Source organism: Zootoca vivipara, chromosome 7, assembly GCF_963506605.1.
Source record: "Zootoca vivipara chromosome 7, rZooViv1.1, whole genome shotgun sequence".
NCBI classification, from domain to species: Eukaryota; Metazoa; Chordata; class Lepidosauria; order Squamata; family Lacertidae; genus Zootoca; species Zootoca vivipara.
Genome location: NC_083282.1, coordinates 92,570,828 through 92,711,453, shown reverse-complemented (window position 1 = coordinate 92,711,453; position 140,626 = coordinate 92,570,828). Strand labels below are relative to the sequence as shown.

The window sequence follows — 140,626 nt, the reverse complement described above, 5'->3', positions numbered from 1 at the left end:
TACCAGAACATAGACGACCGTAGTTAGGCTATCCTTGTCCAGATAGGGACGTAGCTGGGCCACCAGTTGAAGCTGATGGAAGGCACTCCTTATCATAGAATCGTATAATCGTTGAGTTGGAATGAACCACGAGGGTCATCTAGTCCAACCCATGGTGTTTTCTGCTTGGCAGGGGGTTGGACTGGATGGCCCTTGTGGTCTCTTCCAACTCTATGATTCTATGATTCTATTCTAGCGAAGGGTCCTATGGTTTAATGCGATTCAATCTGCTCAAAACAACGAAGTTGAATCAATGACTTATGGTGCTCTGGGGGGAATCTGTAGCCCCCCTCCTCCAGACGCTGATGGACTACAACTCCCACAATCCCCCTGGCCAGAAGCCCTGCTGGATGGGGCTGAGGGGGGTTTCAAGTCTAAGAAGGCACCACTGGTCCCCCACCCCCTGCTTTAGGGTGTGAAGAGCGTTCGCGCCAAAGTAATACATAAATAAAGCATTTCTTAATTTGTGTATTTCTTATGCACCATTGCATTATCACCCCTCTTTCCCTCCATAGAGCCCAAGGCAGCCTCTGCTATTCTGCTCTTGTCCCCATTTTATCTTCACAGCAACCCTGTGGGGTAGGACAGGCTGAGAAAGAGGTGCAAGAGCAGGTCTTGGAGTTCCCAGAGGCATCGGGTCGGCTGGACTAGATGGGCCATCTGTTCTGACAGTGGCCAGCCGGATGCCTCTGGGAAGTCCACAAGCAGGGCCCGAGTGCGAGAACCATGCTCTCCCCATGCTGCCTCCCACAGTGGAGGGAGAATGCTGTCCCCGAGGATAGTAGTAGCCAACGCGAGAGAGCCTTACCCTCCAGGAATCGGTCAAAGATTGGCTCCCTTAAGAACAGCCAGAGAGAGTTTGCGCAGAGCTGGGATTTGAATCAATTCTTAATGTTCATGCTTCCCACTTCCCTGGGGTGGAGAGAAGTTCCTGAAGCGAAGCGCAGACTGATTGGATGCCCTTAGGAGGAGAGAGAGAAGTGGCGCCTGCAGTATGAGCCATATATGTTTGCATATTTGCAAAGCGGAACCTATTGGAAGCAAGCTGACTCCAAAACGAGTAGGGGATCTCTAGCACTCCCCCTAATATTGCACCCCCAGATCTAGCTAAAAGCTCCTTTCATTCAAACCCTAAGCTCTCTTCTCTCTCTGTGAGACACACACTGCATTGAGATTCTACCACTGAATGCCTTTGCCAAATGCCCTGAGCATTCATTCAAAGCAGATCATCGAATCATAGAGTTGGAAGGGGTGGTCACCTAGCCCAACCCCTTGCAATTGCAGCAATCTCAAGATGTGATTCCCCATCCAGTTTGAAACCAGACCAGACCCTGCTTAGCTTTGCAAATGTGCTAGCAGCCCTATTGCTTCACCGTTGCTGGTTTCATTGCTGGTCAAAACGCACAATGCTGCTGCCAGTCAGTCTGGCCTCCAAGGCTGCCCCACTGAGAGAAGAAAGCACCTGTTAAGGTACACACGGATATTCCTGGCTCATCCCCAAACCTTTCTGATTATAGCCTTCCTGGTGGGCTCTGATAAACCAAAGCAAAGACACGATATCTTCTGCATGCCTCATTGCAAAGCAATTCTCTTGGGGGAAATAGGAAAGTGTCTTCTACACCAAATCAGATCATTGGGTCAGTTTAGCTACATATTGCCCACACTGACTGGCAGCAGCTCTCCAGGGTTTCAGACAGGAGCAATATCCAGCCCTGCCGGAGATATGAGCAATTACTCCTGGTCCAGGCCTGCCTTATGGGAGACACCGCAAAGGATAAGGTTTTAACTGATAACTGAACTGCTTTGGCATCCTGTCTTTCGTCCAAGGCAGTGCACACTGTAATCCACACAACAGCCCTGCGGGGTAGGTCAGCTGACTCGTCCCGGGTCGTGGTTGAGCAGGAAACAGAAGCAAGGTCCCCTCAGTCTTGTCTAATGAGAAATGGGGAGGGGGCACCACAGGTTCCTAACTTGATGCCTGATGTGGAGAAAGCGAGATCATTTCTTTCTCCTTCTCTATAATGCAAGAACTCTGGGTGGTCCACTGACAATGCTTGGCAACAGATACAGACAAAAACCACACCTCTTTGCAGGGCCGACCCAAGACATTTAGGCACCTGAGGCAAAACACAAAATGGTGCCCCCCCCCTCCCCGACAGGAAAGAAGGTGGTAAGCGAAGATCTTCCTCAGGAACGAGGGAAGCATATAGATCTGCTTCAGGATCTCTTGGTCCTTTGGATCCCGGGTGGTTCTCCTCTCCCCCCTCCTTTGTGTATGTTGCACAATTCATTTATGGAATCCTCTGCTGCCTTGCGTAGTGAGATTAGACAAGTTCATGGATGAGACTTGAACCATGAAAGCTATTTGGAGCCTCCTGGCTCAGAGGCGACACAGGGGACGGCAGACTCGGAGACGAAATGGAGCAACTGAGGAACAGGAGGGAGGTGTTGGTCTGCTCGGGGGGGGGGGACCCCTGCAGTTTGCAAGGCTTTTTCTTTTTTGTAAAGATCAATCAAAGATAGAATCATAGAATCATAGAGTTGGAAGAGACCACAAGGGCCATCCAGTCCAACCCCCTGCCAAGCAGGAAACACCATCAAAGCATTCTTGACATATGCCTGTCAAGCCTCCGCTTAAAGACCTCCAAAGAAGGAGACTCCACCACACTCCTTGGTAGCAAATTCCACTGTCGAACAGCTCTTACTGTCAGGAAGTTCTTCCTAATGTTTAGGTGGAATCTTCTTTCTTGTAATTTGAATCCATTGCTCCGTGTCCGCTTCTCTGGAGCAACAGAAAACAATCTTTCTCCCTCCTCCATATGACCTCCTTTCATATATTTGAACATGGTTATCATATCACCCCTTAACCTTCTCTTCTCCAGGCTAAACATACCCAGCTCCCTAAGTCGTTCCTCATACCAATCTCTTCCAAAACCAATCTCTTCCAAAACCTAAAAGGGGTAATACCCCTGCAAGCACCCTGATGAGCATGCAGCCTGCTCAGGATCCAGCAGAACGATGTGTGTCATTTGGAAAAGAAAAATAGAAAATGGGGTGGTGAGCACAAGACGAACTTGCTGGATCAGGCCAGCGGCCTCCCTAGTCCAGCCTCCTGTTCTCACAGTCGCCAGCCAGATGCTTCTTCCGGGAACCCCTCAAACCAGATTATTCTCTTTCTTTATTTTAGTCACACAACCATTCCAGGTGCAGAAACTAATTTGGAAATACGGACAGAACGTCAGTGCTCAGGTTTATTTAATCCACTCTCTTGGAGATAAAGAAGGGGCCCACTTTCAATGTTTTTATTTCTTTGAGAAATCCAAGGCAGAACCCCCAGTGCAACACATTTCGGCTCCTGATTTTTTGAAGATTTCCCCTAGAAAATGGTCGCCAGAGTCCGAGCATCTTCCCTGGGCTCTGCCAACAGCATCTCAGTGACATCACCAGCATCCCCACGAGGATGCTGTCTCCACGGCAACAGGGCGGTGTCGCCGGCCCTCTTGACTCCTGACAACTGCACTGATCCGCAGCCAACAGGCAAACAGGCCCCGGAAGGGCTGGGATCATCCTGGCTCTTTGCACAGCCAAACAAACCCCTGCGTGCGGGAAGAAGGGAGCCGGCCCAATCCCCTTAGCCGTAGAAAGCAAGCCCACCAGCGGATTAAGCCGGGCAGCTGGTCCCCTTGTTTGTGTGGCTTATTAAAGACTATCACACCAGGCAGGGCATAGCGGATTGGGCGAACTGCGGGGCAACTCGCAGCCTTGAGACGCGTGGCCTAATCCCACAGCTCTGATCCTGTTACGAGAGAGACAGAGGCCCACAGCAACACGCAGCATCCAAACCTAGACGAAGATGCCTCTGTTTCCATCACCTTGAACCTCTGCCTTGTCTCCAGGGCTCTGCGTACCCAGAGCTGATGTCGTCTTCCACCCACACTTGTTGTCAAGGCTGCAGCGGGGAGCAGAGCTCCCGGCTGGACCAAACATATCCCCTGCCTGATCCCAGAGGTGCTTGGAGGGAAATAGGACGTCACTCCAAATAGCTTCCCCCCAAATTCACCTCTGCTGTTCCTTTCCTCCTTCTCTTCTTCCCCTAAATCTGCTGAAAACATCATCTCTAACATTTCTCCAATGAAAATAGGGGTGTCCCATTCCATAATGCTATTTTTTACTATTTAAACCCCACACATCTGACTGGGTTGCCCCAGCCCCTCTGGGCATCTTCCAACATCTATAAAAACAAAATAAAACACTGAATATTTTTTAAAAACCTTCCCTATACAGGGCTGCCTTCAGACGGCTCGGGGGTCAGATAAATCCATACCCTCCAACATTTCTCGAAAGAAAACAGAGAGATCCTAAGGAAAAGCGGGGCGTTCTGGGATCAAATCAGAAACTGGGACGGCTTCTCTAAATCAGGGACGTCCCTAGAAAATAGGGACACTTGGAGGGTCTGTGAAACAGGGGCGGAGGAAGGGGGCGGTGGGGGCGGACTGACCCAGGTGTCTTTGCTGAGGAAGGGTGACATTTGCTGCGCTGCCCGCCTGTGACTCCCAAGGGAAGTAATAGTACCACTGTATTCTGCTCTGGTCAGACCTCACCTAGAGTACTGTGTCCAGTTCTGGGCACCACAGTTCAAGAAGGATACTGACAAGCTGGAACATGTCCAGAAGAGGGCAACCAAAATGGTCAAAGGCCTGGAAACGATGCCTTATGAGGAACGGCTTAGGGAGCTGGGTATGTTTAGCCTGGAGAAGAGAAGGTTAAGGGGTGATATGATAGCCATGTTCAAATACAGTGGTGCCTCGCTTAACGAATGCCCTGCTTAACGAAATTTCCGCTTAATGAAAGGATTTTTCGAGTGGAGCTTGCCTCGCTAGACGAATGCGTTTTATGAAAAATTCGTCTAGCAAATCGCGGTTTCCCATAGGAATGCATTGAAATTCAATTAATGCATTCCTATGGGCAAAAAAAAATTCAAAAAAATTCAATGCATTCCTATGGGATTCGCTAGAAGAATTTTTCGCTATAAGAAAAGACCCATGGAACGAATTAATTTCATCTAGCGAGGCACCACTGTATATAAAAGGATGTCATATGGAGGAGGGAGAAAGATTGTTTTCTGCTGCTCCAGAGAAGCGGACACGGAGCAATGGATTCAAACTACAAGAAAGAAGATTCCACCTAAACATTAGGAAGAACTTCCTGACAGTAAGAGCTGTTCGGCAGTGGAATCTGCTACCAAGGAGTGTGGTGGAGTCTCCTTCTTTGGAGGTCTTTAAGCAGAGGCTTGACAGGCATATGTCAAGAATGCTTTGATGGGGTTTCCTGCTTGGCAGGGGGTTGGACTGGATGACCCTTGTGGTCACTTCCAACTCTATGATTCTATGATTCAGGGGAAGGGGGAACCGTGCTGCTTTGCCGGTGGCATTTCCTCCTTTGCCCTTTGTTTTTACAGCTTGGGGGAGGCTTGAGAGTCACGGGCGGGCAGCCTGAAAAATGTCCACCATCGGCGGCTCACTCGGCCCCTGGCCGCAGGGTGTGTGCCTCTCTTTGCACCCGAGCGGCTATCCGGTGCCTGGGAGGGCACCCTCCATGCCCCGCCCACCTCGGGAGCACGTTCCACCCCCTTCGGGAGCGTCCCTGCCCTGGGCAGCGTGGGCATATGCTCCACTGCTGCTGTGAAAACCGCCCATAAGGTTCAGAAAAGGGCAACGGAAAAGATCAAGGGGGATGGAGCAACTTTTTTTTCCTAACGGGGGTTTGTTCATTTGGTGCTTTTGCAAACCTCAGAGTTTGCCATGCCTGCAGAGAAGCCCCTTGTGTGCAGCAGTTGCAAAAAAAAAAATAAAGGCAGATATCATGCTAGGGATGGTTAAGAAAGCAATTGAAAATAAAACGGCCTATTGCAACGATGCCGTTCTGCAAAGCTGTGGTGTGACCACATTTGGAATACTGTGTGCCGTTCTGGTTGCCTCACCTCAAACAGGATATTGTGGAGTCTGGAAAAGGTCCAGAAGTGAGCAATTCTTGTGGACATCCATGGAAGCGGAACGCTGGAAGATTCAGGACGGAGAAAAGAATGCCCTTCTTTACGCAGCACATAGTTTTTACTATGCTGATTTACTGATTTCAACTTTTTAACATGTTTTTACTGTACAGCTTTATGTACTTTTGTTGTAAACAGTTTTGGCGTTTTTTAATGAAATATCAGCATATGTTTTTTATAAATAAGAAAGTAAAAATAAATAGACTCTGGAATTCACTCCTGCAGGAGAGGCAGTGACGGCCACCAACCAGGACAGCTTTAAAAGAGAATTATACAAATTCTTGGAGGAATAATAAGGCTATCAATGGCTCCTAGCCAGGATACCTATTGCTCTCCCTCTGCAATTGGAGGCAGCAATGCTTCTGCATACTAGCTGCTAGAAACTGCCATAGAGGCTAGTGGCGCGGAGAACCATGGAGCCAGGCGCTGGAGGGCGCTGGAAGGGCGCCAGGTGAGCGCTGGGTTCCGGCGATCTGGCCAGGACTACACTCCACTAGCTGAGAGGCTGCGCCGCATCTCTCTCCTTCTCCAAGGACTCCGCGCTGCGCCTCCTTCTCGTTTCCCCAGCGCTGGGTTCCACTCAGTCAAGCTTTGCCACCAGCGCGCGCACAGCGCCCAAGCAGCTCTTGCTGGTTTCACGGTGCGCACGCTGGTGGCGAAGCTTGAATGAGCGGAACCCAGCGCTGGGGAAACGAGAAGGAAGCGCAGTGCAGAGTCCTCGGAGGTGGCCTCCCGCTGCTGCTGCTGCGGTCCGCTTGGCACTCCCCGGCCCTTGGAGAGGCTCTGGAGGGGGGCGCTGGAGGGACCTTAGCGCCAGGGCGCTGGATGGGCTTAAGATGGCCCTGGGACTAGGTGGGCCATTGGCCTCATCCAGCAGCCTCTTCTTATGTTCTTGCGGTTTCCTTTAAATCAGGAAAGTTAGAGCCTTCCTTGTGGGTGTTTTCTGTCGCGTGTCATCGAAGTATTCCTAGTGCATGAGTGCTGGATTTACACCAGACTGTCCACACATCATTCAACTTTTTAGTTGTTCTCGGATGCTTCCCCAGTCTCACTGCAACGCTTCCATCTGAATAGGCTCCTCTTGTGCTATCATGCAACAGAAGTGGGGCAAAAAATAAACTGTAACATTTGTGGTCTGAAAAAAAAAAGATATCACAGGACTTCAAGAGGATGCTACAGAACATCCACTGACTGGAAACAAAGCAATATAGTGGTACGTTGGTTCTCAAACTTAATCCGTTCCAGAATTCCATTCCAAAACCAAGGTGCGCTTTCCCTGGGAAAGTAATGCAAAATGGATCAATCCATTCCGGACTTTTAAAAACAAACCCTAGAACAGCAATTTAACATGAATTTTACTATCTAATGAGACCATTGATCCATAAAATGAAAGCAATAAACAATGTAACTGCAGTCACACAATCCATCAATCAATCAGTGGCTGAACTGGGTCCCACATGGTCACAAAAACAAAAGAACCGCAAAAACAAAAATGCAAAATAAACAGCAAAAACTGACAGACCTCAATGTAACACTCAAATCGTCAGTGTAACACTCAAATCGTCAGTGTGGCACTCACATCAGAAGCATAACACTCAAAGCGGAGCATGTTCAGCTTCCGGACAAAGTTCGCAAGCCAGAACACTTACTTCCGGGTTTGCAGTGTTTCGGTTCCAAGTTGTTTGAGTACCAAGGCGTTTGAGAACCAAGGTACCACTGTATGTCCACTCCTGAAACTGCTGCAGGTGAAAACAGTATCAAGAGTATACATAGAATAATAGAACTGTGGAGTTGGAAGGGAGCCCCCAGGGTCATCTAGTCCAACCCCCTGAAACCTTCCAAGGGAGACTGTTCCACTGTTCTTATTGACAGAAAGTTCTCCCAGGTTTGCATAGTACTGCCCCGACACTGTCGTGAGCACAAATCATCATGAATTCACAAGGCAAAGGACTTCTGGAGAGGTCCTTAAAAAACCCCGCCTCTTCCCCAGCAAGGCATGCGAGCAGCATTTGTGCACCATCTGAACGGAGGACTTCTTGTGCCTTAAGTGAGAATCATGACCCCGGGCTAACATATCTGTTGCTAAATCTACAATTAGGCAGGATGGAAAGAGTAGCCCAAGATCTAAACCTGGTGGTGTCTTCCTGACCCTTGCCCTCACAACAAGAAAGGAGACAAGACCTTTTGCCTGGACACATGATAAGCACCTCGTTGGGACTGTTAGTCAAAGGCTGTGTTTGCCCAGCAACTGTGGGGCTGCCCCAACTCTGTGCCCCGATTGGTGCCAGAGAAAAGAAGTCACTTGAGAGCTACATTCAGGATTGGTCTGGCCCTGAAAATGCTGATGTACGTATCAGAAGATTCCCCCCACCCTTCCCAGGTGTTACAAATACACTTTTAAGAAAATGTGGCAAACAGTTGCTATTTAACGGAACGCCTAAATCTGCCACTGGCTTATGAACTAACTTTTCATCCTGCCTCCTTGTCGAGGTATTTGGGACATCGTAGTTCTGATAGTAGTATTTGGGACAATACTGAGTAGTTCAGTATCATTTGCACTGACCAGCAGCGGTTCTCTGGAGTTTCGGACAGGGGTCATTTGCCCAGTTCTACCTGCAGAGCTGGGATGCAGGGACGCAGGTGGCGCTATAGGTTAAACCGCAGAGCCTAGGGCTTGCTGATCAGAAGGTCGGCGGTTCGAATCCCTGTGACGGGGTGAGCTCCCGTTGCTTGGTCCCAGCTCCTGCCAACCTAGCAGTTCGAAAGCACGTCAAAGTGCAAGTAGATAAATAGGAACCGCTACAGCGGGAAGGTAAACGGTGTTTCCATGTGCTGCTCTGGTTCGCCAGAAGCGGCTTTGTCATGCTGGCCACATGACCCGGAAGCTGTACGCCGGCTCCCTCGGCCAATAATGCGAGATGAGCGCCGCAACCCCAGAGTCGGTCATGACTGGACCTAATGGTCAGGGGTCCCTTTACGTTTACCTGCAGATACCAAGCATTAGGCCTGGGCCCTTATGCATTCAAAACAGCTGCTCCTGTCACTGAGCCACAGCTGCCAACTAGTTCCCATGGCACCTGTGGATGGAATCTGCTACTCGGTGCCTCGGCGCCTTGCCCTGGACCAATCAGGTCCCCTGCGGAGGAAAGGGCACAGGGTACCAGCAGAGGTGCACTGTTGCTAGGACCAAGGGCTTGGCTTGGCTGAGACACCTTGGCAACAAGGCACACCTTCCCTCTCTCCCGACAACAGGCGTATCCTGGCAACAGGGAAGCTGGCACTCTCTCCTCGCCAGATCTCCCTCCGCAGCATCAGCATCCCAGCAACAGAGCATCTCGGCTGCCATCGTTTCCTAGCAACGGAACGGCAGACTCCGAAGCCCGCTGTTGCTGGCCCAACGATGCAGACACTGCCTGGATTGGACAAACGCTCTGGAAGTCTTTCATTCACCCTGGGATCTGGATCGATTTAAAGCAACCTGGAAACAGGTGTGCATGCAAGCGGTTGTGCAAGGGTGCTTGTGGTCATCTTTCCCCAACCTGGTGCCTCCTAGATGTTGCTTGACTCCCGTGACCCCCAGCCAGCAGGACCATTGATGGGCGTTGCAGGGGGAAAAACATCTGGAGGTCAGCAGGTCAGCAAAGGCTGCTTTAGCATATTTCCCAAACAGTGCAATCTGGAAACAAGGACTGTTGGAAGATTCAAGATAGATAAGAGATAGCGCTTCTTAATGCAGTGTATAGTTAGAATCATAGAATCATAGAGTTGGAAGAGACCACAAGGGCCATCCAGTCCAACCCCCTGCCAAGCAGGAAACACCATCAAAGCATTCTTGACATATGCCTGTCAAGCCTCTGCTTAAAGACCTCCAAAGAAGGAGACTCCACCACACTCCTTGGTAGCAAATTCCACTGCCGAACAGCTCTTACTGTCAGGAAGTTCTTCCTAATGTTTAGGTGGAATCTTCTTTCTTGTAGTTTGAATCCATTGCACCGTGTCCACTTCTCTGGAGCAGCAGAAAACAACCTTTCACCCTCCTCTATATGACATCCTTTTATATATTTGAACATGGCTATCATATCACCCCTTAACCTTCTCTTCTCCAGGCTAAACATACCCAGCTCCCTAAGCCGTTCCTCATAAGGCATCGTTTCCAGGCCTTTGACCATTTTGGTTGCCCTCCTCTGGACACGTTCCAGCTTGTCAGTATCCTTCTTGAACTGTGGTGCCCAGAACTGGACACAGTACTCCAGGTGAGGTCTGACCAGAGCAGAATACAGTGGTACTATTACTTTCCTTGATCTAGATGCTATACTCCTATTGACCTATGGAACTCACTGCCACAGGAGGCTTTCAAATATGGCCAGACAAATACGTGGAATGTAAATCCATCAATAGCTACTAGCCAAGGTGGCTCTGTTCTGCCTCTCCATCTGAAGGCAGCCGTGATTCCAGACCCTCCAAGTGGGGTCTGGAACAGCCCCAGATTTACAGAAGATGCCCCGGTTTCTGATTTGACTCTGGAATGTCCCACTTTTCCTTAGGACATCCCTAATTTCATTGGAGAAATTTTGGAGGTATGAAGTTAAGCGACCCCCCCAAGCCAAGGAGATAAGTAACTCTACAAGCTTTGGAAGACAAATGAAGGCAGCCCTGTATAGTTATTTAAAAACAAACAAACATTTAAATTAGTAAACTTTTATTATTATATGTTGGAAGGTGCCCAGAGTGGCTGGGGCAACCCAGTCAGATGGGCGGGGTATAAGCAATAAAATTATTATTATTATGGAACAGCGTGTCCCTATTTTCAACGGAGAAATGTTGGCGGCTATGTGCTTCTGAGCACCAGTTGCTGGGAACCCCAGGAGGGAACAGGGCTCTTGTGTTCGAATCCTGCTTGCTGGTTTCCCATTGGGGCATCTGCCAGGCCACTGTGAGAACAGGATGCTGGATCGGATGGGCCATTGGTTTGACCCAGCAGCTTCTTCTCACGTTGCTATTGTCAAGCAGAGGTACACATGGCATGCATCTCTCTGCAACCTTTAGAAGGCAGCTAGATTTCCAGAGAGGCAGGCAGGGTGGGGAGCATCTTAAGGGCACTTCTCCCTCCTCTAGAAGGTCGTAAGTTTGCCTGCCTGCCTTTGACACACATAAACAAGGCCAGAGCAGATTCCTCTCCCCTCGCAAGCCAGCAGCTCCCAGGCAGAGGCGGCGTGGCACCCACTTCAATTGTCAGGGTGAATTAAGCGTCAGGAAAGGAAGGCAGGGAGCCAGAGCGCATCCCAGATGAAAGAAGCAAAGGCAACGCATAAATGCAACCCTCTTCCAGGGCAGGAGATGGGTGGCTTTCCCACCCAGCACACTCAGTCAGCTGCCAGTCAGTGTAGACAGTACAGGGAAAATGGCTTGGATCCGAATTTAGTTAATCCTGAGTCCCACTGCATGCTAGTTTCGTGTCTGGAACCCCATTGATTTGACTGAGAACGAAGTTTTATTATTATTTATTAAATTGGTTATTGGCTTTATCTCGCCCAGGGCAATTTCGTAGACTTCATAGAATCGTAATAGAGTTGGAAGGGACCCTGACGATCATCTAGTCCAGTGTTTCTCAACCACTGTTCCGCGGCACACTAGTGTGCCGCGAGATGTTGCCTGGTGTGCCGTGGGAGAATTACTTTATATATAGTCAATATAGGCACAGAGTTAATTTTTTAAACATTTTCTAATGGTGGTGTGCCTCGTGATTTTTTTCCATGAAACAAGTGTGCCTTTGCCCAAAAAAGGTTGAGAAACACTGATCTAGTCCAACCCCTTGCAATGCAGGAATTGGCGGCAGTCCCATAAGGGGATTGAACCTGCGACCTTGGCACTATCAGCATCACGCTCAAACCAACAGAGCTCTCCAGGCTTGCTTAGTTTACCCAAGTACAGCTGACAGAGAGAAACCATGGCTGATTTCTGCATGAATCCAAAGGGAGAAACAAGAGCTTTTTGGGGTGTTCATGATATGAACCCCCACATTGCAGGCTCAGGTTGTATATACCATATTTTTCCGTGTATAAGACTAGGGGGTTTTTAACCAAAAAATTAGATTTAAAATTGGGGCTCGTCTTATACATGGGTAGAGCTGAGGGATGCTTCTTAATTTGGAGTCCCAAAAAACAGGGGGCGTCTTATACATGGAAAAATACAGTGGTACCTCGGGTTACAGATGCTTCAGGTTACAGACGCTTCAGGTTACAGACTCCGCTAACCCGGAAGTAGTACCTCGGGTTAAGAACTTTGCTTCAGGATAAGAACAGAAATCGGACGAGGGCAGTGGGAAGCCCCATTAGCTAAAATGGTAAAGGTAAAGGTAAAAGGACCCCTGACCATTAGGTCCAGTTGTGTCCGACTCTGGGGTTGCGGCGCTCATCTCGCGTTATTGGCCGAGGGAGCCGGCGTACAGCTTCCAGGTCATGTGGGCAGCATGACAAAGCCGCTTCTGGCAAACCAGAGCAGCACATGGAAACGCCGTTTACCTTCCCGCTTGGAGTGGTACCTCAGGTTAAGAACATTTTCAGGTGGCCTGCAACAATATTTTAATCCCATCATTTCTCCATGGAATGGACAGGTGGATCGTGCCCCCAGTCTCAATGGTGGATCCTAAGCCCATTTATCGCTCATCTTTCCTGCAGGGCTTGTGTTAGTTTCCTCCTGTCTGCCGGGTCCCAGTTAACAAGATAATTGGATTCCGCAGAAGCTGCCAGGTTCATCCTCAGAGAGCGAAACCGATTCTCCCTTCTCAGCTTCCCGGCTGCCGGGCTCAGGATATTTGGGGCCTGCCAGAGGTGTGGGCAGCCCCAGTCGAGGCCAGACATGACTCAGCCAGGCGGGTGGGGAGGCGTTGCGCTCTCGAGAAAGCTGCTCTCGTCCCTGTGGAGACATCCGTTTCCGAGAGCGACTGACTCAGACGCTGGCAGCCTGGCACTCTGGAGCTGCGCTCGCAGCCGGCGGGCAGCAAACCTCGTCTCTGCCTGCTGCCACGGAGGAATGGCTGCCCCGCCAAGCGCCCTGCCCGGCTGACCCGGCTGTGAGGGGGTGGCAAAAGGGCATTTGACATTTTGCTGCCCGGCACGGATGACGCAGCCTGCCTCCTTCATGAACCGCTGGCGGCGGCGGCTGCCCTCTCTCTTCCACTGCTGTGGGTGCCCACCTGTGGCTCATCGCTGCCGGCGGAGAGGCAGAGAGATGCACTAGGAGGACTTCCTTGGCTGGCGCCCAAACGCAGGTGAGGAGCCGCGGCGGAACAGATCTTTGTTGGAAGGCCCAGGACACATGAAACGAAGCACTTATTTGCCCCCGAGAGCTCCTAGCCAGGACGACGACTCCTGTTCTGGCTCCACAGTTGGAAGCAGCAATGCTTCTGAATGCCAGTTGCTGGAAACCACAGGAGGAGGGGAGAGGGGTCTTGGGTTCGAGTCCTGCTTGTGGGTTTCCTATTGGGGCATCTGGCAGGCCACTATGAGAACAGGATGCTGGCCTAGATGCGCCACACTGGCCTGATCCAGCAGGCTATTCTTATGTTCTTATTAGTAGGGGGAAAGTGGATAGGGATAGCTTTGTCACTTCTGCTATACTAGGAGGGGGAAAGAGAAGGCCCAGGCCATGACCCGGTTAAGACGATCAGCGGCCACAATGGCTCTGTTCTTCCTCCACTGCTGGAGGCTGAATACCCCTGAATACCAGTTACCAGGATCCTCAGGTGGAGATAATGTGGTTGTGCTCAGCTCCAGCAGGTGGGATTCCGGGCAGGACATCGGCTTGACCAAAGAGAAAGGGAAAATGTACATAATAAGAAAACTTGAAATTATATCTTCCCCCTCATCACTCTCCTCAGTGAACCAGATGAACTATACAGGTAGAAAACCCACAAATTCTGAATGCCGAGCAGCATAAACACCAGAAACAATTTTAAAATGTTGATATTGAAATATTCACGTGCCTTTAGATTCGACTAGATTTTGATCAGATTACAGTGGTGTCTTGCAAGACAAAAGTAATTAGTTCCGCGAGTCGCTTCTTCTTGCGATAATTTCGTCTTGCGAAGCGCAGTTTGCCGCAGCAAAAAAAAACCCGCTGAAAAACTTCGTCTTGCGAGTCACCAAAAACATCGCAAAACGCTTTCATCTTGCAAGTTTTTCGTTGTGCGAGGCATTCGTCTTGCAAGGTACCACTGTATTTAATTCGTATACTACTTAGTGTATTAAAAATTGAAAAAGGCATTACAAAAATGCAACGTTATGTATAACATCTTTGCATTAATACAAAGTTACTCATCTATCTATCTATCTATCTATCTATCTATCTATCTATCTATCATCTATCTATCTATATTGGTTTTCCGTCTAACACACCCTCCCTCTCAGCCTCTGGGTTCTCACTTGGGGCGCCAACAAACTCTCAGTTCACCCACAAAAGTCTCGCAAAGAGAAGAGTTCCTGGAAACAGCAGACATCTCCCTGGTCTCGCACTCTAGATTTGCTTTTCATGGGCAGCTTAAGGCGGATGATCCTTCACCAGGCTGCTCACAGCTGGGTCCCACAGGGCGGGCGCCACTACCAAGAAGGCCCTCTACTTGGTTTCCTGTAACCTCACTTCTCGCAGGGAGGGAACCACCAGAAGGCCCTCGGAGCTGGATGATGGAGGTGGAGACGCTCCATCAGGTATACTGGGCCCAAGGGCATTTAGGGCTTTAAAGGTAGCACCAACACTTTGAATTGTGCTTGGAAATGTCCTGGGAGCCAATGGAGGTATTTCAGGACTGGTGTTATATGGTCCCAGCGGCCACTCCCAGTCACCAGTCTAGCTGCTGCATTCTGGATTAGTTGCAGTTTCCGGGCCACCTTCAAAGGTAGCCCCATGTAGAGTGCATTGCAGTAGTCCAAGCGGGAGATAACTAGAGCATGCACCACTCTGGCGAGACAGTCCGTGGGCAGGTAGGGTCTCAGCCTGCGTACCAGATGGAGCTGGTAGACAGTTGCCCTGGATACAGAACTGACCTGCGCCTCCATGGACAGCTGTGAGTCCAAAATGACTCCCAGGCTGCACACCTGGTCCTTCAGGGGCACAGTTACCCCATTCAGGACCAGGGAGTCCTCCACACCTGCCCGCCTCCTGTACCCCACGAACAGTACTTCTGTCTTGTCAGGATTCAACCTCAATCTGTTAGCTGCCACCCATCCTCCAACCACCTCCAGGCACTCACACAGGACCTTCACCGCCTTCACTGGTTCTGATTTAAATGAAATATAGAGCTCTTAACTCCCATTCGGCTCAACCAGCCAAGAATGACGGGCATGGGTGGCACCAGAGGGGGAGCAGGGGGCCATCCTTGCAACAAGGAGCTCACCTTCCTGCATTGCTGGACTTGTGTCATTAACATATAATGTGATTTTTTATCTGGGGGAACTTACCCTGTTGGACACAACTTGCTCACCTAGAAATATACTTTGAGCCTTCTGTGTCCCTCCCTCATTCTTCTTCTGGCGCTTCCAGTGATCATGGGAGCTGTGTGCAACGCCATCCTGAAGGCCACAGGCCCCGCCCCACCCCAGAAGCAAGCAGTGTCATTTCTGGATAGTCTTCCCACTACTCTCGCCTTTGTCTTCCTGCATTGCAGGGGGTTGGACTTGATGACCCTTGGATGTACTTTCCACCTTTAGGAGTCTATGATTCCTGCTCCCTCTGCTCTTTTCCACCTGCCACTTTTTAGAACCGTAGATTGTATGTTCCTCCAGGCAGGGACCTTTTGCTTCTACTACTCTGCAGTGAGTGAATGAATGAATGAATGAATGAATGAATGAATGAATGAATGAATGCAGTGTCACAGCTTTCTGCAACGCTGCCAGGGTGAGGGGTGGGGTTAATGGGAGTGGTACTTCGAAACTCCTGGAGGGCACCGGGTGTATTTATCTCATTCATTCATTCATTCATTGCCTTTATATACCTTTTCCTCTAAGGATCTCGAGGTGGTGTACATGGTTCTCTCCCCCATGCCTCAATTAAGCCCTGCAACAACCCTGCGAGGTAGGCTAGGTCGAGAGGCAGCAAGTGTGAACTTCATGATAGCCCAGTGGAGGGGGTTTGAACCCTGGTCTCCCAGGTCCTAGTTCGGCACTCTTCTTCTTCTTCTTCTTCTTCTTCTTCTTCTTCTTCTTCTTCTTCTTCTTCTTCTTCTTCTTCTTCTTCTGTACATTTGTATACTGGGAGGGTTCACTCTTCTGTGTGTGGAATAAGGGCTAATATATAAATGTGTTAGAGGACCTAGTGTTTATCTATTCTTCTTTTTCTACTTCTTTAGTTTCTTCCTTTGCTTTTTCTGGCTTCTTTCCTGTTTATCTTCTTTAGATTGGCTTGGCTTTTATTGTGTTGTCTGTTGAAAACTCTTAACAAAAATTGTTCTTTTTTTTAAAAAAACCCCACAACCAATTAAGATCCCGGGGCAGTTCACAATAGAACCGCTCTAGCCATTACACAACACTGCCTCTCAGTTTGCAGAAGACTGTGCTGTTGAATAAAAGCAACAGCAGCCTTTCCTCTCCCTGTCAGGTAGCCTAACCTTGCTGAAGGGTTTTAGGATGCAGGAAGGAGGCTGGGATAAGGCCCTTTCCAGAAGGAGGAACTCCATGGGTTCAGCGCTTGCTCCCTCCCCACCCCACCAGCCCTCGGATCTGGGTCTGCCTCTCAGCATGCTGAAGGATGGAGCCGGCTTTGCAGCCATCCTCCCTCCTCTCTGTGTGAGGCGGTCCCCATGGCAACGGCCAATCAGGGAAACAGGATGCAGCCAGCTCACAGCCAGGCAGGCTGAACTGATGGGTGGGGTGTGGGGAGCAGAAAGGAAAGCAGGAGGGAAGGAGGGGGAAGGGCAGCCAGTCTTCCTCCCACAGGGTTGCAAGGAGGCATTGCAAAGGGGGACAGTGAGGCATAGTGGCTAGCGAGCACTAGACTACTGCCTGGGAGGGAACAAGGTTCGAATGCCCACACAGCAGGAAAGGTCACCGTGGGTGACCTTGGGGGGGCCAGTCACTGCCTCTCTCAGCCTAGCCTACCTCACAGGGTTGTTGTCGAGATGGAATGGAGGGGAAGGAGAACCATCTCAAGCTCCTTGGAGGAACAGGCAGGGTTATAAATGTGATAAATGAATAAATTGCTGCGCCCTGATACAAAGGTTTTTCTGCACTTTCTGTCTGAATGATCTGAGAAAGGTTCTCTGGTTTTGTTCCTGGTTTGTGTGTGTGATGGTAGAGCAGAAATCTTCTGGCGCTCCCATTTATAACACATGTAAACACACACAAAGACAAACACACCCTTTGTTTGCAGGGGGTCCCATGTCCCTAATAATAATAAATTTCTATCCCGCTCATCTGGCTGGGTTTCCCCAGCCACTCTGGGCACCTCCCAACAGAATATTAAAAACACAATAAAACATCAGTCATTAAAAACTTCCCTGAACAGGGCTGCCTTCAGATGTCTTCTAAAAGTCCGATAGCTGCTTATTTCCTTGACATCTGACGCGAGGGCGTTCCACAGGGTGGGTGCCACCACTGAGAAGGCCCTCTGCCTGGTTCCCTGTAACCTTGCAGGGAAGGAACAGCCAGAAGGCCCTCTGTGCTGCATCTCAGTGTCCGGGCTGAATGATGGGAGAGGAGATGCTCCTTCAGGTATACTGGGGCGAGGCCATTTAGGGCTTTAAAGGTCAGCACCAACATTTTGCATTGTGCTCAGAAACGTACTGGGAGCCAATGTAGGTCTTTCAGGACCGGTGTTATATGGTCTCGGCAGCCACTCCCAGAACCATGTGTACCCACTTGATGAGAAAAAAGATGAAGCAGGCCTCTCAACCTGTTGCAGCTTCTCTTCTCAATATAGCCCCCTCCCAAAGCTGCTTCTCTTTGCAAAATGGTCCCCTCCGAAAACTGCTTTTACAGATATCACTGCTCTGTTGTGTTCATTTATTGATTGATTTTTACTCTCTATTTTTTTAATTTATACCCCGCCCTTCCTCCCGTTCGTCTAAACGATACCTTTAAAATAAAGCAAAAAACACCTAAAAACAACCTGTTTGTAATGTGTGGTTTGCCCCTGGCCACAGAGTGCATGGGGGGGGAGAGAGAGCACGTTTCAGCCATTCACTTAGCTCTTAAGACTAACCTACCTCTCAGTGTCACGGTGAGAACACACCTAAAATACCCAGCGAGGCCTGCCCTGCATGGTCCTCCTAGATGGAGGAAGAGCTGGACGTGAATGCGATACAGTGGTACCTTGGTTCTCAAACTTAATCCATTCCAGAAGTCCGTTCCAAAACCAAAGCGTTCCAAAACCAAGGCGTGCTTTCCCATAGAAAGTAATGCAAAACGGATTCATCCGTTCCAGACTTTTAAAAACAACCCCTAAAACAGCAATTTAACATGAATTTTACTATCTAATGAGACCATTGATCCATAAAATGAAAGCAATAATCAATGTGCTGTACTATAAAATAATTAAGATGCAGATGATGAAAAAGTAAAATTAATTTTTTTTCCTTACCTGCACTGATGATAGTCATTGTTTGGAGAGCAGGCTTTTATCCATTTCCACAGTCACAAAATCAATCAGTAGCTGAAATGGGTTCCACACAGACACAAAAACAAATTAACTGAAAAAGCCTCAAAAACAAAAAACACAAAATGAATAGCAAAAACAAAAAGCGTCAAACTTAATCCATTCCGGGAGTCTGTTTGACTTCCAAAATGTTCGAAAACTAAGGTGCAGCTTCTGATTGGTGCAGGCGCCCAGGAAACAATAGCTGGCAGCCACACTGGACGTTCGGCTTCCGAAAAACAATTGAAAACACTTACTTCTACATTGGCTCCCAGTACGTTTCTGAGCACAATTCAAAGTGTTGGTGCTGACCTTTAAAGCCCTAAATGGCCTCGGTCCAGTATACCTGAAGGAGCGTCTCCACCCCCATCGTTCTGCCCGGACACTGAGGTCCAGCATTGAGGGCTTCTGGCGGTTCCCTCGTTGCGAGAAGCCAAGTTGCAGGGAACTAGGCAGAGGGCCTTCTCGGTGGTGGCGCCTGCCCTGTGGAACACCCTCCCAACAGATGTCAAAGAGGAAAACAACTACCAGACTTTTAGAAGACATCTGAAGGCAGCCCTGTTCAGGGAGGCTTTTAATGTTTAATAGATTGTTGTGTTTTATTCTTCTTTAGGAAGCCGCCCAGAGTGGCTGGGGAGACCCGGCCAGATGGGCGGGGTATAATTAATATATTATTATTATTATTATTATTATTATTATTATTATTATTATTATTATTCAGCGTTTGGGAATCAAGGGTTTGAGAACCAAGGTACTGCTGTATATAAATAGAGCAGGTCCCTCCATCCCTCCAGAACCAACAACATCGTGCCAAATTCGAAAGGGGCTCACTATCAGCTTACAGATGGGGTGGGAGTCTCCCCTCAGGCCACACAAAAATGTCCCCAATCTGCCCCTGTCAGTTGCCGAAGCCAACAAATCATTTTGAAGATGGAGGAGGAGGAGAGCCCAGCTGTTATCACAAGTGCCCTTAATGGACAAGGGAGAAGGATCCGTTAACGCCAGGAGGACCTCTTCTCCTGGAGCTATTCTGGGTGAGATTCCAGGGATGCATGGGGGCAATTGTTTCAGGAAACCAGCATATTTTAAGGCGAGGTTTGGTGGCTATCTGTCATGGATGCTTTCGCTGAGATTCTGCAGGGGGTTGGTCCAGACGACCCAATTCTAGGATTCCATGGTTCCATGTTTAGTTCACATTCAAACTAAGCTATCATCACTATCCTTACACCAATATGACTTGCCTTCCAAGTAGTCCCTACCTGCCCGCGGACTGTCTCACCAGAGTAGTGCATGCTCTGGTTATCTCCCGCTTGGACTACTGCAATGCGCTCTACGTGGGGCTACCTTTGAAGGTGACCCGGAAACTGCAATTAATCCAGAATGCGGCAGCTAGACTGGTGACTGGGAGCGGCCGCCGAGACCACATAACACCGGTCCTGAAAGACCTACATTAACTCCCAGTATGTTTCCGAGCACAATTCAAAGTGTTGGTGCTGACCTTTAAAGCCCTAAACAGCCTCGGTCCAGTATACCCGAAGGAGCGTCTCCTCCCCCATCGTTCTGCCCGGACACTGAGATCCAGCGCCGAGGGCCTTCTGGCGGTTCCCTCGCTACGAGAAGCCAAGTTACAGGGAACCAGGCAGAGGGCCTTCTCGGTAGTGGCACCCACCCTGTGGAACGCCGTCCCACCAGAGGTCAAAGAGAAAAACAATTACCAGACCTTTAGAAGGCATCTTAAGGCAGCCCTGTTTAGGGAAGCTTTTAATGTTTGATGGATTTCTGTATTTTAATATTTTGTTGGAAGCCGCGCAGAGTGGCTGGGGGAACCCGGCCAGATGGGCGGGGTATAAATAATAAATTATTATTATTATTATTATTATTATTATTATTATTATTATTATCCTAAAGGTGAATTTGCTTCTCCGAAGGAGAGCTCAGCTGTTGGATCTGGATCAGGCCAGTGGCCCATCTAGGCCAGCATCTGGGGCCAGTGGACCACAAGCTGAACATGAGCCAACAGTGTGACGCAGCAGCAAGAAAAGCTAATGTTATTCTAGGCTGCATCAACAGAGGTCTTGTGTCCAGGTCAAGGGAAGTCATAGTATCACTCTATTCCTCCTTGGCCAGACCACATGTGGGGTCCTGGGTCCAGCCTGAGGTTTGCAAAAAGACCAACGACCCTCTTTAAGAGAGAGGGGGAAATCCTCCGACGAGCCCCATGAAGGTTCAGCCTTTCCAACGGGCACAGAATCCTAGCTGGCTGCTGGTGGTAATGTTAGTGGAGACAGAAAACTGGGGAGAAGTGGGGACGGAATGGAGCAACCTGGGTGAGGTCATAGCCAGCTGGTTGAGCAGGGAGCACTCCACGCTGCAAAATTTAGTTGCAGGTCCCATCTGTATAACACATTCCATACCTGGTGGTGGAACAATCGCACGACCCGCAGACCCATCCCAGTATTCAGCGCGGTTCCCCATTTCCTCTCGAAGCCCTTCCTGTCCGTCTGGGCTCAACGGAACGGCCAGCCCACCTCTTGGAACCGAGCGAGCCTGACGCGTTTGCTGTGCCCCACTCAGGTCCAATGCCCACACCCTGCCAGCATTTGTGCGGCTGCCGCCGGGGCCCAGGCATGGAGCGGGGGAAATGGTACGGCGTCCGTTCCTACCTGCACCTTTTCTATGAGGACTGCACTGGAGCGAATCTGGATGGCGAACTGGATCTGCCCCCAACATCTCCAGCCAGCAGCGGCTGGTCCTCTGTCCTCTGGAAGGTAAGGACTGCAACAAGTGCCTGCTTTTTGTTGTTGTTGCTTTCAGACTAAGCGCCTCTGAGCATGCGAAGAGTTCCTCCTTCTCCCCACCACCAGCATTGATTAAATCAGCTTAGGGAAAAAATTGCCCCTTGAGCATGTGCAGAGTTTATTCGTAAGGAATATAGGAAGCTGCCTTAAATCGAGCCAGACCGCTGCCGGCAGCAGCTCTCTAGAGTTTCCCGCAGAGGAGATTCCCTACCTGGGGGGATGCGGCCAGGGGGGTGGACCAGGGACTTTCTGCATGCAAATGGGAAGGGGAGTTGGGGGGGGCACACCCAGGGCACCTCTCCAAGGGAACAGGCAGCCAGCGAGGAGTATAGGAAGGCAGCAGCGATTGCTAAGGTTAGGCCAGGCCAGGCAGATGCCCCAGTCTCCAATGGGAGCAACCTCAGGTCAGCTTCTGGGATGACTCTGGCGCCACCTGCAGACAAGTGCTGGAGCATCCTGGCGCTGCCACAAGAAGCACAGGGTTCTGGAGGTCACATCCTGCCACTCACGACGAGCTCCAAGCTCCAAGGTTGGTACCTCCTGGTGGTGCCACCTTGGCAGGCTTCACCCCTGGGCGATTAGAGAGCTCCACGCAGCTGCTGCACCCACTGGCTAGGAATCCTCTGCCACGCAGCATTACTGCCCCGAGTCTGGGGGGGTTTGTGGTCCCTTCCTTTAATTGCAGGGATGGTGTTAGGGGTGTAGACTTCAAGCTTTAAAAAGCTTAGAGAGGGGGGCTAATGCAGCCTTGCCAACTGTGTGCCCCCTCTGGGTGGGGCTGAAGGGAGCTTTAGTCCAAAATACCTGGGGAGAACCAGGTTGGCAAAGGGTGAACCACAACCAGCCCAGAAGCATTTTCTCGACTTATCTCAGATGTGCACTGGGTGATCCTGGGTATTGGAAGTGTGTGTGTGGAAAGCACTTTGCATGCACTAAGAGGCACTTCTGGCATGCTCAGAGGCCAGTTCTAGGCATGTTATTTTGTTTTGACTTTCCTGGTTTCAATTGCTGTATTGCTTGTATTTTACCTTGCAAGCCACTTCAAGACATTTTAGAGGAGGTGGTGGCGGTGGCGAATAATAATAATAATAATAATAATAATAATAATAATAATAATAATAATAGTACCTCTTGCTAATTTGGACTGTAAAGGTAAAGGGACCCCTGACCATTAGGTCCAGTCGTGACCGACTCTGGGGTTGCGCGCTCATCTCGCATTATTGGCCGAGGGAGCCGGCGTATAGCTTCCAGGTCATGTGGCCAGCATGACAAAGCCACTTCTGGCAAACCAGAGCAGCACACGGAAACGCTGTTTACCTTCCCACTGTAGCGGTTCCTATTTATCTACTTGCACTGCATGCTTTCGAACTGCTAGGTTAGCAGGAGCTGGGACCGAGCAACAGGAGCTCACCCTGTCACAGGGATTTGAACCGCTGACCTTCTGATCAGCAAGCCCTAGGCTCAGTGGTTTAACCCACAGCGCCACCTGGGTCCCTGTAACCCTATTTAAATGGATCTCTTGCCCGAAAGTTAGCATGCACATTTAAACCCTATTTAAATTAAATAAACCCTATTTATTTAATTTGGTCTGTAACCCTATTTAAATGGATCTCTTGCCCGAAAGTTAGCATGCACAAGATCGTTGTTTTATGGGGAAATCTCCAAAGGTTGCTTCCTTTCTTACCATCTCCGCGGCGTCATGCCAAGTGCTGTTGACTTAATTGAACCACATTGAAGTGCACTGAAGGGCACAGGCAGGTTTGGCATGCAAAGGCAGAGTGCCAGTACGCTTCCTTCTGCAACAGCTACCTGCCTCGATTTGCCCAGACGCAACAGTGCACAGCCAAAACGTCTCATTCCACAACGAAAGCCACTCTGTATGTGTACACAGTGAGGCAAATGTTCCTTCTCACCCTCCTCTTTCCCACCCCCAAGGTGACCCTCTCCGCTGGGACCCTGCTGCTGCTCATCGGGGCCTCGGCTTTGGCCACGGGGTACCTCCTGCCCCCCAAGCTGGAAGGGATCGGCGAGGCAGAGTTTGTGGTGCTCGACCAGCAGGCCGTGGAATACAACCACGCCTTGGGGATCTGCCAGGCCGTGGGTGCGGTGCTATGTGCCATGGCCGGGGCTCTGCTGACCGCCTGCCTTCTGTCCTCGGGGCTGCGCAGCTTGAACAGAGGCGGCAAGCGGGGGCAGGACAGCGAAGACCAGGAAGAGCAGCTGTCCCCCATCTTGCGGGAGGGCTCCTCTGGGCAGTGCCAGGGCGCCATCGTCACAGCAGCTCCCGTGCCCTTCAGAGACCCCTGGGTGCAGAGCATTCAGCCTAAGAGAGAGCCGTAAACCCAGACTTTTCGAGAGGGGAGGAACCCATGCGCCGAGGCCCACCACAGGCCACCTTTCCAAGCTGTCACTTCCCTCCTCGAGCTGTTTGGCGCATCATGCTTTGAATGTCACGTTACAAACCAGTGGCCAGGGCCGGTGCGTCCATTAAGGCAAACTAGGCAGCTGCCTAGGGCGCCAAAATGGAGGGGGCGCTGGCCAGCCTGCCCGCCATGCATTCCTCCAGAGAGCGGCCTGAAGCCACTCAACAGCTGACAGGTGCAGTGGAGGCGGCCCCAGGTTCACGGTCCGAAGCTCCGGAGGCGCGCGGGGAGCGTGAGCCTGGGGCCACCTTGCCGCGCCTCTCAGCTGTTTTTTATTTTATTTTTATTTTTATTTTTTCTACTTTTTTCTATTTTCTATTTTTCTATTTCTATGTTTTCTCTTTTCTCTTTTTATTTATTTATTTATTTATCATTCCACTTTTATTTTTTTCTTAAAAAGGTCAACAACTCTGGGAAATGGGGGGGGGGAGAAGGGGATCTCGCCTAGGGTGCAAAAAACCCTGGCACCGGCCCTGCCAGTGGCTCCCAAACTTTTTCAGGGCACCGTCCCCTTGGTTCCATAAATTCATCCCCAGGGCCCCCTACTATTCTGAAACGCCTCCCTTACTAAAGTTTGAAATAACCCGAAACTCAGTCTCAGTTCTTCACCCCTCAGTTTTGCTTCAATTCAGCAAACCCTTCTGGGGCTGAAAAGAGTAAGTTTGTCAACTCTTTAAGGGACAGAAGCTCTGTGCCGGCAACAGCTGCATGACAGGCAGCAATTCAACAGGCTAGCTCTGCATCTCTAGGCCTGGAGAATCCGCACCAGTTGGATTTCTGAGGTCTGCACAGTTCTCAAGGTCACAGAGAGTTTTCAGACAAGAAGGTGCCACCAGCAATTCTCATGCGCTCGTCTGTTTAAATGGAAGGGACGCAGAGCCACCAGGCCTGCATGACAGCATTTCCCCTTTCTGGTTCAATAAAGATCAAAATAAATGAAAATGCTTGGATGGAATCTGTTTCATTGGCTGAGTTGCATGGCTGGTCTTTGTCAGGGTTCAGTTAATCCACATTCTGATTTCAGGAAATAATCCTGCTCCCCCAAGATGGGTGTTGGGCATAACAACAACAACAACAACAACAACAACAACAACAATTTATACACTAGGCACTTTGGGCGGCTTACAACACACATAAAAATAATAGTAACAATCTGATCCAATATAAAAAGTAAGAATATCTTTAAAATAAACAATACTTAGAATCCAATAGTAAACAGTAAAATTAAACATCAGCAAATAACAATTAAACCCTTTGCACTTAATAATTACACTAAAGAATTACTAATCTATAATCAATTAAAAAATAACAGCAAACCACAATGCATAAAATACCACAAAACATACAAAACCACGTAAAGGGATCAAATTATAAAATCATTATTATTTTAAAAAAATATCCCTGAGCTCCTCTCTTCCCAGCTGCTTCTGCTGTTCTCAAATTCATGGTCTGGGACTGGAGGGTAGGGGCAAGGCAGGTGGAGAATGTTGCAAGCCAGGAAGGGAGAAATCCAGGCAGGCCTTGGCCATTTCTGGTGCCAGAGGTACAAAGCAAAAAATGGAAACTCTGCTCCCCACTAATGAATGATATACAGTCATACCTCGGGTTGCGAACACTTCGGGTTATGCATTTTCGGGTTGCGCTCCGTGCCGAACCAGAAAATACCGGAACGGGTTACTTCTGGGTGTCAGCACTCGCGCATGTGCAGAAACACAAGATGATGTCATGTGCAAAAGCACCAAATCATGTCACGCGCGTGCGCAGACACAGTGCTGCGAGTTGCAAATGCGCCTCCTGCACGGATCATGTTCGCAACCCGAGGTATGACTGTATCCTGCTTTCCTTCATACAGGTGAAACTCGGAAAATTAGAATATCGTTGAAAACTGCATTTATTTCAGTAACGCAACTTAAAAGGTGAAACCAATATATGAGATAGATGCACGACATGCAAAGCAAGATATGTCAAGCCTTTATTTGTTGCAATTGTAATTATTTGTCGTTAGGTGGGTCAATTATAAATGGAATGTAATTAGTGAAATGTAATAGCGATGGGTTTTTTTTTGTATTATTGTAACTATTTGTTTTATTACTGTGGAATTTCCAAAAGAAAGCATTTGTAAAAATTTAAAGGAAAATAAAAAATAAAAAAGAATAAGTTGCATTACTGAAATAAATGCACTTTTCGACGATATTCTAATTTTCTGAGTTTCACCTGTAAGGGGCTTATGCGAGGCTTGCATCCACATCAAAATTCTACCTGCACATTTGCGCACAAGAGCATTCCTGATATCACAAATGCTGTTTTGAGGTGGTCAACCTGTGTTCAGTGGCATCGCCAGGAAAATTGGGAGCCACAAAAGGGAGAGAATATATTCCCAGGGGTTATTTTTTGCGGGGGTAAATAGCAGCACATATTAATGACATGATAGAAGTTTATACAATTATTCATGACATAGAGAAAGTGGAAAGAGAGACATTTCGCTCTGTCTCTTACAGCACTAGAAATTGAGGACATCTAAGGAAGCTAAGAAGATGCAGATCAAATAAGGCATTTCTTTATGCAGTGCATAGTTAAAACTAGGAAAGGCAGAGATGAAAAGCAACCTAGATGGCTTTAAAAGAGGATTAGACAAATTAATGGAGAGGTTAGCAATGGGCGTTCAGAGCAATGGGCCGTCTTTAGCATATGCTCCGTCAGAATGCAAAGATCCTCCCAGCGCCCTCAAATTTCGTTTAGCCCCAAAATTAACTTTTATTATGCTTATGCCAGACACAATGCTTAAAATCTATTTTGGAATGTATTTCTAATGTGTTTCTCGCTTAGCATTCGTCGTAAAACGAAGAAAAAATGCAGCTCGCCGAATTCCTAGTGTGTACTCTAGGCACATTTTTGCGGAAATGGAAAACTAAAATTGCCTGCTGAAATGCAACCGTGTGGTAAAGCCCTAAGTAGTTAGTCAAAGAAAATGCCGGCAGTTAGCAAAAATAAACATCATTTTTTAAAACAATTTCTCTAAACCAGGGGTGGCCAACTCCCAAGAGACTGTGATCTACTCACAGAGTTAAAAACTGGCAGTGATCTACCCCCTTTTGGGGGGTTCAGGTCAAAGTTGTTGAGTGCTTTTTTTAAGGGAGGAGGAAAGCACTGTTTTGATGGGCTGCAGGGCGATAATGTTGAGCTTTTTATAGGGGAGCCAGTGATCTACCAGTGATCTACTACAGACGTCCAGTGATCTACCGGTAGATCACAATCTACCTGTTGGGCGTGCCTGCTCTAAACGAATTCGAACTGTAAGTGATGAAATTAAAACACAATTTGCAATGTTTTACTCACAGCACCTTTGACACGCCTGATCTCGCACCGCCGCCTGCCTGCCGCTGATGCGAGATCAGTCGTGTCAAATGTGCCGCTGACCCCACTGCCACATAGCAGCTCAATACAATACATAACATAATCTTAGGTGGCTTCAGCGGCGGGCGCCTGGCAGCCCCCCAGAATTTGGTGCCCGGGTGCCCCGCACCCCTTGCACCCCGTGGTAAAGATGGCCCTGACGCCACTATTGTTCTTTCCCTACTTTGTGTAAGACGCAGGAGGGTGTGTGTGTTTTTAAAGCAAACAAACTACCCCGAATATAGCTCAGCAGGTAGAGCATGGCTCTCTTCATCTCAGGGTCGTCGGTTCAATTCCCATGTCGGGCAAAAGATCCCTGCATTGCAGGGGGTTGGACTAGATGACCCCAGGGGGTCCCTCCCAACTCTACAATTCTGAGTCTATGAACCCTAACAGATACGACAGGTTACTTGCAGCTTATTCACATTTAACTTGTGTGCATGCAGCTTTATGTGCTTGGCAAATCAATGATGAAGATGATGATGATGATGATGATGATGATGATGATGATGATGACTGGAAAGGAGGAGGGCATCCAGGATATTTTGATAGCAGGGGCTGATTTCCTTTACGAAAGAAAAGCGCTGAGTGCAGAATCCTAGGCCATTTTAAAAAGCAAAACATTATAAATGAAATTACCATATGCAATTAAAACAAAACAAAACAAAATACCCAACTTTGCTGTTGAGGAAGGAGGAAGCAAAATGCAATCTGCACATGCTCAAAGGCACTCTGCTGGACAAGCTTTTTGAAAACATAAAAAAATGGCAGTCCTACCTCCTTCCTTCCAAGAACTTTCAGGTCTGTGGTAGGGCTGCTTCCAACACTTGTCCACTAGGGGGAGCTCTAATCCAAATCCTCAAGGAGGGACAAATAAACTGCCTAATCTACCGTAATTGCACAAGCCAGATCTGCAACAAAATGATGCAGTGTGGCATACCTTGAACAGGATACTCCATTCCATTCCCAGTCTCCTCCTGATTTTTCATGTCCTCCCCTCCACCCCAGTGGCCGGCCAGCCAGCATTTCATGCTCACTGTTACATGCTCAGTGCTCACCGGGCTGTTTTGAACCCAACCTTTTTGTACTTTTGGTAAACCTGTTGGTAAACCTCTCTCTTGTTCGTGGGCAGTTCTGTTTCGGCCACATAAGAGACTGACACATGGGCAATTTAGTTTGCTGCTAGTGATTTATAATGAGTGATTTATTAGAAATCATAGAATCATCAAGTTGAGTCATTTAGTCCAGCCCCCTGCAATGCAGGAATCTCAACTAAAGCGTCCATGACAGATGGCCATCCAACCTCTGCTTAAAAACCTCCAAGGAAGGAGAGACCACCATCTTTCGTTGGAGTCTGTTCCACTGTTGAACAGCTCTTACTGTCAGAAGGTTCTTCCTGATGTTTAGTGGGAATCTCCTTTCTTGTAACTTGAAGCCATGGGTTCGAGTCCTACCCTCCAGAGCAGGAGAAAACAAGCTCGCTCCCTCTTTCCTGTGACAGCCCTTGAGATATTTGAAGATGGCTATCCAATTTCCTCTCAGTCTCCTCTTTTCTAGGCTAAACATACCCAACTCCCTCAACCGTTCCTCATAAGGCTTGGCTTCCAGACTCTCTGTCATCTTGGCCGCCCTCCTTTGCACCCCTTCTAGTTTGTCAGCATCTTTTTTGAATTGTTTAAAGCAGTGCTTTTTTTTTCTTTTAAAAAATGTTTAGGGATACTCTCATTTTCCTACTCACTTGAAATTGTTGTTGTTGTTTAGTCGTTTAGTCGTGTCCGACTCTTCGTGACCCCATGGACCATAGCACGCCAGGCACTCCTGTCTTGCACTGCCTCCCGCAGTTTGGTCAAACTCATGTTCGTAGCTTCGAGAACACTGTCCAACCATCTCGTCCTCTGTCGTCCCCCTTCTCGTCATAGTGGAGAGTTTTGACTAAACGTGATCCACCTGGAGAAGGAACTGGCAAGCCACTCCAGTATCCCTGCCAAGAAAACTCCATGGACAAAGACAACAGGCATATTGAAATACTGCCCCTCAATGAGGCCAAACTTAGATTCACAAAAAGTTTCTTCTTCTTCTTCTTTGGTAATCACTCGTAGCCGAGTAAGATTTATCAATGACTTGGATGATGGGCTTGAGGGCATCCTGAGCAAGTTTGCAGACGACACCAAATTGGGAGGGGTGGCTAATACCCCAGAGGACAGGATCACACTTCAAAATGACCTTAACAGATTAGACAACTGGGCCAAGGCAAACAAGATGAATTTTAACAAGGAGAAATGTAAAGTACTACACTTGGGCAAAAAAATATATGAATGGCACAAATACAGGATGGGAGACACCTGGCTTGAGAGCAGTACATGTGAAAAGGATCTAGGAGTCTTGGTACACCACAAACTTGACATGAGTCAACAGTGTGATGCAGCAGCTAAAAAAGCCAATGCAATTCTGGGCTGCATCAATAGGAGTATAGCATCTAGATCAAGGGAAGTAATAGTACCACTGTATTCTGCTCTGGTCAGACCTCACCTGGAGTACTGTGTCCAGTTCTGGGCACCACAGTTCAAGAAGGATACTGACAAGCTGGAACATGTCCAGAAGAGGGCAACCAAAATGGTCAAGGCCTGGAAACGATGCCTTATGAGGAACGGCTTAGGGAGCTGGGTATGTTTAGCCTGGAGAAGAGAAGGTTAAGGGGTGATATGATAGCCATGTTCAAATATATAAAAGGATGTCATATAGAGGAGGGAGAAAGGTTGTTTTCTGCTGCTCCAGAGAAGCGGACACGGAGCAATGGATTCAAACTACAAGAAAGAAGATTTCACCTAAACATTAGGAAGAACTTCTTGACAGTAAGAGCTGTTTGACAGTGGAATTTGCTACCAAGGAGTGTGGTGGAGTCTCCTTCTTTGGAGGTCTTTAAGCAGAGGATTGACAGGCATATGTCAAGAATGCTTTGATGGTGTTTCCTGCTTGGCAGGGGGTTGGACTGGATGGCCCTTGTGGTCTCTTCCAACTCTATGATTCTATGATTCTAAGATTGTCTTCCATAAACATGGTTTTAACAATGGGTCCGTAACTGACTGTGGAGGCCAATTCTAGATCCACACGTCCTTCTACAGTGGGGACATAGGTTTCTGTGCGGGAGCTGATCATGGTGAGGGTTTACCAAACATGCCTTCCTCTTAGCACGTTTCTCCCTTGCGTCCTGAGTTTGAGCGTCTTCAAAGCCCATGACACCTTTGCTAAAGGCTGCTCTCCAACTGGAGCGCTCGCAGGCCAGTGTTTCCCAGTTGTCAGTGTTTATACTACATTTTTTTTTAAATAATTGCTTTGAGAGAGTCTTTAAACCTCTTTTGTTGAACACCAGCATTACACTTTCCATTTTTAAGTTCAGAATAGAGTAGTTGCTTTGGAAGACGATAATCAGGCATCCGCACAACACGACCAGTCCAACGAAGTTGATGTTGAAGAATCATTGCTTCAACATTGGTGATCTTTGCTTCTTCCAGTACACTGATATTAGTTCGCCTGTCTTCCCAAGCGATGTGTAAAAATTTTCGGAGACACCATTGATGGAATCCTTCAAGGAGTTGTAGATGGCCTTCATAAGTGGTCCATGTTTCACAAGCATATAGTACGGCTGGTAGGTAGCACAATAGCTTTGTAAACAAGCATCTTGGTTTCCCTGCGAATGTCCCGGTCCTCAAACACTCTGCACTTCAATCGGGAGAAAGCCGCACTCGCAGAGCTCAGGCGATGCTGAGTTTAGGGGGTTAGTTTTAGGGGGTATGCATACCCCTGCGTACCCCCAGAAAAAAAAGCACTGGTTTAAAGCCATCTAGGTTGGAGGCCATCATTGCCTCCTGCGGGAGTGAGTTCCGCAGTTTAACAATGCAACCGGAGAGGCAAGTCAGCAGCGTGACGGTTCAAGGAAACAAACCAGAGCTCTGTCTTCAGGCTTTGCTGTATGGAATGACTGGGTTAAAGGAGCGGAATAGGAAATGTGGTAGGGGCTCATACAGTGGGTGGGTGGGTGGGGGGTCACAAAACAGGAAACCGCTAAGCCTGTGCTCAGCAGATCCCAGCTTGTTCCCAAAGCCTCAGCACCATGTGTCTGCAAGCAGACAACAACTATCTCTTTAATTCAGAGACTCTCCTCCTCCCTGCCCCTCATCTGACTCTTTGCAGGCAAATATAGACATTGAACTCACCAGCTGAGTGTTTCATTTCAACATCCCTTATTATGAATGGGGTTAACGGCCACCGCCAATCCTGCCTGCCCATGGGGGTGGTGACATTCTGTCCATCGCTCCATGACAAGAGCAGGGAGAGCTGTGAGTCACGGCGTAATTGCAGGGTTGAAACACCTCCAGAGGAAGGAAGTTCTCTGCGTTGAAAGCTGGAAAGGAAAGAAGAAGAAGGAGGAGGAGGAGGAGGAGGAGGAGGAGGAGGAGGAGGAGGAGGAGGAGGAGGAGCCACTCGGTGCTTTTAATCAGCAAAAAGAAAGAGGGAGAGGCCTAACAGAAATGAATCCACATCCATGGAATTGTAGAGTTGGAAGGGACCCCACGGGTCATCTAGTCCAACCCCCTGCAATGCAGGACTCAAAGGAGATTAAATAGGACATCAGCTTTTTATTAGAAACATCAGAACATTAGTTCTTAATAAGAGGTAATGGAAACCACTCAGAGTGACTGTGGTATTAATAATAATAATAATAATAATAATGTGACTCGGGTGGTCAGTTGCAGGACGCAGCTCTGTTTGCTTTTCAGTCTGGCTGCTTTAGTTTATTTATATAATTTATTTATATGCTGCTTAACCGTAAACACTTCTAAGTGGTCGGCATAAATAAAATATAAAGGATGCATAAAAATGATTTATAGGAGTTAAAGTTAATAAAAACCAAGTTGATCTAAAATCAAGTTGAAAATACAAATAAAACCAGCAATTTAAAAATATGCATTATAAAATAAAATGACATATTCACATACATGTCCTATTTCCATATCTGGATAGGCTTTTAGCAGGTGGCATAAAGAGGACAGGGAAGGTGTGTGCCTGATGTCAAAGGGCAGGGAGTTCCACAGATCAGGTGCTGCCATGCCAAAAGATCTATTCCTTACAAATGTGGAATGAACCTTAGGTGGCTCTTGTGAAACTTCCTAGAACTTATGACAAACAGGTTTCCCAGAAGGGAAGCTCAGGCTGCCAACTTCTTCCTCACCTTCTGCTCTTCTGCCTCAAACAGTAGTTTGGGCTGCAGGCAACAGCAAGCCACAGGGTTTATCGCCTTGCCATTAAAACGCTCGCTGCTGATTGAGGCAGGCCCCAAATTCTCCTTGCACAAAGCCAGAACAGGGCAGGTTATTCTGCTCTTGTTATTTTTCTGCTCCACTGGCAAGCCTGCCAAGTAGGGGAGCAGGATTCTGGGTTTTGGTTTTGTAACAGAGGCATTAAGAGAATCATAGAATTGTGCAGTTGGAAGGGACCCCAAGGCCCGTCTACCCCCTGCAAAGCAGGAACCACAGCTAAGTCTCCCTCATCATCCAGATTCAGAGAGTGCCACAATTAGAGAGGCAATAGCTCCGAAGTCTCTCGTGCCAAATGAGAACATGCGGCTAGTTTTCTTGAGCCAGATGAAGGAGCCACCTCATTTAGTGTTCTGTAACTGACAAGCTGGAACGTGTCCAGAAGAGGGCAACCAAAATGGTCAAAGGCCTGGAAACGATGCCTTACGAGGAATGGCTTAGGGAGCTGGGTATGTTTAGCCTGGAGAAGAGAAGGTTAAGGGGTGATATGATAGCCATGTTCAAATATATGAAAGGATGTCATATAGAGGAGGGAGAAAGGTTGTTTTCTGCTGCTCCAGAGAAGCGGACACGGAGCAATGGATTCAAACTACAAGAATGAAGATTCCACCTAAACATTAGGAAGAACTTCCTGACAGTAAGAGCTGTTCGGCAGTGGAATTTGCTCCCAAGGAGTGTGGTGGAGTCTCCTTCTTTGGAGGTTTTTAAGCAGAGGCTTGGCAGCCATATGTCAAGAATGCTTTGATGGTGTTTCCTGCTTGGCAGGGGGTTGGACTGGATGGCCCTTGTGGTCTCTTCCAACTCTACGATTCTATGATTCTATGTAATGTGCTTTGTTCGTATCTGCCTGGTACGCTAAAGTAGACGACACCTGTCCATGGACGTTCAATTTAGCTACTGGCTGCAAATAGACACTCTCCCTGCTGAAGTTGTCAGCGTCCTCCCATGCCAGACCTCCCATGAATGCACAGGAGAACCAGGCCCTTGTCTTTTCTTAAACAGGGGGGGGGGAGCTTATTTCCAGCTGGTCAGCCTCTCCCCTCTCCAGTGTAACTGCTAAAGGTACAAAAGCCGTTGCCTCCGGTGGCCTCCCGGCTCTGTTCCCAGGACCCAGGAGTTCTGCTGGCAGAAAGCCCAGGAGCCGAACAGGAAGAGCCATCCCCTGCTCTGAGGGGGAAGGGTTGAGGAAGGGGGGGGAGAGACGCTTCTCCTCCAAGAAATGCACAAAGGTCACGTCCTGGGCTGAGCTTGCTGACCTCAGGCTTGTGGGAAAGCGAGGAGGCCTCGCAGGGCTTTTCGGGGAAGCGGATGTCAGGCTGTGGGGGAGGAGGGGGAGCCTTTCCGACGACAGCAGGGGGGGTGCTTTTTCCAGACACAGCCAAGACTCCCCAGGAATGTGCTCTGCTAGGAGCCATTGACAGCCGTCTCCTCCATGAATTTCAGAAGGACATCTCAGGGAAAGCTAGCAGGAGGGTCTTGGCTTTGCAAACTCCTATCTAGCAGCCTAAATTGGGCTCCCAGGACACTGTCTGCATGTGACATCATAGAATCATAGAATCATAGAGTTGGAAGAGACCACAAGGGCCATCCAGTCCAACCCCCTGCCAAGCAGGTAACACCATCAAAGCATTCTTGACATATGCCTGTCAAGTCTCTGCTTAAAGACCTCCAAAGAAGGAGACTCCACCACACTCCTTGGCAGCAAATTCCACTGCCGAACAGCTCTTACTGTCAGGAAATTCTTCCTAATGTTTAGGTGGAATCTTCTTACTTGAAGTTTGAATCCATTGGTGCTGACATGCACTCCAGACACTGCCACCATCCTTTGCGCCTTCTGCCAGGCTACCTAGATGTTGGATGACAACTGCAGCCTTTGCACCACCAGGCAGAGCAGGGCCGTCTTACCCATAGGCGCTAGGGGTGCAGGGCACCCGGGCGCCGGGCTCTCAGGGGTGCCAGGCTGAGAGTCCGGGCCGAGATTTGGAGTCCGGGGCTTCCTTCATGGAAGCTGCAGCCTTTTGGGGGGGCCTGTTCCCCCTTTTCCTGGACCAAGCGGCACCCCAACTGCCTGGTGCTTCTGTCCACAAGCTGCAGTGAGGGGAAGAGAAAGGAAGGGCATCTTTTCCTGGCTTGTACCATCCCGCCCTCCCAGGGATGTTTTGGACAGTGATCTTTGCTCCTTGCATAATCGCTGCTACTGATGCAACAGCGCATACCTCTGGCACGGACTACGGTTACTGCTGTTCCCAGAAAAGGTGGGGGCGAGAGCCCAGTGCCCAGACTTTAAAAGGGCAGTAGGAGCAATTCAGTAGCTGGAGACGGGGGGAGGTGGGTGCAGAGAAAGCTGCCAGAGAAAGGCTGGATCTGAGTCTTGCCTCGGAGCTCGGCCCTAACTGAGATCCTTGATATCTGCTCTCACTCAGTGCAAGCAAGACTGGGCTAAATGGTCCCTGGGTCCAACTCAGCCAGGGAAGAGCTCAAAGCGGCTTTTCACCCCAGAATCCTGTATCACATGCTGGCAAACAAGATGCCTCTGAAAGGTCCACAAAAACCAGGACCTGAGGGCATTAGCTTTCTTTTGCTCAGGATCTGGTGTTCAGAGGCAAGGCACTGCTGATCTGGAAACCAAGATCAACAGTCCAGGAAGCAAGCCTTATGAGGAATGGTTGAAGGAGCTGGGTATGTTTAGCCTGGGAAAGAGTAGACTGAGAGGAGATATGAGAGCCAACTTCAAATAGCTAAAGCAGAGGTTTCCAACCTTTTTGGGTCCATGGCTCCCTTGACCAACTACATTATTTCTGCAGCACCCCTGTGGGGCTCAGGAGAAGAGAAGAAGAGAGGGACAGAGGCCAGTGTTGCCCGTGGCACCCCTGACCATCATTCAAGGCACCCCAGGTTCCACCTAAGATTCCACCTAAACATTAGGAAGAACCTCCTGACAGTAAGAGCTGTTCGACAGTGGAATTTGCTGCCAAGAAGTGTGGTGGAGTCTCCTTCTTTGGAGGTCTTTAAGCAGAGGCTTGACAGCCATATGTCAAGAAAACCACTAATCTAAAGGGTTTCCACATGGAAGATGGAACAAGCTTGTTTTCTCCTGCTCTGGAGTTACAGCAAAGAGGATTCTGACTAAACATCAGAAAGAATTTTCTGATGGCAAGAGCTGTTTGACAGTGGAATGGTCTTCCTTGGAAGGTGGTGGACTCTCCTTCCCTGGAGGTTTTTAAGCAGAGGTTGGATGGCCATCTGCCATGGATGCTTTAGCTGAGATCCCTGCATTGCAGGGGGTTGGACTAGATGACCCTTAGGTGCCTTCCCACTCTACAATTCTATGATTCTTGCTTTTTTGAAAACAGGAACACCCACCCAGCCAGCTCTGTTCAGTGCTCTGCTCCGAGGCAGCCTCTGTTTGAGGGTTCCTCAACTATGTCCCGGGGCTCCACCCATTCCACAAAGCACACTGTCCGACCCCTATCTTTTCCTTGCTTCCAGTAGCAAGATAAGGGCAGAGTGTGCTGGCAGCAGCCTGTGTCGTCCGCCCTTCCCTTTCCGTTCTTGGCCAGGATGTCCCAAACAGAAGCCACAAAGTGGGAGCCAGAGGCAGGAAGGAGATTCGATCATCCTTGGGTCCTTTCCTGAAACTTGAAAATTCCTGTGAAGCCACCCTGCTTGTTCAGAGAGGAGCCTGATGTCTGTGCCTCTGTGTGAATCATCAGAACATGAGAAGAGCCTGCTGGATCAGGCCAAGGGCTCACCTAGGCCAGCATCCTGTTCTCACAGCGGCCAGCCAGGTGCCAAATGAGAAGCCTGCAAGGGGGATCTGAGCACAGCAGCATCTCTCCACTCCTGGGATTCCCAGCAACTGATTTTCAGAAATCACTATTCTTCCTTGCCTTGGCCACATTGGAATCCCCTTGATTGCAACTCAATCATAGAATCATAGAGTTGGAAGAGACCACAAGGGCCATCCAGTCCAACCCCCTGCCAAGGAGGAAACACCATCAAAGCATTCTTGACATATGCCTGTCAAGCCTCTGCTTAAAGACCTCCAAAGAAGGAGACTCCACCACACTCCTTGGCAGCAAATTCCACTGCCGAACAGCTCTTACTGTCAGGAAGTTCTTCCCAATGTTCAGGTGGAATCTTCTTTCTTGGAGGTTGAATCCATTGCTCCGTGTCCGCTTCTCTGGAGCAGCAGAAAACAACCTTTCTCCCTCCTCTATATGACATCCTTTTATATATTTGGACATGGCTATCATATCACCCCTTAACCTTCTCTTCTCCAGGCTAAACATACCCGGCTCCCTAAGCCGTTCCTCATAAGGCATCGTTTCCAGGCCTTTGACCATTTTGGTTGCCCTCTTCTGGACACGTTCCAGCTTGTCAGTATCCTTCTTGAACTGTGGTGCCCAGAACTGGACACAGTACTCCAGGTGAGGTCTGACCAGAGCAGAATACAGTGGTACTATTACTTCCCTAGATCTAGATCAGGCATCCCCAAACTGCGGCCCTCCAGATGTTTTGGCCTACAACTCCCAGGATCCCTAGCTAACAAGACCAGTGGTTGGGGAAGATGGGAATTGTAGTCCAAAACATCTGGAGGGCCGAAGTTTGGGGATGCCTGATCTAGATGCTATACTCCTATTGACTCAATCCATTGGTTTGGTTCCTAGACTCCAGAGCAGCAGAAAACAAGCTTGCTCCATCTTCCCTGTGATAGCCCTTGAGATATTGGGAGATGGCTATCCTATTTCCTCTCAGTCTCCTCTTTTCCAAGCTCAACATCCCCAGCTCCTTCAACCGTTCCTCATCAGGCTTGCTTTCCAGACGGTTGATCTTGGTTTCCAGATCAGCAGCAACTTGCCTCTGAATACCTGGGGATCCTGGGGATTCGGAGAAGGAGAAGGGCAATGCCCTCATGTCCTGGGTTTGTGAACTTTCCAGAGGCATATTGTTGGCCAGCATGCGATAAAGGATGCTGCAGAAGATAAGATTTCTACCTGATCCAGCTGAGGGGCTCTGCTAATGACTGGCTTGTCAACCTGCACTGACCTAGTAAAATGCATGACGTCACTCCCAGGATGCATCTCTTCTGTGTATATCTCCACAACACTGACTCCCTAATATTTGTTCCCTGACCTGCAGCAGGCATTGAGCTGCACCTGATAAATTCCAACCGCTAGGTTCAGAGTTGATTGGAAGCCAAAGTGAAGATTAAGGGCGTTGGGTCTCCCCGCCGCCAACAATTCTTAGTCATTTAGCTTCTCAGGATACATAAATTATTATTGACACGTGATGGTGCAACAGCTGGAGGGCTAATTACAGAAAGGATTCTTTTCCCATCAGCAGTTCTGGGAAAGAGAACATTTCAATTATATAAGGATTGGGTTTTGATAAGCAACGAGGAATCCAGCAATCAGGAAATTCCGCGCCCCAAGCCCAGCAAGGAGGAAACTCTGCCGCTTGCTAATTATTCCAAATCAAGCTGAGGCTTAGACTTGGAGAGAGATTACCGCCTGTGACTTTAGTACAGCTTAATTTGTAACGGTGGGTTGCTATTGATTAATGAACACGATATTGAGCTGAGATGTTTGAGGCCAAGACTCTTACCAGGGGGACAGAAAATGCGCAACAAGCAGGCGACAGCTGGCACAGAAAACTACAACCTCCTCTGATTTTTCCTAGATGTTGTTTTCTTAAATCAAGCTTCTAGTCCCTATGGTGGTGGTGGGGAAATCATGCTTCAAAGCATATGAAAAGCCATTCATTTATATAGCAATTAAAGAGATTCCTTCATAACTCCACAGCACACCAGTAGGATGTGGGCAGAACTCACCTGCCATCAACGCATCCCAATAATTTGGGTGCCTGGTGCAAAACCAAAGAATCCTAGAAGTTGAAAGGTACCCCAAAGGTCATCTAGCCCAACCCCTTGCAATGCAGGAAAGTAATTCAGTTACACCTGGAGAGTAATAGCTGTCCATTCTTGGCCCTTAGGGCAAGATCTCAGAGCTGAGCTACTGATCTTTATCTTTTAAAATTGATGTGTGTATGTGCAAGAATAATGAAAAGGAAAAAAGAAAACATTGTCAGCTCACATTATCAAGAAGATGTCAATCCTAATATAAATGTATATATTAATATCCAAAGAGATATTCAAAGAAAATTGATGGTTATGAGTTATATGTTCAAACACAGACAGGGCAGCTGGATCTTCTGAGGAGTGGAAGCTGGGCTTTGAAGTTTAAGTCTTAAATCAAGAAAGAAGATTCCACCTCAACATTAGGAAGAACTTCCTGACAGTAAGAGCTGTTCGACAGTGGAATTTGCTGCCAAGAAGTGTGGTGGAGTCTCCTTCTTTGGAGGTCTTTAAGCAGAGGCTTGACAGGCATATGTGAGGAATGATTTGATGGTGTTTCCTGCTTGGCAGGGGGTTGGACTGGATGGCCCTTGTGGTCTCTTCCAACTCTATGATTCTATTATTCTAAGTCTTTTTGCAACCACAGAAGCTCACAGGAACCACTTCTGTCATCCCCACACCACAGAAATATAATTTTAAAGTGTGGGGAAATCCCCAAATATCAAGGATTTTCCCAAAACAAAGCTAATACAGTACTAACAATTCTACTTGTAAAATAAAAAAATTCCTTCAGTAGCACCTTAAAGACCAACTAAGTTTATATTTTGGTATGAGCTCTCGTGTGCGTGCACACTTCTTCAGATCTCTGAAGAAGTGTGCATGCACACGAAAGCTCATACCAAAATATAAACTTAGTTGGTCTTTAAGGTGCTACTGAAGGAATTTTTTTATTTTGCTTCGACTCAGACCAACACGGCTACCTACCTGTAACTAATTCTACTTGTGTTTATCTTCATTAATCTGCCAAACAGCAGAGGTCCTGCAAGAGTCCTTCCTGAATCCAGCACCTCTGGCCTGAAGGTCCGGCTTCGAAAGATCCAGGAGAGGTTTCCATCCCTGCATGCAGAAAACTACCGTGCCAGAGAGAAGGCTGGGCCAGGACCCTTCTCGCTGACATGCTTGTTTTCTGTGTGCAAGGAATTTGGGTAGGTGCGGAGGAGCATTCATTCCTCAATACACAAGTCTGAAATCATCCAGTCCAGACCCGGGTGATCTCTGACCATGATTGACCTGGAGGCCATGCCATGCTTTGCCTTTTCCTGTTCAGATGGAAGAATCATCTGTTTCCGGAAACAGGCAAGCTACTTGGGAAGGAGAATTTCCTCCCTGCCCGAGTGTGCACATTTTGCAGACAGTAACAGAGCTTTGTCTTGGACGTCAGGCTGGAGCAGGGCAAGGATTGGCCTACAACCTTCTCCACCTCACTGCCATCCATTTGGTCCTCACTTGGGTTTTGTCATGCTTTGGACTACAAGTCCCATCATTCTTCAGGGGACGGGGGGGAACGGGACATAATGGGCAGGAGGGAAAGGAGGGGATATCACTTAGCCCAGGCATCCCCAAACTGCGGCCCTCCAGATGTTTTGGCCTACAACTCCCATGATCCCTAGCTAATAGGGCCAGTGGCCGGGGATGATGGGAATTGTAGTCCAAAAATCTGGAGGGTTTGGGGATGCCTGACTTAGCCCAACCTGAAATAAACCTGGTTTTGCTCCCAGTTTTCTTGTTCTGACTCTGGGCAGATCTTCATGGCACGATTCCCAAGCCCCTTTCATCGAGATGGGTGCTTGCCTGAGGCCACAATTATCCTGAGCTCAGGGTACACTAGCAAACGAGATGTAAGCGACCATTCTCTTCCTGTTGAATAGTTGCCTGTAGGTGCCAGGGGCATTTTGAGGCCCTTCGCAACCAGAATCAGGAATGAGATCAAAGTACAGCAAACAAAAGGTTGCAGTCTTAACCGGTCCATTGCCCGAGACCCTCACAATGAATCCCCTAACTTTTATTTGGTCAGGTAAGTGCTCAGACCACTCGAGCAGGTGTTTCAAGCCCCACTCCATGCTGTGGAGAACACTTCAATCTCCCAGGACATTCTTATACAAGATCTCAAAGCAGCTGTTTTATTACAGAAAAACTTCAGGAACAGACTGGAAAGAGAAGTTTCTGAATTGGAACTCATTACCAAGCTTAAAACCATGGAGCCACCTGGGATGAACAAAGACATTGGATTCTTATCTCATTATGCATGATCAAGCTTTCTTTAGCGCCTCAGCCCTTGCTTTTTCCCCGCAGGACCAATTGCAGTCATCAGCAGTCGTTAACAGCCATCTACAGGTTTACCACTCCCATCAGCCCATCACCCATTCCCACCCACCCCCACCACCCTCTGAATATACATAAGGGTCTGGTTACTTCTGTTTCAGTGTATCTGTATATCTGAAGAAGTGTGTGTGCACACGAAAGCTCATACCAAAATAAAAACTTAGTTGGTCTTTAAGGTGCTACTGAAGGATTTTTTTTTATTTTGCTTCGACTCAGACCAACACGGCTACCTACCTGTAACTAGATCCATGCTGTGGGTTAAACCACAGAGCCTAGGGCAGGTGTCAGCAAACTTTTTTAGCAGGGGGCTGGTCCACTGTCCCTCAGACCTTGTGGGGGGGCCGGACTATATTTTGGAAAAAAAAATATGAACGAATTCCTATGCCCCACAAATAACCTAGAGATGCATTTTAAATACCCATGTAAAAACACATGGCAGGCCCCACAATGCATTTTAAATAAAAGGACACATTCTACTCATGTAAAAAAAACATGCTGATTCCCGGACCGTCCGTGGGCCAGATTTAGAAGGTGATTGGGTCGCATTCGGCCCCCGGGCCTTAGTTTGGGGACCCCCCCCCCAGGCCTAGGGCTTGCCGATCAGAAGGTCGGCGGTTTGAATCCCTGCCACAGGGTGAGCTCTCGGTCCCAGCTCCTGCCAACCTAGCAGTTCGAAAGCACGTCAAAGTGCAAGTAGATAAATAGGTACCACTACAGCGGGAAGGTAAACGGCGTTTCCGTGCGCTGCTCTGCTTCGCCAGAAGCGGTTTTGTCATGCTGTACGCCGGCTCCCTCGGCCAATAACGCGAGATGAGCGCCACAACCCCAGAGTTGGTCATGACTGGACCTAATGGTCAGGGGTCCCTTTACCTTTACCATGCCCTCCAACATTTCTCCGATGAAAATAGGAACATACATTCAATGATGATGATGATGATGGTACTTTCATTAATTATACTCCACCTATCAGACTGGGATGCCCCAGATACTCTGGGCGGCTTCCACGTATATAAAAACACAATAAAACCAAACAGGGCTGCCTTCAGATGTCTTCTAAAAGTTGTATAGTTATCTTATCTCCTTGGCTTGGGGGTGTCACATAACTCCATACCCTCCAACATATCTCCAATGAAAATATGGACGTCCTACCATACCCTCCAACATTTCTCTGATAAAAGAGAAGAGTTTCCCTCTTGAAGAGTTGTCTGCAGGTGCCAAGGACATTTATCCTTTCGTGTGGGGCAGTTGAGGCCCTTCACAACCAGAATCAGGAAGGAGATTGAAGTACAGGTTAGATAAAATACCAGTGTAGTGGAAGAAGCAAAGATCAGCAGTGTTGAAGCAATGATTCTTCAACATCAACTTCATTGGACTGGTCATGTTGTGAGGATGGCTGATGATCGTCTTCCAAAGCAGCTACTCTATTCCAAACTTAAAAATGGAAAACGTAATACTGGTGGTCAACAAAAGAGTTTTAAAGACTGTCTCAATGCAATTTATTATTATTATTATTTTTTAAAAAGGTAGTATAAACACCAACAATTGGGAAAGACTTGCCTGTGAGCGCTCCAGTTGGAGAATAGCCTTTACCAAAGGTATCATGGGCTTTGAAGACACTCGAACTCAGGACGCAAGGGAGAAACGTGCTAAGAGGAAGGCACACTTGGCAAATCCACACCGTGATCAACTCCCACCCGGAAACCAATGCCCCCACTGTGGAAGGACGTGTGGATCCAGAATTGGCCTCCACAATCACTTACGGACTCACTGTTAAAACCATGTTTATGGAAGACAATCTTACTCAGCTACGAGTGATCGAAGAAGAAGAAGAAGAAGAAGAGATAAAAGGTTGTAACCTTAATCGATCCATTGCCCAAGACCCTCCCAACGATTCCCCTTCTATTTGGTCAGGTAAATGTTCTAATCGCCCTAACAGGTGTTCCAAGCCCCCACTGCTCATTTGGCCCTCATGCTGCGAGTCCCATTTTGGGAGCCCCAGAGGCAAAGCTGGAATATATTTTTCTTTCTCGTGGCAGCAGATGCGATTTCCTAACGCAGGCGGGGTCAGGTTACCTGCAGCAACGGCCCTGCAACCCGTCATGTTATTACGAAACCCTGCGCAAGACCCAGAGTGCCTCCGCTGCTGCTGACTCAGTGGGAAGCGTGTTGTTGTCCTTGTATCCCAGGTGAGGAGAGACCGTGGCTCCCGGCCAGGTTGCCAGGGCAGAAAAGAGGAAACGAGAGAGAAAGTGGCACTCGCGGTTGGTTACACTGGGAGAGAAGGGGACAGGATGGGAGGACTGAAATGACGAGTGCCATTGTCTTGTGTGTGTGTGTGTTTTATGGGATTCTTTTAATTGTTTTGTTTAGTCATTGGTAGTCATGTCCGACTCTTCGTAACCTACTGCCAATCTTTTTTATTATTATTTTATTTTCAGTTTGTCACCATTAACACCATTCAAATATAAATTCAACAATACAGTGGTACCTCGGTTTATGAACACAATTGGTTCCAGAAGTCTGTTCATAAACTGAAGCGTTCATAAACTGAAGCAAACTTTCCCATTGAAAGTAATGGAAAGTGGATTAATCTGTTCCAGACGGTCCGCGGAGTACTTAAACTGAAGCGTTCATAAACTGAAGCAAACCTTCCCATTGAAAGTAATACGTGGATTAATCCGTTCCAGATGGGTCCGCGGAGTACTTAAACTGAAGCGTTCATAAACTGAAGCATGGGTGTAATTGGTTCCGGAAGTCTGGGTCCGCGGTGTTCATAAACCGAAAATTCATAAACCGAGGTGTTCATAAACCGAGGTTCCACTGTATTGAATTGAGAGCCTTCTGGCGATTCTCTCCCTGCAAGAAGCAAAGTTACAGGGAACCAGGCAGAGGGCCTTCTCGGTGGTGGCGCCCGCCCTGTGGAACGCCCTCCCGTCAGATGTCAAGGAAATAAACAGCTATCTGGGTTTTAGAAGACATCTGAAGGCAGTCCTGTTTAGGGAAGCTTTTAATATTTGATGAATTATTGCATTTTAATATTTTGCTGGAAGCTGCCCAGAGTGGCTGAGGAATATTATTATTATTATTATTATTATTATTATTATTATTATTAACACATTTGCAGGATTCTCTGAACCCCCGGACTTCCCTCTTCCCCCTTCTGGTTCTCCACAGATACATTTTTATTTTTACTGCATCTAAATACATCTAAATACCTATATCCAAATTTAATTAAATCCTTATTTAATCCTTTACCTGTTAAAAATTCCTAGTGCTATATCAATCCTGCTAACGTCTTTAAATCCTTACATTGTTCCTTAATGTACTCTATAAATTTGTACCACTCTTTTTAAAATTTCCTATCATCTTGGTGTTTGATCTTCCCAGTCATTTCCCCCCTTTCGACATAGTCTATCATTTTCACTCCCCACTCTTTCTTTTTTTTAATGCTTTTTATTAGTTTTTCATACATAATCATTTATACAAACTTATGTATTCTTATACAAGGTAACTGTCAACAATAAAAGACTATCAATATACACTCAAAAAATAAAGTTGTTAACAACACTAACCATTCTATCACGAAACATAACCCCCAAACCCCCACCCATTCCCCTTTATTATCTTAACATCTTCTCTTATCTTCTACCAATATCTCCTTTGGTTCCGCCGAACCAGACTTCCACCTTCCTTCACATTTGGTTTTCTATCTTCTCTTCTCTTTTACCTGCTCTTTATCCTTCATTTCGCTATGTTTTCTCTTTTTCCAAAACTCATTTATATTCCATTATTACAGTTGTAGGTATTAACTCATGCCAATTAGTGTTATTGTTGGTTTACCATATTCTTTTTAAATATTCTGTAAATTTGCACCATTCTTTTGGGGCTTTCTGGTCTCACTCCCCACTCTTTCTTGGTTGGCGTTTCCTCTTCCTCCCACCTCTGGGCAAAAAGCATCCTTGCAGCTGTCATAGAATCATAGAATCATAGAGTTGGAAGAGACCACAAGGGCCACCCAGTCCAACCCCCTGCCAAGCAGTAAACACCATCAAAGCATTCCTGACAGATGGCTGTCAAGCCTCTGCTTAAAGACCTCCAAAGAAGGAGACTCCACCACACTCCTTGGCAGCAAATTCCACTGCCGAACAGCTCTTACTGTCAGGAAGTTCTTCCTAATGTTTAGGTGGAATTTTCTTTCTTGTAGTTTGAATCCGTTGCTCCGTGTCCGCTTCTCTGGAGCAGCAGAAAACAACCTTTCTCCCTCCTCTATATGGCATCCTTTTATATATTTGAACATGGTTATCATATCACCCCTTAACCTTCTCTTCTCCAGGCTAAACATACCCAGCTCCCTAAGCTGTCCTTGGGTGCCATTGTCTTGTTGCACCCTGATCTCCGAGCGGCGAGACTCCGGCGGTTCCAGGTTTTTGCCCAGGTTCCCCCTTGGAATGAAGATTGGGGGAGACAGTGGGGTCTTTAAGCAGGGCCAGCCCACCCACGAGGCAAGGAGAAGCAGCCTTCTCAGGTGCCAGAAACCATAGAGGTGATGCCCTCGGGGCACTGCAACAGCCAGCGGAGATCTCACTGGAAGAAACCGCTTCTCCACTGGCAGTGGGGGGTGGGGCACTGCCTCTTTGGCTTTCCAGGTAAGGGCAGTGAGGTGGCACAAGGGCAGGGCAGCAGGCCTCAGGCGGCAAAACAGGACGCACCCCCCCCCTACTCTTTAGGATATATGGCTTTATTTAAACATAGTATATGCAACCTGAGCATAGAATGGAGAACCTCACAGCATTAGCACCACGGTAGATCTTCACAGAATCGTAGAATTGTAGAGCTGGAAGGGACCCCAAGGGTCATCTAGTCCCACCCCCTGCAATGCAGGAATCTCAGCTCAAGCACCCATGACAGATGGCCATCCAACCTCTGCTTAAAAACCTCCAAGGAAGGAGAGTCCACAACCTCCCGAGGGAGACCCTTCTACTGTGGAACAGCTCTTACCCAGAAAGTTCTTCCTGATGTTTAGTGGGATTCTCCTTTCTTGTAACCTGAAGCCATGGGTTCGAGTCCTACCCCCCCATAGCAGGAGAAAAGGAGCTTCTTCCATGTGACAGCCTTTTAGATATTTGAAGATGGCTCTCATATCTCCTCTCAGTCTCCTCTTTCCCAGGTTAAACACACCCAGCTCTTCATAAGGCTTGGTTTCCAGACCCTTTTATTCTTTCTGCTTTGCAGGGGTCGGAGTAGATGACCTTTGGGGATCCCTTCCAACTCTGCAATTTTATGCTCCCTGCATTGCTGGGGGTTGGGCAGACTTGATGACCCTTGGGGGTCCCTCCTAACAATTCCACGAGCGATTCCGCCCCTGCCCCCCCCCTTCTAAGAGGAACAGGCTTCTGCCTAGAAACTGCAGATGAAATCCGGACCTGGGGTTTCAGCTGCTGCCCGTCTCTTTCCAAACTAGTCCCACGCCTTTCCGGCGGCCCCGCGTGGCGCGACCCGCTTGCCAGGCGACCCCGAGGGGGCGCCCGGCTGGGGTGGCGGCGGGTGCCGCTCGGCGGGGCTGAGCGCGGTTGCAGGCTCGGGGCGACGCGTGTCATCAGAGCCGGGGCGGAGCCCGGCTGCCCGGCTGCCTGGTGCAATCCGCGCCGCCTGCCGCATCAGCCGGACCGAGGCGGAGCCGCGGCTGCGGGAGTTACATCATCCCCGACGGCGCGGCCAGGAGCCGCAGCGGCCGCGCAGACAAAGGCGCTCGCCACTCGAGGAGGGCGCGTTCGCTCGCTGCGCTGCTCCCTCGCCGCCACCGCCGCCGCTTGCACCATGGAGCGTCGCTGTTGCTGCTGCTGCACTCGCCCTTAGGCGGGGAGGGAAGCAGGATCCCACCCTACCCGCCACCCCGAGGTGGGGGTCTTCTGGATTGGGTGCTCCCCTCTCCCCTCGGATTCCGCCTACCCTGCAGGATCGTCGGTCAAGGAAAGGGGGAAAGCACTCCGGAGTTGGGGGGCGAGAAGGCAAGAGAAGGACCCCCCTCCAAAAAAGAGAGAGACCCGCATATAGGGAACGCCGTCGAGGCCGCCGCCGCCACTGCCAAAGGTACAGAAGGCGTTTGGGTGCTAAGAAGGACGAAGCAGATCGCGGTGGGGTGGGGAGGGGGCTCAGGTGGGCACCGGTGGTTGTCCACACCTGGATCTCGGGTGGAGGGAGGTCGAGACTCGCTTAGCCCCCGGACCTGATTTCAGCCCCTGAAAGGGGCTAGGAAGGACCCACAGGGTGGGCACTGGGTGGGTGGGTGGGTGTCTCTCCGGCGAGCAGCTACCGTCTTTGCTGCAACAGGCTAAAGGGGCTCCCCTCTGGCCATGCTCAGAGGCAGCCTTGGCATCCACAGCGCCTTTCCTTCAGAGCTAAGGGGCCAAGCTATGTCTCACCAGGGGCTCCCAGGCATTTGGGAATAGGAAGAGGAAGCATTCTAGCGGCAAAAGGACTGCGGACCCATCAGATGGGGGATCCGGGCATAATCCAGGGGCAGAGTAGCTGCTTTGCTTGCTGAAGGACCCAGGTTCAGTGCCAAGCACCTCCAGATAGGTCTCTCTACCTGAAACGCAGGAGAGCTGCTGCCAGTCAGTGTGGGTGGTACTGAGCGAGTCAGGGGTTCTTGAGGAATGCAGGGGGTTGGACTAGATGGCCCTTGGGGATCCCTTCCAGCTCTACTGTTCTGATTGTGTGACTGGCTGGGTATAAGGCAGCTTTGCATATTCGTTCTCTGTGTGAAAAATGAGTCCAAAGTGCAGCCGTGTATTTAACAGACATGGGATTCCAGCAAGGCTGAGCTGTCGCTCCTTGTTCCCTATGGGTGGCCGTGAATTTGGGTGCCTGACATGTGGCTCCTCCTGGGCTGAGCCAAGTCTTTTCCTGGAGAACAGCCTGCAGTTGAGGAGCAGAAGCTTTCCTGCGGCTGATTAAATATAGACATATCCCTCAGTCAGGATCACATCATGGAGTGACTCGCAATGAATCTTCAGACTTCCTCCACAGCAAACAATTGCGGTCGCCTCGGGTGAGGCGAGGCAATTCAGAAAATGTTTGATGCAACAGGCAAGTAAGAGCCTTTTAAAAAAAAGCCGTGCAAATTAGGTCCACAAAAAACGATTAGCCAATAAAACCTTTCTTACTAACATACCTGCCTTGGTCATAACTAGCTGTTGCACAACTAAATGGCATTAGCTTTCTCCTCTCTGGTTGCCTGGGGTGATTCTAAACTAGTCACAGGTGACCAAGCGAGGGGCAGCCTCTTTCAAAGGAGGGCGCCCAGTGCTCAGAGGACTGACCCAGACCACTTTTTTCAAAGGCTTCCATGTGGAGTCTGCAGTATCTGATTTCGGTCAGACCAATACTTTTTATCTGTGCATGTGCAGAGTTTCTTTTTTCTTTGAATGAAATTGGAGCGGGGTGGGGTGTCTTTGTAACAAACATAGCTGTGAGTGGGAAAAACAGCTGAGGAACAGCAATGCCCACCCTCCCCAAAATGTTGTTACCATGACAGATACTATGATGGAGCCCATAGGATACAAATGCATGTTGGTCTGGATCAATAATCCAGGAACAGCATGGATACCAGCAATGAAGGACAGAAGTAAAAGATGGTGTAGCGATAATCAGTGTAGCAGCTGCAAAAGCCAAAGGGCACATTGTATGTGAAGATGTGTAAGGCTGTGTTGGCTTGGGCTGATGGGATTTGTAGTGCAAAACATCTGGAGGGCACCAGGTTGGGGAAGGCAGGCTTAGAGCTTCCTGCTGGCTGTTTTCTTGCTCCAAATTTCCCCCAGCTGCACCAGGATTGCAGGTGTACTTGCCACTGCAAAGCACCTGGGAGCTTTGGGGGGAAGCAGATCCAGCAGAAAGCAGCAGCTGACAGGGAAGGGGTTAAGTACCCCTCCTCTACTGCTTTGCCACTGAAAATTGCCCTTTGCAGAAACTGCTGTTTTCCTAGAGAAGGGGAAAGTGAGGGTTGGTTTTAAACAATGATATTTTTCCATAAGGTGATGTTTGCCCCATGGAGATTGAGTGTGAATTGGGAAGTCACTGAGCCAAATCTCAGGAGCCATGAACTAGGAGGCCTTCAGCAAACCATTTTCTTAACAGCCTGGGACCCCACTTGTAGCATGGAGGTGGTGATATTGGTCTACCCTACAAGACTGTTGTAAAAGTTACTGATATAATGCATGCAACACACTCTGAGCACTTAGGAAAGGCTGGTGATGGCCGAGTTCCTGGTTCCAGGCTTTCCCAGTGGGGCAATTCAACGAGGTGGATGTCTGGATTTCATAGAATTGTAGCATTGGAAGGGATCCTACGGGTCATCTAGTCCAACCCCTGGCAATGCAGGAATCTTTCACCCAACGTGGGCCTTGAACCCATGATTAGAGTCTCATGCCCTACTGACTACTGACTTAGTGATTTCAGCTACTGATTTGGAAAGAAAGTTTTATTTCTTCTGTTATATGTTGTGTTTGTAATCTTACTGGTAATCTTTATGCTGTTAACTGCCATGCTAATTTTTAAAGAGGCGTGGCATTATTTATTTATTTATTTGCAAGTGAGTAAATACAAGCAAACCTTTATACTGTACTTTTAAGGGTGTTTGCGTGTGTGCAGCACACTAAAGCACAGTTCTGGAACCGTGCTTTAGTAATACCAGTACGTGTGAAACATAAACTAAGGGAGCTGGGCTTTGAGCATAGACAGAGTGTTTCTTTCCTTGTTGTTGAATGCAGAGATCATGTTGCCAAGAGGAAAGGTGTGACCTCAAGGCAACCTTGTTCCTGGGTCAGCAGGGGGGGGGAGTGGAGGCTGGGGAACTTGCCTTCTGTTTGCATCATCCACTTATTTTCCGTGCTGATGAGAGCAAGTGAAAGAGAGATAGCTGGAGGCTCCTCCCTGCAGTCTCTCTGGGGGCATTTGGAGCCTTGAGGCTGGCACACTTTTCCGGTTGCATACACTTCTGGAAACGTCTGCTCCCTGTTTTGGAAAGGCAGAGCCTGCAGGCAGCTTATAGTGACGAAAAGGCAGCCTCCCTCCGCCTCCTGCATTCAATTACGTTTGTGCAAATGATGTCCTTTTGCAAATCCTTGCACATGTATCTCCCACCATGCCTGGAGGTGTATTGCACCTTGGCTTAACCTGGGCAGAAGAGACGTCATTTGCTTCTAACTCCTCTCATATGTCATATAGAGGAGGGTGAAAGGTTGTTTTCTGCTGCTCCAGAGAAGCGGACACGGAGCAATGGATTCAAACTACAAGAAAGAAGATTCCACCTAAACATTAGGAAGAACTTCCTGACAGTAAGAGCTGTTCAGCAGTGGAATTTGCTGCCAAGGAGTGTGGTGGAGTCTCCTTCTTTGGAGGTCTTTAAGCAGAGGCTTGACAGGCATATGTCAAGAATGCTTTGATGGTGTTTCCTGCTTGGCAGGGGGTTGGACTGGATGGCCCTTGTGGTCTCTTCCAACTCTATGATTCTCAGGTTGATGGCCGCTCCTTTCCTTTGGCAAGCGAGATCAGGGGCTGCTACTGGGAGAGGCAGGCCGCCTTTTCCAGCTTCCCATCAGGTCCTCCATTCTGCAGAGAGGCTTTGGGAACCTCTGGAGTTTGCAGGTCTCTGAAGAAGAGCCTGCTGGATCAGGCCACAGGGGGCCCACCCGGTCCAGGATTTTGTTCTCGCAGTGGCCAGCCAGCCCAGATCAGATGCCCATTTTGGAAACTTGCAAGCAAGATCTGAGGGCGAGACCACTCTTCCTTCCAGCAATTGGTATTCCATCCTGGAGGCAGCATATAGCCAGCAAGAGACCTCTCCTTTATGAATACTGTATATCCAATCCTCTTTTAAAGCCACGCAGTTTGGTGGCCTTCCCTGCCTCCTGTGGGAGGGAGTTCCATAGTTTTAACTATGCACTGTGTGAAGAAGTATTTTACTTGTTCTAATTCTTCCAACGTGAAGCCTAGTTGGATGTCTCCATCCTAGCCCCCAAACTGCAGGGCTACCATTCTCCTTCCACACCCAGCCTCCCTCTCCATCAGCCCCCTTCCATCACCTGGGGCTAGCAAGGGCCACAGATCAGTGGCAGGACACCTGCTTCGTATGTAGAAGGTTCCAAGTTTCATCCCTGGCATCTCCAGGTAGGGCTGGGAGACACTCCTGTCTGGAATCCTGGAAATGCAGGGAGCAGAATCCTCAGAGGGTTGACTCTTCCAGCTTTTGAAATTTGCCGGTCGCATTTTGCCCCTGGCTACCGGCCACTTGCCACCAAGCGAAGATGCCCGGGTGGCAGGATGGCGCCAGACGTCTCCACCCTCTGGAGATGCATGCCTGGAGATCCTTGATCTTGCCTGTTCTCACACACTAGCAACACATCCTGTAGAATCCTATCGATGACATTTCATCTGCACAATCAGAATGAATTTCAGGTAGCAAAAAAAATTGTATGGAAAAATACAACTTTTGAGCTGTCTGGCCCCAAATGGCAAATAGGCTTTCCATTTTGGTGACTGTAACCCTGGTTTAAGGAGTAACAACAACAACAACAACAACAGCAACAACAACAACAATTTATTACTTATATAAATTGCAGCAGCTAAAAAAGCCAATGCAATTCTGGGCTGCATCAATAGGAGTATAGCGTCTAGATCAAGGGAAGTAATAGTACCACTGTATTCTGCTCTGGTCAGACCTCATCTGGAGTACTGTGTCCAGTTCTGGGCACCGCAGTTCAAGAAGGATACTGACAAGCTGGAACGTGTCCAGAAGAGGACAACCAAAATGGTCAAAGGCCTGGAAACAATGCCTTATGAGGAACGGCTTAGGGAGCTGGGTATGTTTAGCCTGGAGAAAAGAAGGTTAAGGGGTGATAATGATAGCCATGTTCAAATATATGAAAGGATGTCATATGGAGGAGGGAGAAAGGTTGTTTTCTGCTGCTCCAGAGAAGCAGACACGGAGCAATGGATTCAAACTACAAGAAAGATGATTCCACCTAAACACTAGGAAGAACTTCCTGACAGTAAGAGCTGTTCAGCAGTGGAATTTGCTCCCAAGGAGTGTGGTGGAGTCTCCTTCTTTGGAGGTCTTTAAGCAGAGGCTTGACAGCCATATGTTAAGAATGCTTTGATGGTGTTCCTGCTTGGCAGGGGGTTGGACTGGATGGCCCTTGTGGTCTATTCCAACTCTATGATTCTATGATTCTATATCCCACCCATCTGGCTGGGCTACCCCAGCCACTCTGAGTAGCTCCCAACAGGATATTAAAAACACAAAAGCAAACATTAAAAACCTCCCTAAACAGGGCTGCCTTCAGATGTCTTCTAAAAGTCAGATAGTTGTTTATTTCCTTGACATCTGATGGGAGGATGGGCACCACCACCAAGAAGGCCCTCTGCCTGGATCCCTGTAACCTCACTTCTCACAGGGAGGGAACCACCAGAAGGCCCTCGGACCTGGACCTCAGTGTCCAGACTGAACGATGGGGGTGGAGACGCTCCTTCGGGTATACTGGGCTGAGGCCGTTTAGGGCTTTAAAGGTCAGCATCTTGAATTGTGCCCGGAAATGTACTGGGAGCCAATGTAGGTCTTTCAGGACCGGTGTTATATGGTCTCGGCGGCCGCTCCCAGTCACCAGTCTAGCTGCCAACACTCTGACCACCTTGCTGCGTGTGACCAGGCATTTCCTCATTGCTGCTGTGCACCGAGTGATTCGATACCCACCCATCCCTGAGGCAAACACCCTCATGCCTCATTGTACATGCAAAACATTGCCCGCCCCATTGTTCTCCCAAGCCATCAGCATCTTCCATGAGAGGCAGCAATAACAGCTCATAAACTCTGTCCTCTGATGACTCCTGGGAGCAAACAGGGTTGGCATGGCTACCTTGACAGGCTGGCAAATTTCCCTCTACGGTTTGTGGGTGAACTGCACCCAGCAGGGCTGTTCTTACCTTTGCATGCCCAGGCACCATGGTTTTCCCCACACACATTGCACAAGTAGCCCCTGCAGAACTCATTGCCACTGGTTATTGTGATGGTCAGTCGCACAAGGAGGGCTGTGTGGGTGGGTGTGCATGCCCCAGGGCCAAATATAGGTTTGGTGAGGCCCTAAGCTACTGAAGGTAATGGGGCCCTTTATATGTCCAGCTATCCTTTGTCAACAACAAATTGTCACTGTTTTTTGTGTTGAATATATGCTATATGGTAATTTATGGACCTCATAGGTATCTAAAGCCATTTGCACATAACAAATAGGAGCCTACACAACACAAAACACTGTTGCTGTATTTAGGCTTTATTTTATTTGTTTTGTAGCTTATATTTTGGAAATGTGCATCCAGTTGTTTTTTCCTTTAAAAATTTTTTGGGCCCCCAAGAGAGTGGGGCCCTAAGCTATAGCTTGTTTAGCTTATACGTAAATCCGGCACTGGTATGCCCCACAGTGCTGCTCAATCATGACTTCTACAACCAAGTGAAAATAATAATAATAATAATAATAATAATAATAATAATAATAATAATAATAATAATAAATTCCTTCCAGTAGCACCTTAGAGACCAACTAAGTTTGTCATAGGTATGAGCTTTCATGTGCATGCACACAAAAGCTCATCCCTATTAGTTGGTCTCTAAGGTGCTACTGGAAGGAATTTTTTATAATTATTATTTTGTTTTGACTACGTCAGACCAACACGGCTTCCTACCTGTAACAAGTGAAAATTGGTATTTGTAGCATCCCGAGAGCCAGTCTGCTCTTATTGGGAAGATAAGGTGAGAATGGTAGGGACAAGGCTGATTTTGAAAACTCCGGAAGCCGAGTGTGGGGGTGGAGGCTGCAGTCAGACTTTCCACGATGACTCGTGGGGAGCAATGCGCTTTCTGCTAGCACCAGCTGTGAGCTTCAACCCTGCGCTTCCATCCCTTGAAAGCAACCGCCCCAAAAGTGTTCAGGTGCATGAGATGATGAAGTGAAATTCCCGGGGTCCAGAACCTCGGGGGGGGGGGGCACGGGGCCGGGAACTGTTGCTGGGAGACTCCTGAATCTTTTTGATTTAAAAAAATTAATTCAATTTGGTGGGCACTGCAGAGCAGGTGATTTTCTGTGGCAATGGTGCATGGGCAACTAGCCTTCCCCAGAGAAGTCCTATTTTGTAGCATCTCTCTCCGGTTGAGGAGGAGCTGCGTGAAACTGTTTCTCACTTTCGGTGCTGTTAAATCACTGATGTTGTTTTGAATACATGTAGAGGTTTCAGAATGATTCCCTTTTTTATTACACAGAATTGTTATCTGGGTGGGTTGTTGTTGTTGTTTAAGAAATGGCATTATAGCCTTCAATGCATGGGCAGGCAAAATAAGGCCCAATTGCCTTCTATTCCGGTTCGCAGACGGTCCGGGAATCAGTATGTTTTTACATGAGTAGAATGTGTCCTTTTATTTAAAATGCATCTCTGGGTTATTTGTGGGGCCTGCCTGGTGTTTTTACATGAGTAGAATGTGTGCTTTTATTAAAAATGCATCTCTGAGTTATTTGTGGGGCATAGGAATTCATTCACCACCACCCCAAAAAGAGTCCGGCCCCCCACAGTGTCTAAGGGACAGTGGACCGGCCCCCTCCTGAAAAAGTTTGCTGACCCTTGCTTCAGTGTATTCTGCTGTCTTCTTCAGTGCCCTTAGGGTAGTTCCAGTGCTCCCCCCCCCAAAAAAAATGTTTAGGGGTACTCTCACTCTGTCTGGAACTCAGGAAACACCATGGCAGGAAATGAGCCCGCCATTGGGGGTAGCAACGGAACTGGCGATTCACCGTGCTAGAGAAGAAACTAACAATTTAATTTTTTTAACGTTTATTCTCCCGTTAGATTCACAAAACGTTCAGGGATACGTGTACCCTTGCATACCCCCCCCCCCAAAAAAGAATCACTGGGTTAGTTCTGTCAATGTTAAATGAGAAAGGGCGCTGTTATGAACCTGAGGTGACCCCAAAGGCAGATATAAATAATAATAATAATAATAATAATAATAATAATAATAATTTATTCATACCCCGCCCATCTGGCTGGGTTTCCCCAGCCACTCTGGGTGGCTTACAACAGAAAAGTCAAATAAAATAATCTATTAAACATTAAAAGCCTGCCTTCAGATGTCTTCTAAAAATATGGTAGCTGTTTTTTTCTTTGACATCTGTTGGGAGGGCGTTCCACAGGGCAGGCGCCACCACCGAGAAGGCCCTCTGCCTGGTTCCCTGCAACTTGGCTTCTCGCAATGAGGGAACCACCAGAAGGCCCTCGGCGCCGGATCTCAGTGTCCGGGCAGAACGATGGGGGTGGAGACGCCAGTTCCCATGTTCCCATGTTCAGTTTCTAAAGATGTTGCTTAGTACCAGACACTGAGGCCTAGTAACAGGGCTAGGAATGGATATCTATTTATTTCATGAAATTTATATACTGCTTGATTGAGGGTCTTTTTCAGGTTTCTTTTTCAAAGTGGTTTACAAACAAAACAAAACACTGTACAGTACTGTAGTTTTCCCTTTCTTTCCCTTTTCTCTCCCTTTCTCTTTTTTAGGGGTCTCATTTTCTCATCATTTCTGATTTGTTCTTTTTTAGACTTAAGTAGCTGTCTTCCCTTAGTATATTATAAAAAGATACTTTGTAATGGGCATGTATCTTTGTATATCTAAGAATAAGTATCAGTAAATAAGTTAACAGAGGGGGGAAAGTGGTTTACAATAAAAGATAAAATAATAAAATTATCGATAAGAAAAATTAACATCAATTTAAGACTTTCCAGAAATTAAAGTAGCAATAGACTAAAAACAGATAAAAACTCACACCAGCTTTCTAAATATCTGGGTGGGCTTGCCTAAACAACAATGTTTTAAGCGGGTGCTGAAAAGATTGCAGGGATATCAATAGGCAGGGAGTTCCAAAGTTCTGGTGCTGCCACGATAAATGATCAAGTGCCGGATGGGTATTATGCATTAAGGGGTCTTAGCTCCCTTGGTCATCTAGTTGTACCCCTTTGACCCTTTTGAGTTAACCCCTTGCTCTCCTAACTTCCCTCCTCCAGATGAGTCTGCTTGTGCAGGAGTGCCCTCTGGTGGTTGCATCGCAGAAGAAGCAGCAGCGGCTGGACTTGGACGATGCCTCTGAGACCAGCATCCCAGAAGCCAAGCGCCCACGTCTCAGCCTGCTGCCGAGCCCGAGCCCTTGCCTCCAACCCCTTGCCTCTAGCCTCCTTCCTGCCACAGACCGGGAGTCAAGGATATCCCAGATTGGCCCCTATATCCTTCTGGAGGCCACCGAAGGCGGCCGCTGCTACAGGGCTGTGGACAGACACACGGAGGCAGAATATACCTGCAAGGTAGGAAACCTGCTGGAGAAAATGGTGTTTTTTCCCTGACCTGTTTCCTGTTGTTGTTGTTGTTCACCTCACACAATCGCCTCAAGGCAACGCAGCAATAAAATCAGGAGGTGCATTTAAAACGAAACGAAAAACGATGTGAAATGGACACTCGTGGAAAAACACTTACCTATCCCGCTGGGAGAACTATTGGAACAAAAATGTCTGCGGTTGTTTCCAGAAAGTGGAAATAGGGACCTGTTGTATCTATACAGGGGCAGCCGCAGTAAAGGCCCTGCTCCGATTTAATGCGGAAGGAGCTTCTGAGATCTTTGTATCTTGCAGGATGAAGTCTCCTGCAGACTTTAGTGGTCCTGCTGGGCATATAACGGACAAGGTGGTCTTCTCATCTGGCTGACAGGAGAGGCAGTGTAGGGCGCCTCTTGTCAGAACATGCCTGGGGGGCACACGCAGCCCCCGGAATGAGACAAACCTCTCTGCATCTTCCTTATGAAGCGCAACTCGGGACGTCCATAAATCTCCAGTCCCGGCATGCTTCCAGCGACACATATCAGAAGACTATGTGCACGCAGAGTTAGCAGAGAGTTGGTGTGTGCATTCTAAGTATTTATTAAGCAATATATACAGCACAAAGCAATCATGGCGTCTGCCTCCTTCTTCTCCAAGAGAGAGAGACAGAAAGTAAGTACAACAGTACAATAGAGTGGAAGAGATAAGAATAGCTTCCGTTCTCACACTTTGCAAGCCTAGAAATTAAACACAGGTGATATAAACAATCACAAACTTCAAGAAAGAAGATTTCACCTAAACATTAGGAAGAACTTCCTGACAGTGAGAGCTGTTCGGCAGTGGAATTTGCTACCAAGGAGTGTGGTGGAGTCTCCTTCTTTGGAGGTCTTTAAGCAGAGGCTTGACAGGCATATGTCAAGAATGCTTTGATGGTGTTTCCTGCTTGGCAGGGGGTTGGACTGGATGGCCCTTGTGGTCTCTTCCAACTCTATGATTCTATGATTCTATGACATCCAGCAATGGAGGAGTGAAACACGAACACCTCTGGGGGTGAGGTCAAACTGCTGGGAAATCGCAGCGTCTGCTGTGGCTGTAGAGCCCGGTAGAGCCCCGTAACTCGTAACTGTTGCCTCTTGCTCTTCTTCTTTTTTTGTGTGTGCTGCTGTGGCAGCACCGAAGTGACCCCTTTCCCAGGGCACAAGCCTGGGCAGTGTGTCTGGAGGTCCCGGGCTGCCCAGATGACAAGACCCTCCCTCTTGGCCTCGCTGGTGTGGTCCAAAGGAAAACAGAGCAAGACGTTTGGCCCCAGCATGGCTGCAGGAGTTGCCGGAAGGAGGTAGACAAGGCGCCATCCAACCATCTTAGGGACTCCAGATTTGCGTAGGGTTTACTTCTTAGCCTTTTCTTCTGAATATGTCTCTCGCAGACACTGCACTTTAAAATGCATTTTTGAAACTCAGAATTGTCCCTCTTTGCCTCAAGGCTGGTAACTTTGGACTTGAAAGTTTTTGTAGCCCATGGTGCAATTCTGAAATACCGGCTCTGAAATACACCACTCGTCCGTCTAGCTCAGTATTGCCCACTCTGACTGGCAGCAGCTTTCTGGGGTTTCAGGTCTTTCTGAACCTGGAGATTGAACCTGGGACATTCTACATGCAGGGCAGATGCTCTCTCACTGAGCTTTGGTCCTTCCTTTGTGGAGTAAGCAACAAGCTGGTATCTTCCATCCTGCCATTTTCAAAATTGCCGCTTTGAACAAGGCTGTGTGTGTTGGGGAGGGTGATATTTTGTTAACCCTTTGTTGAACAAGGAAGAGTCCTGTGACACTTTAAAGGCAAACAACTTTATAACGGTGCATAATAGTCATTTGTGGACTAGAGTCTATGAATAATTATGCCAACCTTGCCCAGCCGGTGCCCTCTATATGTTTTGGATGCACAATGACTGTGGCTAATAGGAGCTGCAGTCCAAAACATCTGGAGGGCACTGGCTTGGCGAAGCTGCCTTATGCCGTGATAAATTTGTGTGTCTTTATGAAATGCCACAATATTATTTTTTCCCAAGAGCTGCTAGCGGCTGTGCAACGCTGACACCTGCTGGCTGAACATGGAATGTTATGCCCACTTTGAGTTGGCCATTGTTTCTGAAATACTGTACTCTCTTCCCTCCAACTCCCAACCCAACAAGTTTCCTTTTTTTTACTATGAAAAGAGTTGATGATTATGTGCTTTGGGAGGAGGCTGTGTTTATGGAGGGGAGGGGGTATTCTGTTTGGAAGGAGGGAAGCCCAGCTCCTCTGCCTGAAGCTCACCCAAGACTTTTAATTTTTCAACATCGATTTTATTTTCTGTGGCACTCCTGCCTTTCTCTCTGGGCACTTTTTTGGGTGGAATTAGTGAACCATGGACAAAAATGGCCACAACTCTATTGATGCAGAATGAAAGGGAAGTCAAATAAAGAAAGGACACACACACATCCTTTTCTCTAAAGAGTTTCTATTTTTTTTTGTTTTGTTTCGACTACACCAGACCAACACGGCTACCTACCTGTAACTAGAGTTTCTATTAAACAGAGAATTATTATTTTTCTCCACTTGTTTTTGTTGTTGTTTAGTCGTTTAGTCGTGTCCGACTCTTCGTGACCCCATGGACCAGAGCACGCCAGGCACTCCTGTCTTGCACTGCCTCCCGCAGTTTTGTCAAACTCATGTTCGTAGCCTCGAGAACACTGTCCAACCATCTTGTCCTCTGTCGTCCCCTTCTCCTAGTGCCCTCAATCTTTCCCAACATCAGGGTCTTTTCCAAGGATTCTTCTCTTCTCATGAGGTGGCCAAAGTATTGGAGTTTCTCCAGTTAGGCACCAGCAAGATATACTGAGAAAAAAATGCAAGTTTTCTGTCAGGGAAATTAAAATAGCTGTTTCTTATTTAATAAAGGCAGTGATTACAAAGTAATACCAATTGCAGGGCAATGCCATCCATGTATAATTGAAAGTAAAGCCATAATTCACACTTTCATATATACAATATGCAATATATAAGAGTAGAAGCAACAAAAAGTATCCATTTAAAAACATCAAAAAGCCAAGAAATACTGATGGGTTAAAAAGCGAAAATTAACATTGGAAAGGAATGTCTAAAACAATAATGACATCTGAAAGAAGGGAACGGGTTTTATGCATTAGCATTTTTTGGGTGGAGAGAAAAACAGAACACACTTAACAAGGGTATCCATCTCTACTCTGAAGTAAGTCCCATTGTGTTCAAGGGGCCCTTGTCCCAGGAAGAGATGAATGATAGCTTTACTTCCAAGCACACATCGATAGGATTGTGCTGTTAAGAATGCCCATGGATTTGTCTTTTAAAGCCACCACTGCCTACTGTGGCAGCGAGTTCCACAGGTTAACTGCGTGCTTCTTTTGTGGTTGTTCTGCTCACTTGCTTACTTGTAACAATTTGCTCCTTGTTTTTAGGTCTATCCAGCCAAGAGCTACCCAGAGGCGCTGGCCCCTTACGCCGCCCTTCCAGCGCATCCCAGCATCGCCCGTGTGGCGGATGTGATTGTCGGGGACCAGAACATTTACGTCTTCTTCCAGCCTGGGAGGGACGACATGCATAACTATGTGCGACGGTGCAAGCGCCTTCCTGAGCCTGAGGCTGCTGTCCTCTTCCGTCAGATGGCTGAAGCGGTTGCCCACTGCCACCAGCATGGAGTGGTCCTCCGGGACCTCAAACTGAGGAAATTCGTGTTTGCTGACCGAGAAAGGTGAGGCGATGAGAAGGGGCACCTGTTGACACTTTCCTGCCCGCTTGCTCAGCTCCCCTGGACATTCTGTGCGGCACGAGCGCATCAGAGGTGCATTTAACTTGTGCAATTTCAACCATACGCAGTTGAAGGCAGGCTGGTGGAAACTGCCGCAAGCGAGGCAGCAATAAATCACACCGAGAAAGCTGTTTAATAAAGGCGGCGATTGCAAAGTAAAACCAATTGCATGGCAATCCCATCCATGTCTAGTTGAAAGTAAAGCCATAATTCACATCTACCTGGGAGCTGTGCCCCTCGAAGACAATGGAACTTACTTCTGAACAGACATGGCTAGAATTGCGTTGTTCAGAATATTCATTTGTGGCCCACCTTCCAATTGCTAATGCACAGAATCAGGGTATTTCTGGAGTTAATGCTTTATTAGCAAAACAGGATCTGCACAGGAGTGTCATGCCTAATGAGCGCAGCAGCCATAGCTGCCAAGTTATCCCTTATTTTAAGGGATTTTCCCTTATGCTGAATAGGCTTCCTCGCGAGAAAAGGGAAAACTTGGCAGCTATGGCAGCAGCTCAGGTCTTGGTCCCATGTATTGGTTGTCGAGACTAAAGGTCCCCACCTCCCCAAAGATTATGTCTCCTCGTCTCCAGGGTGTTTTCCAAGCAATCAGAGACTGTGCCTGTATATCCTTCTGCTCCTTTGCTCTTCTCACTTTATGCCTCTCTTGGTTCTGGAAGACCAGGCAGGAAGAGAGCTTGTTTGCAGCAGGAAGGGGAGAAACCTGTGCCTCTTCACCAGCCAGACTCCTCTCTGCTTCTTGTCTCCCTCACCCCACCCTCCTGCTTCCACTTCTGCCTCCAATTCTGAACTGCTCTCTGCCACAGACTCTCCCCACTCACTAAGCCCTGCTGCCTCTTCAGCTTCCGACACCTCCTCTTCCCTGTCTTCTCCCTCTGACCACTCATCGTCGTCCCACCGCCCCTCCTGGGCTCTGAGCCTTTCTCCCTTGTGGGTTCTCCAGGCAGTTCCTCCCACCATCCCTCTGCATCCACCCACTCCAAGACAGCAAGTTAACTCCAAGCTAGGCAGAGAGCTTAAAAGCTCTTTTTGCAACAGGTCTACTTAGGGTTACCTAGTGCGTAAAGAGCTTTTAAGCTCTCTGTAGGCTCTGAGAGTACTCAGAATGCCCTCCCTCCCTCCCTCCCTTCCTTCCTTCCACCCATTAGCTGCAGGGTCGTTCCAAGGATTTGGGTACAAGAAATTATCTTGAACATGTAGGACCCTTGGAACTGAACTCCTGCATAAGTAAGATGCAATCGTACTGTTCAGTACTCAGGTTTATGGCTATTGCAGATTGACTGATCCAAATTAAGTGTCCAGAGTTCTTTTTAAAATGTTTGTGCCATACCTGCCTATATTCCTCCTCAAATGTTTTTGGAGTCTTGTGCTTCTTCCCCAACAGAATCATTCAAATAGATCAGGAGGCGGGGGGGGGGGGGAGGAGAAGCCAAATTCTGTAAAACCAAGAAAAGGGGGGGGAATCCATCAGTTACACAACCAAACTGCAGATCTGCTCCCAAGCTTGACCGACCGATCCATCCATCCCTATTGCAAAATTCAGGTTTCTCGGTTGCAAAATTAGGGGTGCTTTTCCATTCTTGTATTCTGCCTTTGATGGCAAGTGGATCTCTGGTGCCTGACTGACTCTCCCCTTGGATTTCTGCCTAGATTCAAACTGCTGCTGGAGAATCTGGAGGACTCGTGTTTGCTGAAAGGCCCCGACGACTCCTTGGAGGACAAGCACGGCTGCCCGGCCTACGTGGGTCCCGAGATCCTCAGCTCCAAGGCGTCCTACTCCGGCAAGGCTGCTGACATCTGGAGCCTGGGCGTGGTGCTCTATACCCTCCTCGTGGGGTGCTACCCCTTCCAAGACACCAAGCCCCTGTCTCTCTTCGGCAAGATCCGCCGCGGGCGCTTTGCCATCCCCGAGGACCTCTCGCCCAAAGCCCGCTGCCTCATCCGTTGCCTCCTGCGAAAGGACCCATCCGAGAGGCTGACAGCCGGCGAGATCCTATTGCACCCATGGCTGGCTCCTGGCGGCACCCCTGAGGGCTTGTGGAATGGCCCCTCCAGAGATCAGGGGCCGGAGCAGGTGGTCCCAGATGTGGGGGGCTTGAGGGAGGTCAAGGCCAAAGAGGAAGAGGAGGGAGGCCTGTACAGCTGAGCCGCCAAAGAGAACAAGATGGAAAAAGGAGCAACAAGGTGACTCTTGTCTTGACCTGACTAGCCATGAACCATGGAAGGGAGACCCCCTCTCACCCTTCAGTTCCCTCACTAGAGTCGTGCCCCAGAAAGAAGTGTCTTCAAGCTAAGACAACAGTCACATTTGCCAGCAAACTGGGAGGACTGGTGCTTTGACATCCAGGTCAGGGACGATGGCGAGGCGTCAGCGCCTCCCTCGCATCACGGCGCCCCTCTTCGTGGCGCACTCGTTCGCATGTGCCAAAGGACTGTTCCGGAACTCTTTATCCCCACCAGCAAAACTCTCCTGCGTTGAGAAAGGGGTGCTTCTTAGCAGCCCCTGTGGGACTCTGAAACGAAGGACTGGAGCTCCGAGCCGCCGCTGTTCTCGCAGAACGACTCAGGGGTGGTTGGCAAAAGAGGTTCAGGTTGCAAAAGGATGGATGGATTGCAAGATCAAGGACTGGGAATTTGTGACTGGCTGCCTCGGTCAAAGCGCTGGACTGGTTTTTTTGTTTGAAACAGAAAGCAGCTGTAAAGACGCTCTCTCGCTGCAGTCCGGCTGCCATTTTCAGGAGAAGTCATTCCCCATTCCGCAGTGCGCCAGGCGCCTTGTGAGGGAGGAGGGCAGGGTGGCAGCCTTGGAGGGAAGGGGCTGAGGTCCGCAGCTGTGTGTGGTCTCCTCCCCCCTCCTAGAAAACCTGTGGCCTTAAACAACTACAACCTCCCCCCCCCCCCGCAGTTTTCACCACAGTGCCTCCAATTCCTGCCCTTAAAATGAGGTTCCCGGTGGGCCTTGCCTCTTTCTCTACTTGAATTTACCTCAGTACTTGACAGTTTTCGGGGGTGGCTGGGTTGTTCTGCCAGCCTCCCCCCCAGCCTGCGACCTCCCCCATGGTGCCTTTCCTCCTTGCCTCCCCAGGGTTGGAGAAGAAACTCAGCCATGCTAGGTGGGCTGGATCTTAAAAGCCTTGAAAAATCAAATACATGCCTCTGTCTTGCTTTCTTGGTGGGGTGCTACCCCTTCTGGGGTGCCCTGAATAGTGCACCACATCTCTAAGCACGATTTTTTAAAATCAGAACTTCATTCCCACCCCAGTATTCCATGAAACGGCCCATTGCTGGTCTTTTGAACCACAGTGTGAGAGGGAGGGGTTGCCAGGAGTGCCGTCCCTATGCAGGGGTTTGCAGGCTTCTCTTGCCAACATTTGTGGGTGCTGGGACCCCAGCACACCCCTATTGTCTTTGGCCTTCTGCAGGGCACCCATGCTTGGGTCCCTGCATGGATTTCTCTCTATTTTTTCTTGGGGGGGGGTGAGGCAACACTGCAAGAGGAAGTGTTTCTGACAAAAACAGGCAAAAATGTACAGTATAGGCATATATCTCAGGTTCTACAAATCCTTGAGACACATCGACCCCATCCATTGATGAATTTCTTTTAACAAAATAAAAAAATTCCTTCCAGTAGCACCTTAGAGACCAACTACCGTAAGTTTGTCATTGGTATGAGCTTTCGTGTGCATGCACACTTCTGCAGAGACACGAAAGCTCATGTTGTTGTTGTTGTTGTTTAGTCGTTTAGTCGTGTCTGACTCTTCGTGACCCCATGGACCAGAGCACGCCAGGCACTCCTGTCTTCCACTGCCTCCCGCAGTTTGGTCAAACTCATGTTCGTAGCTTCGAGAACACTGTCCAACCATCTCGTCCTCTGTCGTCCCCTTCTCCTAATGCCCTCAATCTTTCCCAACATCAGGGTCCTTTCCAGGGAGTCTTCTCTTCTCATGAAGTGGCCAAAGTATTGGAGCCTCAGCTTCAGGATCTGTCCTTCCAGTGAGCACTCAGGGCTGATTTCCTTCAGAATGGATAGGTTTGATCTTCTTGCAGTCCATGGGACTCTCAAGAGTCTCCTCCAGCACCATAATTCAAAAGCATCAACGGAAGTTCATACCAATGACAAACTGAGTTGGTCTCTAAGGTGTTACTGGAAGGAATTTTTTTTCTTTTGTTTCGACAAAAGAACCCTGAGAATGGCAGTTTCTCTTGGCAGAGCTGCCATTCCCAGGATTATTTAGGGGTAGCCATGCCAGAGTGGGACAAGAGTATGATTTGGAGGCTGAGAAAGGTGGGGGTGGGGATTCCTAGTGGGCAAACCGCTCCCCTTGCCCCTTGCGGACCCACATGTCCCCATTGAGAAGCCAGTGCCGCCAACCTACCTGTTCCAGAGCAGGATTTTGGTGGGGTGGAAGGTGGTCAGAGCTAAAGAGATTCTGCTGCCTTAGCAAGTGCGGCTTCCAAACAGCAAACCCGCAGCCTTGGAGGGAGGGAGGACGGCAAGGATCACTGCACACAGGCAGGAGACTCTCTCTGCCCTTCTCTTGAGCTGTTGGAAACAGCCTCAGCTCAGCCTTCTCCAAAAACCTGGCACCCTCTCAACATTTTGGGCGCTGGCTGCGGCTGATGGAAGCGGGAACCCAAACATTGGGAAGGTGCGAGGTGAGAAAGGGCTAGAGCTAGCCACACATGCCAGAGGGCCCTGGCACGCTCACCGGGGCGGGCACAAATGTGGTGAGCTTGTTTCGCCTGGAGTCAGAAGGGCTGTCGAGAAGGTCCCAACAGCTGCTTCAGGGTCTCTCTCCTCTGCCCCATGCCAGCTCTGCCCTCCCAAGTTGGCAGTGGGAAAATGGGGCTGCATTTCCACCCCCCATGATGGAAAGCCAGCTTTTACACTCTCGGTTTCCCTGGGACCAGAAAGGTCAGGTGTCCCTTAAGACATGGTTGCAAAACTGGTTTTAAGAGCCATTCCTCCTCCTCTGGGAATATGCCCCTCCTGGAGGGGGCTGGGCACCTCTAACAAGGCTCTCGACACATCAGAAGAGCCCGCTGGATAGGAACACAGGGAGCCGTCTTACATTGAGCGAGACCATTGGTCCATCCAGCTCAGTACTGTCTACACTGGCTGGCAGCAGCTCTGAAAGGTTTCCGGCAGCAGTCTCTCACCACCCCACCGGAATCGAATCTGGGACCTTCTGCATGCAAATTGGGCCAGTGACCCGTCTAAACCTGCACCTTAAAGCGGCCAAGCGAATGCCTGCATGGGGAACCTGCAAGCGGGAGCCGATCGCAACAGCGCCCCCCCCCGCGCTTTCCAGCAACGGCTCTTCAGAGGTCCATTTGTCAACCTCCCAGCATCCTTTGGAGCTTTGAGGGTTGAGCTGCTGCTGCAAAAACGGGTGCACGGTTAGCCTTTTATTTACGCAGGGAGGGCGTGTTGGAACTGGCGCGGGCAGACGCCTCGGGCGAAAAAAACCCAGCTTCTGATCAGCAAACCTTGGATAAGGTGAAACGCGGGGAGCTGGAACCCTGTTGGTGCTTTTGGGGAGCGAAAAGAGTCAGTGAGTTGGCTCCTTTGGAAATAATTGTCTCTGGTTCAGCCAAAGATGCTCCAGTTCTGGTTTAGTCCTTCCTGGCTCTGCCTCTTCCTCCCCCCCCCCCCAAGCCTCCCGTCATCCTGCCTGTGTGCAAATAATGCAGCTTTCATACCTGACCAAATAGTGACACACACTACCACTGGGAGAGGCCTTCTGTGTTGTTGTTTTTTTAACAGAGTGAATTTGCCTATTTTTCTGTCTCTCGGAAATTAAAAGATGTCTTGATTTGCTGTCGAGAGTGTCATTCCAGCGGACCTCGATTGCAGTTTGATTCCCCTGCAAGGACGGATGTTGCCGGACTCTGGGGGCGCTCTCCCAGGCCAGGCAATTGGCCCATCTTAGCACATGCTGGTTTCTGGAGTGGTTCTCCGTCCCCAGGGTCTTGGGCTGAGAGAGACCTTTCCCAGCACCTGCCAGGAATTGAACATGACCCTTTTCCAGAGGGATGCGTTCCAATGGTTCGCCAGGCCAGAGGCCAAAGTAGGACAAGGAATGAATGTAGCCTAATTTCTATATACACCTGATCAGAGTTTAAGGATACATTTGACTCGAGCAGAAACAAGGAGGAATGTCTAGGCACCGTTTTTTTGTTTTTGCAGTGCATTATTATTATTTTTTATTCCACTTTATATTTTAAAGAACAAATCCCACAGCAGTTTATGACACATTAAAACATCAAATAAAACAATCCAGAATAAAACAAATTCAAGCTTCAAGGAAAATATTTCAGATCCTCCCCGAAGTGACTTTTTTGCTTTCTCCAGTCACTAGCTGGCATCCGAAGATCCCTGTGTGTTTGCAATTAGACCTGCAAAACACGCCTGGCTAATTTCTAACACTGGGCCTGGGGGCTGAGGCCTGGAGGGCAGCATTCAGCCCCCAGCCTGCGTTAACCCCTTTGATCCCATGTGGCTTTGAAAAGTTAGAAACTTTAACAAAGTTAAAGCAGACTCGTCAAAGGTGAGTTTCTGTTTATGAGCCTCAGATGAGTGCTTTTATTTTTTTGGCTACATTTAAAGGAACTGTGGGTGGCATGCACATACCCAACAATTTTATTCAGCCTTCCTTCAACCTGGTACCTTCCTGGTGTTTTAGAGAACAATTCCCATTCCCAAACCTGCTCGGTTATTTCTCCTCTCTTAGATGAAGGAAATGCTCCCTTCCCTCCCATATAGAACCACACACAGCCCACTTCAAAACCTCTGGAGCTTTTGGACTTAAAACTCCATTGAATGGTGAGAATTGTAGCCCAAAACATCCAGAGCGCAGCAGGTTGGCAAAGGCTGTGCTAAGCTGATGAATTCTCTCATGACGTCTCACACCCTACAAATATAGAAAAGGCTGCCAGAGCTTCCCGTCTCTCTCTCCCACCCACAGGCTTGAATATAGAAGGGTGATGCGAAGGAGCAATTCACAAATCTAAATTTGAACCAGGGCTGGGCCCTGGAACCTAATTTCTGTTCCAGGACTGGAAAATGCACGAAACAGAATTTTCATTTGTTTCTACTCTCTGTAAGGAGAAAGCCCAGTCTGATGCAACCTAGGCCTCCTCCTCGCTAGGAGGAAAAGCAGGATTCTGCAAACCATTCACTAATGCACAATTGTATAGTTCCTGTTTTCCTGGAAGAGCTACAGGAGCAAATGACAGAATCCTAGCAAGCAAACTGCGGCCTTTGGGATCTTGAAAGCTTCTGCTCTTGCAGAAGATCTATAGCCGCTCGTCCATTCCAGCTTGTTGCCTTGACAGAGTGACGCCACTTACAAACCCTTCTGGGTTTAGTTGCAGGTAGGTAGCCGTGTTGGTCTGAGTGGAACCAAAATTAAAAAAATTCCTTCAGTAGCACCTTAAAGACCAACTAAGCCAGGCATCCCCAAACTTCGGCCCTCCAGATGTTTTGGACTACAATTCCCATCATCCCTGACCACTGGTCCTGTTAGCCAGGGATCATGGGAGTTGTAGGCCAAAACATCTGGAGGGCCGCAGTTTGGGGATGCCTGAACTAAGCTTTTATTTTGGTATGAGCTTTCGTGTGCATGCATCTGATGAAGTGTGCATGCACACGAAAGCTCATACCAAAATAAAAACTTAGTCGGTCTTTAAGGTGCTACTGAACGATATTTTTTTTAATTTTCCTTCTGGGTTTGTTTGGCTATGGTGAATGCCACAGCCAGGAGAACAGCAAAACAAGCTTGGGCTTACCATCTTTTCGACGGGGGCTTGCTGGTGGATGCGTCTCCCGTGTGATGCATTAACCTGCAGCTCCCTCCCCCCCCCCAGGCTGTGGCAGGGGAAATTTCCTCTGAACATGGGGAAGCTCACTTCCCCTTGCCAGCTGAGTTAGCACGGGTGCAAAGCATCTGGGGTGGAAGGAATAGGGTTTCTGGGTCAGCAGGAAATGTGGTACCTTCCAAGTGCCCAGCCCTTCCTTTCCCAAATCAATCTTTGGAGGGGGGAATCATAGAACTGTAGAATTGACCATGAGGGTCATCCATATATTTCATGCCCTGCCAGGTTCTGCAAAACAATTTGTGTTCTTATCAAAAGTGCTTGGCGATACATGGCCACTGTGATTATTTCACATACATTTACGCTTTAATTGAATTGTCCCCGCCCTTTTCCTTTCTGTATTTCCTTTCCCTCCGACCTCACTGCTTACATGTCTGCACCTGCCAACCTTGGCTCACATTTTATTTATGCCTCTGGTAAAGGAGACGTGAGCTCTCACGAAAGCTTCACATATGCCGTCGCAGATCACTGTTGCTGTTGTTGCTTTGCTCCAAAAGGACCTCTCTAGAAACCGTATATTTCCTTTAGCAAAAATGTATAGAATGAGAAATAAGCATTGTTGGAAATGTAAGGCTAAAGGAGGGGATTTTTAATCATATGACACAGGGAGAGAAACATTACCCGCTTTCTCCACGTGGAGTATAATTTAATATCAATGTCGCCTCTTAGCATTTCTCCAAACTAAAAAGTCCTTTCTTCGCAGGGGAGTCGCTCCACCGCCTCCAGCATTTTGACAACCCATTTCCAACTCCAGAATACAGTGGTACCTTGGTTCTCAAACTTAATCCGTTCCGGAAGTCCGTTCCAAAACCAAAGCGTTCCAAAACAAAGGCGCGCTTTCCCATAGAAAGTAATGCAAAGCGGATCAATCCGTTCCAGACTTTTAAAAACAACCCCTAAAACAGCAATTTAACATGAATTTTACTATCTACCGAGACCATTGATCCATAAAATGAAAGCAAAGCAATAATCAATATACTGTACTATAAAATAAATAAGACAGTATTGTAGATGCTGAAAATTAAAACTATTTTTTTTTCTTGCTCTGATGATAGTCATTGTTTGGAGGGGAGACTTTTTGCAGTCTGCATTTCTGCAGTCACACAATCAATCAATCAATCAGCCAGCTGAACTGGATTCCACACAGTCACAAAAACAAATGAACCGAGAAAGCCTCAAAAACAAAAACGCAAAATAAATAGCAAAACCAAAAGCGCCAAATACAGTATCATATTCGAGGGATCCATGCCGTGTGGAAGTTCCAGTTCCTTCCTTCCCTGAGGATCCCCGGCGTGGAATTGGCCTGGGCCAGTGACGTCACGGGGGTTCCCTTGGTCCGCGCGCGCGGGGGCGCCCCTTGGCGGAGGGGGCGTGGGAGGAAGAGGCGGAGGAATGAGGGGGAGGGCCGCGTGTCCACTCGCTCCGCCTCCCCCTCGCCCGCCTTCGCTTTCGCTTTGCCGCCGCCGGCTTCCGCGGATCCGCCCGCAACAGATGCGGCTGCCTCGCCTGGGAGGTCAGTGTCGCGCGCGGCCGGGGCGCGCACCCAGATCCCCTTCCAGGGGGACAGAGGGGAAAAAACCCTACCTCCTAAGGGGGCGAGGAGGGAGGGGAGGGTGTCCTCAGCAGGGGGTGGGGGAAGAGTCACGGGAGGGAAGCTTCGAGGGTGCACTTTCTGTCAATCACGGGGCGCGTGGGGTGCGGTTGCATGCGATCCTCCCGGACGGGAAGCGCATTCTGCGCGCGCCGCGGAAAGAACGAGCCGCGTGCGTGCTGCTCCTTCGGGCCGGGAAGCTGCTCACCTTGGCCCGCTGCCGCTCGTCTGTCCACCGAGGAAGCTGCGCTTCTCCCGGGAACTCTGCGGCGGGACTTAACTTCCGTGCAAAATTGCCTTTTCAGCGTAAAGCTCCCATTAAAATCCATTAAAAGGACTTCAGTTTAGCTGGATCGTTGTATTTCTTTTTTATTTTTATTTTAAGGTCCTCTTTCCAAAGTTTTTCGCCCCTTCCACGCTCCCCCCCCTTGCCCTGAAGCTTCTCCTTTTGGGGCAGCTCTTCTCGGCCCCGATCCCCGCCGCGGACCCGCCTTTGCCCCTCGTTCCTTACTCTCCGCCGAGTAGCCAACACCCCGGGCCTACCTTACAGGGCGGTTGTGAGCAAACCCACCGGTCCGCCACAGCCCCGGGGTGCCCCTTTCGGAACCGCTTACTCGGGAGTAAAAGCCTCGTTGAACACAACGGGACTTACTTCCGAGTAAACTGCTTAATAGTAGGATTGTGCTGCAGTCTGTTCTTTTGGAGCGCCTGGGGGTTTGAGAGGCCATATTTTTGGGGGGTGTCTGACTTTCAGATTTGCGGGTACCCCTTTGCCTAGGGGCCTCTGCAAGAGTGGGAGGCAGAGAGGCTGCCAGGCTGCATCTCAGACAAGGAAGGGCTTGCTTATTTCTGTCCTTCACTTTGTCCATGCTCAGAGGCTATTTGGAGAGGAAATCACCTGGTGAGGAATGGGGCCATACAGCAGTCAAGGTCATAGTTTGGGGCTGCTTTGGACTCTCACCCTTGGCCCCCAGCCAGCCAGTTTACCAAATATGCCATTCTAGCTCCCGAAATAATCTTTGTCACTTAAAAAGACCCACTTTGAAAAAAGACAAAAAACCGAGGCTGTGATGAAACAGCATCAGCCTCGCTGAGCAGAATTTGTGCTTTTGTTTCCTGTTTTTCACCCCTTTTGTGGTGCAGCTTAGAAATTTGAGGCTCTGGTTAGAATCGGCCCCATATTGGCCGCTGACTTCAAGATGTGCTAAGACAGCTCCCCTGTGTTTGCCTGCCCCCCCTCACCCCCCCATGACTCCTTCTCCTGAAGGGGGTCCCTGGACTTGTGCCCTGGAGTCTTGCTCCGATGGGACCAGCACCCAACCCTTTCATGTTATACAAAAAGCTGCACTCGAGGTGCACCTTGCAGAAAGCGTGCTATCTGACCCCCCCCCCCCCAAGAGGAAAAACACCCTCCCACCGTGAACCAAAAGCCAGCTTCTTATGTGTGGCACTGCAGAGGGGGTCATTGGGAAAGGATCTGAAAGTAAAAGTTGCAATATCGTGCCATACGTTATGCAAATCTATGGTGCGACTGCATTTGGAATCCTATGAATGGTTCTGGTCGCCTCGACTCAAAAAGGATATCGTAGAGTTGGAAAAGCTTCAGACCAAGGCAACCAAGGTGATCCAAGGGGATGGAGCGACTATGAAGCAGCGTTTATAACTGGAGTTCTCCACTGCTTGGATATATATATTTTTTCTGAGCAAGAGGCATGCACCTTTTCCAAGCAATAAATAAGTGATTGCATGCGTGAGAGCAATCAAACTGCAGAGTGCCTCTTATTGCTCAATCAATAAACACCAGGAACTTCTTTCTGCCAAAGTTCAAAGTTTATAAAAGCTTCTGGGTTGGTTGGCGAAGGGTGTTAGGTAATTTGGGTGTGGGTGTGTGAAGATAAACATTGATTTCCCAAGCATATGTATATATATAAAAAAACAAATCTACAAAAGAGCCCAAACAAGTAATTTCAGGCAAAGCAGAATGGGTGGCAGTGGGCTGTGAAAATGAGCAAAACAGGAAGAACGAAAAGATGGGCTTCATTTTTAAAAAAAAGAAAGAAAGAAAGAAAAGAAAGTGATACAAAACTTACCAAGTGACATTTTTTCTTGTATCTGTTTGGGTTCTCTTGGCCAAGGAGTGCTGTGTCAGCCTGAGGGTTACACAGAACTCTTCCCAGAGCAGTGGTGACCTGTGTAGCACTCAGGTTGCAGTTTATCAGTAGATGTTAAGTGTGTCCTGTTACTTGGGGGAGTGTGTGTGTGTGTGTGTGTGTGTGTGTGTGTGTGTGTGTTGCTTTAGGACTCTTTCATAACTAAGGAATAGTTTCTGCAACACTTTTTCTCCTCTCCCTCTGGAGGATTTGTTTGAAGGGAGCAGTACATATGACTTATGGCTTGGAGTTGCCAACAGAGGCCACAGCCTTCACCTGCTGGTGGCTGCGTATCCAGTTGCTACTAAGAAAGCACAGGAGCAAGGCCCAGTGAATAAGTTGGCAACCCACAGAGGGGTTTCCAAATGCCCAAGCCATCCACGAGTGTGCACTTACACACACATAGAAAGGCTCGTGGCCAAGGGCACAACCTCAGGCATCTGTTCCTGAAGATCTAGGATGCTCCCAAGAAGGAAGGAAGCAGAGAGTCTCACAAGCTCCCAGTTTATTTATTGCGCTGATATTGCACCCGTTTCTCCAAGGAGCTCAAGGCTGTGTGCAGGGTTCTCTCCTCACAACAACCCTGTGAGGTACGGTAGGTTAGGCTGAGAGGCTGTGACTGGCCCAAGGTCACCTGGTGAACTTCATGGCTGAGGGGGGATTTGAACCCAGTCCCTCCCAAGTCCTCGTCTGACACACTACCACCACAGTGGTCCCCTGGTGTCTCTGCCTGGGTGGTCCTTTACATATATGCAGCCGGACATCATGCCCAAATCCTCAGCTGGATAGAGCATGGTGCTTATAATGCCAAGGTTGCAGGTTCAATTCCCTTCCTGCATGGCAGGGGGTTAGACTAGATGACCCTCAGTGTCCCCTCCAGCTCTATGATTCTAGGTAATCCCTTCTTGTTGTGAACAAATGCACAGGTTCTGTCTGGCAAGACCGGTGAAGCCTCATACGTTTCATTATTTCCTCTCTTTTAAAACAGCCTATGAACTTCGTTGCTCTGGGTGTATAATTTTTATTAAGTTTTCTATTTTACAATTTAAAATGTTCATTCAACAACCTTAAAATATCAATGACTTCCTTTCTTCTCTTTCAATGGTTCATTCTGCATACCACAAATCCCTCCATATTTTACATAAACCAAACCATTCAGTATTCCATTAATACATCCATCAAAACTTGTTTACACTGTTGAATTTATCCACCTGAATGATCCCCATCAAAAAGGACTTTGGCTTTTTTTGAAAAGTACTTTTAAATATATATATATATTCAGTTTATTGTAAATTATTTCCCAATATTCTGACTCTTTTACAGGTCCACCACATATGAATTTTGTGGCTCTGGAGGCGATTGGTGAGAACGGCCTTTATGGATGAGGCAACCAGAAAAGGTGGGATTGTGTGTGAGAAAGATGGCTGACTTTGGGCTGCAGTATGCATACTAAGGAACTGGAGAGGTCTCTTTCGGGCTACTTTCTCAAGGACCTTGTTGCTGTGGGAATGTTCAGGGTTGCAGGCGAGGATATATTGTTTATTAACACCCTTCCTAACTTGCACTAGCAAGTTTCTTTATGTAGTAGAGTTTCCATTCCCCTTTTACATGCACAGCAGATAGCTGCTTGCAGGCTTGTTGTGTAAGCCTCTCACTGTATATTCCTGGTAAATTCCCTTTAATCCCTCTTAAAAGAATAAAGAGGCTACCAACATGAGTTTGACCAAACTGTGGGAGGCAGTGGAAGACAGGAGTGCCTGGCATGCTATGGTCCATGGGGTCACGAAGAGTCGGACACAACTAAACAACAACAACAACAAAAGAATAAAAACATGACAACCTTAAAGGTAAAGGGACCCCTGACCATTAGGTCCAGTCGTGACCGACTCTGGGGTTGCGCACTCATCTCGCATTATTGGCCGAGGGAGCCGGTGTATAGCTTCCAGGTCATGTGGCCAGCATGACAAAGCCGCTTCTGGCAAACCAGAGCAGCACATGGAAACGCCGTTTACCTTCCCGCTGTAGCGGTTCCTATTTATCTACTTGCATTTTGATGTGCTTTCGAACTGCTAGGTTGGCAGGAGCTGGGACCAAGCAACGGGAGCTCACCCTTACAACTTTACTCAAAGTCAATAAAAGAAGTTTATTCATATCAGTTCACATTTGGATCCCAGACTTAGTTACAAATATGTACATGTGGATCTACCCCATATGGGGGAATAATTCCAGTGCTTCTGCTAGCTGAGAAGCTAGCCAGGACCATTCCTAGCAAAGAAGCTGTTCAAACGACGAAGGAAGTGAAAAAGAGAGTGTGTGCTGCGTGCCCTGTCCTTTTGTTACCTGGACAGGTAAGGTCAGGCCCACCTACTAGTCACATGCAAGGAAGGATGCTCCAGCCAGGAGGAAACAGGAAGTTTTCGGCTGGCTGGACCAAACATTCCCTTGCATGTCCACTCTAGGAAAACAAGGAATGTTGTTCTTGACTGCTCAGAATAAGAGGCACCCCCATCCCTTTTTCCATGTTAGGGCACTGCCTGCAATCCTACTGCAATGAATGGGAACTGCAGCTTGGCTTGACCCAACTAGGCTTAGAGTCATAGAATCGCAGAGTTGGAAGGGAACCCAAGGGTCATGTGGCTCAACCCCCCCGCAGGGCAAGAATCCCAGGCAAATCTTTGCAAATGCAGGGGTCCACCAGGAGACTAGGAAAGGGCTGTAGCTCAGCGGAAGCGAAGCACCTGCTTTCCGTCTTGGGGGTTCAACCTCCAGCATCTCTAGTAAAGTTGCGCTGCCTGAAACCCTGGAGAGGAAGTATTGCATAACAACAGGTAAAAGAAGAATGAAGTCCAGTTTACAACCACCGCTAATGCACTATTTTTGCAAACAATTTGTTTGGTTCATAAAACTTACATGCCGCTCGGTTGTAGGAAAAAAAACCCTCAAAGCAGCTTACAAAAAGATAAAAGGATCAAGAAAAATTTACAGCAATAGGTTGTAAACAGGTTAAGTGACAAAATATACGTATTCCGGGAATGGTATTGTGATTATTTTATTATTATCCTGTGTGTTCTGTTTTTATTACTATGCTGAGTAAATTACAGTGGAACCTGGTGTTATGTACTGAGCTGAATCCTAGAACAATAGGATTCAGAATCAGCGGGAGCTACCCAATCCAACTCCAGGTGGAAGTGAATCCGCAACCTGATTGGCCTGCTGGAGCAGCCAATCAGGCGGCTGGCAGAAGTGAATCTGCTACCTGATTGGCCTGTAGGAGCAGCCAATCAGGCTGCAGGCAGAAGTCAATCCACAATATAATTGGCCCACAGGTGTAGCCCTGAAGTAGCCAATCACGCAAGGCCCATTGTGTAAATAATGTATATAAGCAGATGGTTTTGGGAAAAGAGCCATTCGTCTTCTCTTCTTCTCCTTGATGAATATGAGCTGAATAAAGAGCATGAAATTCACTCTCGACTCCGAGTATATTTCACTGGCGACGAAGGTGGGATCCTGCTGAGCTGACCGCCACCACGCACTGCACCGCAGCACCGCCACCTGCTGCACCGCTGCATCGCACCGTGCATCCAGGCTTCAGCTCCAGGACCCAAGGAACCCAGAATGGCAACCGACAGCAGCTTCTTGCCATTCAAACCAGCATCAGGAGACTGGGAAGGGTACGCCGCCCGTTTCAACTTCCTCCTGCAAGCGAAAGAAGTCACCAACGATGCCATGAAGAGGGCGACATTCTTCAGCGTCTGTGGAGAGGAGACGTTTGAAATCGCCCGGGCTCTCCTTGCACCTAGAGATGTCGCTACCGTCTCTTACAAAACAATAATGGAATGGCTGAAGGAGCACTTTTCACCACAGCCCTCGGTGGTAGCTTGCCGAAATGCCTTCTACGCAAAGCGGCAAGCCCCGGGGGAAACCATAACTGGGTTTGTGACCTCCCTCCGCCAAGCCGCCCGGTTATGCAACTTCTCAGAGTTGGAGAACATGCTTCGTGACCGCCTCGTCGGTGGCCTGAGGGACGAGATGTTGCAACGACGCCTCTACGCCAAAAAAGACCTCACGTTCCAGATTGCTCTGGAGGAAGCCCTGGCAACCGAAGCCGCCGAGAGGTCAACACAAGAGGCACGACCGGCCCCGCCATCCCAACCGAGGGTCTACCACGAAGACCTCACCGACGAATCCGAATCTGACAGGGAGGAAGTACACCGAGTACAGCGGCGCACTCAAGCAGCACACACACCACAGCAGCCTCGACGAGAAGGAGGGAACTGTGCAAGCTGCGGGGAGAACCACGAGAGGAGGACCTGTCGTTTCCGCAACGCAGAGTGCAGGCAGTGCAGAAAATTGGGACACATCGCCCGGGTGTGTCGGGCTCGACTCACCCGTCGACAAGCATCAGATGACCGACCCAGGAGCCCCAGGTCACACGGCACCATGCACCAAGGCAACTCGACGGAGATCACGGACTACCAGGTATTCCAGTTGCCCCATCCCAGCACAGAGAAAATTTATATAGAGGTACAGATAGAGGGAGCCCCATGCCGCATGGAGCTGGACACGGGTTCAACTCTATCCATAATCTCGGCCCGAACATTAAGGGAACTGTGCCCTAATGGGGGTCCCAAACTAAGGCCGGCCCCATTCACCCTCCGGGACTTCCAGAAACGTAAGGTCCCTACAATGGGGGTGGGGACCTTCAGGGTGCAATATCGAGGGCGAAAGCAACAATTGGACTTGCTGGTAGTTAAGGGCCCCTACGTTAGCTTACTGGGACTGGCATGGTTTGGACCTCTGGGGCTAGCCGTTACCGGGGTGAACCGCACTAGCTTACAAGTGGACGTGGACGCCATATGCAAAGAGTTTCCAGGGGTTTTCGATGGGGCATTGGGACGATATACAGGACCCCCCATTGCCCTACAGCTAGACCCCGCTGTACGACCCATCAGGCACAAGGCCCGCCGGGTCCCGTTCGCCCTGAAACCCCGCATAGACGAGGAATTGGACCGGCTCGTGGAGCAAGGAGTGCTGGAGCCGGTGCCCAACGCCCCCTGGGAAACTCCAATTGTCACACCCGTCAAGCCTAACGGTTCGGTCCGCATCTGTGCAGACTACAAATGCACCATAAACAAGGCTCTCACGGCCCATGCATACCCAGTGCCAGTGGTCAGCCATGTCCTCGCCACCCTGGCTGGGTCAAAAATCTTTGGCAAACTGGACTTGGCCCAAGCGTATCAACAGTTGCCTGTGGACGAAGCCACAGCAGAGGCTCAGACGATTGTGACGCACAGAGGGGCATTCAGAGTAAAGCGGCTGCAATTTGGCGTTAGCGTGGCACCAGGCATATTCCAGAATCTAATGGACTCTCTCCTTAAAGGGATTCCTGGCGTCACCCCCTTCTTCGATGATGTACTGATCGCCGGGCCTACACCAGAGGAATTTGAGGACCGCCTCCGCTCCGTCCTGCACCGTTTCCAGACGGCGGGCCTCAAGGTGAAGCGGGAAAAGTGTTTACTGGGAGTGCCGCAGGTGGACTTTCTGGGATTTAAGGTGGACGCAGAAGGGGTCCATCCAACCGGTGACAAGGTACGGGCCATTTGTGAGGCCCCAGCGCCCAAGAGCAAGCCCGAACTTCAGTCATTCTTGGGACTATTGAACTTTTACCATGCCTTCCTTCCCCATAAGGCAGCGGTAGCGGAGCCCCTACACAGACTCCTAGATAAAAGGGCCCCTTGGGTGTGGGGCCAGCGACAAAGGGCCGCATTCCAGGCAGTCAAGGACTTGCTCGTCTCAAACTCGGTCTTGGCACACTTTGACGAGAGGCTGCCAGTGGTGCTGGCATGCGACGCCTCTCCCTATGGCATCGGCGCTGTCCTGGGACACCAACTCCCGGATGGAAGAGAGGTGCCGGTGGCATACTTCTCCCAGACGCTTGCTGCAGCCGAACGAAACTACTCACAGATTGACAAGGAGGGTCTGGCAATCGTGAAGGGCGTAAAAAAATTCCATGATTTCTTGTACGGGCGGCCCTTTACCATAGTGACTGACCACAAGCCGTTGCTTGGCCTGTTTGCCCCCGAGAAGCAGACCCCCCAAGTGTTGTCTCCACGTGTCCTCAGGTGGTCAATTTTCCTTGCCGGCTACCAGTATGCACTAATCCACCGCCCTGGGAAGGCGATGGGCCACGCAGACGCACTCAGCAGGCTACCACTACCAGAAACAGGCCCCGACCCAGCGCCTGCGCAAGAGGTTATGACCCTGGAGCTGCTTCCCGACCGACCCATTCAGGCACAAGAAGTTGCGCACCATTCCACAAAAGATAGGGTCATCTCCCGGGTCCTGGACTGGGTGTGGCGAGGATGGCCCAGCAGCAGCCCCGGGCCAGAATTCGCTGGCTACACAAACCGCAAACATGAACTGTCGGCCCACAAGGGGTGCCTGTTATGGGGAAGCAGGGTTGTTGTTCCCCAGCCCCTCCGCAAAAGGGTCCTCACAGCCCTACACGAGACACACCCAGGGGTAGTGAGGATGAAGGCCCTTGCCAGGAGTTATGTGTGGTGGCCGGGGATTGACAGAGAGATAGAGGCCTGGGTCCAACACTGCCAGACCTGCCAAGAATCCCGCCCAGATCCCCCAAGGGCCCCAGTCCAGCCCTGGGAGTCCGCCCGACATCCATGGTCACGCTTGCACGTGGACTTCGCTGGCCCCTTCCAGGGAAAAACATTCTTCATAGTGGTGGATTCCTACACCAAATGGCTGGAGGTCGCACTGGTACCGTCCACTTCTACGGCGGCAGCCATCCGGGTACTACGTAAGCTGTTTGCAACCCACGGGCTCCCGGACACTCTCGTCTCGGACAATGGAACCGCATTCACGTCAGAGGAGTTCCAGACCTTCACAGCGCAGAACGCCATCCGCCACATCCGCTCAGCACCATTCCACCCTGCCACCAATGGCCAAGCGGAGCGCATGGTGCGGACCACCAAGGACAGCCTCCGCCGCATAACACAAGGGGACTGGGAATACCGCCTTGCCGCATTTCTTCTAGCACAGCACAGCACCCCAAGCACAACGACGGGCCGGAGCCCAGCTGAACTACTCATGGGCCGGCGCCTTGCAACTAGACTGGACCGACTTCACCCCGACAGAGCTCAGGATGAGGTAGTGGTGGGGAAAGGCAGGAACCCCCGGACATTTGTGGCCCAGGACCCAGTGTATGCAAAGAATTTTGGGGCAGGCCCAGCATGGGTACCCGCCACAGTCACCAAGGTGACCGGTCCCGTGTCGTACGAGGTACTAACGGAAGGGGGGCAATGTTGGCGCCGCCACTGCGACCAGCTACGGCGACGATTCCCAGGAGGAACCCGGGAGGAGAGCGGGACAGAGGGGTCCCAAGGGGACAGCAGGGCAGTGAGGCCTGTAGAGCGAGAGGGGTGGGCAGGGGAAGCAGAAGCAGTAGGCACAGAGGGGCGCCCCGAGGCTGGAAGGACACCGGAACCAGAGTCACAACCTAGTGGTTCAGTGGCGCCAGACCAGACAGCCCCGGCACAGCCAGCAGCCTCGGAACACGAGCCAGAACCAGAACCCCTGACCAAGGAACACCCCAGGCCACAACGCACACGGAGGCGGCCAGCAGACCTTGGGGACTACGAATGCAACTTCCCGGGCAGGACTGGAACTTAGAGGGGAGGGGTGTTATGTACTGAGCTGAATCCTAGAACAATAGGATTCAGAATCAGCGGGAGCTACCCAATCCAACTCCAGGTGGAAGTGAATCCGCAACCTGATTGGCCTGCTGGAGCAGCCAATCAGGCGGCTGGCAGAAGTGAATCTGCTACCTGATTGGCCTGTAGGAGCAGCCAATCAGGCTGCAGGCAGAAGTCAATCCACAATATAATTGGCCCACAGGTGTAGCCCTGAAGTAGCCAATCACGCAAGGCCCATTGTGTAAATAATGTATATAAGCAGATGGTTTTGGGAAAAGAGCCATTCGTCTTCTCTTCTTCTCCTTGATGAATATGAGCTGAATAAAGAGCATGAAATTCACTCTCGACTCCGAGTATATTTCACCTTGGTTCTCGAACGCCTTAGTACTTGAACATTTCGGCTCCCGAAGCTGAAAACCCAGAAGTTACGTGTTCCGGTTTTCGAATATTTTTCGGAAGCCAAATGCCCAATGCGGTTGTCGGCTATCGTTTCTGGGTCGCCTGCGCCAATTTAAAACTATGTCTTGGTTTTCTAATGTTTCGGAAGTCGAACGGGCTTCCGGAACGTATCACATTCGAGAACCAAGGTACTACTGTATGTTCTTCGTGTTGTACACTGCCCTGTGATCTTTGGATAAAGGGCAGCATATAAATTGAATAAATAATTTTACACAAACACAAACAAGCGCGCACTAACCCCTGCCAGAACAGCAGCTGCACCTCGTCTGGAGAATCCCTTCCTGACATTTTGCAAATTGTCCTTGACACCTCACTAGCAGAGAAGCCAGGAACTCATCGATTCATTAAGTGTCCTTTGCAATTTGCAACATCCCCTGGCTTCCGTGGGTGACTTTGCCACCACGACTCGGGCCTACCCAACCCCTTTCTCGTCCTCAGCGGAGCAGCAGGCCCTGAAGCTGGCGGAAGCCATCAGCGGAGGGGACGAGAGGGCAGCCCGGGAGTGTGCCGCCTGGCTGGCGCAGCAACGTGCCCCCCTCGTGGTGCGGCTACACCAGGACGCCTACCCTACGCAAGACATCAGGTGACGGATTACGCTGTGAAAGGGCCGGCGAATAGCTGAGAGCGATCGTGAATGGGTAGAGACGGCAGTTCCATGGAGCAGGGGCAGGGGGATGCTTTTCGGGGGCCGGATTCACTTCCGGGCAGCCTTCCAGGGGCCACATGGTGGGCAGGGATGGCAGTGAAAGTGGGCAGAGCAACAGGTGTAGATTTTCACCATTGTACACAACACTCCTCTAGTTTCTACACACCCTGGCAAACCCTTCTTTCTCCTCCATCCAGCTCGGGAGGGGGCGTGGCCTTGGAAAGGTATTGAGGGCCTGATAAAGAGGGCCGGAGCTTCCACACTCCTGCCATAGCAAAAGGCAGCGTGACCATGAAAGGCGAAACGGGTGGGTGAAGCCGTCTTCCAACTGGCTCATGTGGAGTTGGGTGGTTATTTCAGGACAACCCTCAGGGGACAGCCCTCAGACTCCTGGTTGTCTCCAGGGTATAAAGGTCTCTGCAAGGGGGGGGGGCCAGACACAATTAGGCGACAGGGTCTAATGGATCGTTTCCTTTCTTCTCCCAGGCTGTGGGTGGGCGTGGAAGATGCCCAGATGAGCACCGTCCCCATTTACCTGAAAGTCCAGCCTTGCATGACGTTGGCATCTCTCAAAGACATGGTACGGGCTGATAAGGCCAAGGTTGCAGGTTCGAATCCCGTATGGGACACCCTGCAATGTTTATGTGGCGACTATGACGAACATTGGATATCACCTGTAGAATAAAATATTGGCTAAACTGAAGGAGCTGCTTAAACTTTCGGACTAGGCAGGAGCATGAAAAACAACAGCACTGTTTTTGTTGAGCAGCAAAGCAGGCTTTTTAAATTGATAATTTTTATTAAATTTTGTTTTACAATTTAAAATACTCATTTTTACATCCTTAAGATATCAATGGCGTCCCTTCTTCTCTTTCCATGGTTCATTTTACATATCATAAATCCCTGCATAGTTTACAAAAACTATCCCATTCAGTATTCCATTATTACATCCATCAAAACTTATTTACACTGTTGAGTTTATCTTAATGCTGACTGCATTTTCAAGTATACACAATTTTCCCCCATCTATTCAATGAACATTTTCCAATCTTCTTTAAACGCATGTTCTTCTTCTTCTCTTATTCTATATGTTAGGTCCGCAAGCTGCGCATATTCCACCACCTTAAGTTGCCATTCTTCTTTGGTTGGGACCATTGCTCATTCCTAACAAAACACGGGCCGCAGTAGTGGCATACATAAATAACTTTTTTTGACACCTGGGAATTTCAGTCTGAATTATCCCCAACAGAAAGGACTCTGGATTTTTTGGGGGGAGGGGGGGAAGTACTTTTAAACATTTTTTTCAATTCATTATGGATCATTTCCCAATACTCTTTTACCTTTTTACAAGTACCACATATGAAAGAACGTACCCTCCACCTCTTTGCATTCTCCAGCACTTATCTGATTCCGTCTTGTACGTTTTAGCAAGCCTACTCGGAGTTAAATACCATCTGCAAATCATTTTCAAGTAATTCAAAGCGAGCTTTTGAGTAGCACAGAAGTTCTCATCGGGGATACTTTTTCCATTTTGTTTAGCCCACCTAGATAAACCGTTTGTGACTTCCTTGATTTCTGAGGCTTTGGGGCTCTGAAGTTGTCTCCTCTCCTCTCCCTCTCTCTCTCCTGGCCCAGGTGTTCCTCCACTACGGCTTCCCCCCCAGCATCCAGAAGTGGGTGATGGGGCAGAGGCTTCCCCGAGACCACGAGACTCTTCACTACCACGGCATCCAAAAGGACGGCGACGCAGTTTACCTGTACCTTCTCTCTGCCAGGACAGCCAAGCTCAGCAAAGACGCCTTGGAGCGGGACCACGAGCGCAGGCAGCTGGAAGGTGAGCTATCAGTGCAGAGAGCATCACGACGGGCGATGCTGTGCTGTGGCTCCTGCTAGGAGGAGGTGGTACCCTGGAAGGTGCCAGATATGAAACAGGTTCTCGTGGAAGATGGAGCCAGCTTGTTTTCTGTTGCTCCAGAGAGTAAGACCCAAACCAGTGGAGTCAAACATCAAGAGAGTCTGGCTGAAGACTTTTCTGACAGCAAATGGACCTGTGGCAAAGAGACATGCCATCATTGCCCTTCCTGACATTTGCCCTTTGCCCTTAAATGCATTGGAACGAAGCACCAGAAATTTATTGTTGCTTAATTCTGGTTTCGCTTGTGTTTATGTACTCAAGCCTAGGTTGTTGTGGGCTTTTTTGGGGGGGGTATTGAATTTATTTTGTGTTTGCCATAGTTGTTGACTTTTGTCATTTTTTAAAAAAATTTACTGACAGGTTTGGTATTTTGTAAAGCTTTGTATTGTGATGTTTTGAATTATTGCTGTAAGCCGGCTTTGGGTGCAGCTCAGAAGCGGCATATAAGTAAACTTGATGGAGCAATCAGTCAGTCAGTCAATCAATCAATCAATCAATCAATCAATCAATCAGTCAGAGCTGTTTGGCTCCACTGGAGTTTTTTAGTCAGATGTTGGATCGCCATCTGTCAGGGATGCTTTAGCTGAGATTCCTGCATTGCGGAGGGTTGGACCAGATGGCCCTTGGGGGTCCCTTCCAACTCTACAGGTCTGTGATCCTACCCCTGAGAACAGCAAGGGTCCATGCCGATTGAATTTTGTGCTCCAGAGTGGTTTTGGTCCAGATTTTCTTTCTTTTTTCTTCAAATAATTTTTATTTTTTCCCCAATAGTGCCAAAATACAGAAACAACATTACAAAAGCAAAAAGACAAAAACAAATAAAACATAAGAAAGAAAAACATCATTTGTTACATTTTTACTTAACATTGTTGACGTCCTCCATTCCCCTCTCACTGGGTCCATTTTAGAATTCCATTTAAGCAATTTCCATCTTATATCTTAATTCAATCTAATATATTTTATCCTTATCTTTCAATTATTCTATTCTAAAAACATCAACTATATTCCACCAATAATTAATCGATTAATCCCAATCAAAAATTTATTTCCCATCCTTCAATCTTCTATTTCTCCCTTTAGCCTAAATTTTATTACCAAAGATTTCCCATAAATTCAAATAATAATTCTTATATCATAATAACATTTAACACTTAAGACTAATACATTTAGTCGCCAGAAAATGCATTAGATTTTCTGTCGACGTGCTGTTCCTCGCAGCTGAGCAAGACCCACGTGTAACGTTCTTGTTTGCGTAGCTGACTTCCCAAGGGAAGGAATGCCTTTTCCAGGGCAAGAAGGCAGGTCCTTCTAGTTTCTTTCAGACCTGCTAATAATAATAATAATAATAATAATAATAATAATAATAATAATAATTTATTTCCCCAGCCACTCTGGGCGGCTTCCAACCGAATATTAAAACAGTACAGCATTAAACATTAAAAACTTCCCTAAACAGGGCCGCCTTCAGTTGTCTTCTAAAAGTAAAGTAGTTACTTATTGCCTTGACATCTGCTGGGAGGGCGTTCCACAGGGCGGGTGCCACTACCGAGAAGGCCCTCTGTCTAGCACCTTCCAAACTACCTCAGCTCAGCCAGCGCACCTGCCAGAAAGGTAGCCCCCAACATCCAAAGTGTGCCAGGCTGGCGAAGACCGTCCTGCTCCCAGACCCAACAGGAAGGATCTCCTTGAAAATAATTTCCTTTTCCTTTTGGTCTAGAGCTAGGCATCAGAGAGGGTGTCTTGCTGCCACGGGGGACGTCAGAAGCGGCAGCCCCGACGCCAGCGGACCCTTTGGGCACCCCGAACCTCCAAGAGGAGAAGAGGGGCAGCGCATCACCTCTGCCCACCACGCCCCCACCGGTAATGGATTGCGAGGGGGTGGGCGACGCAGGTAGGGGCGCTCTTTTCCCTCCGGGGTGCTCCCATCCTCCTCCTTTTCTCTCCTGCGCCGGGCGCTACCTAGGTCGGCTGGGAATGCCCAACTTGCACCTTTGTCAACAAACCCACCCGGCCTGGTTGTGAGATGTGCTGCGCTGAGCGCCCCAGGGGATACATCCTGCCGGAAGGCTACCAGCCCGATGTGGAGGAGCTGCAGCGGTTGCAGAAGGAGGAGGAAGCCACACGCCAGTATGAGCAGGTGACCGGCTGTTGGGAGGGGGAGGCAGCCAGTAGGGACCATGGAGATTGGGGGGGGGGAGTTGAACCTTTTAACTTACTTATTTACCTATTGCTTTTGTCTCCCACCTTTATCTCTTGAGTGGTTCAAGGTTCTTGCTTAATCCCCCAAACGATCCTGTGAGGTAGAGGTTAGGCCGAGAGGCAGGGACTGGCCCCCAAGCTCACACCCAGTGAGACTCATGTAGCCCAGTTTTCTTGTGTTTTTAACATTTTGTTGGGAGCCCCCCAGAGTGACGGGAGCAACCCAGTCAGATGCGTGGCATATAAATAATAAAATTATTATTATTATTATTATTATTACTACTACTACTACTACTACTACTACCAGTACTACTACTATGTGGGGGATTCGAACCCTGGTCTCTCCCAGGCTCTGGTCTGACTCTCTAACAACTATGGTACCTTGCTCTCTCCAGCCCCAAGGGCCACATTCTCTTCCAGGCAACCTCCCACAAATACTTTGCACCAGCTTACGTAAATCCTTTAGAGCAGGCATGTCCAACAGGTAGATCGTGATCTACTGGTAGATCACTGGACATCTGCAGTAGATCCCTGGTAGATCATTGGCTCCCCCCCCACACAGAAGCTGAACAACTGTGGCTCCCCTAAAAAAAAGCTCAACATTTTACCTCCTCCCTGAAAACCCAACAACTTTGACCTGAACCCCCCAAAATGCGCCTTCCTCCTTCCTAAAAAAAGCTCAACAATTTCGACTGGACCCAAAAAAGGGGGGTAGATCACTGCCAGTTTTTAACTCTGTGAGTAGATCGCAGTCTCTTGGGAGTTGGCCACCCCTGCTTTAGAGATTGATGCATTAGTGGCCTATAAATGGGAGACGGGCCACCCCTTGCCCACAAGAAAGCTTTGGTTTTTGGTGCAAAAGGAAGCCTTCTTTATATTTCTTATTAATGGCAGAAAATCTTTATAAGATTCTCCCCAGGTTTCTGTTACATCACCTCCAATATATTTAATATATTGCGGGCAGATCTTAAAGCCTGTCTTATCTCTTAATTGATCTTGCAGTTCAGTTGGCACATTCAGACACATTCAGATTCTGATTCAGTTTTATGGGTTGTCAATCCGGACATTTCGCCAAATGCTTCAATCTCTCCGATATTTATCTCCCTCTTTTATGTAGGCTAAGGAGCAGAAGAAACAGAAGAACTACCAGCGGCTCCTGCAGCTGGATGGGCAGAGCTTGGTGCCATCGGACGAGGCCCTGGAGTGCCCCATCTGCTTCTTGGCCCTGCAGCCGGGCGAGGGGGTGACCTTGCGGGAATGCTTGCATTCCTTCTGCAAGTAAGTCAATGACCCAGTAATAATAATAATTTATTACTTATACCCCAACCCATCAGGCTAGTTCCCCCCAACCACTCTGGGTGGCTTCCAACAGAATATTAAAAACACGATAAAACATCAAACATTAAAAACTTTCCTAAACAGGACTGCCTTCAGGTGTCTTCTAAATGCCAGATAGTTGTTTATTTCCATGACATATGACGGGAGGGCGTTCCACAGGGCGGGTGCCACCACCGAGAAGTCCCACTGCCTGGTTCCATGTAACTTCGCTTCTCGCAGGGAGGGAACTGCCAGAAGGCCCTCGGCACTGGAACTCAGTGTCCGGGCCGAATGATGGGGGTGGAGACGCTCCTTCAGGTATACTGGACCGAGGCCGTTTAGGGCTTTAAAGGTCAGCACCAAGACTTTGAATTGTGCTCAGAGACGTACTGGGGGCCAATGTAGGTCTTTCAGGACCGATGTTATGTGGTCTCGGCGGCCGCTCCCAGTCACCGGTGTAGCTGCCACATTCTGGATTAGTTGCAGTTTCCGGGTCACCTTCAAAGGTGGGATGGAACGACTCCCCTAGGAAGAGGAGAATATATGGGAGTTTTCTCCCAAGTGGAGAGAAGTGGAAAGTAGAGTCCCCCAAGGATCTGTATTGGGGCTTGGGCTCTCCATCAAAAGATCTCTGGGTGGTTCATAAGATAAAAACACGAGATAAAAGCACAAATAAATAGTGAAAACAGAAACAATGAAACAATAACTCCCACCAAACATTTAAAAGGGCATCGGGTGCTCTCCCCAGGGAGGTGCAGCTGGTGCTTTCATTATACACCTTTTGGTGCCAGGCAAAAACGTGCTTCTGTAGCCAAGCTTTTGGCTGATTGACATCCAATGCCCTTTTAAAATGGGGGGGGGGGTTATTGGGTTATTCTTGTTTGTTATTATTATTATTATTATGTATTTTGTGTTTTTTATTGTGATTTTATGTTGAGACCTGATGATAATAATAAGAATGTCAATGTTTTTGCCTGGCACCTCAAGCTAAATAGTGAAGGCGCCAGGCAAGCCTCCTTGGGGAGAGCATTCCACAGACGGGGAGCCACTGCAGAAAAGGCCCTGTTCCCATGTTGCCACCCTCAGGACCTCTCGTGGAGGAGGAGGCACACGAAGAAGGGCCTCAGATGATAATCTCAGGGCCTGAGTCGGTTCATATGGGGAGAGGCAGTCCTTGAGATATTTTGGTCCTGAGCCGTTTAAGGCTTTGTAGCTCAAAACCAGCGCTTTGAATTGGGCCTGGAAACTCATTGACAACCAGTGCAGTTGGGCCAGGATGGATGCAATATGCAAAAAATGCCTTGTCCCAGTGAGCAACCTGGCTGCTGAATTCTGCACCAGCTGAAGTTTCCAAACCTCCCTGTCAGGGGTTCTTGCGACTACTCTAGAGTAACGACGCTCCGCATGCTTGTCTTTAAACAGTTTTTATTAGTGCAGTCTATTTACAGTGAGACAGGTGTGTAAAACATGTCTGCTCATTCCGATGCAGAATCCGGCACTGCCCCCCCCCCACGTGATCTTCTCCAACATAGGAGTCTCGGGGCAGTGAATCTCCTCCCTTTCTTTCTCCTGCGTAATTCCGGAACCGGAGGAAAGGGTCTACGCTCCATGCTTTCCTTTCCCCCCTTCTCCCCCTCTCTTTCCTCCCTCCTGTGTAGCCGGGGCTCTCCCATGCTGCTGGAGCCCTGGCCCTCTTTCTCCACTTCCTGACTAGCCTCCTCCGAGCCCTCGCTTCCATCACTGCTTGGGGAGGAGCTACTTCTGATGCAAGGGGGAGGTTCTCTGTACTTCCTTCCCCTTACACTCCCTTTCCCATATGACGTGTGTTTGTGTCCTCCCCATAATTTCTCCCTCCAGGGACTGCTTGAGAGGAACCATCCTCAACAGCCAGGAGCCCGAAGTGCGCTGCCCCTACATTGACGAGAAATACTCCTGCCCAGGGCAGTTGCTGGAGCGAGAGGTCAAAGCGGTAGGCCAATTAAAACGTGTTTTGTACACACCCCCAGGATTTCCCGCAAGGAGCTCAGGATAGTGCAGGCATTTCTTTCCTTCCCTCTCCCCAATTTGATCCTCACAACAACCTTGTGAGGTAGGCTAGGTTGAGAGTGAGAGCGATTGGTCTCTCTAATTTTCACACAATAAGCTTTACCGGGGGGGGGGGGGAGTGTTGAACTTCTTGGTTCAGCACTCCTACTCAGTGTGCCACGTGGATGCTCTCACAAATTGTTTCTGGCTGATTATCATAGAATCGTAGAATTGGAAGGGACTTTGGTGATCATCTAGTCTAATCCCCTGCAATGATAGAATATTTTGAAATAGCTAAACTAACGGCAAGGATCAGATACCAGAGCAATGAAACCCATCTGAAAGAATGGAGTAAATTTATGAAAAACATTGATAAAATATGTGACTAACTCAATTACAAGTAAACTAGACAACAGCCGCATAACAGAATATAAATTGTCAAATTGGGGGGAAAATAAAAATAAGATGAATGACCAAATCAGTGTTGAGTGTCGAAACTTTACAAGAAAGTAAGTGATAAAATATTGTAAATATCTAGTTTAGACATCTGTATAAAATAAGAAACAAAAGCTGTATTTGGAAAACGACAGAAACTACGCCAACGAGAAGGATGACTGTAGAAAACAGAAGAAGAAGAAAGAAAGTTGGAATGTCGGGAAAGGGGAAAAATTATTTTATTTTTCTCTTTCCTCTTTTCTTTCTTCTTTTCTTTTCTATTTGGAATTTATGGTGTTTATATGTTTTAGTTTTAATGTATGTAATTTATTTCGACTCTTCACTATCTATGTGTATATATTTGTGCTATAAGGAAACTACTAGAAAAAGAAACTTTCAGTTGTTATGTAGCAAATTTTTAAAATAAAGATTATGTTAAAAAATAATAATAATCCCCTGCAATGCAGGAGTAATAATAATAATAATAATAATAATAATAATAATAATAATTTATTTATACCCTGCCCATCTGGCTGGGTTTCCCCAGCCACTCTGGGCAGCTTCCAACAGAATATTAAAAACACAAGAAAACATCAAGCATTAAAAACTTCCCTAAACTGCCTTCAGCTGTCTTCTAAAAGTAAGATATAGTGGTACCTCGGGTTACAGACGCTTCAGGTTACAGACGCCGCTAACCCAGAAATAGTACCTCCGGTAAAGAACTTTGGCTCAGGATGAAAACAGAAATCGTGTGGCGGCGGCGGCAGTGGCAGCAGCAGGAGGCCCCATTAGCTAAAGTGGTACCTCAGGTTAAGAACGGACCTCCAGAACGAATTAAGTTCTTTCCTAAACGGCTGCCTTCAGATGTCTTCTAAAAGTCAGATAGTTGTTTATTTCCTTGACATTTGATGGGAGGGCGTTCCACAGGGTGGGTGCCACCACCAAGAAGGCCCTCTGTCTGGTTCCCTGTAACCTCACTTCTCGCAGGGAGGGAACTGCCAGAAGGCCCTCGGGCGCTGGACCTCAGTGTCCGGGCTGAACGATGGGGCTGGAGATGTTCCCTGGATTATGCAGCAGTCCCACATGGGGATCGAAACTGCAACTTTGGCATTATCAGCAACATTATCAGATTGATTGATGCACCAGTTAGAGTTAGAGCTTGACACCCAGCCCGGCAGCTCTTGCAAAATCCCGGGCTCCATGGGTAACATCATTCTCACTCGATACTTTTGGAGGCAGATTCCCTGACTTAAAACAGCATGGTTAGGCAGCTGGGCCAATTTGCTCCCCGTTTTCGGAGGGGAGGGGTCTCCTGTGATGTCGTTTTGATCTCCAGCTCCTGAGCAAAGACGAGTACCAGCGTTTCTTGGACCTGGGAGTCTCTGTGGCCGAAAACCGCAGCCGTTCTAGCTACCACTGCAAAACCACGGACTGCCGGGGCTGGTGCTTCTACGAGGATGACGTGAACGAGTTCCCGTGCCCCGTGTGCGAGAAGGTGAACTGCCTGCTTTGCCAGGTGAGATGCTCTCTGCTCATCTTAGAAAGTGCCATTGTGCATGGATGTGCTGGTTACACTAGAAATTTAGCCTGCGGGCGGGGAAGGGAAGACCAGTCTACAGCTGGGAGATGGCAAACGTGGTTGGAGCTCAGGAGCGGTGGGCCCGGATCCTTCCCTTGGCTGTCCCTTGCTGGTGGAAGGCTAGTCACCCGATGTCAAGATGACATCAGGTGGCAACTTCAGAGGGGCTCTCTCACAGCGCCATTCAGCCGAGCTCTTTTGAAGGTGTGCTGTCGGTGTCAATCAGCTGATTGGCACCGACTGCGTCCATTTCAAGCATCTCTTATATTTGCAGGCACGATTTGTATTCAGACTGGACCTGTAAGCAGAGGGATGTCAGCCCTTGCAAAAGGAGATTTCCCCTATTTCCCTATTGAAAGCAGGGCTGCAAGCAGACTTTGCAGATCTGCTTTGGGGCAAGGCCTTTGCAAGCACTAACAGTCAGCTGATTGTGGGTGCTGTAAACCTTTGCCGGACAGCATATTCATTAGAGATTTTTGCAGCCACTCGCCGCAGTGGTTACAATGAGCTCCTTTGCATGTCTTCAGTTAGGTAAGGGCTTTGCTAGTCCCAGCTACCAGCTGACTGTTGTTGTTGTTTAGTCGTTTAGTCGTGTCCGACTCTTCGTGACCCCACGGACCATAGCACACCAGGCACTCCTGTCTTGCACTGCCTCCCGCAGTTTGTCAAACTCATGTTTGTAGCTTTGAGAACACTGTCCAACCATCTTGTCCTCTGACGTCCCCTTCTCCTAGTGCCCTCCATCTTTCCCAACATCAGGGTCTTTTCCAAGGATTCTTCTCTTCTCATGAGGTGGCCAAAGTATTGGAGCCTCAGCTTCACGATCTGTCCTTCCAGGGAGCACTCAGGGCTGATTTCCTTAAGAATGGATAGGTTTGATCTTCTAGCAGTCCATGGGACTCACAAGAGTCTCCTCCAGCACCATAATTCAAAAGCATCAATTCTTCGGCGATCAGCCTTCTTTATGGTCCAGCTCTCACTTCCATACATCACTACTGGGAAAACCATAGCTTTAACTATACGGACCTTTGTCGGCAAGGTGATGTCTCTGCTTTTTAAGATGCTGTCTAGGTTTGTCATTGCTTTTCTCCCAAGAAGCAGGCGTCTTTTAATTTCGTGACTGCTGTCACCATCTGCAGTGATCAAAGAGCCCAAGAAAGTAAAATCTCTCACTGCCTCCATTTCTTCCCCTTCTATTTGCCAGGAGGTGATGGGACCAGTGGCCATGATCTTGGTTTTTTTGATGTTGAGCTTCAGACCATATTTTGCGCTCTCCTCTTTCACCCTCATTAAAAGGTTCTTTAATTCCTCCTCGCTTTCTGCCATCAAGGTTGTGTCATCTGCATATCTGAGGTTGTTGATATTTCTTCCGGCAATCTTAATTCCGGCTTGGGATTCATCTAGTCCAGCCTTTCGCATGATGAATTCTGCATATAAGTTAAATAAGCAGGGAGACAATATACAACCTTGTCATACTCCTTTCCCAATTTTGAACCAATCAGTTGTTCCATATCCAGTTCTAACTGTAGCTTCTTGTCCCACATAGAGATTTCTCAGGAGACAGATGAGGTGATCAGGCACTCCCATTTCTTTAAGAACTTGCCATAGTTTGCTGTGGTCGACACAGTCAAAGGCTTTTGCATAGTCAATGAAGCAGAAGTAGACGTTTTTCTGGAACTCTCTAGCTTTCTCCATAATCCAGCGCATGTTTGCTATTTGGTCTCTGGTTCCTCTGCCCTTTCGAAATCCAGCTTGCACTTCTGGGAGTTCTCGGTCCACATACTGCCTAAGCCTGCCTTGTAGAATTTTAAGCATAACCTTGCTAGCGTGTGAAATGAGCGCAATTGTGCGGTAGTTGGAGCATTCTTTGGCACTGCCCTTCTTTGGAATTGGGATGTAGACTGATCTTCTCCAATCCTCTGGCCATTGCTGAGTTTTCCAAACTTGCTGACATATTGGGTGTAGCACCTTAACAGCATCATCTTTTAAAATTTTAAATAGTTCAGCTGGAATATCATCACTTCCACTGGCCTTGTTATTAGCAGTGCTTTCTAAGGCCCATTTGACTTCACTCTCCAAGATGTCTGGCTCAAGGTCAGCAACCACACTACCTGGGGTGTACGAGACCTCCATATCTTTCTGGTATAATTCCTCTGTGTATTCTTGCCACCTCTTCTTGATGTCTTCTGCTTCTGTTAGGTCCTTACCACTTTTGTCCTTGATTATGGTAATCTTTGTACGAAATGTTCCTTTCCTATCTCCAATTTTCTTGAACAGATCTCTGGTTTTCCCCATTCTATTGTTTTCCTCTATTTCTTTGCATTGCTCATTTAAGAAGACCCTCTTGTCTCTCCTTGCTGTTTTTTGGAAATCTGCATTCAGTTTCCTGTATCTTTCCCTATCTCCCTTGCATTTTGCTTGCCTCCTCTCCTCCGCTATTTGTAAGGCCTCGTTGGACAGCCATTTTGCTTTCTTGCATTTCCTTTTCCTTGGGATGGTTTTCGTTGCTGCCTCCTGTATAATGTTACGAGCCTCCATCCATAGTTCTTCAGGCACTCTGTCCACCAAATCTAAATCCTTCAACCTGTTCCTCACTTCCACTGTGTATTCATAAGGGATTTGATTTAGATTGTGTCTTACTGGCTCAGTGGTTTTTCCTACTTTCTTCAGTTTAAGCTGGAATTTTGCTATAAGAAGCTGATGATCTGAGTTACAGTCAGCTCCAGGTCTTGTTTTTGCTGACTGTATACAGCTTCTCCATCTTTGGCTGCAGAGAATATAATCAATCTGATTTCGATGCTGCCCATTTGGTGATATCCATGTGTAGAGTCATCTCTTGTGTTGTTGGAAGAGAGTGTTTGTGATGACCAGCTTGTTCTCTTGACAGAACTCTATTAGCCAGCTGACTGTTAGCACCTTGTAAACCACAGGGCTGTGCCTTAATTTTTTTTCTGGTGCCACACCTGATGTCATGTGCTGTCAGGTATAAGGCAGGTGGGCAGGGTTTAGATAAAAACAACCGCCTTGCAGGCCAAATGGAGAAGCCAGTTGGGTCAAAGGGGTTCTTCACTTCTACCTGTATCTCTGGATACAGGTAGTCCAAATTCTTCGAAATACTTGTTTATGGGTGAAGTAGGGATTGTTCATGCTGATGAAGCTGCTTTAGTTGAGATTCCTGCATTACAGGGGGTTGGACTAGATGACCTTCGGGTTCCCTTCCACCTCTACATTTCTAAGATGTAGAGTGCAGGACAGAATGGGAATGGGTGTAGATGTCAGCTTGAAGTGTGCAAGAAAGATAATTAATCTCCGGTGCTGAAGAGCCAAGTGGACCCCGGATGGATATCAGTTCTTAGGGTAGAATATTCAGATAATAAGACCCTTCCTAGAGGAAAAATGGAACAATCAACCATTTCCTGCCCATTGGTGGTATCCGGAATCTGCCCTTTTCAGCGGATGCCTAGGTCAGCTTGGTAAGAGGCTATCGGGTACATGCCGTCATTTCTGGGGCACCCTACAAGTGTTTGGGGGAAGGGGACTGGAAGTCAGGATCCAAACCACGTCTCTCGTCTGCAGGCTATTCACGAAAACATGAACTGCAAAGAGTATCAGGATGATCTCCAGATCCGAGCTCAGAATGACCAGGCTGCACAGCAGACCACACAGATGCTGCTGGTGAGAAGGGGGGGGGGGGCGCTGAGTGGCTCTGAAAGGGGGAGGGGGAGGGTCACCCGCCCCCCAAGTTCAGGCCCACACAGTCTATTAGCAGTCCTCCGCCCCCTGGTTCATGAAGCAGCTGGGAAAGAGAGCAGTTGGCTTGTTCATTTTACCTGCAAAAATGTTGGCAGCTCCAACTTTAAGAAGAAAACAGCAGGGTGGTAAACGGCACAAAGTCAGCAATGAAATTATATTCACGAAACGCATACAAAAATATATCGTGAATCAGTAGATCAGCTGAATGTATCCATCCATCCATTCATTCATTCGTAAGATTTCTTACCCACCCAGGATGGGTTCCAACAGTAGCATACGCAATTCCAATAAAACAGATAAAACCATTGCAGCTATCAAACATTCAAAACCGTTCAAAACGGAACAGAGCAGTATAAATTCAGCGAAAGAGGTGGGTCCCACAAACCCCCTCAGTTGTCAAAGGGCGTGTGGCTTCAGTGTGTGGCAAAAGCTGTGCAGGGGCTCAGGGCGCCTCCGCGGGGAGGGAGTTCCACAACTTAGGGGCTGCTGTAGAGAAGGCTCTGCCCCATCCTGTCCCTTCTGAGAGTGGCCGGGTGACGCCCCTCCACCCCCAACGTAGCTTAACATCTGAGAAGTCTGTAGCGATGGAGACACCTTTGGATATTTGGGGGCAAAGTTGCTCAGGGCTTTAAAAACACGAGCCCTTTGAATTGGGCCCGGACATCAACACGACCCCATCACCCGTCGGGGGGGGGGGAGGGGGGAACCTGGTGATCCGGTTTGCACCTGCATGGTGATCCCGGCTGATTTGCAGCATCTAAAACAGGGGTGGACCAAGGGGAGTAATGGCCAGCGAGGAGGCACATATAGTTTTGGAAGGGTTTGGGGATTTCTAGACCCATTTATGCAACAACCACCCACCCTGGGAGAGTGAATAGCCCAGTTCTGGCACAATCTGCACCACGCAATCCCTTGCCAGCAGCACCCCCTTGCCCCTGTCCCCGCCCCCTCTGTTGGAAGAGGCAAACCTAAACATGCTTTCCCTTCCAGAACATGGTTCAGAAAGGGGAGGCCATGCACTGCCCCACATGCAAGATTATCGTGCAGAAGAAAGACGGCTGCGACTGGATCCGCTGCACCGTCTGCCACACGGAGATCTGCTGGGTGACTAAAGGGCCACGGTGGGGGCCCGCGGTATGTGTTGATCAAGCGTGCTACAGAGAGTGGATTCTCTTCAAACGGTGTGTGGTGGGCTCTGGGGCCCTTTGGGACTCCCAATCCATTCAGAGATTTGGCTTTGAAAGATTGGACTGGCATGGGCTATGTGACACCAGGATCCTCAGCCGCAATTGTTTCAACCTTTGCACATGCCGGCTGGGGCTGATGGAGTTGTAGTCCAAAACACCTGGACTACAACATCTGGTTGTTTAGCTGCCGAGGACCGTAGTGAGGACTTGCAGGGTGCAAGAGCAGAGCTAAAGGTGTTGCAACAGATAAACTCTTCCCAAGAAACAGGTTGGCTGTTGAAGCTTAAAGATTACAGTGGTACCTCGGTTTACAAACAGTCCCGTTTACGAACGCCTCCGTTTACAAACGCTGCGGACCCAGAAGTGTTTACATCCGGGTTCCGCAGCGTCGGGTGCACAGACGCGATCTGCGCAGCACGTGCGTGCGCAGAAGTGCTCTATCAGCGCTTTGTGCACATGCAGAAGCGTGCCTTCGGAGAGCGAATGCCTCCGTTTACGAACGCGATCCGAGGTTCTGCTGTATTATTAATAATTTATTATTTCAACCCGCCCATCTGGCTGGGTTTCCCCAGCCACTCTGGGTGGCTTCCAAGAGAAAGTTAAAAATACATTAAAACATCAGTCATTTAAAACTTCCCTAAACAGGGCTGCCTTCAGATACCTTCTAAAAGTCTGATAGCTGCTTATTGACTTGACATCTGATGGGAGGACATTCCACAGCGTGGGCGCCACCACCGAGAAGGCCCTCTGCCTGGTTCCTTAGAACCTCACTTCTCACAGTGTCCAGGCAGAATGATGGAGGTGGAGACGCTCCTTCAGGTATACTGGACCGAGGCCGTTTAGGGCTTTAAAGGTCAACACCAACACTTTGAATTGTGCTCAGAAACGTACTGGGAGCCAATGTAGGTCTTCAAGGCTGGTGTTATGTGGTCTCAGCGGCCGCTCCAGTCCAACCTTTGTAAGAATGTAAGACAAATTCTACTGGATCAGACAAAAAGTCCAGCCTGGTCTAGCATCTAGTTCCCACAGTGGCCAACCAGATGTCTCCAATAAGCATTGCAAGGAGTTATTGCCTTGCGTGGGGGTTGGGCTAGGTGACATACTTTTGGAAGGTAAAATTAAAATCTTTTGGTTTTCCAAGAGCAGCTTATGTGCTTTATAATCATACATGGATTTACCACACTAAACATTGTCCAGTCTCAAAAAGAATAGCAAATTTGAATTCCTCAAACCCCAAAACACATTTTGCATTGAAGAAATTTGCAAACGTTTTTAAGTTTCGCCCCCTGAAATGGCATGCCCTGATTCTGCAGTCTTCCGTCTTTTCGGATCCAGGGCTTCTTGACGTTGTGTGGCTTGATTGTGCAGATGTGAGAAAGCAGATATGGGAAACTTCCAGGTAATGAGAGGAGATGGCTGGCGATGGCCCAGGGCTGTTCCACAGCCCTGATGTTGCAGACCAATTACTCCTGTCCAGCCACCCTAGCACAAGGGATGTAGTCAGGTGTCTTTTGAGAGAACTGTGTGGCTGGGAACTGCTTCTGGTCATGCGCACGATGAGGCCTGATGTGTTCGCCTGTGAACCCAAAGACTGTTGGAACTGGTGTGCAATCCACCAGATGGAAAACTAGAATATCGACTACACACAGGCACGTCCAACAGGTAGATCACTGGACATCTGTGGTAGATCACTGGTAGATCACTGGCTCCCCTAACCCCCAAAGAAGCTCAACAACTTTTGTCTCCCTTAAAAAAGCTCAACATTTTTGCCCTGCACCACCCAAAATGTGGCTTTCCTCCCTAAAAGAAGCTCAACAACTTTTTCCTGAACCCCCCAAAAGGGGGTAGATTGCTGCCAGCTTTTAACTCTGTGAGTAGATCATAGTCTTTTGGGAGTTGGCCACCCCTGGACTACAGTTTTGGTGACTATGCACAAATAAGTAGGGTTTTTTTTTAAAAAAAAAACTTCGAAGGAAGAAATTTCCCACATAATTGTGCTAAGGACAATTTTGAAAGTAGCAATCCTGCAGGAGGTGTCCTCCCGTCTCTCCCCGTTTTCCTGTCTGGCAATTTCCTGACCTGCTTTGTTTTTGGGCCCTGCCCTTTCCCGTACAGGAAGACCTACATTGTCCTTGGACTCTCATCAGGACCCTCCCATGGCTTCCTTCGTCTCCAGCCCTGTAAGATAATCTCTTCCTTATGTACCCCCGCCTGCCCTGTTTCATTGCTTTCCGTCTCCTCCTCCTTCCCCCGCAGGGTTCTGGCGATACCAGCGGGGGCTGCCGCTGCAAGCTGAACGGAGCCCCCTGCCACCCCAGCTGTCAGAACTGCCATTAACCAAGAGGGGAGGAGAACTCTGAGCTTCTGGAAGGAGAGGCTGTCTCGCTTGGCGGGCAGGGGGATGAAAGTCAGGAGCGAACAGTCAAGCTGAGCTCTGGACAGCCTGGGCTTTTCGAATGGCTCTGGCACAGCAAAGTTCAAGACTCGCAGGCTCAGCTCATTCGCCAAAGAGGAGATGACTTGCTTCTCTTGTATTTCCATACATGTGAGGGCTGGGCAAAAGGATTGAGTGGAAATGCAGGCCTCTTACTGGGTCCGAGGGCATGCTGGACTTCTTATTGTAGTCCTCGTGCAGAACAGGCTTCTTGCAATATCCGTGGAGAGATGCTGTTTTTGCTCCTTTCTCTACAACCAGTTTTTCCTGCTTCCCTTCCATCCGGCTGCATTGCGTTCTGCATCCTTCCATGCCTATAGGAGCAGAGGCTGCTCTTGCCAAGCTGCAGTTGCTTAGCTAAGCTCTGACCCCTATCACAGATGTGACATTCCCCTACGGTGCATCAGAACCAAGCTTGTCGGCACTGAGATCCACTACAAAATAGGCTGGGTTTTGTGCACAATTTTTACTTGATTTGCCCTAATAAAAGTTATTTATAAACTAAACCTGCTGCTATGTTTTTTTCTGCAGGTAGTTGAGCTGCAAATAGTAACTTAACTTGCATCGCTCGGGACCAGGTTAGTGAGGCCGTGTATTTGGGGTTTAGCAGTCCCATGTTCCCAGATTCCTTCAGCCTAACTTAGTTCACAGACTTGATAAAAGTGTAAAATGGATTCTTATCATCTGTCCTGAGAGCGCATAATTAAGACAGGTGCAAATTTTAAAAAAAGAAGGCGGAAGGATTGATTTCAAACACAAAAGGTTTTATTTTTGCTCTGGGTTTGGGGAATTGGAGTATTTCCTTTCTCTTTCGTTTGCTTTCCTTGCGGGAAGGAAGAACTGGTTCCATAAAATAAGAAACTGCTAGGAGATAAGTTGTTAAAATGCATCCTGACTCACAGCCATGTAAGTGTTTGGTCTGGGGCAATTTAAGAACCTTTGACTGTAAACCTGGAAAGAAAAGCTGAAGTGCTCCTATCAGTGCTGTTCTAAAACAGCTATTTTTGAAAGACCACCTTTGTGTGGACAGGATGATCACATTCTAGATCTTTCTCTCCAGCTTTCCCAGCTTTGAGGAACCTTTTGCTTGTCTGAAATAATTCTGAAACATCATGTGAGTCAGACAAGCAATGGATCCTGCTGACTGAAGGTGGAGTATTTAAGGCATCTGACCGGCTGCGGCTAGAAAAGGGATAGCAGACTTTAAAAAGCAGGGAGGGCTAATCCATATAGGCCTGCCTATAGGCAAAGATTGCTCAAAGCAGCTGCTGCTTGGGGCAGCCTTAATTATACATACCCGGTAGCGGGGTCAACCCCATGAAAAGCAGATGACTTCTTCCATCACATGCAGAAGCCTTTTCAAGCAAGCTCATTGGGAGAACGCCTCCTGTGGGATCAGGCCAAAGGGGACTCCCCTAATTCAGCATCCTGTTCTCACAGTGGCCAAACAGATGCATAAAGGAAGCTCAGAGGGGAACAACAGTGCTCTCCCCACTTGTGCTCCCCAGGAACTGGTGTTACGTACCAGAGACTAGCAAGCAGCCGGGCCCTAAAACAAGCCAAACTGGGTCAGGGAAGAGGCGGACAGCCGCGGCATGCTAACCCCAGCAGAAGCGCCAGAGCCACCACCGGCCTGAAAAAAAACAGTGCTGCAAACACATCTGTTTAGTAAGTGGGTATAGTGTTTATTTGGTAGTTGGGTTTTTTATTTTTACACAATTACAAGCCTTGTACAAATCTGCATTTTACATACATATGTATAATCTTTATACAGAGTAGCAACTTCATCAGAGAACACTTATGCACAAGGGACGAAATAACCGATTTCCCCATGGAAGTTGGCTTAGAGTTGGTGGGCATCTCCCTGGCCATGATTTTGACCCAGGACGTCTGGCGTTCCAGCTTGTAACAGCAGCAGCTGTTTCTTCTTCCAGCTGTCTCTTCCCTTCAGAAAGTGCTCCCCCTTTTGACACATCTGTTGCCATATCTATTGTGGGCTGGCAACAGGGAGGCCTGCAGGAGTTGCGAATGAGCACCACCAAAGGCAGCTATGCAAAGTGGCTCAGCTGGGTGTCACTTAAACCACCAGGGTTTGCTACTGGTCTGCAACTGCGTAGACCAGCAGGCCACCCTACAAAGCCTGGCTAGTTGCAAAATGCAACGGGCTGCTCAGTAATTTTCTAGTGTTAGCAGGCAGGCTACAGCAATGGTTCAGTCCCCAAAGTCCAAGGGATGATCTGCTTTAGGGAACCTGGCAAAACTGTATAGCGTGTCACCCAATGCATTCATGGTGGCCACCTGCTTCGGTAGGAGTTCAAACAGTTACCGCAAGCAGAGTCAGCGACTTTGCAGGAGGCACAAAGGCTGAGTTACATGGCTGTCAAATTCACCAGCCTGCAGCAATGCAGAGTGGAGGGAGAGACAGCCTGGGGCTTAACTCTCGTCTCTGCACAGCTAAAAGGATGGAGATAAAAGGCCTATGAAACTTGTTAGTCCCACCCCGCACGGCTTCACATACATGATGGTCTTCCATGTGGTTTATTCTTGGTGCAGGAGTTTCTCCCGTCGTTGCAGACAATGGAGAGCAAAGAGTTTGCGCTCTCTTGTCCTGCTCTTCCCTCTTGGTAATAAGGGTCAGTTTATACTTTCAGCTAAATCAAGTGGCAAAGCTTTGCCTAACAGTTATCACTCCAGGCTTCGGGTGGTGGTGATGTCTTCCCCACAGGCAGAAAAATAGCACTTTTTTGGGGGGGGGGAGAAACTAGGCTGAACCCTTTCCCCTGACAAGCTAGTTTTCAACACACAGAGAATATCACCTCGCATATGAGAGCTGCATACGCTGAAGTGCTGCATTCTCACTTTACTAGCGAATCCTGCCAATTGTATAAGCTAGTTTTGTGTGCTTTCAGCTTAAAAAGCTGGCGAATGCTGATCATGAAACAAAGCTCCCCCTTGCCACTGCTGCATGAAGTTTCATTTCCGCAGATTCCAGACCTACTAAAATTTGGGGTTTTTAATACATATCTATATCTGGTGGTCGATCATGTGAGAGGGAGAGGAAATGACTCTTCCATTTTATTAAACCAGAAGTCAGCCCATCACTGCCACAAGGAGCAGAGGGAAGAAGAGGGTGCCTGCCTTAAACCTTTTTCTGCATTCTGCTGCCCGAGTAACATGGAAGAGCTTCAGGCCAAGACTGCATCCGGCCTAGTTCAGGCTGCAGGTGCACCTTCCACAGGTCTCATACACACCTCAAATGGCAAGTGTCTGAACTGCTAGGAAACAGGTTTCTGCTAAGGCAAAAAGAAAACCCACAAGGGACAGGCAGGCCTCCTTCCTCTCTTAGCCTTGATTTTCATAAAGTGCTTAGTAAAATAATGCTTCACGCCATCCGGTAACAAAAAGCGGCAGGTGTCAATCATTCAAGCCCCTGCTCTTCCAGAGGCACGCTGCGATCCACACTGTGGCCGCCTGAGAAAGGTGTAGCCAATGTGGATATTTCAGGTGTTGCGCTCCCAACTTCTTCAGGGCATGATGGGAGCTGTAGTTTAACATCTGGAGAGCACTGCATTGGCTACTGGGACTAAGGTGACACTTTCACCTCCCTGCTTTTCACTGCTGCTCATGGGACATGCTGGTATCCCCATGCCCATGGCTTCCTGATACCACAAGGCCCACAACCAACGGGTGGCAGGTTGATCTGCCTCCCACCAAAGCTGAACGGCTGAACTGCTCCACCGGAGAAGAAAAGCTCCCCCCAAAAGACACCAACAGCTGAATGACTTGGTTGCAGGAAGCACAATCCAAATACAGAGGCAGCAATGTGTCTGTCCTTCCAGGGTCAGTTCTCGGCTTGGTGAGAAGACGACTCCCCAGCAGGCGAAACGGGGGAGGGGAGGCCTCTCTGTTTTTCTGCCCCCTTTTCCCCCTGCGACTGCAAATTCCAATGCACAGCAGAATCCAGCACTCTTAAAAGCAAAACAAATGCATGCATTGGTTAGCTCTAGGCCTTTCTACTATGTCGTTAACGGCTCCAAACACTGTGGCGTCCCCTCTGGGAGCTGCTCTTTTTGAATGGCCAAGCCTGCTCATCTTCCAGGGTAGAGGGAGCAACTTGGGCTTCCGTCGCTGTTGGAATGAGTTCATCGCAGCAGATAACAAAAGGCCACAGGTCCCAAGTGCTCTGCTGTCCGCTCAAATGCAACAAAGCTGGTGAACGCGGCATTGCCATCAGCCTCAGGGCTGCCAGTCTGACCAAGCAGTTGGTTTTGACTTTCCTTCGCCCTCCATAGTAATGCTTGGCCGACTGAGAAGGGAGTTTTACAGGTGAATGAATACATAATTGCCATCAGGGAAAAGGGACTCAGCTGTGTAAATTAGGTAAGGACACTTGTGAGGGTTTATTAGCAGAGGAAGGAGGTAGAGGTGCATGGGGGTTTATCTATGGAGTGCCTGGGACTTTGGATTTAATGGACAGTTTCTGGAAAACCCTTCATGCATGACAAAACGTCTATTTCTGTTAGTGGCTCAGATCTTTAAAAGCACTTTTCTCGTCCCATCAACTACGTTGGTCCTGCAGCAGGGCGGAATTTCACAACAGGAAGATCTTTCCCTTACCTCATTAACGGAAACTGCTGCTATTGATTTTGCAAGGTGGTAGCAACAGAAAAAACTCTGAAAGCCCTAATGGACCACGTTCCAAGGAGTAGCTCCTCATGCATCAGATGCAGAATTTCCTACTCTGGCCTGGCTGAGAGAAATAGCTGTGCTGTGAGTGGCTGGGTGACAGCTACTTGGTCTCCAGACTAAACATGTTCATAGGCTTGCAGTCGGGAGAGATAATGTGAGCCAATCTGCTGTAGACCTCAAAAGCAAAAACAAGCACATTCCCAGTGTTTTGACTTGTCAGAAACTGCCTCTTCAGTTCCACATCTAGGAATGCAGGCAACTAAATAGGTGAGAGGAAAAGGAGGGGAGGACACCTCTGAACGGTTGGGCCCAGACTCATCTCCCCTCACCCCATCTCAGTTAATATTGCAGAAGCAACCAGCACCGTCCCTGAAAATATTCTTCTGTTTCTTTCTTTCCCATTTTGCCAAACACCCGAAGGGAAGAATGGAACTTCTGCTCAAGCGCTACGCAGGCTACAGGCCCATGAACAGGGCAGGAAGCACAGCAAAAATTGAGGTTCTTTAGCCTTGTAGCAGCCAAGGCAGCCACTTCCCTTGTTCCGAAAGGAAGAGGTTCCCCAGAGGCTCTGGATGCTCAGGAAGGACAACGAAGAAGAGGAGGTGAGAACAGGATGACTGCGGGTCCAGGCCTGGGTGGCTTGAATTAGTAAGGCAGGTTGCAGGAGGGGGGGCAGGAAAGAGAGCAGGTGCTTCAAAAACCCAATTTGCCTTCTGCAGACATGGCTGCCTATGCCTGGCGTGCCAAGCAGGACATGGTAAGCGGGGAACTTCCTCCTCGACTCTCAGGGGAATATCTGGAGTTCGAATTTGGGTGCCCACTCGAGCGCGCTCTTCACCACAGCCAAAGCTGCCGCGCCCAGTGCCACCGTCAGCCCCATGACTGCCAGCTTGACAAAGCGGTTGGTCCTTGGTTTTGTTGCCAAGAGCAACTTTGCCCGCTCCTCCACACGGAGCCGCTCTCTGAAGCGCTGCCGGAGAACTGTGTCTGGCCGCTGCTGGGCTGAAGCCAGCTCAAAGTCTTTGAAGGTGGAAGCAGCCGTCCTGTAGGGGGAGAAGGAAACAGACGCAGGGCACGTCATTCCAAGCAGCCAGGCAGGAAACGGTTCTCCTGCTGTGGAGAAAACAACCTTGGCGAGGAGGTGCTGCTTAGGGCATCACAATATATGTGGGAAGCACCCCCCCCCCAAGTTAGTTTTGTTTTCCGGATCTTGGAGACTAGCAACTTTACCATGAGTTTAAATTCTCAAGATCAGTTCTCTTAAAAGGATATGGGCAGGAAGCTCACTTCCTAGGGATCAGTCCACCTCAGGCAAGGGAATGGAAGAGCAGATCAGAGTTGCCTGAACTCCTGAACTGACCTTGCTTGCTGAACTCACATGCTGAATACCTAGAAACAAGCAGCCAGCCCCATTCTGTCTACCCAGGCAACATCTGAGACCCACAGCCAGCAGGCGATCAAACCAGCCTGCAGCTGTTATCAGAGTCAGGAGACCGCACTTGTAGAAACCTTGAGTGAGCTTATCTTACACAACAGGCAAAGGGGACAACAGATATTTGAGATGCTCAGAAGAGGATAGTGGAGCTCTCATGTGCTCTTTATCTTTGAGGGCCGCTGTTTGGGTTTCTTGCTCCTTCTTTTCTGCTGCAGGAGACGGCATAAGAAGCTACTGAGTGAAAACAACTGCTGAAAGGGCAAGCTACTTTTCTCAAACTGAAGTTTTAAAGGCAGAGAGTGGGTTGCCTTTTTGGCACATGGAGGAGAAATCTCTGCTTCTTTCTGAATTCCTCAGTACTGCTGGTAGTGTGGCCAGCATGTGCAGAAACTGCCTTTTTGACTGCTGGACCCACTATTGGTCTCGCCCAATCCACCAGAGCCTGTCTTCACATGCAGGGGAAGTCCCTAACTCACTGAGGGTTTGAGACCCCTCCACTACCCTCACCTGGCTTAGCTGGCCAGTTGAAGCCGTTCCTGGGGTGTGGCCACTGTCGCATGCTGACAGCTTCTAGGAGCCTCATGTGAGAGCGGAGCGCAGGGTGGGGACCCAAGGTGGACAAACGACCCCAGGAGGAGCATGCTGTGCTACATCTCCACTAACGCCCCAACTAAAGGCTGTCATTACTCACCTTTCGGCTTGCTGCTGAGCAGCCTCCCGGGCGAGTTCCGACGGTGGAAACTGAACGAAGAGGTCTCCAGCTCGACTGATCAGGGTTTCGTACGGAAGGTCTTGTGGGATCTGCGATAAAAGATGGTGGACGGAGGCCATGTCACACTCGCAGGCGAGAACCTCCGGTGCGCGATGGAGCACGATCTGCAGAGAAGCAAGCGGCAACTCAGCTTAGGTGGCGGACGGCACCGACGCTTCCCTGTCACAGGGCTACCATCGCAAGGGTTCAAAAGGTCCCTGCCAAAGCATGCTGCAAGGAGGGTTCCACTCTAAACCCTCTGGGTATGCCCCAGTATGTAGTTTGGTTTCTTTGGAAATGGCAAGTGGCATGCAGTCCTTCTGTCTCCCTTACAATTTTGCTGCATTGCAGGGGGTTGGACTAGATGCCCCAGGGGGTCTCTTCCAACTCTAAAAATGATATGATTCCATGAACTGTGGCAAGTCAAAATTACCTCCAGGCAACCAGATGCAGCCCTCCTCCTCCTCCTGCTGCTGCTGCTGCTGCTGCATGTGAGAGCGGCCAGGAGAAAGAGAAAGAGAGCACAAGCATGCATGGCTCCACAGCAGCAGCTCGCCCTTGACTTTATGGATAGGTCCCGAGTAATGACCCATCATCCTCTGAAAAACAGCAGCCTTCCTCTCCAACATGCAGAATATTTCCCATCCCTATGGTATGGACTGCTGGCAACATTTTCTGTGAAACTCCCTTGCACTTCTCTGCCCAAGCACAGCAAAACTGATGATGGTGGTGATGATGATGATAATAGCGAGGAGGAAAAGCAGATACTCTCTCCTACTGACTCAAGTTTGTTTTCTTGATGGAAGAGTTGCATCTGGAACTCTGTGCTAAATGCAAAGCATCTACTAAGCAGCAAAGCTGTCTCTTGCAGCTCTATACTCCTTAAATCATTTAAAGAGAGGGGGGCGGAAGCAGAAAGCACAGCCTGGTTTGGTTCATGTACCACTGCTGAAGTGAGCGACACCTACCACTGCTGCAAAGTAGATTGGCATTAGCGGGTGACATGCCAGGAAGAAGTCATACAACCGCACGACATGTCTGAAGTCAGACAGCACGTGCCCAAACCAGGTGATCAGCCAGCTGAGGGCAAAAATGGTCCCCACTTCAGCTCTGTGCAAAAAAAGGAAGAGGAACAAAGAAACAAAAGGGTCAAGGTAAAGCATCCCTGTGAGGGACAGGGGATATCGCGAAGTCCCTCCCCTCCTGAGTTCAAGCCCGTCCCCGAGCAAAGGGGAAAGCAGGGAGAGTTCCGATTCCAGTGGGGAAGCAGGAAGTCGTGTCCGAGGCTCGGGCAGGGTAGAGGAGCCAGGGTCCCAGGTGGGACAGGAAGGGGCAAGCAAGGGGGGAAGACCCATCCCTCCAACTCCAGAATTACGCAGGAAGAGGAGGGGCAGGAGGATGGGTCTGCCAAAGCTTTTGTGTTGGAGAAAGACGCGCCAAAAGCCATTAGGAGGTTCTGAAACCGACTGACAACATCGCTCCGTGTAAATAGCAATGACTTGAGCACTGTAAATACGCAGCACCAATAAAAGAATAAAATGCAGAGCTGCGTAGCGTCGTTACTCTGAAGTAGTCCACTCCGGCCACTGTGACAGCAACCTCCTAATCATTTTTGGGCTACTTCGGAGTTGCCGGGATGAGCGTGTCCGAGGCGGAGAAGTGGCGGCAGATCGCTGAGCAAGCCCAGCTAGAACTGCAACAGCTGTCGCTGCAGGCGCAGGGAGAATTGAAGGCAGCTAAAGAGGAGACTAAGAAGGTCCAGGACGACCGGCTACAACTTGCGGAACAGGTGAGAGAGCTCCAGGAAAAAGAGCAGCATTTAAGGGCGGTGGCGGTAGACCTCCAAAACAAGCTGGATGCAGAGAAAAACAAGGCGGGAGGGGCTCCCCAAGTCCAAGTGCTGCCAGGAAGAAGAGCAGGGACCCTTGTAAGCAAGTTCAATGGAGACCCGAAGGAGTTTCAGGGCTTTGAGACTGAGATCGTGTATGCTCTTGAGCTGCACCAGAATGAGTTCCCCGATGATGAGCACAGAGTAGCGTTTATTGTGGAACATCTCACCGGAGCAGCCAGGGAGTGGCTAAGACCATTAATCGCAACCAAGAATCCTTGCATGAAAAATGTCCAACAATTTCTAGAAGGTTTGAGGACGATGTATTCGTCCGATAGTCATTTGGACCAGACTAAGGAGGAACTGCATAATTTACGCCAAGGAAATATGACAGTTCGCGCATATTGGGCGAAATTCACCATGCTGGTGCACAGACTGGGGTGGGTTTTGGATTCGCCTCCCATGCAAGCTGCGTTTTACTTGGGTTTGAGCGAGGAGGTGAAGGATGAACTCTCGAGAGGTCCAAAGCCCAGTACTATGGATCAGCTGAGCAAAGCAGCTCTGGCGGTGGGGGTGAGGCAGGAATCCCGGTGGAACGACAAGCAAGCGACGCGCGCAAAGCGGGCTTGGTTCCCACGGTCGCAGGAGAAGCCACTCCCTCAACAACCCTTTCAGGCCACGCCTGGAGCCAGCCAGGACCAGGAGCCCATGCAGATTGATAGCGCGCGCGCGCGGGCTTTTCAAACCCCAGCGGCGCCAAGACGCAAGGAGGGAAGGGGCGGGAATTGCTTTCTCTGCAACTCACCCCAGCATCTCGTCAGAGACTGCCCACATCGCAGGGAGTGGCAAGGAAAGGCGGGAACGGTGGTGCCCTCCCCCACTGACGCAGCACCACAGCAGGGAAACGGGAAAGCCTGGCTGCAGGAGACAAGGGGCAGCAGCCAGGCACAGTCAGCAGACAACAGCCCCAGCCCGCCCACCCGCACAGAGAGGTGCAGAGCCAGCCCACCCCTCCCAGAGCAGGAGTGGTTCTAGAAGTGACGCTAACGCTCCCAAATGGCTATCCCCTGACGGTCCTCGCCTTAATTGACAGTGGGGCGTCCGCCAACTTCTTCTCGAGAAGCTTTGCAGAAGAGCACCAAATCCAGCTTTTGCAGTTGGATTTTCCTCTGCACGTAGCAACCATTGACGGCAGGGAGCTGCTGGGAGGGGCCATCACACATCAAACCCCCCCCATGAGAATGACGGTGGGAAGGCACTCAGAGACACTGGCTTTCAACGTCACCACCATCTCAGACCCCCCCATCGTCTTGGGCATGAGCTGGCTGGCGCGCCACGACCCCTCCATCAGTTGGCACCAGAGGTGCATCACGTTTGGGTCAGACTTTTGTCTGGAACATTGCATGCAGCACCAACCAGGGGAGGGGCCTCCGATAGCCACGGTGGCCACCATGCATATCAAAGGGGGTGAGGCAATACCCAAGCAGTACTGGGACCTGCAGGAGGTCTTCAGCGAAGCGGAGTCCGACCACCTACCCCCGCACAGGCCTTTTGACTGCCAGATCAACCTGGTGCCAGGGGCGACGATACCCCCAGCCAAGCTGTACGCCATGTCAGACCAGGAGCTGGAGGATCTGCGCGCTTTCATCGACAAGAACCTCAAGCGGGGGTTCATAAGGGAAAGCAAGGCAGCAGGGGGCAGCCCGGTCTTCTGGGTGGACAAGAAAGACACGCAACAGCGCCGTCTTGTGGTGGACTTTAGACGGCTGAATTCGGTGACAGAGCCCGTGGCTTTCCCCATGCCCAGAGTGGATGATCTCCTGACAGCGGCACGCAGGGGCAAGATTTTCACCAAGCTGGACCTAAGGGGGGCGTACAACTTGCTCAGGATCCGGGAAGGAGATGAATGGAAAACCACGATGTTCACGCCTCTGGGCTCTTTTGAATATCTGGTGATGCCCTTCGGTTTGCAAGGGGGCTCAGCATGCTTCCAGGCCTTCATGCACCACGTCCTGGGGTCCCTCCTCTTCAGGAAATGCTTGGTCTTCCTAGATGACATCCTTATCTACTCGAATGACCCAGTCCAGCATGTGAAAGATGTCAGAGAGGTGTTGCAACGCCTGAAGGAGAACCACCTGTATGTGAAGCTGGAGAAGTGCAAGTTTCACACCAAAGAGGTGGACTTCCTGGGCTACAAGCTGTCAGACAAGGGGCTGGCGATGGACAAGGACAAGGTGCAGGCCATCCTGGACTGGCACAGCCCCAGGACGCGCAAAGATGCCCAACGCCTACTAGGCTTCGCTAACTTCTACAGGAAGTTCATCAAGAACTTCTCTCGCGTTACGGCTCCCATCACGGACTGCCTGAGAGGCAAGCAGAAGTTCAAGTGGACACCAGAGGCGCAAGCAGCGTTCGAAAGCCTCAAGAGAGTGTTCGCCTCAGACCAAAACCTGTTCCATGTGGTGCAGGACGCGCCCCTACGCATTGAGACAGATGCTTCTGAAAAAGCTGTGGGCGCAATTTTGTTGCAACTGGACGCCAACAGGGAGTGGAGACCCTGTGCCTTCTTCTCCAGGAAGCTGACACAGCCTGAACGCAACTACACAGTGTTTGATAGGGAACTTCTTGCGATCTACGCTGCGTTCCAGCACTGGCGACACTTCCTGGTGGGCGCGAAGCACCCCATCCAGGTGTGCACAGACCACAAGAACCTGGAGTTCTGGAGAACTGCCAGGGTGCTCAACCAGCGGCAGATACGGTGGGCAGAGTTCTTCTCGAACTTCAACTTCTCCATCCACTACATCCCGGGGGAGCAGAATGTCAGGGCGGATGCCCTCTCCCGCAAGCCAGAGTACATGGAGGAGGAGGCGCCACCAGCCCCAAGGCACATTTTCCCCCCGTCGGCATGGTCCTGCGGAGCAGCTGTGGTGAGCGAGGCAGAACTCACAGCACTGACGGCAGCGGATGAATTTGCCAACCGCATCTTCAGAGAACTGAGAGGGGGGAGGGAGCAGGCAAAAGACTTTGCAGAACGCAGAGGGCTGCTTTTCTACAAGGGTGCGCTGTACCTACCCACCACCCAGCTTCGACGTACGGTCCTCAAGCAGATGCACGACAACCCTACAGCGGGGCATTTTGGAAGGGACAAAACCGCTCACCTAGTCATGAGACACTTCTGGTGGCCAGGGGTGCGGGAAGATGTTCGAGACTATGTAAGGGGCTGTACCACCTGCCAGCGGGCGAAGGTGGTCAGAGCAGCGCCACCAGGGTTGCTGGAGCCCTTAGCCACACCACACAGGCCGTGGGAAGTGGTGTCCATGGACTTCATCACGGATCTGCCTTCGTCCAGGGGTAAGACTGCAGTGTTGGTGGTGGTGGACCTTATGTCCAAAATGTGTCACTTTATACCGTGTGCCAGGGCAGTCTCGGCAGAAGAGACAGCCAAACTGTTTGTTGATCACATTTTCAGACTGCATGGATTACCTTTAAGGGTTATTTCGGATCGTGGCCGCCAATTTGTTTCCAGGTTCTGGCGGCGGCTCATGAACCTCCTGCAGGTGGAGGTCAGCTTGTCGACGGCTAGACACCCGCAGACCAACGGACAAGCGGAGAGGGTCAACGCCATTCTGCAGCAGTACCTGAGATGCTACGTCAGCCAGCGGCAAACGGACTGGGTGGATCGCTTGCCACTAGCAGAATTTGCCTACAACAATGCAGTGCACGTCTCCACAGGGGTGTCGCCCTTTAAGGCCAATTACGGGCGCGACCTCAGATCTTTCCCAGAGAGGGAGAGGGAGGAGGAGGAGGAGGAGGGCCCACAGGCTGAGGATTGGGCAGAGGAACTGGAGACGGTGCACCAGCAGCTCAGAGAACACTTGGAGAGGGCCAAGGAAGCGTACAAAAAGGGGGCAGATCGCCACAGGCGACAAGGGGAGGTCATCAGGGTGGGGGACAAGGTGTGGTTGTCCTCGGAGGGCCTTCCCACCAGAGGGAGGTGCAAAAAGCTGGCACCCAAAAGGCTGGGCCCCTTCACGGTCACGCAACAGGTAAACCCGGTGGCATACAGGCTGGCACTGCCAGAGGACATGAGGGTGCATCCAGTGTTTCATAGATCGCTGCTGTCGCCGTACAGGGAAAGCAGCAGGCTCCGAGACAGAGAACAAACCCCCGAGGGAGGGGGGGAGAGGGAAGGCAGGGAGCAACTCAATGAGGCCACGGCCATCCTGGATTCAAGGTGGGGGGTGGGGGGACTGGAGTACCTCATGGCATGGGAGGATGCTCCACCGTCCCAGAATGAATGGGTCCCAGCCACTCAGATACAGGAGGAATTCTTGGTGGAAGAATTTCACGCCCTCTTTCCCCACAGACCCAAGCCCTGGCACATGGAAAGGGAGGGGGAGGAGGAGGAGGCACGGGAGAGCAGCTCACCATGGCGCTGGGAAGCGGAGTTTGAGGAACCAGAGGATGAGGTATGGGTGTCACCGAGATCCACCCAGTCAGAGGAAGGAGCAGATTGGCAGAACGTTTTTACCCCCACCAGCTCTGACGCCACGGACTTTTTGGGATTCCCGTCCGCCCAGGCGGAAGGGGGGGGCTCGCAGGACTGGGGGGAGGTATTCACACCAACGGGCTCGGAGAGCACTGAGTTCTTAGGCTTCCAGTCGTCACCGACACATGGGGGGGGCCTGGGGAGGGGTGAAGGAGAGCTTGGGAGGGGGGTGGATGTGAGGGACAGGGGATATCGCGAAGTCCCTCCCCTCCTGAGTTCAAGCCCGTCCCCGAGCAAAGGGGAAAGCAGGGAGAGTTCCGATTCCAGTGGGGAAGCAGGAAGTCGTGTCCGAGGCTCGGGCAGGGTAGAGGAGCCAGGGTCCCAGGTGGGACAGGAAGGGGCAAGCAAGGGGGGAAGACCCATCCCTCCAACTCCAGAATTACGCAGGAAGAGGAGGGGCAGGAGGATGGGTCTGCCAAAGCTTTTGTGTTGGAGAAAGACGCGCCAAAAGCCATTAGGAGGTTCTGAAACCGACTGACAACATCGCTCCGTGTAAATAGCAATGACTTGAGCACTGTAAATACGCAGCACCAATAAAAGAATAAAATGCAGAGCTGCGTAGCGTCGTTACTCTGAAGTAGTCCACTCCGGCCACTGTGACAATCCCATTTGCTCAATCCCTCCCCCCCCCCAAGTTGCAAATTGTAGCTGGGGTGGCTGTTCTCCTCATGATATGGCATGGGATTCAGAGCAATTCCGGAAGGGACAAGCTATCAAAAGAAGCTTTGTGACATCTTCTTCCTTGGAGGTTGCCAAGATTGAACAGGTGTCTGCCTGTCAGAAATGTTTTTGGATGTCCCACTTCAAGGTCGCTTCCAATTCTACTTCTCAGAGCATACAAAAGAATATGGACACTGAAGGCCTAGAAGCCACTAACTGCATCACCAAATTCTCCAAGCTTTGCTTCTCAAGAGGGGCCCTGAAAAAGTCGCTGCTCAGTCATGCTAGGCAGCATTAAGGGAGTACTTCCTAGGGCTAACCTTCAATTGCATGCATTTTTAATTTTTTTAAAAAAGGAGAGTGCAGCAATTCCACCTACCTCTGCATGAAGTCGTGCAATTCTGGGTTCACCTGATCTATAATGGGCATCAGGTAGTTTAAGATGTGCTTGGTGTTGTCCATTGTCGGGTCCATAAAATCCCTGCCAGGCAAAGCAGGGCTGATCAGCAAAGGCATGAGGCAGTGTGAAGCAAGCGCTCTCTTGTTTATCACAGACAGCAAACAGTGCAAAGCAGACAAAGAAGCCAAGAGATACCCAAATGCCCAGGGAAGTGGGAATAGCTCTGGTTCAGGGAGACGGGATACTTTTCGGTTCCAACAACCAGAGGCTCACTCACAGTAAGCGGCCGGCAAGTGTACAAACTTGAACATAAGAGTGGCTGTTGCAGCCGAGAAGCACATGGAGGTCCAATTTTTTATTTTAGAAAAGGAAAGTCACCAGGACTCCAGCAGAAAAACATGCTGAAACCCCGAAGGCGTGGGTCCAAAGTCATGGCTGGCTTTTGAAAAAAAAAAAACATACTTTATGTTCCTGAGGAAACTATGTTCACAAAGGGCTTGGTGCACTGTGAATACCACAATTGTTTCGACACAGACTGAAAGCAGACGGTGGGTCCTGAAACTGGCCATTGCCACTAGCCACTAACGTTTCTGTAAAAGCTAGCTTCAGGAAAGTCTGGCAAGGGCTGGTCCCAAGAAGAATCTGGGGGAAACAACCCTCTCTCCCAGCAGGCTCCCAGTAGATTTAACACACCCCTTCAACCTTTGCCTCATCTTCTAGTTAGTATTTAGAAAGGGTGTGAAAGTGATTTCTCTGCAGGAGGCTGGCCTGGCTTTGTTTGGGACTCGAATACTTAACTCTCACAGCTGCCCAGTCCCTCCCATTGCAAACAAGATAACAATGAATGGAAATAGGGAAAGAGCAGCAGCAATGCATCCGGCATTCATTGGCTTCCCTTAACTGCACCTGCCATCCCACATTACAGTGAAATACAGGTTTTCTTTGTCCTCTTTTAATACTGTTATATTGTGCGTATGGCAACTCTGTTTGTACTGCAGTTACAACAGGGGTAGGCAACCTAAGGCCCAGGGGCCAGATGCGGCCCAATCGCCTTCTAAATCCGGCCCGCAGACGGTCAGGGATTCAGCATGTTTTTACATGAGTAGAATGTGTCCTTTTATTTAAAATGCATCTCTGGGTTATTTGTGGGGCATAGGAATTTGTTCATATTTTTTTCAAAGTATAGTCCGGCCCCCCACAAGGTCTGAGGGAGAGTGGACCGGCCCCCTGCTGAAAAACTTTGCTGACTCCGGAGTTACAATAAGATCAGATTAGATTATGTCCTCTTACTTCTACCCAGAAGATTTTAATCCATCCAGTCTGCTCTCCAGTCCCTCCCCCCCCCCCCCCCCCCGCGCTTTTTCACCAAGAACTGAGTTGGGCAGAACTACCACTGCCTATCAAAGTGCAGCAGAACGTTTTCTAATCTGCATCAAAAAGCAACAGCAAAAGGAATGCAATGCTGATTTCTGGGCAGAATAGTTCCTGGCACTTTAAGTAGCACAGTCCTAGAACAACTAGGAAGGGTGCAATAGCAAAGGACCTGGGTTTCAACCATCTCTATTACAGAAGCCCAGTGGAAGTGCAGGAAGGAGGTGTTGAATCTTTGAGTGGGATTCACCCAACAAACCCATCAGTGGAAGCCTTCTGCAAGGGCTTTCGCTTGCACAGTGGGGCTTCCCTCTCCTTGCCCACCCTAACTTTGGCCCTGGAGTAGGTGGCAGAAACCCCAGAACAGCTCGCGGGGGGAAGGGGGAGTCATTCCGCCTGGCAACCTAATACGCTTGCACAGATGGAACGTTTGTAATAGCACAATGTTGAAACCCACCCTTTAATTTTTTTAATAAGCCTGGGTGACATGCAGAGAATATGGTCGGGGGGGGGGGGGTTAGACTTCCCCCTCCAGAAGGGCCTGCATGTCCCTCCTCCAACTGAGCACGCCAACAGTCAGGAGGTACCGTAAGGGACGTTTAACCTTCATTGGGAGGCTGCAAACCCAAACAACAGGAAGTGGAAAGGAACACAAGCACTAGGCAGCTCCACTCAAGAACCAACCCCAGCTCCCTTAGCGGGAGGCTGATACACAGTACAAAGGCTTTAAAACCCACTGTGGAAAGACACTTAATGGGAAGGGCCAGAGCTTAGCATTGGAGAACATGTTTTGCATGCAAAAAGGTCCCAGGTTCAATCCCTGGTGTTTGCAGGTAAGGCTGGGCATGTTCCCTGCCTAAAACTATAGAGAGCTGCCACCAGTCAGTGTAGGCAACACCAAGCTAGGAAGACCAATGGTCTGACTCAATATAAGGGAGCTTCCTATGTAAATCCTATTGGATTTGCTCAGAGAGAGAAAGTTGGCGATTTGGGGGTTCCAAGGTAAGGAGCAGCTTCAGCATCCTCGTTTTCACTGTGTGGACTTTTCTTTCTGGCTCACTCCTTGTTAAAGGCAGAGGCACCATTCTGCAGCAGGGACCTAACAACCAGCGCTAACCTATTCCTGGAAGCCAGGTGGGCTGCCATGTGAATTCGCCACTGCGCAGCAACCCTGGAGCCTGCTCCATGACTCCTTTCAGGCCCCGCAGTCAGGGGTGCTCTCTAACGCAGACAAGAGTACCTGAGGTGATGGGTTGAAAGCTTTTCCACGAGGGCTGTTGCCAGTCTCTCTCCAACCACAAGCAGAAACGTGACCACGATGTCGTGGTAGCCTTGGTAGTAGTGAAGCTGTGTGTTGCGCTGCAAGACCTGCAGGATGCTGTCAATCAGCTCTTCCTGCAGCCCCTCCCTCTGCTCATCTGGCATCCCTGCAGGGAGAGCAGCAAGAAGGGTTCGGAGAGGCAACGGACAAGCTGGCAGCTGAGAACATCCACCTGACATCATCCTGCATCCCAGTGACATGAGTTGCCTGACTCCCTTGTCTCCTGCCAGCTGAAGGCAACACACATAGATCCGAAGGCAGAATCATTAAGGGATTCCTGGATTTAACGACGGGGGTCAATGATCTCCTCAGGCCCATGTCCTTCTTGTGCATACAGTGTGCAGTCCTGCATGGTAATAGTAGTCTTACAGCATATCTATCTGAAGGTGGACACCCCTTGGTTCAAGCAATAAATCTAATAATTGCCCAGGCAATTTATCTCTCATTTTAATCATAAGTCTCGCAGCTTCATTAGATATCAAAATATCACTGGTGCTCAGAGGGAGACTCAGTATTTGGTTCCTTCAGCTGCATCATCAGGAACTTAGGCAGCAGCAGGAATTGGGAGGGGGGAAAATCCTGCTGTGATCTTGAAGAGCTGCTGCCAAAGACAGTAGTCAGGACCTAGGCTACATGGCCTATGGCATTACTTGGCACAAGGCAAGGTCCTATTTTCATGTATTTAGCTGGCTTGAGGCAGTTTAAAATGCAACACCCTTCAATTGGCTAACTGTTCCAGTGCAAGGAAGGGGAGTAGTTTACATTTGAGCAGTTAGGCTCCAAACTTTTCAGCTACAAATATATTGGGTTGATATTCTGCAAACATGAGCACCCTCTGGTAGTACACAGGACCCTTTCCTGCACAATGAAATACAGCAGGATTGCCAGCGGCAAACAGAAGTGGAAGCTGCATCTTCCTCTGCACGTAGAAGTTCTCCCTGAACTGGATCTGCTGGCAAAGGGACTCATCTTAGCACATTAAGAGTCACCAGCTGTTTCACTTCAGGTTGAAGAAAACCATGGTCTGAGGCAAGCAACAGCTAAATGAAGCATACAGCAGCATCACCCATTGGTGGGGAGTGAAAACACAAATGCAGGCAAAGAAACAGAGGACCTCCCTCAAGACTCACTTATTCTGGGCCACTGGAGTGTTGCTAGGGCAACATTATCGCAAGCAGCATGTCTAAGCTATCAACTTAAACTACTGTAGTTCAGGCATCATGGTTTTCTACTAGGGGTAGATGGTTCCGTCTATTCCCGGCTCATGCCAACTTTCCATGTATTTATTCATAAGTCTGCTCTGTCCCATTTCCACATTTATCTGTGAATTTCTTAAAGCAAAATATGTGTGGAAAGTCATAACTAAATTAATATTTCAATGTATGTTTTGCTGCAAGATACTATGTCAATGCATACATCTCATAAATACTTTTTTTGAGCCAAGAAAATCAGAGAAGTATGAAATCCCAAAGGATGATTGTGTTCCAATCTGGTGTGGGAGGTGTATATTAGGTCATATCACCAAAAATGCAGGCCAAATGAAATTCTCTGTCATCTCTACTTTCAACCCAAGGGATTTCTGCAGAGACCCCATAGCTGGAAGCAGAGAGAGTGCTTCTTGTACCTGGAGGAAAGCGTCGGAGGGATCGCCTCACATCCAGCAACACTTGCTGGTAATCTTTGTTGTCCTCCCGGAGTTCCTCACCTAGGAGGGATAGAAGAGTGTCACAAATCCACAGCAGTCACAAAAGGAGGACCAGCCCCAAGGAACTAAGGAGGGAGTATGTTTTATACAGCCGTAAAAACGGAAACTGAATACTGTACCTATTAACAAGTACTCATCAATGCCCCAAACATGGTTTGATCTATGCAATGGGACACTAACAACACAGGTTCTGAGCACCAGGGAAACACCAGTGTCTCTTAAGGGCAGCACATATTGCAATGCCATCTGAACAGGCTTCTTCTCTTCACCTGCTAATTGCGCCAGACAGCACCAGCTGCACTTCCAAATGGATTTGCTGCCATTTGTGGGGGCTGCAGCTAAAAGGAGTTTTACTGGACTCCTGGATTTATTTATTTTTATTCTAAACCATTCCTGGATCTGCTTTTTAATAGCATAAAATATGCAAGAGGGTGAAGCCACGGAACAACTCTGTGTGAATACTAAAAGCTATGTTAATGGAAGAGAGCTCTCCAATTACATAAAAATAAATAAAACCAAAGTGCAATCTGTGCTTTGTTTGAGTAATTAACCCCACACTCAAGCTCAAAGGTTCCCAGAGTCTTTCCCCAGATTGCAATAGTTATGTGGCTTCACCTGGCGGAGGTGGCAGGTCCTCTGTGTTCACATTAAGCAGCTTTGGCCACACCCTGCAGCGGATCTCATCCATCAGAAGCCCCCCTTCGCTGATAGCCATGCGCCTGAGTGCAGCAATATCCACAGGCTCACTGCTCAGGGCCTGGTAGATCTCTGCTTCTTTCCTTTTTTTCTTGGAATCACAGTCTGCAAGAGAAACAAAAATTCAAACTAGCCTTAACAGCAGTTTCGCCTGCTAATGATTGTGGCCTCAAAATGCGACAGTATTTACAATTTGGGGAAAGTGGGGCGCTAGATCACACTTGCCAAGCCACCAAATCAGCAGGGTGTTTTCTGCAGTGTAGTTAATGAACTGGTTTAAGAAGAAACCAAATAGCTGACTGAAAGGCAATGGTGACACAACAAACATCAGATGGGCCAATACAAATGTTGCAGGCTAGTAACTTTGTGACCTCTTTGCAGGAGTGACTTGGCACTCTGCTGTTTCATTATGGCATCCTTAACTTAATGCTCTGAAAGACAGAACTGCTAAAGTGCCACACAGGACACTTTTTTCCTTTCTGTTTAGTACTGTACACAGTTTGGTATTGCACACTCAAAAGATCTGGCCGTCAGTCACTGTGACACTCTCCATCTCAACAGAATCACATCAGAAAGTGTTGTATCACAGAAAGCTTTATTCACACCAACACAGACACGTAACCTCATTCCAATGAATCACAAACTAAGCAACACTTGCATCAGTAGCACTTGGTACTTGACTGTTGCTAAAAACTAGCCAATTTATTTTTAATACAAAGGGTAATAATAATAATAATAATAATAATATTTATACCCCACCCATCTGGCTGGGCTGCCAGCAGTAATAAGGCAAGCAGAAAGCAAGCACATGATCCAGTATAACCTTTTAAGGATATCTGACTGTTATGCAAAGCAGCAAGCTAAATGCATTGGGCACAATACAACAAGCTCCCAAAGATCGAAACCTTTTGCAGTTTCATTGTGAACACTGCTACACATCTGGATCTAAGCCACCAGAAAAAGCTGGTGATCATCAGCTGCTTTGTTTTATGTTCATATACTTCTCCAGTGCAAGAAGGAAAGTGCTTGGCAGTGGGGGGTGGGGATCAACAACATCCCCAGGGAGCCAAATATGTGGAAGCATGACCAGTTTGCATTTAAAAGCCTCTTTCATAAGACACTCTTTGTGCAATTTGCATCCTTAACACCCACTCTTAGAATTCAGATGGGAGCTGATTTGAAGGGCTCTAACTTGGCAAGGCAACTTGTCACTCTGGATAGTTTTGCAAGACAACAAATGACCCAAAAGGAGGACACCAAAAACCCTCACCCCCCCCAAAAAAAATTACACAACCCCCTGCAGTTTGCAACAGTGCCTTAAAAACTTTGGTATGCAATGTGTAACTCTCTTGCGTTTCCAGCTACATGCAGAAGGTTGTTTTGGCAGGAAATTTCATGAGTGCTCAGTTTCTACAGAACACAATGCTGGAACTTGGAAAGCTACATGCCACTTGACAGAAATCATCCCAAAATAAGCAAGACGAGAAAACAGGAGGAAGATCTCTACTTGACTCACAGTCTAAATCAGACATCCCCAAACTTTGGCCCTCCAGATGTTTTGGACTACAATTCCCATCATCCCTGACCACTGGTCTTCTTAGCCAGGGATCCTGGGAGTTGTAGGCCAAAACACCTGGAGGGCCGCAGTTTGGGGATGCCTGGTCTAAATAAAAGTTGACCCTGGTTTCTTTCTCTTTCACTCTCTCCTCCTTATTGCTAATTTGTACAGGTGTCATTACAGTGGAATGGAAGGTCCTCAGTGCTCTGGTTCCCAAGGACGGCAGTAGCCGAGACAACTCTGTTTTGTACACACACGACTTCAGTGAGTAAGTATGAGTGGAATAAAGTGCTATTTCTCCCCCCAAAGAAGCCCCTCAGTGGCACAGGCAACAGTGAAATGGATTGCATACATGCAGGAGGGTGGCTAAAAACTTATCTGTCTAAAGGGAATGATTCAGTTAGGTGTGGGATATTTTTCCTTATGAGGGCCACATTGCTTCTAGGGCAGCACATCATTGGTAGGTGGAGCCAGAGGCAAATGTAGTTGCAGCAAAAAATCCAAAATTTGCTTTTGTACAGTAATTTTTTTCTATGACTAACCCTCTCAATCAAAGTTTAACAGCACATTCTAGCCAGACAAAAAGGAGGCTGCAAAGCAGGGCGAGTGAAGGGTGTGTATCCTGGGGAAAGTCCCATGGCATTATATATTGTATATCTTCTTCTTCTTTTGCTGCAAGTTGCCAGGAGACCTTCCGGGAACAAGTACTGGTATCTAATAAGTCCAATGAAATGAAATGAAATGAAATGAAATGAATGAAAGGTAGAAACAGTTGCACTTGGTTCCTGAGCTCGAGGTTCCCCACTTCTAGGTTACCTCTTAGACCAAGAGCTTTCCAGCCCTCACCCAGGCAGCTGCGGTTTTAAATTTCTTTTCCTGCTCATTTTAATCATTTGTAAATGTTTTATTTGCTTTTGTTCCAACATTTCTTTTAAACTGCTTACAGGTTTTACAATAAACCGGTACCTAAATTTTGTTAAGTATGCACACATCAGAAGATGGGTCATAACCCTCCTGAGGGAAGCCCGCCCACCTACTTCACTTTTGCACTGGAAGGGAAATGGTTTGAACACACACCTGTCTCAGCACTGCGGGGGGAGGAGCAGCTTCCTCCCACCCTCATTCAACAGTGCTTTGGAATAATCTGCCTCTCCCACCCCCTCCCCCCAAAAAATAAAGTACACAGGGAACCAGATGGTGGGAGTCGCAGTTGCTTCACCTGTTCGACTTCTGCCTGACACTTCTGAGAAGAGAGGGGAGAAAACGTCACCCGTCGCCCCGCCCATCCCCGGAACGGTCCCCTCCGATTGGCTCCTGCCTCCTGAGCGAGGGGAACGGGGCGTGGCCTCCACTCCGCCCCTTCTCCCTCAGGGCCGCGTCGCCCCTCAGCGGAGCGAAGGCCTCCCTTTCCCCCCTCATGCGCCCGGCTGTTAAGTCGGTCAAGGGCCTCGCACACCCGCCTACCGAGCGGCCCGCGTACCTCGCCTCCCGTTGTCGTGCGGCGGCGGTGGTGGCGGCGGCCTCCGGAGGGCCATGGTCTCTGGGCGCCGCCGAGGAGCATCCCGGCCGGGCCTCTCCGGCTTCGTGTCTCTTTTCCCCTTCTTCCCTTACTCCTCCCTCCCTAGGCTCCGCCCACTTCTCGCTTCTTGCCCGCCTTGGCTGGCGCCTGCCAAAAACGTCACCGCTGCCGCCAACCGCCGCGCCTCGAGCGCACGCCGGAGAGGAGTAAACAGCGCCCACCGCGCATGCGTCGCGCCCGCCTTCCTCTTCCTCTCCCCTCACTGCTCTATAGCGCAGCGGCTTTACTATAGATGTCCCAGGGAAAGGCTAGAGCGGCACACAAAGGGAATTTCTGGGTTCGGGAATTTCTGGGTTGAACATAGAGATAGAAAGTGTAGGAAAGGCATGCACGGTCTTTTCTGTGTAAGATGCCAACCAAAGAGCCTTTTAGCACTGCCCATTTTTTAATGTGCTGGCACCTTGCTGGCACACATTTAAAGAACCACAATGCCCACCTAATGTGCCATAGCTGGATAGCATGTGATCTTGTGTTTATTTTTTACTTGACACTTTGTGCAGATCCGAAAAATCTGAATTAAATGGGGGGTGGGGAGAAGTGCTGGCTACCACTAGGATGAGGACGACGTCACGAGGATGATTTTTTAAATAAAGGAATGGGATACATGAAATCTACTTTCAATTGCCTAATAAACCTTGCCTTTAAGGGCTCAACACCTGATTACCTTACAAGGAAAATAAACAGATACAAAAACAAACTGACCGTTGATCATGCAAGACTGCTGCTAAACCCAGCCAAAAACGTGAGAAACATTTGCTCGTAGTGCTCAGGAAGTGGATGAATAGAAAGGAACGGGAGAGACTGCATCAGATAAATAGCCGTGTTGGTCTGAGTCGAAGCAAAATAAAAAATTCCTTCAGTAGCACCTTAAAGACCAACTAAGTTTTTATTTTGGTATGAGCTTTCGTGTGCATGCACACTACTTCAGATATCAAAGCATGCCTGTATTGCAGTCGGTAAGTGTGTGTCCAGAGGATGCCTGCTGCTCCGCTTTTGAGCTTTGTTCTGATTGTATTTAACTGTAAAATAAATATAACAGTACTCTTAATAATAATAATAATAATTTATTATTTATACCCCGCCCATCTGGCTGGGTTTCCCCAGCCACTCTGGGCGGCTTCCAACCGAATATTAAAAACAGTACAGCATCAAACATTAAAAACTTCCCTAAAGTCTTAAAAAACGCACGGCACCTGTTTCTTACAGGGTGGGTGAGCGGCTTTACAAAGCTGCCTATTTGTCCATGATCTAGCCCAGTATTGTCAACTCTGACTGGCAGCAGCTCAGCAGTCGCGCAGGTTGAGTTCTGAGCGCTTCCAGGCTGCTGGTGTTTTGGAGGTCGGATTCAATCGCCTCCAGGCAAACCCAGGTTGCGCAACCCATGTCGATCTGCACTACGAACCCAAAGTTTTGCAAGAAGGAAAGCGACCGGTAAAATCCCTGTAAAGCGCGGGACGAAGCCGTCGACTCGCCTCCCGGCAATGAGCGCCCGTTATCGAAACAGTGAACGTCGTCTTTTCCGCAGCCGTGCCAGCAGGGGGCGCTCTGCGAGCTTTAATATTCCCCCCATCTCTCTCGCTCGTTTCCACCCGGAGCGGTTTGAGCGTTGCCACGAGCGAGGCGGAACGAAAGGCTTCCCTCGCTCAGAGGGCGGAAGTAAGGCAGGAAGCGGGAAGCTGAGCTCCGAGGCGGCTGCGGCGACCGGGCCGGAGCGCTTTGGCGGTTGCACCGGGGCAAGATGGCGGATCGGGAGGAGGCACTGAGGGAGTTCGTGGCCGTGACTGGGGCCGAGGAGGAGCGAGCGCGCTTCTTCCTGGAGTCAGCTGGCGGGGATCTGCAGGTAACCCTCGGCCGGGGAGGGGGCGCCCCCTCGCTTCCCGGGTGGGGGGGGGGAGAAGGAGCAGCAGCAGCGCCTCTCCCCCCTTTCTCCTCTTAACACCCGAGACCCGAATGGGCCGCCTGGACTCTCTCCCTTCTCTCCTGCCCTCCCCTCCCCCTTTTCCTCTTCCTCTCCCCCCTCCTGCCCTCTTTTCCTTCCCTCCCTCCTTTTCCCCTACCCCTCTCTCCTGCCCCCCCTTCCTCCATTTGCTTTCCCCCATACCCCTGCCCTCCCCTTTTCCTCTCTCCTGCCCTCCCTCTCCCCACCATCTTCCCCGCCCCCTTTTCCTCACCCCCTCCCACTTGTCCTCCCTCTTTTCCCCTACCCCCTCCTTCCCTCTTTTCCTCCCCTCCCTCCTTTTACCCTACCCCTCACCACTGCCCTTCCCTTTTCCTCTCCCCACCACCTTCCCCTCCCCCCTTTCCTCTTCCCCTGCTCTCCCCCTTCTCACTCTTTTCTCCCTCCACCACTTGCCCTATATCCCCCCCCCACAGCTGGACTGCCCTGGACAATGGTCCTAGTACAGAAATGCTCCCCTCCCCCTGTATCCCCCTCCTGTGGTCCCTCCCCCCCTTCCTTTGCCTCTAGGACCGCCTTTCTTTTCTCTCTCCCTCCCTCCCACAGCACTGCCTAACCTGTGGAACTCGCCTCTGCAGGAGGCAGGCAGCGGTGTCCACCAGCCTGGATGGCTTGGGAAAGAGGACTGGAGGAATCCATGGAGGCGGCAATGCTTGTGGATGCAGTTGCTGGAAAGTGGGGGAGAGTTGCTCTTGTGATAAGAGTCCCGCTTGCAGGTTTTGCAAAGCGGGGGGCATCTGTTTGGCCTCTGTGAGAACAAGATGCTGGGTCAGATGGGCCATTGGGTCTGATCCAGCAGGCTCTTAAGTTCTCCTTCTTTCTCCTTCATCCTCCTCTTCATGACACATTTTTCTTCTTCCCCCATACAAAACTGTATTCCCTATACCAGGCATCCCCAAACTGCGTCCCTCCAGATGTTTTGGCCTACAACCCCCATGATCCCTAGCTAACAGGACCAGTAGCCGGGGAAGATGGGAATTGTAGTTCAAAAACATCTGGAGGGCAGAGTTTGGGGATGCCTGCCCTATACAATATCTTCCTTCTTCCAGCAGAGTCGTTCCCTCAAGGGTCAAGACTTTTGAGTGTGTAAAATATTACCATATTCTTTTGGCTTAGCTTAACCTTTGCCAGCCTAGTGCCCTCCATGTGTTTTGGGCTATGATTGCCATCAGTGTGCAGGCTGCTGTGGCTGATGGGAGCTGTAGTTTGGTTGTAGTCCAGAACATCTGGATGGCACTAGATTGTTGAAGGCTGGCTTAGCTCAGTGGGCTCCATTCTGCTAAAGAAGCCACCGTTTGTTGACTTGCTTTGCAGTAGAATGGAGAGAAGTTCTCATTGCTGCCCATTTGTAGCCTGTCATCATTGCTCGCTCTTCCCTTTTTTAGAATGCTGGCTGGAAGTTGCAAGTAAATTTCTATCCCTCTTTTCTCTTAAAAGTTCACCTTCCAGAATCCAGGTACCTTAACCCAGTAGCTCCCAAATAGTGGATCAGGAGGACCCAAGGAAAAATATTACATCAATGGAAGAAAGAATATGTACTAGCGGAAAAGCTCCTCCTTTAACTGTTGGAGGGGAGGCTGATTTTTAGTTTTCCTACTAAATAGTCAAGTAATCTGGTGTTAGCCACAGCTGGAGATGTAATACTTTGATCAGCTTGACACCAATTGCAGCTAGGCAACTTGTGCTTCAGGTAGAGCTGGTTTCTCACCTACAGCACTTTGGCTTCCAAGACTAACCCGAATGTTCCAATTATGAAGGTGCCGCAGGCTGAGAAAGTCACAGGCTAACTTCCGGCATACTGTTTCAAACACCCATTCTGGATCTTCCATCTATTTTAGCATGCTTATAAATTTATAGCACAGAACAGTCTTGCATATGAGCCCATAAACTTCAGATTGCCCACTGACATCCATGTTCCACCACACTGTTTGAACCCTGGGATTTGCAAGGTATTTGCCCAGAAGGAATGGCCTCTGGTGAACAGGCACCTGGTATTTTTCAGCAAAACTGTAATAATTTGGCACTTAACGGAGAACAGTTCCAAGTGTCTCTCTGAGAGGAGCTCTCTTTCCAATGCTTTAGGGCTACTTGACATGTTACAGCAGGTAAACGACAATTTCCCTTGCATGAACATGTTGCCAGGTAGGAATTCTGTGTGGTGGTGCCATGTTCCCATATTGCATGGTGTCTTGGAATACATTATATTTTAATCAGATTCAATACTTGCTGGCTGGGGCTGATGGGAATTCCAAACCAAAGCAGCAGTGAGAAGGTTGGAGAGCACCACAAACTTACCCAGGCCAAGGGAGTTTTTTGTACTTTCCCACCTATTTGGCATGGTATATGGTACAGAAGTCACCACAAGGTTATTGACAGTTGTCTTCTCTCCCTCCCGGGTGGCACTAAACTACGGTGCTTGCTCTCAAAAACAGCTGTGTGTCCCTCCTTTCAGATTGCCCTGGCCAGTTTCTATGAAGATGGAGGTGACGAAGACATCATCACGCTCCCACAGCCAGCTCCCAGCTCTGTTACCCGAGGCACTGCACCCAGGTGAGGTCAAACGGGCTCATCTTGGAGCATGTCTATATTGCAAGCTGGCGTGCAACTGCCAGAACTTCCTTCCCACAGAGGAACCCTGGGAAGTGGTAACTTGCTGGGGAGGCCAAGAGAACACCCCGCTAGGGATCTCTAGCGTTCATGGACCTGCAGTTCCCACCCGCGCCGCACTCTGGGTCTATTGGGCAATGGGGGTAAGCCCACAATGTGTAATCTAGGCATGCCTCTCAAGTCCTTTTTATTCTCAGGGAGGTTTCAGCATGGCAAAAAGGGTTGTAAAAACAGTTCCCTTTTGTGTTGGAGCAGAGGAAGAAGCAGCAGCGCTCTCTTCCTTGTGTACATGTGTTTTGTGGAATGTTTTCTACATTCCCACTATGGCTGCAGCCTTCCCCAACTTGGTGCCCACCAGATGCCGAGGCTGCTATGCTGGATGTGCTGCAGCTTAGCGGGGCACATATTCTGACATGCACAATGCCTCAGCTTTAGTCATATGCATCCCCAGTTAACAGGATCTAATCAGCTGAGGCTGGGAAAAGCCCCTCCCTGAGAGCTGCTCCTCGAGAAGGCTCAGTGGGCCAACACCTTTCTCATCATGACCCTGCTTAGGAGGGATTGCTTTGTGGGGTTTTTTTTTATGTTACTGCCACATGATTTGGTTGGCTGCTGTTACAATTTGCATCCTCATCGTGTCAACTATTGTGTGTTAAACTGGGTGGAGGGAGGAATGGGATCGTGGAAACAGGTTTTCCAGTGCTTCTCACAAAAAGAGCTGGCATGGACTCAGGTGCAGAAAGCAGACCAAACAGCAACATTTTGGGCTGTCAGCCTGACCTGCTTTCACATTTCTGCTTAGTCATGCAGTCACTGAGAGAAAGAGTTTGAGCATGCTCAGTTGTCCCCCTCTCTAGCCTAGGTGTAACTGTAGTGAATTTCACATTCTTGAGGAAAGAAAGAACGAGGTAAGGGAATACATTAGTATCCACCATGAGCCTTTGGAGCGTAGCGGGCCATCTGCTAGAGTTGGGTGATACAGTGGTGCCTCGCTTAACGAACGCCCTGTAAGATGAAATTTTCGCTTAAAGAAAGGATTTTTCTAGCGAAGGTTGCCTCGCTAGACGAATTCATTTTACGAAACATTCGTCTAGCGAATCACGGTTTCCCATAGGAATGCATTGAAATTCAATTAATGCATTCCTATGGGCAAAAAAAAATCAATGCATTCCTATGGGATTCGCTAGACGAATTTTTCATACGAATAGACCTGTGGAACGAATTAAATTTGTCTAGCGAGGCACCGCACCACTGTACCTGGTTTTCAACTTCTTGAAATTTCACCAGCTAAACATCACAATATGCTGATGTGGAGGCATTAGCTGGCTTCACAGTTTTTCCCTCGTTGTGATTTTTGCATAGCACACACATCGTGATTCGCAGTATATTGCCAGTTCAGAAATTATGAAACCATTATCATGATACGGACTTGAAACCGGTTTTGAGCGCTACATCGCCCAGCACTAACACACGTCGTGATTTGCGACTGGTTCCGGGCGCTATATCGATATATCACGCAGCCCTACTATCTGCCTGCAGATTTCGGATTGTCTTTGGACGTTTTGACTTTCAGGAGTGCATAGAATGCCTTGAAAGTGCAGTGCGAATTGGGGTGGTGGGGTTCAGGCACCCCAACTACAAACTCAGGAAGATGATGCTTGCTAGAAGATGATGGTCCCTTGCATGGTGAGCAAAGTTGTGGCTCCTGCTCTGCCCACCTAAAACCAGTTCCCAACCTTCTGCCACACTATGCTGTGACCAAGGAGCACAGTCTGAGGAGGCCAGGGCGCCACATGGCCCTATGCATGGAAATGTGGAGCCCCAGGGTGCCACCCGCCTCCATGAAGCTGCCAGTTGTGTCCTGCCACTTGGAGCCACCCTCTGGAGTGCCAGGCAAGGCGGCTCCATTTTGCCTGGGTGCAACTCAGTGCAAGGAGGGAGGGAGGGAGGAGGCAGCCTGCTCTTGCCACAAGAGAAAGAAGCGAAGGCGCTGCCTGGCAGGATGCCCTACTGGCGTCTCTGGTTCTCATGGCAGTTGTTCTGTGGGGGGAAGAGAGTGGGTGAGCATTGGACGGCCTAGCTGGGCACTTAGAATCATATAATCTTAGAGTTGGAAGGGGACAAGGGTCATCTAGTCCAACCCCGTGCACTTGGAAGTGTGCGATGCTGGCTGAGGCCTAGGGGCGAGTGGGATACGTTGCCTGCCCCAAAATTCTGAAATAGCTCCTGCGATTTGAACTTTAAACCAGTTTCGTGCAATGTATCCCCTTTACTTCCCCCAGAAATGCAAAGTGCCCCTAAGGGTACTTGGGATAAGAGCAAAACCTGCCCTCCTGTTGATGGGGGTGTGTGTGGGGTAGCCTGTCCTTTAGTGGCAGGAATCCATCAGGTCTGTCAGAGCTCACAAAAATGTGCTGTACTCCTTTTGGGGGGGGCGGCGGCGGCATGAGTCCTTGCAGGATGGAAGATCATCCCTTATACCACACTGTCCTTAACAACGTTTGGCATTTTAGTAATCAGTTGTCATAAACATGGAGATGTGAAGGCCTGGGAGGAAACACCCTGAAAAAATGGGGAAGGGGTACCAGGGAAAATGGGAGGAATTGAAGTTTTTCCAGATTTTTGTACTAACTAGACCAGGGGTGTCAAACTCAAATTCATCGGGGGGCCGCATCAGCAGTTTGGTCACCCTCAAAGGGCCGGTTGTATCTGTAGGACTATGTGTCCACTCTTTATTATCATAAATTATTGTCACTGCATTCAATTATTACTGTTTTTTTGTAATAATGTAAGTAATAACTAACATAGCCAGAATAATGGCAAGTAGATATTCAAATGTACAATTATTGTACAATTTATTGAAAAATGATTTTTGGTAACTGCACTGGGTGGTGGAGGCTCGCTAGGGTTTCATACAGGAGCTTTGCAGAGCTACTGGTACCTGGAGATGCTGGGGTCCTTCTGCATGCAGGACAGATGTTCTGCCAGTGAGCCACCACCCTTCCCCAAAGGGACTGGCTGAGGTTGACTCACTGGAGCTGTTCTCCTGGTTCCAGGGTTTAAGGGCCAGAAGTATAAAGCAGCATCCTATGTTTCTGAGGAGAGGGAGAGGGAGAGGGAGGGGAGGGGAGGAAGGAAGGAAGGAAGAAAAGAGGGAGTGGGGGGGAGAGATTAAGGAAGGAAAGAGGGGAGAGAAAGAAGAGTAGGAAATCAGAAAGGGAATAAAGAAGGAAAGAAAAAGAAAGAGGGAGAGAAGACAGAGATAAAGAATAATAATAATAATAATAATAATAATTTTTTATTTATACCCCGCCCTCCCCAGTCAAAAACCGGGCTCAGGGCGGCTGACACCAACAGAACCACAATAAAAGGAAGGAAGGAGAGGGAAAGAAAGAATAAGAATGAGGGAGAGGAAGAAAGATGGGAAGGATGGAAGGAAGAAAGGAAGTAAGGAAGAAAGAAAGAAAGAAAAGAGGGAGCAGGAGTGAGAGAGGAAGGAAAGAGGGGAGAGAAAGAAGAGTAGGAAAGAAGGAATAAAGAAAGAAAGAAAAAGAAAGAGGGAGAGAAGACAGAGATAAAGAAGGAAGGAAGGAGAGGGAAAGAAAGAATAAGAACGAGAGAGAGGAAGAAAGAAAGGGAAGGGGGGGTCACCGCCTTGATTCAGCACCAGAAAAGAGCGCGAAGGGACCCAGGGGCAAAAAGCATTTCCCGTGCAGTGTGAGGCAGCGGGTGTCCGTTTTAGGAGAAGTGCGTAAAGCCTCAGAGTTGCACGTTCGTGAGGCTGAGCCGCGGCAGGATGAGGAGGAGGTGACGCAAGAGGAGGAGGAGGTGGCGGCGGCTTGCCGGGTCGGTGCCCGGCAGCGCCGTGCGGAGAGTCCCGAGCCTCTGGGACGCAGCAGTGCTCTGTAGCACTTTGAATCCTCCTCCTCCACGCGGCGCTGCTGGGTGCTTTGTCTCTGCTTCAGCAGCAGCAGCCGTTTCCAGGCGCCGAGCCGTGGCAGGAGGAGGATTCAAAGTGCTACAGAGCACTGCTGCATCGCCGAGGCTCGGGACTCTCTGTGCGGCGCTGCTCTGGCCGCCTTTCTACCCCTCCCCCGGCCCCAGCTGTTTGTCGGCGCTTTGTCGGCGCGGCGCTTCAGCAGCAAGGTCCCACTGCTGGGTCCCGCTGGCTGGGGCGCTCGGCGGGCCACATGAGGAGGTCTGGCGGGCCGGATTTGGCCCCCGGGCCTTGTGTTTGACACCCGTGAACTAGACCGTCACATCTCTAGCAAGCTGCTTTGTATTTAAAAACGTTATCCTTTGGGCACCTGTTTGGCCCTTCCACTTCGTCTTCTGTGCTCCCAGTTAATGCTCTGTGCTTTTGGTGCTGCAGTTGCATCAGAGGGACCTGGGGCAGACTCGTGTCTCCTTTTGTCTCGCCAGTGACCACAGGGTGACGTCATTCCGAGACCTTGTCCATGCTCAGGAGGAGGAGGAGGAGGAGGAGGAAGGACAAAGGTTTGTTGACATTTGAATGCCTGACTTTCCCCCTGATTTATCGGGAAAGGAGGAGTTGGGGTGGGAAAAGTCCCTCTATTTTGCAGGCTGAGGCTGCTATGGAAATGTCTGTGTTGGGCGGGGGCTCTCTGTTGAGGCAGCTGTTGGGAGTCCTGCTCTTGGAGGGCATGACCTCCCCTGCCATTGTTTAAAGCACTTTCATTCCAGAATCTTGCATAGCAGGTGGTTGTGGCTCTTTCTTCTTAGGGGGAGGAGCAGGCGAGTGTATTGTTACCCTGACAGGAACAGGGCTGTGTTTGCTCTGTGCTAATAGATAAATAGAGACTCTCCACCAAGCAAAGCCTAAGTCTGTTGCTTGTATGAATTACACACCTTTCTTTCTTTCTTTCTTTCTTTCTTTCTTTCTTTCTTTCTTTCTTTCTTTCTTTCTTTGAATAGCTTGTTCTTCTACTATTTGTGTAATTTATCCTGGTATTGCTAGTTATAAGGAAGAGCAGAGACAGCTTTGTGGGGCATTGCAGCCTCTGGGGTTCTTGATCAGCTCCCCTTTGACATCTCACTGAGCATTGATCACACAATGTCAAGTATATCTTATTTATTTATGTCATGAAATTCATACGCTGCTTGATTGCAAAGAAACATTAAAGCCGTTTACAAAAATTGTAAGGCAAAATTATCAGTAAGGAAAAATAACAATAATAAGGCTATCGGAAAATTAAAACAACAGCACAGTGATACCTCGGTTTACAAACACAATTGGTTCCGGAAGTCTGTACATAGCCTGAAGCGAACTTTCCCATTGAAAATAATGGAAAGTGGATTAATCCTTTCCAGACAGGTCCGCAGAGTACTTAAACTGAAAATACTCAAACCGAGGCATACTCAAACCGAGGTATGACTAGCCTTAAATGCAGATTAAAATTAGCATCAACTGTCTTGGTAACGTGAGGTCTAGGAGCTTGGCCTTGAAAAGAAAAGAGAGCTCACATTCCCATGGACATATCTGAGAATCCCTGGGATGTGTATGTTAGGAAATGTACAAGCTCTCACAGTAAAACAGTGAAAGGGAGGAGCCCCCAGAAAGGCACATTCCAGAGCATTATGAGAGCCTTCACAGATCAGACACACGGCGTCATTTAAACTACTGTGCTACACACCATAGCCGGAGACAATAAGGGAAATGTGGGCGTTGGTGCACATAAAGCCAATTCATAATTTTCAGGATTGTCTTGTAGCAGAATGAATGAATGAATGAATGAATGAATGAATGAAGAAAGCATTTACAGAAAGTTTAGAGCAGGGTTTCCCAAACTTGTGTCTCCAGCTGTTTTCGGACTACAATTCCCATCATCCTTGACCACTGGTCCTGCTAGCTAGGAATGATGGGAGTTGTAGTCCAAAAACAGCTGGGGGGTGTTCAAAGCTCTTGACATACCTAGTCCTATAAGGTTGGGGTGTGTGAAGCTGAGAGAGTTCCCTTGCGCAAGTGGAAATCCTTGCAATGACAGGATGTGCAAGCTGGAAACCACCCGAAGCTCCTAAATTGTCTCATGGCCAGGGAACTCCTCTCTCCTTTTGCCAAGGCTGCCTCTCTGTGTGTGGCCGATGATTTATATAATCAAGAGGAGGCTTCTAGTAAATCTGAAGGGTCACATGGGCCGATTGGGTAAAATGGTGTTGGCCAGCCTATTGGGCAGGTGTGCCTGAAGTCCAGTCCACAAGTGCTGTGCTACCTGCAGCCTGTTCTCCCTCCACTGTTGGAGGCCACGTGCTTCTGAATCCCACTTGCTAAGGAGAGTTGCTTTTGCACTGAGGACCTGCTTCTGGCCAGCTCCCTGTTGGGGCTTCTGGTTGGCCACCGTGGGAACAGGATGTGGCACATAGCTGCAGGGTTCTTAGCCTTGCCTCTGTTGTCTACTCTGCCAGGCCAGCAGAGCAGTGAAGAAAGGCCGGCTGGAGCAGAGACCTGACTCAGGGGTGGGGAGCCTGTAGCCTTCCAAAAGTTGTTAGACTCCCCAACTGCCAGCAGAATGGCCAGCGGTCAGGGTTGAGAGGAGTTGCGGTCCAGCATCTGATGGGCCACAGATTCCCCCTCCTCCAGTCAGGTCCTTCTGCTAGTGTTCAGCTGATCTGCAAACATTACTGCCCATGCCACTCTGGCCCTAATGCTGCAAGCCAGCCAGCCAAAGAGTAAGAATTGCAAACGTGTATTTTTTTTTACTTCCTGCTTGCAACCTGTTTCTTAGGCTGGCGTTGGGGTGAGAGCGTGTGTGTGCACTTAACCCAGTTTGAGAACAGGACTTGCTTTGGCTATAGGAGAGAGTTGAAATTATTATTATTATTGTTATTATTAAAATTTCCATACCGCCCTTCATCCAAAGATCACAGACTGGTTTGCAATATAAAAACACAAAAATACATGCTATAATAGCAAACAAAAGCAATAATACTCCGCTACACACACACACACACAATTTAAAAAGTCAAAATTTGTTTTAATTAGCCAAAGGCCTGGAATAAGGGGGGTGTTTTTGCCTGGCGTCAAAAGATACGTAACAAAATTAGCAAATAAATTTGAGCACAGGTATGTTCACATGCCCCGGCCAGGGGGTTTTCAGCAGAAAGATGTAATCATAGGAGCCTGTTGTCTCTTCAGATTTTATGCTGGGGGCTCTGAGCGAAGCGGGCAGCAGATTGTTGGTCCTCCAAGGAAGAAGAGCCCCAATGAGCTGGTTGAGGACTTGTTCCGAGGGGCCAAAGAGCATGGAGCCGTGGCTGTCGACAGGGCAGCCAAGAGCCCTGGGGAAGGCAGCAGGCCAAAAGTGAGCACACCCAGGGGGGATTCTGTTTGGATGAAATGTGCAGAAGGGGTCGTGTAAAGCAAGGCTGTGGTTGGCGCAGAAGTGAGACAGGTGGGAGGGACTTGAATGAGGCCAAATCCTTCCAGAAAACAGCATGGATGAAGACATGGGAATGTGAGGAGGCGAGGAGCAGTAAGGACCAATAGTCAATAAAGCAGAGAGGAGTGTTGGAGGAGAAGTGGGAAAAATGAAAAAGTGAGGGCTGGAAGCTTGAAGTAGATGGAGAGAGCAAGAAGGGGCCAGTGTGGACTCTCGGGGAAGGGAGTTAAAGCAATCTCCAGGGCTTCAGAAAGATGGACTGAGCTGAGACATTGTCATCGCACTGAAAGTAGCTATCAGCAGCATCTTCTCTCTTAAAGGCAGATGCAGCCAGTCTCCTGTAGCCTGTTCCCTGTGGATGTTGTTCATGCAGAACTGCCTCCCTCCCCCCAAAAAACTCACCCTAAAAGGAGGGCTGGCATCCTTGGAATTTTTAGTGGAGGGGAAGTATTTGCTAGGGCCGCCAAATGAAGGTTGAGATCGGAGGTGACCCATTTGCCTTTTTCCTGCTTTTTCCAGGCCTCACAGTCCCTTTCTCTCTCGCAGCCCTTTGCAGGTGGAGGGTACCGCCTGGGAGCTGCTCCCGAGGAGGAGTCTGCTTATGTTGCACCAGAGATGAGGCAGAACGCTGCCCAGGATGTGAGTATTGCTAGGAGTAGGACTAGAGGTAGTGAGACCTGGCCAGATTCCCATTTCTCCCATCCAGGGTTCAGTTCCTGGCTTTCTTTCTCTGGCACCTCCAGGATAGATATCTCTAGTATTGGAGATCTAGGAAAGGCCTCACTCTGCCCCCGAGTCCATAGAGAGCTGCTGCTGCTGCTCAGCATAGATCAGGCATGTCCAAAGTCCGTTTAATCTGGCCCCTGTGGCAGTTTATTTCCAGGGGTAAAATCCTTTTAAAACCCTCAAAAACTTCAACCCTAATAAAAGCTCAACAATTTTGGGGTAAAATCATAAAAAAAGCTCAACAACTTCAATCCTAAAAAAGGTCAACAACTTTGGTCGGCCCTCACGGCCCTTCACTTCATCAAATCTGGCCCTCTTTGAAAAAAGTTTGGACACCACTGGCATAGATGATATGGAACCAGCTTTGGGGGGGGGGCAACCAGGCTCCCTCCGGAGGCATCAAACTGTAACTCCCACCAGCCCCAGCCAGCATGGGGCTAATGGGAGTTGTAGTCCAAAACATCTGGCAGGAACCAGGTTGGCAGAGCAGAAACAGACCAATCTGTCTAGATATAAGACAGTTTCATATTTGCATGCAAGGTTATATATATATATATATATATATATATATATATATATATATATATATACACATACATACACACACCCTGGCACCTGCTGCTTCAGAGGAGCTGCGAGGTTGTGAGAGGTGGGTGCCCACAACCCTTTCTCTTCACGCTGCTCCAAATAGCACCATCAAGCTGCTTTCCGCCCTGCGGGGCTCCACGTGTGTTGAGCCCAAGACTGGCGGCATGAGTTGAAGCCATTTGCACGTGGCCGAGAAAGGTGTTCCCCATCCATCTCTCCCTTGCTGTCTCTCTCCTGCAGCAACATTGCAAAGGCACCAGGTTGGAGAAGGCTGGCTTCCCGGGCAGCAGCTCTGGCAAGCCAGGAGGGTTGCAGTTTCTGCAGCCTGGCATGCCAACCTCACTCCCTGGTTTGAACGGGCGCAGATGTGCAGCAGTGTGATTTTCTGGGAGAGACACCCTGCAGATGGTGGAAAGACTTCTAATTTTACAGGTGCACGTGGTCCTGAAGCTGTGGAAGAGTGGGTTCAGCCTGGACAGCGGAGAGCTGAGGAGCTACCAAGACCCATCCAACTCCCAGTTCCTGGAATCCATCCGCAGAGGGTAATGACGGTGCTCTGGGATGTGGGCCAGTGTTTGGTAACTGGCTGCACCAGACATCTTACTCCCTGGGATGCTCCCTCGCTCCATCTTACCACAGAGAAGGGTAAGGTTGGCTGGTCCTTTTTCTTGAGTTGCCTCCCTCTGCTTTCCTTTGTCAGGGAGGTTCCTGCGGAGCTTCGCCGGTTGGCTCGCGGCGGGCAGGTGAACTTGGACTTGGAGGACCACCGTGACGAGGATTTCTCAAAACCCAGAGGTGCCTTCAGGGCTTTCACTGGGGAAGGGCAGAAACTGGGCAGGTGAGCAGTCAGCGTTTGAGCATTTCCTCCTTGCCTCTTTTCTCTTTTGCAAAAAGGCCCGGCTGCCTCTAGTCTTCATTGACAGAAGCGCCCAAGTAAAGGTTCAAAAGGAAATTAAAGCACAGCGGCGCTGTGGTCTAAAGCACTCTGCCGCTTGGGCTTGCTGGTCAGAAGGTCAGCGGTTCGAATCCCCATGACGGGGTGAGCTCCTGTTGCTCGGTCCCAGCTCCTGCTAACCTAGCAGTTCAAAAGCACATCAAAGTGCAAGTAGATAAATAGGTACCGCTCTGGTGGGAAGGTAAATGGCATTTCCGTGCGCTGCTCTGGTTTGCCAGAAGCGGCTTAGTCATGCTGGCCACATGACCCAGAAGCTGTACGGCGGCTCCCTCGGCCAATAATGCGAGATGAGCGCCGCAACCCCAGAGTTGTCCACGACTGGACCCTAACGGTCAGGAGTCCCTTTACCTTTGTACCTTTAAGACATTAAAAACTTCCCCATACAAGGCTGCCTTCAGGTAATTATGATAATTATTATTATTTATAATAAGTGCTGTGGAACATTGGTTGTCGAATGTAATCCGTTCCAGAAGATCATCTGACTTCCGAAGTGTTCGACAACCAAGGCGCAAAGGGCTGCCGGCAGTTTCTGTGGTGAAAATTGAAAAACACGCCTCGGGAGCCATTCGACTTATGAGGCACATTCAAAAATGGAAGCAATTACTTCAGGGTTTTCGGCAATTGGGTTATCAAACGTTTGGCTTCCAAGACGCTCAAAAACCGAGGTTCCACTGTATTAGTATTATTAATACACTGCCCGCCTGGCTGGGTTTCCCCAGCCACTCTGAACGGCATCCAGCAGAATAGTCAAAACACAATAAAACATCAAACATTAAAAAACTTCCCTAAACACGGCTGCTTTCAGATGTCTTCTAAAAGTCAGATAGTTGTTTATCTCCTTGACCTCCGGTGGGAGGGCGTTCCACAGGCCGGAAGCCACCACTGAGAAGGCCCTCTGCCTGGTTCCCTGTAGCTTCATTTCTCACAGTGAGGAAACCACCAGAAGGCGCTCAGAGCTGGACCTCAGTGTCTGGGCTGAACAATGGGGGTGGAGACACTCCTTCAGGTATACTGGGCCGAGGCCGTTTAGGGCTTTAAAGGGTCAGCACCAACACTTTGTGCTCAGAAACGTACTGGGAGCCAGTGTAGGTCTTTTAGAACCAGTCTTGTATGGTCCCGGCAGCTGCTCCCAGTCACCAGTCATGCACATCATTCCTCCTTCCTTCTCCTGCAGCAATTCTGCTGCCCTTCCTTTAATAGTAAAATCTCAAATTCTATAAATATTCAAATAAGGCAAAACTTGCCTAGTTTCTCTCTGCTTGTCCGGTCTACTTGTAATATGATCTGGAATGTTGAATTTAATAGTGAACGGCCTAAGCGCTGCATTGCAAGCTGGGCATCAGCTGTGAAGTCCTGTGCCAGAAATACACCAGGTCAGGCAGGGAGTGAGATGATCCCATTTCAGATTCCTGTGGCTCTTGTCTTCTTGGCAGTAATTGCTTCCTCGTCCTTCTTTGCTGGATAAGTCTGCTGGATGCCCCTGTTAACCAGGCCAGCCACTTCTGACCCTGAAAATTGCATGTATGAATGTTGCAGTTAGCAAATTTATATGCGGAACCAGGTGCCTAAAGCACATTTCTTTTACTTTGGAATTTTGCCCACCTGTCCTCAAGGCAGTGTTTGAAATACTTCGCTGATTAAGGCTGCAGTGCAGTCCAAATTTAACATGGAGTAAAGCTCCGCTGAAACAAGTTGGCTGACTTCTAAGTACAGTGGTACCTCTACTTACGAATTTAATGCGTTCCGACCGCACATTCGTAAGTCGAATCCCATAGGAATGCATTGGGAGAAAAAATTCGTAAGTCGAAGCAACCCCATCTAAAAATTCGTAAGTAGAAAAAATCCTATCTAAACCGCATCCAAGATGGCGGACGGAGCTCCATTCGTAAGTAGAAACATTCGTAAGTAGAGTTATTCGTAAGTAGAGGTACCACTGTAAATGCATTTAGGCACTTCTCCCACAGCAAACTGCAATTGTTTCCAGCTTTCAGCGGCTAACTGCACTTTTCAGTGGTTAGAATGTTTGCGAACATTGTTAACATAGTTGTAGCTCAGTGTCCTGGGGTGGGAGGTGTTGCAGTTGTGACTTGCCCTTGGAGTGCAGGATTTATTCTCCAGAGTAGAATTAGGTGGAGAGTTTGCAAGCTGTCCAGACAGGCCAGTTATTTGAACCTTCATCTTCTGTATGCAGACACCAACAATTCTGCCTGCAAACAGCCCTGCAGGTACTCCATAGAATCATAGAGTTGGAAGAGACCACAAGGGCCATCCAGTCCAACCCCCTGCAGAGCAGGAAACACCATCAAAGCATTCTTGACATATGGCTGTCAAGCCTCTGCTTAAAGACCTCCAAAGAAGGAGACTCCACCACACTCCTTGGTAGCAAATTCCACTGCCAAACAGCTCTTACTGTCAGGAAGTTATTTCTAATGTTTAGGTGGAATCTTCTTTCTTGTAGTTTGAATCCATTGCTCCGTGTCCGCTTCTCTGGAGCAGCAGAAAACAACCTTTCTCCCTCCTCTATATGACATCCTTTTATATATTTGAACATGGCTATCATATCACCAGTTGGAGTTGAAGACAACTCCAGTTGTCTTCTTGGCTTGTTCTTCCCCCACAGCCCTTGTTGTTGTTTTGTGTTGTTTTTAATTAAATTTCTATATTGCCCTTCATCCGATGATCACATTTTCTTAAACTGTGGGTAAAATAGTATGGCTGCAGATGCTGATGTTGAAGCACACCATTTCTTTTTTCACCTTTTAAAAACTTGTTTTTATTAAAAGGTTTTCTTGGGTAGCAAAAATCCATACATCGTCTCTATTTTCAGATCGTTTTCCCAAGTCCTTTATGCAGATCAGTTAATGTGAGACATTAATGTTGTATATGGTATAAGCTTGGGGGGAAAGAGGTGGGAAGATGGGGGGCTGAGGGGAGTAGTAAACTTTCATTCTTTTCCATAGGGTACGTGCAAGGTATTTGTGTCAGCGTCATGTGGGCAGGTTTGATGGAGACAATTTCTTTTTAAATTCATCCTATATCCTTTGTTTCATTCCAAAGATTATTGCACTAGGAAGTGAAATGCTGGGCAAGATTTTGGTCCAATGCAGCAGATCTCTTAAGAGTAGTTTCACCTGGTTCATGAATGGTTGTGACCAGTCTCGTTTTGACAATTGCAGTGGTACCTCTACTTACGAATAACTCTACTTACGAATTTTTCTACTTACGAACGGAGCTCCATCCGCCATCTTGGATGCAATTTAGATAGGATTTTTTCTACTTACGAATTTTTAGATAGGGTTGCTTCGACTTACGAATTTTTTCTCCCAATGCATTCCTATGGGATTCGACTTACAAATTTTTTCGACTTACAAATGTGCGTTCGGAACGCATTAAATTCGTAAGTAGAGGTACCACTGTGCTTGGGTCTCCAAACCCAAATTTCAAAGGTTAATAAGTCTTCTGAAGCTGCCCCTTTATGTCCATCGAGTAACTGTGTACAGTCGCCAGGTTTATTGTTGGGGGGGGGGGGCCTGCATTAGTCTTTCCCAAACCTGCCACCTGCTCCCCAGTGCAAACCTTTCCTCCTCCCTCCTCCTCCTTCAGCACTGCCCCCCAGGTGATGGGCGGAGGCTCCCCATCGCAGCAAGCGGAAAACGAAGCCAAAGCCAGCTCCTCCATCACCATCGATGAGTCAGAGCCCACCACCAGCATCCAGATCCGGCTGGCGGACGGGGGGCGGCTGGTCCAGAAATTCAACCACAGTCACAGGTACCACCGAGGCAGAGCTTGCTGCCAAAGGGAGTTACAAATATGGGAACCTAGCTGCCGGGGGGGGGGGGTGGGTGGGTGGGTGGGAGGTTGGAAGAGGTCCAACGCGTCTCGTTTTCCTCCCCCTCCCTTTGCAGGATCCGCGATGTCAGGCTCTTCATAGCGGACGCCAGGCCTGCTATGGCTGCCACGAGCTTTGTCCTCATGACCACTTTCCCCAACAAAGAGCTGACGGATGAGGACCAGACCCTGAAGGAAGCCAACCTACTGAACGCCGTCATCGTCCAGAGGTTAATATAAGGGAACCTGCCCAGTGGCTGCCTGCCCACACCCTATAGCCTCCTACGGGGCGGCTCTCCGGGCAGGAAGGGCAGTCTCGCGGCCGCCTCGTAGTGCTGGGTTCGAAGCTCTTGCGTTGGACTCTTTAGTTGCGTTTCCCACTGTTTTGTTTTCTTTGTGCTGATCCATGGACTTTAAAAAATAATAATAATAATTAAAACCAAACACAAACTTTTTAAAAGGAGCAGCAGCTACCTGTTGTGCCTGCCACACACTCCCCCTGGATCACTTATGGGGCAGAAAGGAGAGGTAAGGTTCAAGGGGGGGGTGCATGGCTTCCTCCCCTCATTCCAGCTCCAGGGGTAGCAGCTCCAGGATTTGTCGGTGTGTTAAATAAAGTGGACCCCCAAACCGGGGGCATCTCTTCTCTGTTGCCAACCAAGTCTGTAGGGTATTTCTGTCTTGAATATGGGTGAAAGCTGTGGGCATTAGGAGGAATCCAGACCTTCCCTCCTCAAATAATCTAGCGTCCCGTCTGTAGCACAATCTTGCCATCTACTCTCCTGTCCCTCCAGGCTCTCATAGTACCGCAAAGAGCAGGCAGTTCCCTTCAAAGTGTCTTCCCCCCCATATCCTGAAAATGAGCCACTCTTAAGTGAGGGGTCTCCGAGTGCAAAGCCTGGGATGCGTGGCCCTTGGGTGTTTTCCCCCTCCTTCCGGCGTGCTAAATAAAAGGAAGGGCTCGTAAAAAGAGGAGACCCACATTTTGATCGGGCTTTGAAGCCTCTTAGGTATGGGGAAGGGCTTGGCTTGGAGTGTGTGACTTCATACTTTCTGAAGATCAGTACGGCTGCAATCTGTCACTCATCTCAGTTTTGGATCCAGGGGTGTCCTCCCCACCTTCTTCTGTTTTTTTAAAGAAAATAATTCATCAGCTGCCTCCCACTGTTCCTCATTCTGTTTCATCTGCCTTTGTTCTTTCTCAGGTCTTTCTTAAGAAGGTCTCTCCCTTGATAACGCAGGCAGCCTTTGCCTTTCTGGGTCCCTCCAGCTGAGTCCAAAACATCTGGTTGGCCCCAGGTAGGCAAAGGCTGCGACGCCAAGTGCCCCAGGAAACACACTAAATTTCTCCTCCCTTGGAAAGGGGCGCACATGGAAAAGTTTGGCGCAGGATGAAAACCTCCATGCCTGTTCTCAGCTCTGCTCCTCAGTTGTGGGCTGTGCTTGAGCTCACATCCGCTACATGATCCCTCCTCTGTCAGGTGACGGAGAGCAGCCTCTCCATGGGAGCAGGGCTTGAGAAAAAGGAAGGCTTGGATCCAAGCCGGTCCGTCCTGCCGGCCATTTGGGTATCGGTTATCCTACACCAGAAAGTTCAGACATGGGCATTCCCCACCCGCCACCCCTCATGGCTAAATGAATCCACACCGGATGTTGACAGTGAATTCTGTAAATTATTGTGACAAGTGTGTGAGCATTAAAAATCCAAACTGAACCCGGGACAACGTTTGCTCCTTTCTATTGCAGTGTGGAATAGCCTCCGGTTTTGCAGGCAGCGTCTGTGAGGATGGGGGTTAGCACAGGGAGCGAGGAGCTCAGCTCGGTTAGCAGTGTCTACCGTAGCCCCTGCCTGCTGCGATTGGAGCTGTGCTGCTCGGCTGCGGTTGTGGGATCGCAGTCCCGCTAGGTAGAATAGGTTGCAGTCTTTGCAAGGGAGTCGCTATAAGAGGCAGGAACATTTAAAAACGCCATTTCTGCTTCCAGCTTGATGTGGTAGGGGCCATTCTGCCGCTGTTGAAGTGGTGGTCCAGGCCTGAGTTGCAGGAGGAGCAATAATCTTACAGGACGGGACTCCTGCACTGCCACATGTCCCCATTCACTTCATTTGGTTGGGGGGGGGCTGCTTCCAGTGGAGGAAGGGACAGAGAAGGGCTCTTGCAGCTGACCTGGGTGAAGGGCAGGGCAGTTTGGCAGTGGAGGTTTCGTACAAATATCAGAAGAGAGTCTTCTGTTGGCTGGTTCCCTAGCTCAGCGAAGTGCTTGGCAGCCCTTGGTTGTCATAGAATCATAGAATTGTCGCACTGGTTATTTTTATTATTTGTTAAATTTATATACCGTCCTTCATCCGAAGATCTTGGGGTGGTTCACAAGATGAAAATGCAGGATAAAAGCACAAAATAAAGAGCTCAAAACAAAACAACGACCCCAACCCTCTCGCAAACACATTTAAAAGGCCGTGGAATATTAATCAGCCCAAGGCCTGGTTGAAGAGAAACGTTTTTGCCTGCTGCATAAAACTGTATAATGAAGGCACCAGGCAAGTGTCTCTGGGGAGAGCATCCCACAAATGGGGAGCCACTGCAGAAAAGGCCCTGTCCATGTGTTGCCACCCTCCGGACCTCTCATAGAGGAGC

The 140,626-nt window shown here is 49.1% G+C and overlaps 5 protein-coding genes across 13 annotated transcripts; 4 read left to right on the top strand and 1 right to left on the bottom strand.

Moving 5' to 3' along the window:
• The first annotated feature begins 21,291 nt into the window (after positions 1–21,291).
• NRSN2 (neurensin 2) lies at positions 21,292–23,850 on the top strand. The gene is made up of 2 exons (XM_035121468.2): positions 21,292–21,480; positions 23,446–23,850. Exons 1-2 carry the CDS (start codon positions 21,292–21,294, stop codon positions 23,848–23,850), a joined length of 594 nt encoding a protein of 197 aa, XP_034977359.2.
• Positions 23,851–46,530: 22,680 nt separating this feature from the next.
• On the top strand, positions 46,531–65,875 carry TRIB3 (tribbles pseudokinase 3). Its single transcript, XM_035123810.2, has 4 exons — positions 46,531–46,970; positions 55,975–56,268; positions 59,749–60,041; positions 61,767–65,875. Exons 2-4 carry the CDS (start codon positions 55,975–55,977, stop codon positions 62,260–62,262), a joined length of 1,083 nt encoding a protein of 360 aa, XP_034979701.1. The 5' UTR covers positions 46,531–46,970; the 3' UTR covers positions 62,263–65,875.
• A 3,556-nt stretch (positions 65,876–69,431) lies between these two features.
• Positions 69,432–98,983, top strand: RBCK1 (RANBP2-type and C3HC4-type zinc finger containing 1). 3 transcript variants are annotated; one of them, XM_035122100.2, is made up of 13 exons: positions 69,432–69,507; positions 73,059–73,134; positions 80,342–80,486; positions 81,036–81,129; positions 82,185–82,383; positions 84,182–84,324; positions 84,428–84,601; positions 85,781–85,941; positions 87,838–87,949; positions 89,777–89,956; positions 93,596–93,694; positions 94,763–94,906; positions 97,216–98,983. In XM_035122100.2, exons 2-13 carry the CDS (start codon positions 73,113–73,115, stop codon positions 97,294–97,296), a joined length of 1,554 nt encoding a protein of 517 aa, XP_034977991.1. In that variant the 5' UTR covers positions 69,432–69,507; positions 73,059–73,112; the 3' UTR covers positions 97,297–98,983. The 3 variants fall into 3 exon arrangements, with proteins under 3 accessions (XP_034977991.1, XP_060133361.1, XP_060133362.1); XM_060277378.1 differs by lacking the exons at positions 80,342–80,486; positions 81,036–81,129; positions 82,185–82,383; ... (6 more) ...; positions 94,763–94,906; positions 97,216–98,983 and having other exon boundaries at positions 73,059–80,331; XM_060277379.1 differs by lacking the exons at positions 69,432–69,507; positions 80,342–80,486; positions 81,036–81,129; ... (7 more) ...; positions 94,763–94,906; positions 97,216–98,983 and adding an exon at positions 73,431–80,331 and having other exon boundaries at positions 73,072–73,134.
• Positions 98,984–99,057: 74 nt separating this feature from the next.
• Positions 99,058–119,983, bottom strand: TBC1D20 (TBC1 domain family member 20). Of its 6 annotated transcripts, none has more exons than XM_060277382.1 (8): positions 119,821–119,983; positions 116,718–116,903; positions 116,022–116,102; positions 114,317–114,503; positions 111,685–111,786; positions 105,237–105,378; positions 104,209–104,318; positions 99,058–103,125 (listed from the first exon to the last, which is right to left on the bottom strand). In XM_060277382.1, the coding sequence occupies exons 1-8, from the start codon at positions 119,915–119,917 to the stop codon at positions 102,867–102,869; spliced, it is 1,164 nt and encodes a 387-aa protein (XP_060133365.1). In that variant the 5' UTR covers positions 119,918–119,983; the 3' UTR covers positions 99,058–102,866. The 6 variants fall into 6 exon arrangements, with proteins under 6 accessions (XP_060133365.1, XP_060133363.1, XP_034977992.1 ...); XM_060277380.1 differs by having other exon boundaries at positions 104,209–104,393; positions 119,821–119,981; XM_035122101.2 differs by having other exon boundaries at positions 104,209–104,393; positions 119,837–119,975.
• Positions 119,984–121,620: 1,637 nt separating this feature from the next.
• On the top strand, positions 121,621–138,650 carry NSFL1C (NSFL1 cofactor). Of its 2 annotated transcripts, none has more exons than XM_035123270.2 (9): positions 121,621–121,775; positions 124,345–124,442; positions 128,922–128,996; positions 131,653–131,818; positions 132,443–132,535; positions 133,643–133,752; positions 133,911–134,048; positions 137,769–137,933; positions 138,071–138,650. In XM_035123270.2, exons 1-9 carry the CDS (start codon positions 121,674–121,676, stop codon positions 138,231–138,233), a joined length of 1,110 nt encoding a protein of 369 aa, XP_034979161.1. In that variant the 5' UTR covers positions 121,621–121,673; the 3' UTR covers positions 138,234–138,650. The 2 variants fall into 2 exon arrangements, with proteins under 2 accessions (XP_034979161.1, XP_034979159.1); XM_035123268.2 differs by having other exon boundaries at positions 132,416–132,535.
• The last annotated feature ends 1,976 nt before the right edge of the window (positions 138,651–140,626 follow it).

Excerpts from the sequence above, each read along its gene's own strand:
- NRSN2 (XM_035121468.2), top strand. The coding sequence starts at position 21,292 with ATGCCCACACCCTGCCAGCATTTGTGCGGCTGCCGCCGGGGCCCAGGC. Across the intron at positions 21,481-23,445 it reads GGTCCTCTGTCCTCTGGAAG|GTGACCCTCTCCGCTGGGAC; the intron begins GTAAGGACTGCA and ends CCCACCCCCAAG.
- TBC1D20 (XM_060277380.1), bottom strand. The coding sequence starts at position 119,917 with ATGCTCCTCGGCGGCGCCCAGAGACCATGGCCCTCCGGAGGCCGCCGC. Across the intron at positions 114,504-116,021 it reads CCTCCGACGCTTTCCTCCAG|GGATGCCAGATGAGCAGAGG; the intron begins GTACAAGAAGCA and ends CTCTCCCTGCAG. Across the intron at positions 103,126-104,208 it reads GCTCAGCAGCAAGCCGAAAG|GACGGCTGCTTCCACCTTCA; the intron begins GTGAGTAATGAC and ends CTCCCCCTACAG.
- TRIB3 (XM_035123810.2), top strand. The coding sequence starts at position 55,975 with ATGAGTCTGCTTGTGCAGGAGTGCCCTCTGGTGGTTGCATCGCAGAAG. Across the intron at positions 56,269-59,748 it reads AGGCAGAATATACCTGCAAG|GTCTATCCAGCCAAGAGCTA; the intron begins GTAGGAAACCTG and ends CCTTGTTTTTAG. Across the intron at positions 60,042-61,766 it reads GTGTTTGCTGACCGAGAAAG|ATTCAAACTGCTGCTGGAGA; the intron begins GTGAGGCGATGA and ends ATTTCTGCCTAG.
- RBCK1 (XM_060277378.1), top strand. The coding sequence starts at position 75,351 with ATGGCAACCGACAGCAGCTTCTTGCCATTCAAACCAGCATCAGGAGAC.
- NSFL1C (XM_035123268.2), top strand. The coding sequence starts at position 121,674 with ATGGCGGATCGGGAGGAGGCACTGAGGGAGTTCGTGGCCGTGACTGGG. Across the intron at positions 128,997-131,652 it reads GAGGAGGAGGAAGGACAAAG|ATTTTATGCTGGGGGCTCTG; the intron begins GTTTGTTGACAT and ends TTGTCTCTTCAG. Across the intron at positions 137,934-138,070 it reads AAATTCAACCACAGTCACAG|GATCCGCGATGTCAGGCTCT; the intron begins GTACCACCGAGG and ends CTCCCTTTGCAG.